The sequence below is a fragment of the Gastrolobium bilobum genome, unplaced genomic scaffold (assembly GCF_033153095.1).
Source record: "Gastrolobium bilobum isolate Gb01-03AN ecotype WA unplaced genomic scaffold, APGP_CSIRO_Gbil_v1 utg16668, whole genome shotgun sequence".
NCBI classification, from domain to species: Eukaryota; Viridiplantae; Streptophyta; class Magnoliopsida; order Fabales; family Fabaceae; genus Gastrolobium; species Gastrolobium bilobum.
Window position 1 is genome coordinate 288,523 of NW_026898163.1, and position 129,348 is coordinate 417,870.

The 129,348-nt window shown below is 34.2% G+C and overlaps 4 protein-coding genes across 6 annotated transcripts; 1 reads left to right on the top strand and 3 right to left on the bottom strand.

Moving 5' to 3' along the window:
* Positions 1-50,173: 50,173 nt before the first annotated feature.
* On the top strand, positions 50,174-54,501 carry LOC133313395 (probable serine/threonine-protein kinase WNK5). Of its 3 annotated transcripts, XM_061514758.1 has the most exons (8): positions 50,175-51,013; positions 51,640-51,672; positions 51,782-51,905; positions 52,025-52,248; positions 52,360-52,517; positions 52,924-53,248; positions 53,342-53,701; positions 53,860-54,501. In XM_061514758.1, the coding sequence occupies exons 3-8, from the start codon at positions 51,820-51,822 to the stop codon at positions 54,288-54,290; spliced, it is 1,584 nt and encodes a 527-aa protein (XP_061370742.1). In that variant the 5' UTR covers positions 50,175-51,013; positions 51,640-51,672; positions 51,782-51,819; the 3' UTR covers positions 54,291-54,501. The 3 variants fall into 3 exon arrangements, with proteins under 3 accessions (XP_061370741.1, XP_061370739.1, XP_061370742.1); XM_061514757.1 differs by having other exon boundaries at positions 50,174-51,013; positions 51,640-51,905; XM_061514755.1 differs by having other exon boundaries at positions 50,174-51,013; positions 51,640-51,905; positions 52,025-52,517.
* A 14,878-nt stretch (positions 54,502-69,379) lies between these two features.
* LOC133313410 (transcription repressor OFP2-like) lies at positions 69,380-70,607 on the bottom strand. Its single transcript, XM_061514778.1, has one exon. The coding sequence runs from the start codon at positions 70,601-70,603 to the stop codon at positions 69,380-69,382; it is 1,224 nt and encodes a 407-aa protein (XP_061370762.1). The 5' UTR covers positions 70,604-70,607.
* A 10,257-nt stretch (positions 70,608-80,864) lies between these two features.
* LOC133313400 (U-box domain-containing protein 16) lies at positions 80,865-83,242 on the bottom strand. The gene is made up of 2 exons (XM_061514764.1): positions 81,979-83,242; positions 80,865-81,936 (listed from the first exon to the last, which is right to left on the bottom strand). Exons 1-2 carry the CDS (start codon positions 83,149-83,151, stop codon positions 81,031-81,033), a joined length of 2,079 nt encoding a protein of 692 aa, XP_061370748.1. The 5' UTR covers positions 83,152-83,242; the 3' UTR covers positions 80,865-81,030.
* Positions 83,243-114,664: 31,422 nt separating this feature from the next.
* On the bottom strand, positions 114,665-115,315 carry LOC133313390 (uncharacterized). Its single transcript, XM_061514751.1, has one exon. It carries the CDS (start codon positions 115,313-115,315, stop codon positions 114,665-114,667), a length of 651 nt encoding a protein of 216 aa, XP_061370735.1.
* Between the last annotated feature and the right edge of the window lie 14,033 nt (positions 115,316-129,348).

Here is a 129,348-nt window from a genome sequence, read left to right on the forward strand (position 1 = left end):
TGTGACCTTTTGATTTTCGTGCAATTTTTTTTTTAAATAAACGTGGGGCTCACCACTAATTGAGTCACAACATAAGAATTTAATTCTAACATGAAAAAATCAAACCCCACTTTTTATATATAATCCACGCTTGTGGAAACTATTGAGAAGTGTTATATATTGCTGCGTCCATTACTAGTCATATAGGCTTGTAGCGTGGCCGAAGAAACCAAATTGTCATTATAATAATCGGGACAGTCCTTTGGATCAACCTAGCTATGGAGATTTGGATGGCAGCCCAATTGTTAGTTTTTGTACAAGAGTTAGAACATTTTTTTTCTTTTTTTCTTTTCTCTATTTTTCCTCTTCTCGAACTTCCTAATAAAATTCTTTAATCCCACCCTAGTAATAAAACCTCCATATGACTCTAGTTTACAAAAAAAATGGTTCTAAAAAAATTAGAATATCATATAAATATAAGGAAGGTTATACTTACAATCTCTTACAATTATATCTTAATCGTTGATTTTCGTCAATCAATGGTTATCATTTATTGTGAATTAATAATTAATTAATGAGTTTGATTTGCGAAAATAATAACCATTGATTGACGGAAATCAACGGTTAAGATATGGTTGTAAATGAAAATATGTTGTAAGTATAATCTTCCTCTATAAATATATATTGATAAAGTATTTCTCTATTCACTGGAGATAAATTATCTCCAGTGACCCCCAAAACTACGTTGTTTTGAATTAATGAATGGTGTTTTCATAATTTTAAGGTAATTAATAAAAGGTATTTCAATAAAATTCATATGATAAAAAATTAACAAAATTACATAAATATCCTTCATTAATTCAAAATGACGTAGTTTTAGGGTACTGGATATAACTTTTCTCCAGTATATATGGGTTAGGATCATTTTACATCCGTGTAAGTTACTCTCAATTTTGAACATTGATCCCACTTATATCTAAAGGCTCTAATTTTTTAGGAATGTGAGCCATTGGATACAAGTGGATTAATGATCAAGATTGGGTGTAAGATTTCTAACTCTTACATCGATGTAATAATATCCTGCCCATATATATATATATATATATATATATATAAGCTAGGATACTTTGACACCAGTGTCAAATTTCAAATTTGACACCTCATCTGAGAGCCGTTAGATTAAAAAAGATCAATGGTGTCACATGCTTGCAAATCAGAGTCGTTGATCTTTTTTGATCTAACGGTTCTCAGATAAGATGTCAAATTTAAAAATTAACACTAATGTCAAAGGATCCTTCCTCTATATATAATTTTCTCACAGATTGTCTGTGTTGTGTCATAAACAGGTTATTCACGTCTTATTGTGTCGTGTTGACCTGCATAATAAGCAACGCAATTTGTGATTGACAGGTTATTTGTGTCATGTCATGTCGTATCAATCCGCATAATAAGCGATACACTATATGAGTTTGCGAGTTAATAGCGTCGTGTCGATCCACAAAATAAACGGGTCATATTCGTGTTGAAGATTTTAACCCAATTTCAAATTCGTGTCATATTCGTGTTGAGTGTATTCATATTTTGTAAAGAACCTTGGGATACACCACCCCAAAAGCTAGCTCAAAGGGTGGGAGTACCCAAGGCCTTATAAACTTCACATTAGTTGCACATTCAACCAATGTGGGAATATATATCTCAACACGCCCCCCTCACACGAGAGCCCATTGGGCTTGAAGAGTGGAAAATGCAACAGGCCCATCCTACCTGTGCTAAGAAAGTCCACAAGAGAAAGTGGGGGGGGGGGCGAGGCTCTGATACCATGTAAAGAACCTTGAGATACACCACCCCAAAAGTTAGCTCAAAGGGTGGGAGTGCCCAAGGCCTTATAAAGGCCACATTAGTTGCCCACACAATCAATGTGGGACTATATATCTCAACACGCTTCCTCACGCAAGAGCCCTTTGGGCGAGAAGCGTGGAATTGCACAGGCCCAATTTTTGGTTTACCTTTTGTAAAGAACCTTGAGATACACCACCCCAAAAGTTAGCTCAAAGGGTGAGAGTGCCCAAGGCCTTATAAAGGCCACATTAGTTGCCCACACAATCAATGTGGGACTATATATCTCAACACGCTTCCTCACGCAAGAGCCCTTTGGGCGAGAAGCGTGGAATTGCACAGGCCCAATTTTTGGTTTACCTTTTTGTGCTTTTTATTTTAATTCCACTTGAAAGTGGGGGGCCGTGAGAATCGAACTTGTGACCTTATAGTCAACTCAAGCTCTGATACCATGTAAAGAACCTTGGGATACACCACCCCAAAAGCTAGCTCAAAGGGTGGGAGTGCCCAAGGCCTTATAAACTTCACATTAGTTGCACATACAACCAATGTGGGACTATATACCTCAACATATTTGTGTCAAATTTGTGTCGTGTCATGTCGGGTCGTCTCAATCAAAATTGCCAAAAAAAATTTATCTTCCTAATCCTTTTAGCTAAAATAGGCTTTCCATTCAATAGCCAATTGTCTAATTGAAATGGTGCTAGCATCTCCAAGTCTCTCTTAAAATATTTCCTTTCCGCATACTATTCCAACCCCAATTGAAGCATTTCTCTTTCTCCTAGCCTCTAGGAAATTACCATTTGGAAAATAAATTCCTCTTAAACTTCTCACCCACAAAACTCCGCTGATTCTTCAAAGCTCTGCATACTTCTTTATTTTAGCGGGGAACTCTAAAAAATTTGGAATTAACATCTCATGTATTAAAGATTTCAATCACCCAATGCATATAGATTGATTGTTACAATTTTAATAATTAATTTTATAAATGAATGACCGGTATATTTTATGGGTTTTATCTTTCTCATTTTATAAGAAAAATATTGTTGGTCTTGCAAAGAGAAGATTTGGGAGAGAGAAACAAATATAAAAAGAGAGAAAACAATATCAGTAGGTCCCATATCAAATCTTCTTTCTGCAGGAACCATGTAAAATGAGAAAATTAAAGCCCATATTTTATATGATATTATCATATTAAAATAGAATATAAGAGAATTCATTCCCTAAAATCGCATGACAAAAAGAGTAGAAATTTTTTTTAGAACCTAATGGTAGATGATAATTAATATTTATTTTATTTTTTATTTCTGTCAAAATCTCATATTATCAAGGTTAGTATATAAAAGCTTGGTTTGTATTCCTTAAAGGGCGAAGTATGTTAGTGTGGAGGTGTTCTTATAAATAATGGTATGAAACAAAGCTTTTGGAGTAGTTACTGTGTGAGTATCTCAGAGATGATAGAAAGAGGGGGATTGTGCAGTGGGCATAATAACTCCATAGTTAGGTAAAGTGACAATTTATAAATGCAACGAATACAAGATGTCCATTCAATGAATGCACATGGATACATATATAGGTGGGAATTGGGATATATTCCTTAACAATAAGAAAGAAGATGAGTTATAACTGTTTTGTTTATAACTTCATTGTTGGAGTTGGGTAGCACATCACCAAAAGTGTTGGAAGTATTCAAATATGAGTTGTAAAGAAGTACCACATTGGCTAGACATAGACCAAGTGATGACCATATAAGTGCAAAAAGACCCATAAACCTACAGCCTTAAGGTTTTGGGTTGAGATGTGGTATAATGATCCAAAATGGTAAATCTTAATTAGAGGTTTAATTTAAGGATTTAAATGCCATAATTAGATTCAGTGAGTGATTCCGAGTATTTTGACTGTAATCATGACTATGTTTTGAACAGTGCGTTCTGTCGGAGAATTCGCAGTCTTGTGAATTAACCGGTAGAGCTTAAATAAGCAAAATAATTTTTGAGACATAATTTGACACTTCTGACTCCATATATGAGTTCAGAATGAAAAATTGTATAGTCTGGCACTTTATGTGAAAATCTCGTGAATAGTGTTTCTACCGGGTATTTTGTACCGCTGTTTAAGCAACCAGTAGAGTCCAGAAACAAATAATTGATGAAGTAAGAATAAGAAAGTCAATATATGCCAAGCAAGTCAATATAGGCCCAAGAAAATGATAAGTTTATAAGTGTTAAGTTTCAGAAATAAATAAAGTACAGTTAGTGGTTCACAGTGCATTTCGTTAAAAACGGTGCAAAAACCATACTGTGAATTATAAATATTGTTCCTTAGAAAATAAAAATTAATGTAAATGATTTTAGAAAAATAAAAATATGTTTGTAGCTTTAAGTTAGTTCCGGGTCAATTTAAGTTAAAATACGCGATAGAAAAACAACCGGTTAAAAAGCCACATGTGCTTAAAAACCCCTAAGTCACTTAAATTCACTATTCCCTCACACTTTCTCTCTCCCTTTTCCTTTCCCCACCCGTGGCAGCCATGGCAAAAGGAAGCTTAGGGTTTGTTTTTGTTTTTCTTTGATTTCTCCATGATTAAGCAACCAAATCTTCCACCCATTATACCAATCTCAAAGGAAATCATCCAAGGAAGCTATTCCAACCCTCCATTTGAGCTGATTTCGTTTGTGGAGGGAGATATTTGTCATCTCATTTTCGGAGCACTATTCATCCGAGGTGAAAAAAAGGAGATTTTTGGTGGAGACTTGCTTAGAGGTTACCTTCTTGACCTTGTATAAGCTTTTGGAGGTAATGAACCTCTATTTCCATAGTAGTATCTTGATGATTTATGTTATAAAAGTTATGATTATGTTTTAGTGGGAAAGAATTAGGTGTGAAACTTTGATTAGATGATGAATCTTGGTTGTTTTGGATTTAGGAAATGAAGATGAGCATTTGTATGTATATAAGAAAATTAGAGAAAAATCATATACCTTTCTCTCTATGTTTCGGCCTTAATAGGGTCCATTGTGCAAATTTTAGTTGATGTATTAAGAGGGTTTATTGTGTTGGAGTAAGTATGAAATTAGGAAGAAGGCCTAAAAGGAAAAATCCTATAAATACTTGCCCTTATGTTTCGGCCTTGGGGGCTTTAGAGGAGCTTGTCATGACAAAATTAATTGAGACTTGATGAACATATATATATTTATGTATGTGTAGTTGCTAATTAAGGGAAGAAAGAATAATTAAAAAGAAAAGAACCCTTTTGCCTATTGTCCTTGTGGAGTTCGACCTATAGGGTGGCTTAGGAATATATTTTGTTACATTTTAATTTAATAAAATGTGTTGTAATGTATTGTATAAAATTGATGAGTTAAGAAGTGAAATGACTTGAATAAGGGTTGAAAAATACATTGAATTCCTAAAGGTAGGTTCACGACCTTTTAGAGAAAATGGCATGAATTATGTTGAAAATTCTCAAGTGAACACTTGATTAAATTAAGGAAATCCTAATGAGTATAAGGTGGTCTAGACTTGTGTATTGGCATAGCATTGACAAAAACATAAAGAAACGAAAAGAAGCGATAAAGTGTATGCCTTATGTGAAAGCTATGCATGATGGCATTTTATTAATTTGTATTTGTGGATTCTTGCTCTACGTGTACCTAGGGACTGAGAAGGATCAAAATCTCTTGAAGATATAAAAGTAACTTGCGTCACAAGTAAGCAGATTGATAAAGCTTCAAGAGGTAAGCTCTATGTTTAAGGAGTCTTTTCCTACTTGAGTGCTCCACCATAGTTAGTGAACTGTGGTTGGATTGTATGACTGTTTTGATGCTTTGTATAGATGCATTCATATAGAGCTATTTGATGACATGATATGTTTTGTTCTGATATGACTTCTGTAAGATGATTTCTGTAATAATCTCTGGCCATTGATTGTATAGTACCCTGATGTCCGCTTTGGGGTCCTCCCTCAGGACTAATGGTGTACGCCTCTGATATGTATGATTTCGCTTTGGGGTCCTCCCTCGGGAACACGTGCGTTGATTTTCGCTTGGGGTCCTCCCTTGGGAATGACGGCGCACATCTCTGATATGATATGGATATATGCTCTGTTCTATTATGATATCTGTTATATGTTGTATTCGTATACTTTGTATTTGACTTTCATGCAGGAGTGAGCCAGGGGTATGGAGAATTCTTTATAAACCTGGAGCTTAATGAAATTTGTAATCTCACCCCTCGTTGGGGCCATATTTTCAGGTGCCCAGATCCCCGGTGAGACTTCTCTAGTTAGGGACGCGACATGTGGCTGAGGATTTGGACGGATTGGATTTTGAGTAGCTGTAGACTACTTTTATTTTGGAGTATAGTACCTTCACTTAGTATTTCCGTATCTTGTGGATCATGATGTTAGATCCTATATTTTGTATGTGGCCTGTATATGTTTTGTACATGTCTGTCAGTTTGATGCATGTACATTTGAGTATTCAGGCACGTTATATAATGATGTAGTATTCAGATAGGTTTACGTTTTGATGGCATGCTGTTAGATATAGTGGCACGGAGCCATGTTATGCATGCGCCCATGTATGGGTATTTGATTATATTTGGATACCTGGTATTTCTGAATTGATATGTTGTATAAACTGTTTATCAGGAAATGTTTCTGAGTGGGATTGGAAAATCCCCAGTTGTCCGATTTATAGAGGAAACTCTGCCCAATTTTCGTTTACGCTGAGTAAGAATTAAGTTAGAAAAAGAAGAAGTTAGCTTATATTTTCGTAAGTTAAGTCTTCCGCTGTTTCTGTTTATATCATGTGTATGTTAATTGAACCGGCTCGAGACGGGGATGTTACATGTGGTGTCACCCCACTTATTGTGGTTTCTCATTTTGTTGACAATAGTCATCACGCGAGAGAAATAGTCTACAATTGATTCTCCCGACTTCATTCGAAGTGTTTCAAATTCTGAGCGTAACACTTGATTCTCCCGACTTCATTCGAAGTGTTTCAAATTCTGAGCGTAACGCTTGAAGCTGCTGCCTCCTTGCTCTTGTAGATCCTTGATACTTCTTCTTCATAGAGTCCCAAATTTCCTTGGAAGTTTCTTTGGACAAAATGGTTTCCAAGATAGAACGGTCAATGGCCTGGAAGAGATAATTCTTCGCCTTCAAATCCTTCAACTTTACCGCTTCATGAGCTGCTCGTTGTGCTGCTCTCAACTGAGCTCATTCTGCTAGTGCTGGTTCAACAACGCCATTGGTAACTACATCCCAATATTCCTTGGATCGAAAGGAAGTTCTCCATTAGCATGCTCCAATGGTCATAATGACCATCGAAACGCAGAATTGCTGCTTGTACAAAACCCAAATCGGCGGCCATGACGCTTTTTACAACTCTACTCTCTCACGTGTTTAACTCACAAAAAAAAACAGCTCTTGTTATTTAGAGATGGTGATGTTTCAAGGCTTCATCAGAAGGCTAGTGTGACTCCAATACTTAAAGAAAAAAGACTTCCGTAGAAGTTGCCCTTAAGGGGAGCATGATCTTGGGTCTCACACTTGAGGGGAAGATATTGGAAGTATTCAAGTATGAGTTGTAAAAAAGTACCACATTGGCTAGACATAGACCAAGTGATAAGCCACTACAAAAAAAAATGCAGTGTTTAACCACGGCAATTTAATTACAGTTATTAGATTACGGTAGAAATTGAGAAAAATCCTCGGCAGCGCAACACCCACGACTCTCATCTATTTCTCCAATAAGAAAAATCACACGCGGACTTCTTATTTCTTTTCGCACAACAAAGCTCATAGCAAAACAGAAACGAGTCGTTGCTTTTAACAATTGAAGCTTATTTGTTGATTCGGAGTTGCTTTACTTTAACCACCTTCATTTTGGTGATTCAGCGTTGCTTTCTTGGTTACATTTTCCTCCTCTGTCCTTCGTTGAAGATCGGTTCCTGGTACTCTGTTCTCCATTTTTTCTTCTATTAGTTGTTTCCTAATTTGAGGTTCGCTAATCCCTGATATAAGCAAAATCTAATGTTAAATCTTGTGTCATTGCTATTAAATTGTTCGTTAGATTCATGATGTGCCAGATCTAGGGTTTTAATAATTATGTTACAGAATTCCACATTGCGAATTTTGACCATTATGTATTATTTGAAAATGCATGTTTCCATTATCCCAAGGCTAATTTTATTTTCTTTTATGGTTCTTGGTTTTTTGATTTTTTTATTGTTCTGAAGTGTGTTATTTATTTTTGCCTATGTTTTGGGTGTTAGTGTGAATGAATTGAATTTGTACATAAAATCCAGGGATTTGGCAAGGCATCAACTTGCTTTGTCTAGTTGCTAGCGGATATTGGAATTCTAGGTCTTTGCTATGAATTTGGTTATACCGTCAGTGTAAATTGTTTCATATAATTTGTTTATATTTAAACTTCTGACTATCCAAAAGATCCTAGCAAGTCCAAGTGTATCTTGATATGTCAATATTGGCTTTTTCTTATGTGCTACAGGTGAAATGAGATGGCTCTTCACACAATGTTGAGCTGGAGGGTAGTTTCTGCACAATCTTTATGTGGTGCGTGTAATTTTCTCATAAAAGAATTTCTTTAATTGTTATTTTTTACTCCTTAGTTCTTTTTATTGAACTAGTATTGTAACTGTAACGGTGAAATATGGAAGAAGTTTGGTTCTCTATACAAGGTATATCATTCTACTTTAGTTTGAGTTCTTTGTTTTTTCCTGTAATAAAATATATTTGTATTGATTTTTATTGGGTATTTTGGGAGTTTGTTGTTTTCCTATAATTCAATACTTCTGTTATTATCTTCTTCTGATGGTCAATATTTGTAAGAGTGTTTTTTCCCCTTTTTCCATTATATGGTGATCTTTGGCAAAATTTATAAAGGGAGAATTTTTAAATTAATATTTGGGGGCAGATAATTGTGCATCTGCCTATTTCGTGTTTTTTTGTTTTTTGTAATGGAAAAATGTGAATTTTCAAATGCAAGCTCTTACACTCTTACTTTTCATATGGTAGCTGATATTTTTTGGATTTGACATCAGTGCCTTGATTCTTATTGGTTGCCTCCATACTTTCTAAATCAGTACTCTTTAGACTCATGGGTGCTCATGAAAGAGTTATAAGCAAAGTGAGGGCAATTGCATTGATGCTGAAATAATTGTACTCATCTGCAAGTTGCTCTAGAACAATGTCATTTCTGGACTATATATATGTAAGTAGAACAATTGCAGGAGATTGACAATATTATTTTATTAATTTTAATATTGTCAAATTGCATTCTCAAATCTTTGAAATTTTGTTTGGTTGTTGGACTATACATATGTATATTTTTTATTGTTATTAAAATAATGATTATTAATTTGAATAATGTAAGTTGTGCTAATGACTTGTGAATTGTGATATGTGATAAATTAAGGATGTTTGTAATTGGAATTTGAGGCTTATGATCTGTAAATATCTGACTTGTTGTTTATTAGGGTACCTATTGCTATTGCATATAATGTGTTGTTGGGCGTTGCAGCTACCTTGTTTGCTCCATGTACGAAGAAGCGGCTTCATTAGCTTCTTCTATTTTGAAGTGCTTGCGTGATGATTATAATGATGCTCCTCAAGATATGTTGAAATAAATTGCTATAGTGCTCATTCAGGCATTCAAGGAACTTGGTAGGTAATTTTCTTTTTTCTTAAAAACTAATTTAAAAATTGAATATAATAATCATGAATGTGTGGGTTGTCTTCTGCAGGACACCAGAAATTCTTAATCAACTAAGACTTCATTTCCTTTTAGTAAAAGCTATTCCCGCCAGAGTTCTTCTTACTGGTATGCCATGCTTAGCTCCACTCTTATTGCATATGTTAATCTTGATTTCTTTAACATATTCCAATAATCCACTATTATGTCATGCATGATTTATTCTTGATGCTTACCTTAGATAGTGTATTGTCCATATAAATGTTTCTGCAAACATGGTATTGGAAAGTTTTTACTCAATTATATAAATCTAGATTAAAACCTTTCGCGCCACTCTACTTCCTTCTAAAGGTATTCACTCACCAACTTGCTTCTTTTTGTTTTTTATTATCTATTAGCTTTGAATTTTCGAATTGCTTATTTTATTATAATATTTACAGCACATATATAAGAATAAGATGAAACCTATTTAGGATTTGAGAGATGGCTCCCAACTCCTTCAAAAGTGGTGAAGCGTGGATCAATGTTTAACGCTGATTGATAACTTGGCATATATTGGTGATTGAATATGTAAGGTCTGTATCTTTAGCAGTTTATTTGCTCCAAATTTAAAATAAAGTGTGAAGGAGAATGAATGTAAATGAAAATGCTATTTATCTAGTGTTGTCATACTATTTTTTACTGTTAAGAGTTGGAAGTAAATGAAAATAAAAGGGAAGGTGAGGATGAAGGATCGGTAAGAGGAGAGGTTATTTTTATTTTTTTTAATATAACGTACAACGTTAGCCACGGTTAAGAACGTAGCAAATTACATATAAATGAGTAGCTAACAAAATGTTACCACGATCAGTGGCGGATCCAGAAAAATAATGAAGGGTGGGCACTTAATAAGATCTGGTCTTGAACGCGATTTACGAACAGCTGCCAGCTGACTGAGTCTGGTTTAGATCTAGATCTAGATTAGGTTTGAATAATGAAGGTGGAAGAGAAAAAAAACTCACAGGAAAATAAATTAGAAGGAGGGAAATTAAAGGTGTAGGATATTGTAACAACCAGGGTTATTACCAATCAATTTCACCGTTAGATCGATTATGCTGATCCAACGGTTATATTTAATTTCATCTTTGTATGGTTATGATTCCCCATATTTAATACTTTATATTTATTTTCACCTTTGTATGGTTATGATTTTCTAATATTTTATATTTATTTTCACCTTTGTATGGTTATAATTTCTTATATTTAATGCTTTTACATTAAATATGGGAAATCATAACCATACAAAGATGAATATAAATATAACCATTGAATCAGCATAATCGATCTAATGGTGAAATTGATTGGTAGTAACATTGATAGTAACCCTAATTGGTTGTTATAATATCCTACCCCAAAATTAAATTGAAAAAACTTGAATTTAAAAAAAAAAAGATTTATAATTTTACATCATATTTAAGGGTGGGCACTTGCCCCCCTTCTCCACTAACTAGATCCGCCTCTGACCACGATCATGAAAGTCGATGCTAAGTAGAAAAATACCCGTAGCTGAAATAATGCAACGCCCTGTCTAGCTACGTTTTTCGAAACAGTGGATAATTTGTTTAGCCACGTTTTTTTTAATATTTTGCTATGATTTTTGCCGTGGCTAAAAAGTATTTTTGTTGTAGTGACCGTATAAGTGCAGAAAGACCCATAAATCTACAGCCTTAAGATTTTGGGTTGAGATGTGGTGTCACCTCACTTATTATGATTTCTCATTTGGCCCATTAGTGAATAAATCCTTTGCAACACCATTCCCAACAAAAAGTACATTGGTAAGCTATTGGGGATGAGATATCCTCCTCTCTACTATTGAAGCCTATGATTAGATCCCTTCAATTAAAGGTTAGCCCATGGCTCTTGGTTGTGAGGCCGGTCCAGTCCAGAACAATCAATAAGTCACGTATATTATTTGTTAAAAAAAATATAATTTTAGGATTAAATGTTTATTATTTTTATGAATAAAAGTTTTAAATATTACAGTAGTTGTCATGTTTGTTTGTTCGTTCAATGATATAAAAATATAAAATTCTTGCATTGGTAATGATAAAATTTAAATTCATATTGTAATTAAAATCAATAGGAGTTAAACAAAAACAAAACAAAAATCATTAGGAGCTATTCGATCGGTGCATGCATTTAATTGCATTATTGTGATGTGTCACGTTTCTCCTCCAACGTGGCTAACCTATGTAATTAATCATATCGGAAAATGGAAACTTGGAATAGGTCGTCAAAGCGTGCTACTTAAATTTGTGTTTCAACTTTCAATCATTGTAATTAAAAAATGTAAATGACATTTTATTCTTTTTCCTGCGGGGGATGTTCAGAAATGTGAATGGCTTTGAAAATATGCACCGGTGGTCATCAACCACATCAGAAAACAAATATAATGAAGAATAAAACAGCCAGCGCATCATGTATACTAGTATTATTCCAATTGGCAACCTTTGATGTTTTCTCATTCACAATGTTTTTAATCAAAGTGACTGTGATGTTACAAATATTTTCATTTTGATTTAAGGAGATTTATAATATGAATATGACGTGACTAATTGGAAAGGTTTTTTGTTTTGGCATATTTAGACTCCCTATGTCCATCAAATTTAAAATATAATCTTAAAAATTTATGAAAAAAATAAGTAATATGAATCGATATCCTAATATAAGTCAAAAACAAAAATAAATAAATAAACAAATAAATAAAAGGAAATATTTTTCTTATGTTATTGAAGATGAGTTATCTTATATTAGTGAAACAAATTATAAGAGGAACCCACAAATGATTGGAGAGAGAAAAATAGAGGTGAGACTCATCTTTGTTATGTGTGTAGGAAGATGAATTATCTCATGTTGAATGAGATAAATATTGTTGGGTATGACTCATACTTTGCATGTTGATGATGACCCTAGTTGTCGGGGTCAGCAGAAAGGCAACTGGGGTCCCGCTCGTTAGGGCTAGGTACTGTTGTAGGCCTCTGTTTTATTGTAATTTTCTTAGCAGTTTGGGCTTGGGCCCATGAATATATAGCTGTTGTTAGGGTTTTCTAGTCCTATTTATATTTTTCTTGTAAACCAAGTGACTTGTAACGAGTGGTGGTGAGGTGAATATAGTACACAGACAAGCTGAACATAGCCTAAATTTGGTGAACCAGGGTAAATCGTTGTGTCTACTCTCTCTCTCTTTTTTCTTTTCCGTTTTCGATTTGTGTGTTGTCGATTTCCAACATTTGGTATCAAGAGCTTTGGTTCTGCAACCAGGGTTCCTGTGACAGATTGGGGTTTCGTGATTTGGTTTTTTTTTTCTATGCATAGAGAAAACTACGAAATTGATCTAGAGAGGATGTCGACTGGCCAATCACGAATCGAGGTTGAAAAGTTCAGAGGAAAAGGGTTCGAGTTATGGAAGCTGAAGATGGAGGCTTTGCTCGTTTGACAAGGACGTGTGGCACGTGATCGAAGATGAGAAGCCATCGGAACCATCGAAACCTATCGATGATGTAACGTCAGGTGAAGGCGATTCGAACGAGTCGAAGGCGTGGACCAGAGACGATCGAAAGGCACGTAGCTTGTTCTGGTTATGCGTGGCAGATAACATTCTGGTGAACGTAACTTCTGAGAAGGCCGCGAAGGATCTCTGGACGAAGCTGGGAGGTCTCTATCAGAGCAAGTCACTTGTGAACAAGTTGTTCCTGCGAATGAGGCTGTACAATCTGCAGATGAGCGAAGGTGATTCTTTCTCTGCACGTTTAAATGAATTTAATACTATTTATGCACAACTTTCGTCTATAGACATCAACTTGGATGAGGAAGACAAAGCTTGCACCTTGTTGTGTTCACTGCCCAACTCTTGGGAGCACATCATTGTGTCAATTGGTACTGGTGTTAATAAACTGCCGTTCGAGACGGTTGTTGCTGCCTTATTGTCTGAGGAGATGAGAAGGGTAAGTTCTGAAGGTACCAACAATGAGGCTCTGGTTGCTAGAGGAAGGAGTGGTGACAAATCAAAGTCTGGTCACAGAGGAAGATCGAGGGGACGGTCAAAGTCCCGTGATAAATCTGATAAATCTGAAATGAGGTGCTGGAGGTGCAAACAGGTTGGACATCTGAGAAAGAATTGCATAAGTAAAAGCGTAGGTCCTGAGAAGCGGGATAATTCACAACTTTCTGCTTTGGGTACAAAGAAAGATGATGATGATAGTATAGGGGACCTGTACATGGCGTTTGACAGTCATAGTGACTGTAATGAGTGGATTATTGACACAGGAGCATCGTTTCATATGACACCTCATAGGGAGTGGTTCTGCACCTATGAATCATATTCTGGCAGTACAGTTAGAATGGGAGATGACACGACTCATGCAATTGTGGGGCGTGGGAAGGTAAAGTTGAAGATGAGTGACGGGACAGTCAAGAATCTGCCGGGTGTGATGCATATTTCGGGGCTTACCAGAAATCTGATCTCCGTTGGTAGTATGACAGATGCTGGTATTAATTTTAGCAGTGACAAGTATTCTTGCAAGCTGACTCGAGGAGCTTTGGTTATTGCAAGAGGAGAGCGTCATGGTAAATTATGGAAACTGCTGGGTAGCACAATATTCAGTGGTTAAAGCTATGTTTCAGAACAGGCGGAGGAGGACACTGTTATGTTATGGCACAGGAGGCTGGGGCATATTGGAGGAAAAGGTCTGGATACTCTGACATCAAAGAAGTTAGTGGATGGAATTCCGAGCTGCTCTATAGGGTTTGGATTTTCCGAGCACTGCCTGCAAGGGAAGCAAAATCGTGTATCTTTTGATTCCATAGGAGGAAGAGCTGAGGGGATTCTGGACCTGATACACAGCGACGTGTTTGGCCCCACACCTGTAGCATCACGTGGAAAATCAAGGTATTATGTTTCTTTTACTGATGATTTGTCAAGACATGTGTGGTTATATTTCTTGCGCAGCAAGGATGAAGTGTTCGATAAGTTCCGCGAGTTTAAGGCTTTGGTGGAAAATCAGTTTGATCGAAAAATCAAGGTGCTGAGAACTGACAATGGAAGGGAGTTCTGTTCCACAAAATTTGATCAGTTTTGTTTGAGCAATGGAATTGCAAGGCAGAAGACTACGCCATACTCACCTCAACAGAATGGGTGGCAGAGAGGTTGAATCGATCTCTCATGGAGAAAGCACGGAGTATGCTGAGCGGTGCAGGCTTGACAACTGAGTTTTGGGCAGAGGCAGTGGCTATTGCTTGTTATCTGAAGAATAGATCTCCTACATCGTCCTTGAAGGAGAAGACTCCGTATGAAGCACTATTTGGAAAAAGGCCAGACGTATCTCATGTCAGAGTGTTTGGCTGTGAAGCATATATGCACGTACACAAGGAGAAAAGAAGCAAGCTTGACAGTAAATCTGAAAAGTGTATCTTTATTGGGTACAAGGATGGCGTCAAAGGTTATAAGTTGTGGAATCCGGATACTAGAAGTGTAACTTACAGCAAAGACAATGTATTCAGGGAATCTAAGTTGAATCAAATTTTTCCTGAAGCTCCTGAAAAGTCACAAACAGTGGAGTTGGATGTGGGTTTGAAAAAGGAACAATAAACTCACAGGTTGAATTGGGAAATTTGAATTCTGAAGTTGCTGAATATAACGAGGTAGAGGATGAATATTCTGAAACCGAGACTGAGGTTGAAGCACCAGTGCTGAGGAGATCCACGAGGGAAATAAGACCATCTGAGAGGTATACACCTGAAAATTATATCATGTGTGCTAGTGATGATGTTTGTGCATTTAGTATTACAGGTGATGATCCGAGCACTATAAAAGGAGCTAGGAGCTCGGAGGATGCCAAACAGTGGGAGGAAGCTATGAAAGAAGAGATGAAGTCTCTGATAAAAAATCAAACTTGGAGTTTGGTGAATCTACCTGCAGACCGAAAAACAATTGGTTGCAAGTGGGTGTTCAAGAAGAAGGTTGGTTGCAAAGGGATATTCACAGACAGAAGGGGTTGATTATGGTGAGGTATTTTCACCTGTTGCAAAGTTAAATTCCGTAAGGCTGGTTTTGTCTGTAGCAGCTGCATATGACCTAGAGGTGGAGCAGCTGGATGTGAAGACGGCTTTCCTTCATGGTGATTTGGAGGAGGTTATTTTCATGAAGCAACCATAGGGGTTCATTGTAAGAGGCAAAGAGGAGCTAGTCTGCAAGCTGAATAAATCTCTGTATGGCTTGAAGCAGTCCCCGAGGATGTGGCACATGAAGTTCGACACTTATGTGCTGAAGCTTGACTTTGACCGCTGTGATGCTGATCAATGTGTTTATGTGAAAAGGTTAGAAGGTGACATTGTTATTCTAACTTTGTATGTGGATGACATGTTACTCGCTGGAAACAGTTTGAAGATGATCAGCAATGTTAAAGGACTGCTAGCAAAGCAGTTTGAAATGAAAGATATAGGCGTTGCAAATGTGATCTTGGGTATGTAGATTAAGAGGGAGCGTGACAAAGGAAGATTATGGTTAAGTCAGCGGAAGTATACAGAGGATGTTCTGAAGAAATTCAAGATGACTGACTGCAAGCCTGTGTTGACTCCCATGTCTACTGGTTCTAAGTTATCGGCTGACCAGTGTCCTAAGACTGAAGAAGAAAAAGAGGAGATAACGTCAGTTCCTTATGCTAGTGCAGTTGGGAGTCTGATGTATGCCATGATTTGTACTCGACCTGATATTGCTCAAGCAGTGGGAGTATTGAGCAGGTATATGTCCAAGCCAAGAAAGGAGCATTGGACGGTTGTGAAGCGTGTGTTCCGTTATCTTCGTGGTACGTCTGACCTTGGGTTATGCTATGAAGGCGTGAAGGGCTCAAGGGGACAGACATTATTAGAGCTGAGATGCCTTGTGGATGCTGACTGGGAAGGTGACATTGATAGTAGAAGGTCAATAAGTGGATATGTTGTTTCTTCATTTGGCGGAGCTATCAGTTGGATGAGTAAGAGGCAGAGCACTGTTGCTTTATCTTCTACAGAGGCTGAGTACATGGCCTTGACACATGCTGTTAAAGAGGCTATTTGGTTACGGAGGTTGTGCAAAGAGCTTGGCTTTGCACAAGGAGAGATGATCGTTGGGTGTGATAGTTAAAGCGCCCTTTTCTTGGCTAGGAACCTATGTTTCCTTGCGAGGACCAAGCATATCGGCATACAATATCACTTCATCAGAGAAAAGATTGAAGACAAGGTTGTATTGCTGGAAAAGGTAGACACAAAGGTCAACAATGCTGATTTTCTGACCAAGGCAGTGACTTCAGAGAAGTTTGAATTGTGTACAGCTGCATTGGGATTGAAGAAACATGTGAAGCATTCACCAAGTGGGAGAATGTTGGGTATGGCTCATACTTTGCATGTTGATGATGGCCCTAGTTGTCGGGGTCAGCAGAAAGGCAACTGGGGTCCCGCTCACAGGTGAGCGGGCGGGGGTCCGGGAAAGCTGCCCCGGTTGGGGTCCGGGGGGCAGCGCCCCAAGGCCCGTAGAGGCTAGGTACTGTTGTGGGCCTCTGTGACTTGGGCCCATGAATAGCTGTTGTTAGGGTTTTCTAATCCTATTTATATTTTCCTTGTAAATCGAGTGACTTGTAACGAGTGGCGGTGAGGTGAATATAGTACAGACAAGCTGGACGTAGCCTAAATTGGGTGAACCAGGGTACATCACTGTAACATCCCGTGTATACCCGGTTTGTTAACATGCCATTGTATTAAGCCACACTTAATTAAAATTGTGAATTAACTTTTTACTTTTAATTATGACGTCATTATACTTAGCCAAGTTGAATTACTTAATTCATTTTCAAAACATTGCCTGTATGTAAATTGCAAAGACAAATATCTACTCTGAATAACCTCATTAAAATAGATCATTAACTGTGTCTCTAGTCACGGCACTGCAACACGTAGGCCGGACAAACCCTGATAGTTTGTACAACTCAAGTCTAAACAACGATGCATAATCAAATGTGGCATGGACAATCCTCATGCTCACCAAATAAGGCAACAAGCCCAACAACAGTCTCAACATAATCATAAAGATAATATGTCAGCATCCAACATATAATCATAACGGCAAACATCTAACTCAGCTTCGGCCTCCTGCCGCCCGAGGTCTCAACCCCTGGGTTACCTGAACCTAAAATATGTGCCCCAAACGTGGGGTGAGATCTCTAAACAGAAATCTCAGTGAGACAAGGGGTCCTCAAGGATCTTCCACCCCAAGCTCACTTACATGTGCAATATAAGTTCCAAAAACAGTTCAACAATATAAGTTCCAAAACTAGTGCAATGCAGCAGATAATCATGTCATGTGTGTCATAACTATTCTACTGATCAGAAAAGTGCAGGAATACGTCTATTACCCACACCGGTACCAGCCCATGCTTTACCCGCCCACAAGACCACCCCATGGCCTCCTGTCTAGGCGAAACACCACATACATATCATAAGCATTTTGCACTTAACAGCTCCATAGCATTTCAACAAAACAATACATGAAAACAACATCATGCATATAAACCATCCCCCAATGGGACATGGTGGAACCAAACAATGGCTAAGCCGAGGACACGAAAGCTTACCTTGCAAGCTAGCTATCCAACCCAAGAGTCCACAAAAGCTCTAAGTCCAAACACAGCAGAATCACAATCTGTTTTGGACCAGCAATCATATTATCAACCATAGCTCATAAGCATATAACATAAAGACAACGCTTCTCTTTTATGTTTCATGTCTTTAGGCTTCTCACAAAGCCATAAGCCCTTAATCACTTGATTCAGACTTAGTTTAATCATTACCAAGTCCCACTTCATCAATCTCGGGTCCACAAACCCATAATAGTCTTCTGTATGAATAGTGCAGCTACTGTTCTTCAAAAACCCAGAATATCCGGATATATGTCGGGGGCATATCCGGATATCTGTCTGGCAATATCCGGATATCAATATTCGGATATTCAGAACCCCATATCCGGATATTTCTAACCAAATATCCGGATATTTCGTGGCAGAATGTAGATTCTGCATTTTCGCGAGATATCACTCCCAAGGATCCATTTTTAACACTTGTAAACATTAAAGTATGCATTTTTAAACCTCTCTAGGTCAGTTATCATGTTGGTTACTTGTTTATCTTATTAAACATGACAAGCCTCCACTTTTACCCATTAAAACTCATGATCAAAGGTTGGTAACACTTACTCAAGGTTCAAACAGAGCAACAATGGCTCATGGAGCTCACCAATCAGCCCCCAAGGTTCTGTGTACAAGGTGCACGAAAATGGCACACCATCAAGGTTCCTCTTCACCAAAAATGGCTTCTTGGACCAACACCAACAAGACACAAGCTCTCCAACAACTCAAACAATGAAGTCAACCCCACAACCCCTACACACAGTGGTTGAACAACCAGAAAAAGCCCTCACTCTCCCTCACAAGACCAACTCTTACTCAACTAAGGTGTTTTGGAGAAGGTTTCATAGAGAAAGGTGGCTCCTTGGTCACCAAATGGAGAAGAGAAGGCAAGGAAGTGATGGAGGCTGCTCAGCTGAAGGTCTCCCACGTAGATGGCACTAAACAATGACCTAGGATCATGTGCCATGACCTATATATAGGCCACTTAAGTGTAATCATACAGTATTAACAATAATAGCTACGCTTGACATTTTAATCCCAAACTTAGGATTCTGAACCTACTCATTTTTTTAAGATTTATCATATTTTTATTTTATTTTTCGCAGCACTTTTCTGGTACGCGCTTTTCCATAGCCAGTATCAGTTCTGACACCAGTTCTTATTATTTTAACTTGACACTTGTTTTATAAGTCCTACATATTATTCTAGGAATATTCCCATACTTACTATAATTTTTTGGGATACTTCATCGGTACGCATTTATACCGACTAGCAGAACTGGTATCTACAATTTTCGTCAGAAAAGCGACTTTCAGCATTATAAAACACTTACCATATTTATTTAAGTTATATCATAATTATTAGGGTCAATTATGAAATTATTTCCTAATTCTCATATTTATTTAATTAATTTTCTTAATTAACGGTGCAGGTTCTTACAATCGCTGTGTCTATTCTCTCTCTCTTCTTTTCCGTTTTCGATTTGTGTGTTGTCAATTTCCAACAAATATAACCCATAAATAAAATAATATAGGCCATAAAATACCCTTGCATCTGAAGGATTATGAACTCTACAAAGTCAGATTCTTATTCTTGAAGTTTAAATTTTCTTTACTTCAATTTTAACAAAATCATTAAATTTTGTTTGAATAATTAGATGATTGTAACAAACTTTATTAAATAGAAGCGTACACAATTGTAAGAAATTTGACAGAAAATTTCCAAACTTGTTGCCTCCTCTTCTTTCTTCCCTAAATCTTACCCTAACATGCACTAATGCTTTTATTGCTTTCTCTACCTTCCACAACGTCAGATAACACTCGCATGAATCAGATATAATTATTGGGAAAAATGTGCGTCATTTTAAAGGATGTAAAGTTGTGTTATTTTAAGAGAGAGAAAGAGATAGATAAAGGAGGAGAGAGAGTTGACAAAAAAAATAAAGGTGTGGGTCCCACCTCTTTGTGAGAGTGAAAGAATATAAGTTGTGTCATTTAAAAGTATAAACATTTTTCTCATAATTATTATAAGTACTTTCTTTGTGTACAAGTTAGAAAAACAAAAATTGATATGTAAAAAAGATTTGTGCACGCAGTGGCAATGGTTAGATATAATTACTGTGAATAGGTTAAAAGAAATTGAATATGTATAATAATTAAGGATTTCATGTTTCTTATATAGGAGGTAAATTTATCTTATATACACATAAAAGTGTGTGGGGCTAATATTATATTTTTCTCTCACTTTTTCTCATTTGGGCCACACATACTTTAATATACGTGGAAGATAAACTTATTTCATATAATATAAGAAAGGGAAGGTTATATTTAAAAAAAAATTGTTTACAAACTACACTAAGTATGACCGGTCATACTTTAATCAAGAGTGTATGACCAGTCATACTAAGTGTAATTTGTAAGAAAAATTTGTAAACGGATCCTTCCCTATAGTAGTATTATTAAAACCGGACCGATCTGGCCGGGTCGAACCAGGAACCGGTAAATCGGTCATATAATCGGTCCGATTGAAGCAACGGATCAGCCATGCATCAGAACCGGTGCGACCCGATCGGTTAACCGGTGACCCGGCCTGGTCTAAAAAAAAAATTCCAAAATTAAAAAAAAATAAAATCATAATGGACATATTTGAATATTTTTTTGCTTATTGACTTACATAAGTTATGTACCTACAACACTAATATTATCTCAATTATGTACTATGCAAAAAGTTTTGAATTAATTTATAGTTAGCGATGTCATTTTCTGAACCTAAAACCCCGTATCACGATCATTATATTTTTGTTTAATCTTTTATTGGATAATAATATGTGATTTATTATTTTTTATGTTAAAATATTTGAAATTTATATCATTTTTTTTGGATATTTGAGTATGTTTATAATATTTTAATATAAATTGTAAAATTACATATAATTACCAAGTCATGCGGTTGAACCAGTGACCCACTGGTTGAACCAGTGACCCACTGGTTGAACCAGTGATCCAGTACCTCAATCGGATCAATGACCAGACCGCTCGATAGAAAAAACATTTAACCCATTAATTAAATGACAATCATGATGGGTATATTTTACAAACTATGTGTGTGGGTCAATATTTCATCTTTTTCTTTTTTCTTTTTTCTTCTTATATAGCTCCACACACTTTTATATATGTAAGAGTTAATTTTTTTTTACGAGAAACATTTAACTCATTAACTAAATGACAATCATGATGGGTATATTTTACAAACTACAGAGAATATGTACCTATAGTAGATTATGAAGAGAAAACCAAATATGTACATTACATCAGACCTAATTAATATGTTTAGTCAAATAAAACAATTGCAGTCTTAAAAATTTTATTTATAAGATATGTCACATTTCCACTTTTAAAAAGTCTGACCTATAAATCTATAGGTTGTCCTATATTATGATATTTATTTTAAATAAAATAAAATAAAATAATTATTTAAATAAATTAAAACTATATAATGATATTATTTTAGTTATTTTTTCTAATTCTTGATAGGATTAGGAGACTTAATAAGTTTAAATAGAATAATAAGTTAAGTTTGACCTTTTACTTTGTTAAAAATAAATCAAGTCATGTTATCAAAAAAAATAAAAAAAATAAATCAAGTCATGCCTATCATTTAATATACATAATTAAGTTAATAAATCAAGTTGAACTCAAAATATTCTAAATCTGGCTCATTTAGGACCCGTTTGGATGAGTTTTTTTTTCTTCAAAAATTGCTTTTTTTAAAGAAAAAAAGCATTTCTCGTTTTTAGTTCATTTAGATGTCTGCTTTAAAAAAAAAAAAAAGTCACAAAAAAAATCAAAAAACCTACTTTTTTTTAGAAGCTAAAAATTTTAACTTCTAAGAAAAGGAGAAGTCAAAAGCTAAATATTTTTTTCAAAAACTAAATATTTTTATAAAAATATAAATAGCTTTAACTTTTATAAAAAATACTTTTAAAATAAGGAAGCGATAAAAGTTACTTTTTTGAGAAGCCCAAACAAACGGGCTATTAGGCCTAAGTCTAAAAAAAATCCCCTATTTAGATCCCTAATCACAAGAAACATAACAATATATGAGATTATGACTTTAATCTCAATGTCACCCTTGTATAAAAAATAAATAAAACAACGAATGCTTTTTGTCTTGTCACACTATTGAAGATAAACTGTGTGCTGTTGAAGACCAGTCTAGCAGGTGGCATACAATATCTAGTTGATGCATCAGCAACGCTTGGACAGGCTTATTTAATTTGTATTACCAAGACCAAGTTGTTACCCAAACAGGGTGTACCCATAAGCCTCTAAAAAATCCTAATGCAATCTCTTAATTTGTTGTCCATTTGTTTTTTGTTTTTTTAACACATGTTGTCCATTTGCTTTTTTATATATAGGTAAAAGCGTAGCTTTCATATGAAATTTCTCGCTTTTAAACGCTTTCATGAATTTAAAGTGTTATGTTTTATCATATTAAGATTACAAAATTAGAGATGGAATCATTTTCACTATTAAAGCTTTCTATTAAATCTGTCACTAGTGTCCATCATATTTACAATTGGTAAAAGACAAAAGTTAATTAGAGTCAAATCTAAAATTTGTTTTAGTCGCTCAATTTTATTATCATTATTAAATTTTTTTTTTTTTTTTGGAGATCTTCCAAATGACAAAAGATTGACCCAAAAATTATTATGGGTGCGTTTGTTTAGTGTTACTGCAAAATTTTTTTTTTGCAACAATCAATTATAACTATGTACTACAGGTAGTATATAGTTATAATACTAAAGCTATTTTTTTCTCTTTTTCCTTAGACATTGTCGGCTGACGTGGCAGAGAGAGAAAAATAATTTTACCATTATAATCGGTTGTTGCAAAAAAAATAATCCGCAGTAAAAGGAGAAGTAGATTTCCCAAAATTATTATATGAGTTTGTTTGTCATAGCTATTTTCAATGGTTTAGGGTGCACGCGTTGATTGAAAATTTTATCTCTATTTAATTTGTTTAAACAATCTTTTAAAATAAATATATTTCTTTGTCTATTTTCTTAAATTATGTATAAATTTGTTCATTTTCTTAAATTATAGCAAACCCTAGTCCATGGTAAGTCATTTACTCCAGTAAATGACTCATTTACTCGAGTATGGGTCAAATTTTGATCAAATATAGAAAAATTGATATATAGTTTGAGAAGAGTAACAAAATGTATATAGTTTAAAAAGAAGAGTAAAATAATAAATTTTTGCTAAAATGAAAATAAGATGGTCAATTAGCATCACGATAATATTTTAAAAATATTTTTTTCACTTTTTAATTTGGAGAATAAAAATGTTTAAAAATGTGTTTATTAAATTTATTTATTTATTTCCTAAAAAATAATCGTTAGTCCATGAATAAAAAATTATATCAATAACTATTAATTGAAGTGGTAAAGAGTTTCTTTTGTTTAATCAGAGACCTCAAGTTCAAACATTAGAAATAAAAAAAAAAATTTGATAATGGGAGAATCATCAATCCAACTTTACTCGACTGAATTAAGATTGAAGTAGAAAAATCTAATTTTTTTTTTTTTTGACTTTTTCATTCCCAGACTCAAAAACAAAAAAGAATTATTTCTCCATACAAAAAGAACCATAGAAAAAAATAATTATCATTATGCCCTTACCCTTATAGATTTGAAATTCTGAGAATGATGGGTGGATTATTGTTTCTAACAATGACTTTTTAAGCAAATTAACTTTGTCGAAACTATTAAGGGTCAAACACAATAACTAAGTGCAAATTGAAATAAACTTATAACACAAAAAAACAACAACAACAATAACAACAACAACACAATAATTGGCACACAAGAATTTGCTACGTGAAAATCCCAATGTGGGAAGAAAAATCATAGGACCTTTATCAGAGTCCACCCAAATCTCCACTATCAACAATCTATAATGGGTACACTTACAAAATGTTATCTCTCTTTATAACAAGAGAGGAATCCAACAATATCATCAAATAGATGGAAATAAAAATAGAGTAAGGAGAAAAGTCACCAAAGAACTCCAAAAAGAATAGGGAACCAATATGATCCTCTATTTTCTCTTCTCTAGCAGTAACATTGCTCTCTTTTTTTTTTCTTTTTCACCAGCGAAATCACCTCACCAATGGCAATCTTCTTCCCTTGTGTTTTTCTGAGTAATCACTGTTGCATCTCTTCTTCTTTTCTCTTATTTTTTGGTTGTTTCTTTTTTTCATTTTAGTTAGGTTTGGCTATTGAAATGGGCCAAGGGCCCACCACTAAAGATAATGGGTCACAGACCCATCAAATCTCCCCCTCTGTGACCATGAGGGAGGAAACCATGAACTAACTCTTCACTTGGAGTCCATGTGTGTAAGCTCCTTGCACAATTTAAACTTCTCTCGAGTAACAACTTTAGTCAACATGTCTGAGGCATTCTTGTCGTCTTGAATCTTCTTAATCTTCAACAACTTATCCTCCACTACATCACATAGCCAGTGGTATCTCACATCAATATTCTTTGTGCGAGAATGATAAGTTGAATTATTTCTCAAGTCAATAGCACTTTAACTATCACAGTAAATCACATATTCATCTTGCTTGAAACCCAAGTCTTCGAGAAATCTTTTCAACCATAGGATATCTTTTCCAGCTTCTATAGCGGCAATGTACTAAGCCTCAATTGTAGATAAAACAACACATTTCTGCAATTTGGACTGCCAAGAAACAACTCCCCCTGCAAAAGTAAAGTACCCGGAGGTAGATTTTCTACAATTAAGGTAACCCGCTATATCAGAATCTGTGTGTACCCTTCCAAGATTGGATTTGTGCCTCCAAAACATAAGCATTGCTTGGAGCTTTGTCTCAAGTATTTGAAGATCCACTTCATAGCTTGCCAATGATTTTTACCTAGATTATCAAGAAACCTGCTCACCACACTAACTGTTTGTGCTATATCAGGTCATGTACAAACCATAGCATACATAAGACTATCAATTGCATATGAGTATGGAATATCTGACGTGTCTTATTTTTTTCCTTGGCAGATGGGCATGACTTCTTACTCAATTTAAAGTGACTGGTTTAGCACTCTTCATGTTGAACCTTTCAAGCACCCGCTCAACATATTTTTCCTATGAAAATCATAACTTCCTAGCTTTCCTATCATGAACAAATTCCATGCCCAAAATCTGCCTAGCTGGCCCTAAGTCCTTCATACCAAAGGACTTGAATCACTGCTCTTTCAGTTTCCTAATCATATCGTCAGCTTGCCCAACAATCAGCATATCATCAACATATCATCAACATACACAAGGATCTGCATGAGTTCTTTTATATCGAAGCTCGGCCAAAAGTGAAGTAAACTTCTTGTACCACTATCATGGTGCCTGTTTCAACCCATAAAGACTTTTCTTTTACTTGCAGACCATGTGTTCTTTTCCTTTGACCTAGAAATCTTTAGGTTACATCATATAGATTTCTTTATCTAAATCAACATGATGAAATGCAGTCTTCTCGTCTAACTGCTCAACCTCAAGATCCAAACTAGCTTCCAAACCCAGGATTGCTCGAATGAATGTCATCTTCATAACTGGAGAGAAGATCTCATCAAAGTCAATACCTTTTTTCTGTCCGAACCCTTTTACCACCAACCAAGCCTTGTGTTTCACTAACTTTCCATTAGCATCCCTCTTAATCTTGTACACTCATTGATTCTTCAATGCTTTCCTACCCTTGGAAAGTTTTATCAAGTCATAAGTGTGATTCTTATGTAGGAAATTTATTTCCTCTTGCATAGCCTGCATCCAGCCGTCTTTGTCATTATTGTCGACTATTTCCTGAAAACATTCTGGCTCCCCCTCATTAGTAAGGAGGATGTACTCAAAAGTGGGATATCTCTATGATGGCTAAAACTCTCGCATGGATCGTATGACCTGTGGTTCTACAACATCTTCTAGTGGGGGTTGCTCCCCTTGCTCAATGATTTCATCATCAACACCACCCATTGCCTCTAAACCATCATGATCAACACGCTCTTCATGAATCTCTTATCCTCAAATGGTACCATTTAAAGAAGAAAGAATGGGTTTAGGATCAAACATAATATCTTTCCCCTTAGTAGGCTCCACTATCTTATCTAACTGTGTAATATTCTCAGTCTCACAGAACACTACATCTCTATTTCTGAAAATCTTCTTCTTTTTTAGGTCCCATAGTTTATAGCCAAACTCTTCATTATTATAACCCAAGAATATGCAAGGAATAACCTTATCATCAAGTTTCGATCGCTAATCCTTTCAAAACTATACAAAAACCTTGCAACCAAACACCTTCAAACGAGATTATGAGGCATCTTTCCCTCTCCATACCCTTTTTGAAATATCTGAGTTCAACGGAGCTAATGGAGATCTATTCATCAAATACCAAGTAGTGCTAGCTGTTTCTCCCCAAAAAGACTTTGGCAATGAAACCATCTTTAAAATGTATATGATCTTCTCAACAACTGTGCGATTGTACCTCTCTGCTACCCCATTGTGACGAGGGGTTCCAGGAATTGTCTTATCATATCTGATGCCATATTTATAGCAGTAATTTTCAAACTCTCTTGAAGTATACTCGCCTCTTTTATCAGTACGGAGACATTTTAGGAGCTTTCCTATTTCTCTTTCTACTATAACATGAAAATGCTAAAAATACTGAAACACCTGGTCCTTATATTTTATAGGAAACAACCACATCTTTTGTGAAGGATCATCAATGAAAGCAACACAATGTATATTACCCCTTGATGATGAAACATCAAATGGACCACAAACATTAGAATGCACCAAGTCTAATATATTGGATTTCCTATCATGATACTTTTGGAATGAAACTCTATTATGCTTGCCAATAACACAATAGTCATATGTATTTAAATGTATACCTTTGGAAAAGGAAATTAAAGACTTCTTTGTCAGTACCTACAAACCTTTGTCACTCATATGACCCAATCTCCTATGCCACAGATCAAGTGAAGAATCACCCTCTACTGCGTTTAATATGCTTTGATATATCTTTACTTTAATCTTGTATAAATTGCAACAAGTATATCCTTTTGCAACCACCAAAGACCCTTTGCTCAGCTTCCATGTTCCACTGTCAAAAGTACTCTCAAATCCTTTTCTATCACAACGTAAATCAGGAATATGTCATGCATCCTCCAGTAACCCATGTTTATTGTTACACAAACATCACTAATTCCCATAATATTGCAGAAACTAGTATTACCATCTTCACAGTTCCAAAGTTTCTTGCCTTGTACCTAGTGAAAGAATCCTTAGTAGGAGTAGCATGATAAGAAGCTCTTGTATCAAAAAGCCACTCAACCTGATTATTTGACACGTTCAAAGAAGAAGCAACAATGCCTCATCAGAAGCTACAATAGTGGTGTTCTTATCATTATATTTCCTCTGGCTACTACCTTCATTTTGTTGTCTTTTCCAAATTCAAAAATTCCTCTTCATATGCCCTTTTATGCCACAATGATAACACTTGACTTTTTCTCTAGATTTTGATCTATTCTGTTACTTTCCACAACTCTTACCTCAGTAATGACCTTTATTAAACTTTTCTTTGCTCCTCTCCCTATTATCTGTGATAAGTGCTTATGCATCATTCGAAACCATGGACTTTCTTCTAGTCTCTTCATCCAACAGTGCATTGGTAACCATACTCATTGACAGTTTACCTCTGGAGCAGAATTACTAACAGATACCACCAAGGTCTCCTAAGAATCTGGTAATGAGCTCATCAACAGTAAATCTTGCAACTCATCCTCAAATGTCAACTTCATTATGCTCAACTAATTCACTATACTTTGATACTCATTCAAATATTCACTAATGGTGATATGAACCTTGTACGTCAAATTTACAAGCTTTCTCATCAAGAATATTTTGTTCCCGGCTGTATTCCTCTCATATAGAGTTGCCAACTTTTTCCAAAGTTTTCTACTGATGTCTCATTCGCAACATGATGAAAAACACTGATATCCAACCACTGTCTAATTGTGCCAACTATTTTTCTTTTAAATATATTCAACTTTGCATTTGACATCTGAGCTGGTCGCTCAACATTACCCTCAAGAGGTTCATACAAGTCTTTGCATAATAAATAATCCTCCATTATAGGCTTCCAAATCAACCAATTTGATCCATTGAGTTTAAGCATGGAGCTTGACCTACCTTCCATTTCAATTTACACAATAGGCACCCACAACTATGAACTAGGCTTTGATACCACTTTGTTGGGGGCCAAACATAATAACCAAGTGCAAATTGAAGTAAACTTATAACACAGAAAAAAACAACAACAATAATAGTAGTAACAACAACAACACAAAAATTGGCACACAAAAATTTTCTACGTAGAAAACCCAATGCGGGAAAAAAATCACAAGACTTTTATCGGAGTCTACCCAAATCTCCACTATCAATAATCAATAATGGGTACACGTACAAAATGTTATCTCTCTATATAACAATAGAGGAATCCAACAACATCATCAATAGATGAAAATCAAAAATAGAGTAAGGAGAAAAGTCACCAGAGACCTCCAAAAAGAGAGGGGAACCAATATGCTCATCTCTTTTCTCTTCTCCAGCAGCAGCAGCACTGCTCTTTTCTTTTTTTCTTTCTCATAAGCAAAATCACCTCGCCAATGGCAATCTTTTTCCCTTGTGTTTTTCTGAGTAATCGTCGTTGCTGCTCCATTTTTTTTCTTCTTCATTGTCGCTACACGTCTTCTTCTTTTTTTCTTGTTTTTCTGCTGTGTCTCTTTTTTTCTTTTTAGTTAGGTTTGGCTATTGAAATGGGCCAATGGCCAACCACTAAAAATAATGGGTCACGGACCCATCAAGAATACCTAAAAAAATTAATTTCTGGCCTATCTCGCAGCCAGAAATTCACGATTTTGTTGCATATGATCAACATTTCTCTCTGCAAAAGACTACAAAGTTATATTCTCCAATTTAATTCCTAAGAACTACTCATTAACCTCTTGAGAAAAGATTAATATATAGATGACAATTTGTGCCCGTCAGTTGTATTTGTGCCAGGCTGGGGTTTGCTATGAACATGAATACACTCGACACAATATAAATAGCTTGTTAATTTCAACGTATGACACATATTATGTGGGTTGATATGTCATAATCACGACACTAATAACTTGAAAGAAGATTAACACGAGTTAGTATCGTGTCTGTGGATTAAGACGTAACACAACAAAAATTTGTAAGTATTAGATTTTACCAATATGAACATGACACATATTTAAAAATGAATCAATCCAAATATGAATTTTTTGTGGCGTAATAGTGAAAATCAGATCAAACTCCTCAAAACTTGCATATGGAAAAGGTTCAAAGCTTTGTTCCAATATGGCGTCTCACTCTAAAAGTGAAAGCTGTCGCAACACTCAACTCAATCTCGAATTCTTCCTTTGCTCATATCGTAAATCAGAAAAGTAGTACTCAATGCTTTGTTTTAAGAACTATATACCGATTGGTGCTTGCTAAAGCTCCAGTCATTTTTCAAAAATGCATCGATTAATTTTTTCAGCTCATGTCGAAGTGCCACGTGTAAGCGTTACAATCTTAGTTTTTGAGCCTGTGAATATGTTATTAACAAAATCTATGAACAAGACTAGGTGTTTGTTCTCAGCCAACAGTAAAACAAAAGATAATCACATGGACCTATGTATGTGTTTCTTGGGTTTTGACTTTTTTAGACGTCGTTTTCTAAGATAATTTATATTATCCTCAATAATATTACATAAATAAAATATATTATTTTAAAGGGTAATATTAATCAGGTAGTTTTTATAAAAAAAATTATTTATAATAAAGTTCAGATTACATCCAGGTTTTTTAAATAAAATTCACTTAAAACAATCCAATTGAGATTTGTCGCTTTTTTCATTAAAATATATACAAGATTCCGGTTTGTCATTTTCTAAAAACAGAATAGCTAATGAGTCATTCAATTGAATATTTTTTTTTTTTTAATTTAAGTCATCACTTGTCAAGTTATTAAATAAGCTTTACTATTTAATTTAACCAGTTTTTATTGTTTTACGAATATATTGACATATTATTAGACGATAATATGAAAATTTTACATTTATATCACATTAAACTTAAATTCCTTTATTCTTTGAAAAAATCTATTGCAAATCTTGTAATAATAATTGCAAAATATGCACAATAATAATTCCTTTATTCCATTGATGAGATGATTGCATCAAACCGTATAAAGATTTAAGCAATTCGCAAACTAAGTCTTTTTTTCCTAGTTTTTTGAAGTCATCAAGTTGTTGATGTAAATAACTTCTTCTATATCACTATGAAGAAATGTTGTTTTGACATCTAGCTGTCCTAACTCCATAGCCTGTTATGCTACAATGGATAGGGGCATTTTGATGGAAGTGTGCTTCACTGTTGAGGAGAAAATCTCATTATAGTCTATTCTTTCTTTTTGTTAATATCTTTTGCGCACTATTAGTCATACCTTATATTTCTCACGCTTTTTCTCATATAGCCCTTTTTTCTTTGTGTACACTTGCAACCAATTATTTTGGATCTCTTTGAAAGTTTGACTAACTTCCAAGTTTAAATTCTTTTGGAGAGATTCCATGTCCTATGTCATAATAGTTACCCACTTACAACTATCATGTGAATTGATGGCCTCATTGTAAGATCGATCCCTCCCAAGACCGGCTTCAGGAGAGTCCAGGCACCAAAAAAAGAAAAGAAATTCATAGTAGGGATTGAGAATGGGGACAACTGACGAGGAAGAATTGTTAGAGAGATAATGCAAAGAACTTAGATGGATTTTCAATAATTTTATATTATATCATTCTAATAAAAATCATATAACGGGAGTGCCATCCTTTTACTTTAAAATTTTTGTTCATTTCCTTTTCTTTTTATAGTTAAAAATAGTAATAATGGCATATGTTATGGGCCCGTATTAGAGTTTCCAATTTTGTCATATGTAAGTATAATAGTATGGTGGAAAAATAATTGTGCACGTATTATACGTCATGAAGAAACATAAGGACGACGAGATTATAAAAAACCTCCCATCAAAGTAATAAACAACTAGAATGATTGTGGTACGATTGCATTTTGTGAAGAACAGTTTGAGCAGAAAAAGGATAAGAATAATATATTTGGTGGGTGATACTATTTCTGAGTAGTCTTGTCTAGTTGTCTTTCGGTAATATAATTATAAGGATTTTTTCGAAGTGGTTTAAGATAATAAATTTTAAAAATACAAATGCAAATACTTAATATTTAAAAGTTCTTAAAATATTTAATATTTTTATATAATTAATTAAGTTAAATATTATTGCTCTGAAATGGCTATACAAACTCAGTCTATTAAGTCAGATCGAACAAGCCCAATTTATTAGATCAGCCACTAAAGTGTATTATAATTTATAAAGATTACATTCCTAGAGATAAATATTATCTCATCATACCTCATATCACTCCCTCACAGACACGCGTGTATCATGTACCTGAATGCTTATTGGTGAATTTATTAGATATATAAAACGTTAGATATAAGCGAATAACAAATATTATATTTAATCCACTAAAGTCTAAAACCATAAATCGGGGACAACATAAATGCATGCGTTGAATTAAATTTAAATTACCATGTGATAAAAGTTCAACCCGTTACGAGGCTCATAAAAAAAATTAATTTGTTCATAATAATTGATGTCTTTTTTTTTTTCATTTTCACATGCAAATTATTTGTTTTCTTTTGAAATATTTAAGTAATATGTTGCTTATTGAGTTACATAGGTTATGTACCTATAATACTAATTATTATCTTAGTTATGTAATATGCAGCAAATTTTAATTTGATTTATAGTTAGAGATGTCATTTACTGAATCTGAAATACCAGTATCACAAATATTAAATATTTGATTGATCTTTTGTTGGACAATGATGTGTAATTTATTTTTTCATATTAAAATATTTGAAATTAGTATCATTTTTTTTTACAGATATTTGAGTATATTTAATTTTTTTCAACATGATTATAGATTTACATACATTTATCAGGTCATTCAGTTGAATTAATGACTAACTGGTTCAACCAATGACCCAGTTACATCGACCGAGTTAATAATCAGATCAAGTTTAATAACATTGATTTAATGTTTCTGTTTTTGCTGGATTTTTTTTTTTTCTGTCTCACTTGAGTAAATCCCATTAATTTTTTCTCTTTTCTCTTTAAAATAGAATCCACTTGATTTTATTGAGTGTAACACGAAAAAAATAAATCTGCAATAGAAAGATTCTTCCCTTATTTTGTTTGTTTTGATTGTCACAAAATGTTAGTTGCTAATAATAGCTAGCATCGCAAATTAAAGACGCAACCGTCGTTTATAGCGATTGCGTTGAAAATTTGATACGTACTGAATAATTATCTACGGGTTTGATTTTTCTCATGTTGCATGAGATAATTTATCTCATGCAACACACAAAAAAGTGAGTAGGACCCACTTTAAAGAAGAGAGAGAAAGAAAAAATTGGATCCCACCCACTTTTTGTGTGTTGCATGAGATAATTTGTCTCATGCAACATGAGAAACACATTTCCCATTATTTATATGTATTTACATACACGTAAATGAAGGCAAGATATCGAGTTGTCATGTGAATGAAAAGAATAATGGGTTCGATTTTTTTGTAATCACTCTTTATATATGATAGTTTCATTTGATACGTACTGAATAATTATTTATATGTATATACATACACGTAAATGAAGGCAAGATATCGAGTTGTCCTGTGAATGAAAAGAACAACAATATATAATGGGTTCGATTTTTTTGTAATCACTCTTTATATATGATAGTTTTATATATATATATATATATGTGTGTGTTAAAGTATTTAATATGGAGAATTATAACTATACAAAAGATAAAAATATTAAATATAAAAAATCATAATCATACACCTATTATTGTTACAGGCAATGGCGGACTTCTTTAGTCACCCATGTCCGCAAGTGCATGCGGACATGAATCCATAGATTTTTTTTTTAAACATAGTAGTAAAGCATGATTTGGTTATATATGTTTTGCTTGGATATATAATGAGGGATGAAATGAAAATGAATGGAATACGGTGCGATGGAATGAGATGCTGATAAATGTCCAAGACACTATGTTTTTAAGGTTAAATATAGTTCAAATAATAATTAATATGATTAAAAATATAGAGTTAGTTAATAAAATCTAAAGATATTAAAATACCAACATCTGGATAAGATTCTAATCTCTTTTCAGTTTGTTTCAGATCTAAAATAACAAATTACAATCAAGAAGGATAAAGACAATTACAAAGGATAAGGATCAAGAAAAATAAAGAATTAATCAAAATTAATCCTTAGCGAGCCTGGACCAAATTAAAAAGCTCATTTTTATTTCTATAAAAACACAAGTTAGTGCTCATTCCATTCATTCTTGGATTGGGAAAACGCGAAGAAAAGGAGGCAGAGGAACGGAGTAACGGTTAAAGCTTCACCGTGGAGACCGGATTTTATTTTCCTTTTTATGAATTTTAGTTTCTTTTCATCTATTGTTCTTGTTTTCCTGACTATGTCAGGCTAATTTTCTTTAAGTAGTTAGGGCGAGACGGAACCAATGGGTTATTGAACGCTGTTTTCTTTTATTATGATTTATATTCTTGATTTAAATTATGCAATCAATCTGCAATTTATTCCTTGTATTATTTTTGATCTGGCCAGTCTTGAATGAGCATTAGAGTCGTGCATGACAATAGGGATGTTGGTGTATCGATTTCGATTGGTTGATTGCTGGAATTTGTATGATCTAGGGATAGACTTATGAATTCTACAACTGTAGGTTCTTGCGTTAATGCTTATTTTATGAAAAAGTACTAAGCGATTATGCTTTGGATTAGAATAAAGGATTGGATTACCAAGGGATTGGGATTTAATCAATCATAGAAAGAGCTGTTAATAATTTGATCTTGAATGTAATCGTAAGTATAGACAAACTCATTAAGAAACTATTTGGGAAGTTGAATCCTAGCTACACCTTTTTATTAAAACTTAAAACCAATTTCTAGCTTTATTAATTCTGAATTTATTTTCTAAATTATTGAACACTAAAAATAAGTTTAAAAATTCTGTTTTAATTTAATTAAAATATTCTCAAGAAATCCTTTCACAATCAATCCAACTTTAGTTAAATAGACAAATTATTGTTGGGTCATCAGTCCTCGTGGGATCGACAACTTATCTTATCACTTTATTACTTGTACGACCGGTGCACTTGCAGAGTTCGCAACAAGTTTTTTGCGCTGTTGTCGGGGACTGATTTAATGAACATTAATTATATCTATAGAATTATAGCTCGGATCCTTTTTTTATTTTGTTTTTAATTTTATTAGTTTTTTTTTAGTTTTTATTTGTTTACATTTTTCATTTTAATTTTATTTTTGTTTTGCTTATTTTATTTTAGTTTTTTTATGTTATTTTTGTTATTTTTATTTTTTTTTGTTATTTTTATTGCCATTTTATTTTATTGTTAGTTTAATATTTTAATTGTTATTTATATTATTTATCTTTGTTATTTTATTTTGTTTTCCTAGTTTAGTTTGTTTACGTTAAATTTTAAATTTTAAATTTTCTGTTAGTTAGTGGTTTCCGTTAGTTGGGTCCACTGAACCTTAGTTTTCTGGTTTATGCATCTGCGAGGCACTATTAACCCCAGTGACCTACAGTACGAACCAGAGTTAGGACAACTAGAAAGAACTAATAGGAAGCGTTTGACCGCGAAGAAGGCACAAGACACACCGAGCTCCAGTTCTCCTGAAGAATCAGTCATGGCCGAGGTAAATCAAAATCCACCTGAAGAACTGATAAGTCATTTCTTAATCCCTAATTTCTCGCATCCGATTGCGAGTATTAGAAGGCCTCAAATCCCAGCAAATAATTTTGAAATAAAAGTCTCATTCCTGAATCTAATTCAAAGTAATCTATTCGAAGGAGACCCGATCGAAGACACAAACCGCCACATCACTAAATTCTTACAATTGTGTAGTCTCATTAAAGCTAATGGGGTTCCTCCTGAAGAAATTTGATTGATGTTTTTTTCCTTTTCTTTAAAAGGGAGAGCACTTAATTGGCTGGAATTGCAATCTGCTAATAGCATTTCCAAGTGGGACGAATTGGTTGAGAAATTCCAAAAGAAGTTTTTCCCACTTTCTCGATTCTCTGAGCTGAAGGAACAGATTGACAACTTCAAACAGCTCGAAGGTGAATCCCTGTGTGTGGGATGAGGGAGATTTAAAGAACTAATCAAGAAATTTCCATAATATGTTTTATCGATTGGCGAGAAGGTCTGAATCTCTTACAAAGGGGTTACGTCGACATATCGAGTACTTCTTAATGCTGCGGCTGGAGGAAGCATTGGAGAAATCACTCCAACTAGGGCTATTGAGCTAATTGAAAAGATGGCATCTCAAGATAGCGAGGTCACACCAGTTCAACCTAAGAGAGGATTTTTGCAGTTAGAAGGGTACGACGCTTTGTTAGCCAAACAAGACAAGATGGATCAAAGACTAGATTCACTTGTTAAGCTCTTTACCCAAAATCAAATCTCTGCAGTTAATTCTCAATTTCCTGTAGTCTGCGACACTTGTGGTGGACCACACAAACCTGAAAATTGTAACGCTATGGTTACTATAAACCCAGCTCGAGAGAATTCTCTTTGGTACGACCAACGTAGGGAGAACAATCCTTACAGCAACACTTATAATCCTAGCTGAAGGAATCATTCTGCATTGTCATATAATCAAGAAGCACCATAACAAGTTAATCTGGGAATTTAACCAGCACAATCTAATCAAAAAGCAGCTTGGGAAGTTTCATTCAAAAAGATGGCTCAATATCAAGCAAATTTCGCAGAAGAAACTAGAGCATCTTTAAAGAATCAAGAAGCTTTCATAAAGAATCTGGAGAATCAGATTGGTCAGCTTGCCAAACAGATGGCTGAGAGGCCTCCAGGAACCTTTCCTAGTAATACAATTATTAATCCCAACGAACAATGCAATGCCATCACTACAAGGAGTGGAATAGTAATTCAACCTGTGGAAAAACCAATAGCTGCACCGAGTAGTAAAAAAGATGCAGAGAATGAAAATCTTGCTGAAGAGAAAGCTGATGGCCCTGTCGATAAAGATGTCATAATTTTTGGAGGACCATTAAATGATACACCACGTAAAAAGTAATAAAGATGCTTTCTTTAGAGGAAAGGATGAAATCACTTGGAGATAATCCATATGTTAAGGCTCCTTATCCTCAGAGGTTACAGTAACACGAGCAGAAGAAAAATTTCTCTAAATTCTTAGAGATTTTTAAGAAGCTACACATCAATATCCCATTTGCGGAAGCTTTAGAGCAAATGCCATCTTATGCTAAGTTTCTAAAAGAGATCCTAACCAAGAAGCGGAAGCTCACAGTAGAAGGATCCACTATCTTGACAGAAGAGTGTAGTGCAATCACGCACAAGAATTTACCTTCGAAATTAAAGGATCTGAGGAGTTTTAGTATCCCTTGCACGATTGGTTCGATGACAATAGAGAGAGTTTTATGTGATCTAGGTGCCAGCATCAACGTAATGCCATTATCTATGATGAAGAAGCTGGGAATCACAGAAGTAAAGCCGATCAATATGATTCTGCAACTAGCTGACCGCTCCACCAAGCAAGCATATGGAGTAATAGAGGACATACTTGTTAAGGTGGACAAGTTCATCTTCTCGATGGATTTTGTTATCTTGGATATAGAGGAGGACGCTACTGTTCCCATGATCTTTGGGAGACCTTTCTTAGCGACCTCCGGAGCGCTAATTGGTGTGCCTAAAAGTGAATTGATCTTAAGGGTGGAAGGAGAAAAGACTATTCTCAAAATGTTTGAAAAAGAAACTCCACCACCTACAACTCAGCTAGAGAAAATCTTTATTGAGGAAAAGAAGGTTGAAGAGGAAGAAAAGAAAGATCATAAGCCAGATGAGAGTTGCAAGCCGGAGGTGAAAATGGCAAAGTCTAAGAGCAAGGGAAAGCACGTCAAGACTAAGTATAGAGTTCTTGAGGCCAAACCTTCTCACCCATGTGCACGAGAGTACTATTACGGAAAAGCAATATTTATGATTAAAGGAATGGCATCATCTTTGATTCCGGCTACAAGCCGCCATGACTAATGAAGATGTAACGTCAAGCTAATGACGTTAAACAAGTGCTCTTAGCAGGCAACCTAAGAATTTGTCGCTTTTAAGTTAATTATTTTAGTTTATTTTATGATGCCAACATATTTTATTTTCTTTTTAGGACCACTTTAGTTTTTATTTTTATTTTGTTTATCTGTTTTGATTAGGGATGACTCTGGTGATGTACAGATTTTATTTTTCTGACTCTATTGTGAGCATGATTGCTACTACTGACTTTATCTGATGATATTTTTGAGTTGATGTGTGTAGTTCTTTCTTTTTGATTTATTAGTTGCTGAGGACAACAAATTCCTAAAACTGGGAATGGGGATGCACCACACCATATATATAGTAGCAGTTGGTACAACTATGATCCCTGTGATGAGTACAACCGCAAAATTTTTCAGAAAAATAGGGAACATTCTTTTCCTTATTCCTCTTTATTTTATTTTATTGTGTTTCTTCTCTGTGTTTGAATTGTGAAATCATGCTAAGTTAGAATTAGTTAGTAAAAATTAATTTATGATGTGATGACTTAGAATATATTTTATTTTGGAATAAGCATTGATTGAGTTAGTTTAAGAGTCAGTAAGACTAATTAAATTATAGTATGAGTGATTGAGAAAGAGCATAAATTACTGATTTGCACACATATAACCGTGAGGTTTGAGCCTAAACAGAGATTATTTTTTTCAGTGTGCATTTCTCTGTTGAAAATATTACCAGAACTTGCTTTGTTTCTCCTTAAAATGGTTGTTTGCATGCATGTCTGAAATGATTGAGGCATTTTATTGTTTTAGCTAGTTAGCCAAAAAGCCGACCATTATGATATCCTTTGTTTAGCCCTTTGAGCCTAAGTCTTTTTTGTTCTTAATACCTGTTGTCTTAATTAGCCACTCCACATATACACATCTACATTAAATAAGATTGGATTATAGAAATTTCATGGTAGGGTGTAAACATGAGTACTTTATCATGTAATTCAAAGTGGTGAAAAAGGAGGTTAGGTGAATGAAGCAAAAGCAAAGGTTGGAAAATGGTGAAAAATAAAAAAATATTTATTTCTTCTTCGCAAATAAAAGTGTTAAAAGAAAATGAAATTGAAAAAGAAAAAGAAAAGCACAGAAAAAGAAAAATACAAAAGTGCTGAAAAAGAAAAAGAAAAAGGAGGAAAGAAAGGAGAAAAAGGATTATTGTTTGAGTGTTCACACTTTACCATGATCTTTCTGTATGTCAATGTTTTAGCTAGTTTTTCCTTATTTATCCTACCTTTAGCCCAGCCCCATTACAACCTGAACAAAGACCTCTTGATCTTTTGTGCATGTGAATTAACTGTGAAAAGTGAGAATATTATCAAGCTTATGAAAATATTGATACAGTGAAAATTTGAGTGAAACACTTATCCTTAGACAGATGAGTGATGAGTGACTTGATATATCTAGTGAGGGATGTGTTAAAAATTTAGTTTTTATGCTTGATTGATAGAACTCATTCTTTGATTTTATAACTTGCTTACTTTCAAGGCTGCTTAGTTAAATGTTGATTTTTAAAAATCCTATTATTTTCTACCTAAGTCTGATCATTTATAAATTGATATATTGTCTCGTCTTATATCAAGCATGCTTTTTACACTATTACATTATTCCATATTTTTAATTTAAGTCATTGCTGAGGACAGCAATGAGTAAATCTGAGAATGATTCGATAAGTGTCCAAGACACTATGTTTTTAAGGTTAAATATAGTTTAAATAATAATTAATATGATTAAAAATATAGTGTTAGTTAATAAAATCTAAAGATAATAAAATACTAATAACTGGATAAGATTATAATCTCTTTTCAGTTTGTTTCATGTTTAAAAATTGCAATCAAGAAGGATAAAGACAGTTACAAAGGATAAGGATCAAGAAAAATAAAGAATTAATCAAAATTAATCCTCAGCGAGCCTGGTCCAAATTAAAAAGCCCATTTTTATTTCTATAAAAACGCAAGTTAGTTCTCATTCCATTCATTCTTGGATTGGGGGAAACGCGAAGAAAAGGAAGCAGAGGAACGGAGTAACGGTCAAAGCTTCACCGTGGAGACTGGGTTTTATTTTCCTTTTTATGAATTTTAGTTTCTTTTCATCAATTGTTCTTGTTTTTCTGACTATGTCAGGCTAATTTTCTTTAAGTAGTTAGGCCGAGACGGAACTAATGGGTTCTTGAACGCCATTTGCTTTTATTATGATTTATATTCTTGATTTAAATTATGCAATCAATATACAATTTATTCCTAGTCTTATTTATGATCTAGCCAGTCTTGAATGAGCATTAGAGTTGTGCATGACAATAGGAATGTTGGTGTATCGATTCCGATTAGTTGATTGTTGGAATTTGTATGATCTAGGGATAGACTTATGAATTCTATAACCGTAGGTTCTTGCATTAATGCTTATTTTATGAAAAAGTACTAAGGGATTAGCCTTTGGATTAGAATAAAGGATTGGATTACCAAGGGATTGAGATTTAATCAATCATAGAAAGATCTGTTAATAATTTGATTTTGAATGTAATCGTAAGTATAGGCAAACTCGATAAGAAACCATTGGGAAAGTTGAATCCTAGGTACACCTTTTATTAAAATTCAAAACCAAATTTCTAGTTTATTAATTCTGAATTTATTTTCTAAAATATTAAAAACTAAAAATAAGTTTACAAATTCTATTTTTAATTTAATTACAATACTCTCAAAGACATCCTTTCACGATAGATCCAACTTTAGTTAAATAGATAAATTATTGCTTGGTCATCAGTTCTCGTGGGATCGACAACTTTTCTTATCACTTTATTACTTGTACGACCGATGCACCTGCCGAGTTCGCAACAGATGCCATATATTTTATTAGATATTTTATGATGCCATATAACAAATTAGCTTGATTAAAAAAAAGGTGTTGGGAATAATTTTTTATGTTAAGTTGAAGTTTTATTCTTTTCTTATTTATGTTTTTTGTTTTTTAAGACATTTAAAATTTAAAAAAAAAATTCGGGGGTGCTACTTTCGAACCCCCGTCATTAAATGTGCGGACATAAATAATATGTTCTGGGTCCGCCAGTGGGTACAGGTACAATAACTTTTGGATATGATTTTACCATATATAAACTAAACAAAGGAAAATGTCTACCTATATATAGACAGAAAGGGTATCGGATTATATCGTTGTCAATTATTTAATAATTTTTATTAGATAATTTTATTTTAAAATATATCATTAAATTAAAAGTCCTATCACATAAATCATAGTTATAAAATATTATATTATTTAATCCAAAATTATTTCATTTTTTATTTATACACAACAATATTAAAATAGAGTTTAATGTTTTTTTTGTCACAAGAAATATTATTATCTTTCTCAACACCAAAATGATATTATTTTGGGGTTTGAAAAAATGACAGTGTTTTATTGTTTCTTGTTGCAAGAGAAAAAAATTCAAAATGCCCATTATTTTTTTTTCCAAATCTTAAAACAATATTATTTTAGGTTTTAGGGATATTGAAAGTATAACATGACAAATAATTTTCCAATTTAATAATATAATATTCTTTTGAAATATATATAGAAAAAGTCATTTGATTATATTTTTATTATTTTTAAATTTTTATAAGATTTGATATATACGCAAAATTAAAGTGATAACTGATGAGTACTTATATTTCAATGATTGAATCAATCAATTATAATCACATTTTATATAAAATTATTAAATGGTGTAAATATGGTAAATTTCACACCATGGTGTGCACACACCACACACACCTAAAAATATACCAGCGCAGGGATTAACTTATTTTTGTTGTAAAATAAAAGATAATTAAGAGAAAAGTACACAGATAAGAGATATTATGGTGTGTCTTGAAGCTTTGTAATGTCTTTATTTATAGAGGCTCACAAGACAAAGTATATTACAATAGGATAAATAAACAGAATTACACTTCTTCAGTGGTTATAATTTGAGATTAAATATCCAACAATCATATTATTTTGTGGTTATGGACATCCAATTGTCATTTTATTTATAACACTCCCCCTTGGATATCAAATATCGTAACGAGTTACAAACCTAAAAAAAAACCTATTGCAAGGAAATACGTATTAGAAGCTGCTCCATTAAAAACCTTACCAGTAAAATCCAATGCGACAAAACTATTATGAGGGAAAAAATAATGCAGCACATACTTCCCTCCCCCTGATAATAACATTATTTAATATCTCTGAGTTTTCGCATCCCAAACTTGTATACAAGCTTCTCAAAACTTGAAGTAGGTAATGCCTAGGTAAATAAATCTACCAAGTTATCACTTGAACTAATTTGTTGAACATCGATCTCACCATTTTGTTGAAGATCATGAGCGAAGAAGAATTTTAATGAAATATGCTTTGTTCTATCTCTTTTAATGTATCCTCCCTTTAAATTGAGCTATGCGAGTAGCATTATCTTCATGCAATATTGTTGGAACCTTTTTTTGTAACTAAAGACTGCATGCTTTTCGAAAGTGTTGTGTCATTGACCTTAACTGAACACATTCTAGACTTGCTTCATAAATCACTTTTATCATGCTATATGATTTGAAGAAGTGGTTGTTATAGTTTGTTTTGTGAACACCATGAAATAGTCATGCTTCCACTTGTAAATAAATATCTTGTTTGTGATCTAGCTTTGTGTGGATCAAGTAAATATCCTACATTATTCTAGTATGTTCATATCGAAAAGAATTAAATCCTTCTAATAGATTTACAAATAACAAAGATAAAATGTAAGAATAAGGGGAGAAAATATAAGGTTCAAAATTCAAACATCCACTTTAATAATTTTATAACTCCTCCTTTGATGTTCACCCTTTATTATTTGTTAATAAGATTGTCTCGATTGAATTAAGATATGGCACCAAGAAAAAAAATTCATTATTTTCTCATGAGATTTAAATGAATATTTTATGTTAATCGAGTTCACATCCATTGGGGTACTCAAAGAATGTTCTTTATCCATGTAAAATATCTTTAAAATTCTCTATATAGGTCAATTGATAGATAAATATTCTATTAAGTTGATTATACCACATACGCCTTTATTTCTTTAATTCATTTAATGATATTTGAAGCTTTTTCAACACATTTTCCCTGGAATTTTGTTATGCTTCAAGAATTTTGAATCTTTCTAGGATTTTCATATGAATCTCATTATTAATAAAATAAGCCATAGAAATAGGCTATAATAACATCCATTAGACATATGTCAAATTTTCATATACTGCCAGATTAGTAAGATATCTAAAGGTGATCGCATCCACCACAAGAGAATATATATATATTTCATACAATAAATGCTAGGCTTTTACAAAAATCATTGTGTTACAAGTCGTGTTTTATATCTTACGACTTCATTTTTCTCATTATATTTTGCACATTTGTACCCTAGTGCTTTAAATTTGAATTGCGCCTTTATATTTAGGCTAATTATTTTTCTATTTACATTTATCAACAATTTTTAGTTCAAGATCCTCGTTTTGTTTCGTTATTTCATTATGGGAAATATAGTCTCGTGTTGTAGGATACTAGTATCTCATGTCATAGACACAAAGCATGTGAGGCCTACTATTTTAAAATAAATAAACGACTGGGCCCCACATATTTTGTGTCTATGACATAGGATAATAGTCTCCTACAACATGAGACTAATATTCCTCTTTCATTATTTGTGAAAATGTTGTCAACAACTATATCTTTGCAGTTTTAAATTTTTCGTGTAATGACATAACTAATAGAGATCTCTTCATTTTTAGTATCTTCAGGTACCTGAACCTCCTCCCTCAAGGTTTAATCAATGTTATGTATTCAAGATTAACAATTGTCTCCATATTATGATCATCTTGATCGTTTGCTCCTTTCCTCTCTTTGTGAGCAATCTTATCCTTCCAACCGATCATTTTTCCATGTTTTAAGTGTAATTTATCAATATGAATTAGAGCATTTACAGTTGAAATATTAAACTTATTGGTCAGTTAAACCATCTGGCAGTTGATGCATAATATCTTTTTCTCATATTTGTTTTGTGCGAGGATCTATATGATATAATGATAATGCATCCTCCTCATGTTGGAAAGACTAGTAACAATAATCAAATATTGGTTTAATTAAATCTCCATTCATTATTTTAAGATAATTTATATAAGGAGATTTATATCCAACATATATTCCCAACTATATTTGGGTATGCATCTTTGTGCGTTGTGGGGAGTAATTAGAATTTAAATTATAACACCTAGTATTTCTAAATCATATAATTATATGTAAAATGTAGATTAAGGGGTAGGATTAGTGAAAATCCTAAGTTCTGGGTTAAAATACACAAGAAGGGTAAAATGGTAAATTGTCAAACACGTAACTCTAGGAAAGAAAAATTGAATAGAAAGTCTCAAATGAAAAAACTAACCCCTGAAAATGGATTTAGAACGAAAAATTGAGTGGTTAGGCAAGTTTTTGAAAATTTGATAAATAGTATTTTTACTGGGTAAAAGTATCGCGGTACAGTTGCACCGTAAAGTGTGTCGAATAAATTTTGAGCTCTAGGTTTGGAAATAAGTTATAAATGAGAAATAGGACTAGGAAATATGATTTCTTGTGAAAACTGATTGAAATTAGGGTTTTTGGAAAAACGTGCCCACAACGCGCATAACAGCTTAAAACTGTGATTTCTCCGAACGACCGAAAACTCCGGATTCATCTGATCAAGGACAATTAAAGGACAATGGTTTATGTTAAAAATTAGAATTTCTAAATAGTCTAGGAATTAATGGACGTTTAGTGGATTAAGCGGAAGATTTGAATTAGTTTGAATCGCGTGAGATGGCGGTGGGACCCACCCCACTTAATTTATAACATGACACCTTGACCAAGGTTATTATTCATCACCTCTTTCCCCTTCTCTCTCCTTGAACCCACGGCCTCCCTTGGATTTGTGCAAGTTTTTGCACAAATCTTATCCTCCTCCAAACTTCATCAATACTCACTCTAAACACAACTTTCACTACATCAAACTTTAAGTAAACAATCTCATAAACACAATCATAGTATTTTTAAGGCTTGAAACTCATTGGTTTGGGAGAAAAACCACACCCAAGTCCGCAGCCAAGTGAGGAGATTTGATGTTCTTGGAGTTGATTGATCCTCCAATGCTTGAGTATTGTGTGGAGGAGTCCTTGGCCTTGCTTGCGAGTAAGTTTCCACACTTTTAATTGGTAGATTCATTGGATTTAAATTTGAAGACCTAGGGCCTGCTTGCTTGGATTGATATGGTTAGAGAGCTCAAATTGAAAATGTGCATTAGATAAAAGTGGCTTAGAATGATATTATATATATTAAATGCACAGATTTCTAGGGCATTTTCCACCAACTTCTACGTGAGTTTTGCTGAAGCCTTGTGCTCTTCACCTTCCACCACCTCTTCTTCAAGAAAAATCTCTCAAGAAACCACCTTTCTCATTTATTCTTCCCCTCAATCTTGTAAACACTTAGTAGTATGCCTTGGGTGGGAGAAAGACTCTTGTTTTTTGAATGGTAGTTGTTGTGTGGGGAGGCTTAGGGACTGACTTTACTGTTTGGTAGAGTGGGAGCCATTTCCTTGACACTTGAAGCTTCAAGAAGCTATTTTTATGGAAAAAGGACTAAGCTTGTAAAGTATTTTTGTGGCCTTGTGGTAGCAAAACCATAGAGCTGAGTAGAGAGCTCCAAGATCATTATTTTCCTCTATTTTGAGAGCTTGGTATATATTCCCAACCTTTGTTCATGAATTTCTATGTTAAAGATTAAGTCTTAGCATGTAAAATGATGTGTCTAAGTAACTAACATGAACACTAGTCTAATGGTGTCTAAAAATGCATGCTTGAACGATTAAAACCATTAAAAAAAGAACCTTGGATGGATATCTTCGCAAAAATGCATATACGGATATTGACACTGTGATATCCGGATATGGATATCCAGATATGCCCCCGAGGAATATTCGGATATTCTGGGAATTTTGTGTTGTAAGCTGATCTGTCCAAACAGAAGTGTAGATTGAGTCTCTGGTCCCTTAATTGATTAATATGAACCTCTGTAATAAGTTAACTAAGTCAGAGCCACTTAGATTGAAGGCTTATGGCTTTGAGAGAAACCTAAGGGAATTAAATGAAAAAGGAAACGTTATCGTAATGTTATGAACTTCTAGATGATGTATATTGATAATGTTTCTGGTATAAACAGAATGTGATTGTGTTGTTTGGTGACCGTGGACTAGTGTGGACTCTTAGTTGGGACTGTTAGCTTATGAGGTTAGCTTTTGTGTCCTCAATTTTTCCCATTGTTAGTTTCACTATACCTCATGGAGGGATGGTTTGTATGCATTATGTCTTTTCTGAATTTATATGAAGAATATTTGATACGCTGTTGAGCTGTTTTATGAGTGCATTGCCATATGATATGTATGTGGGGTATTCCACCTAGACGGTAATCCCTGAGTATGTGGAGACATAAAAGATGGTAACCTCGTGGGTGAGGTACAAGAGTACTGTGGGTTGTAGACGTACATAATTCCTACCTTTTATTCTCTGGCTAGTAAGATGCATACACACATGACATGGATATATGCTGCATTGCACAGATTTTTATATTATACTGATGTTATCATTTTAGAACTTATATGGTACATGCAAGTGAGCTTGGTGTGGAGAGATCCTTGAGGACCCCTTGTCTTACTAAGATTTCTTTTTAGAGATCTCACCCCGTGTGGGGAACATTTTCAGGTACAGGTACCTCCGAGGTTGAGACCTCTGGCGGCAGGAGGTTGGAGTTGAGCTGATTTATGCATGCTGCTTATTGTCATATTTGGATTCTGTTATATCTTGTTATTTGATGGTTATTGTATTGGAGACATGCTATGAATATGTTATTTTATTTGGTGAGCATGGGGGTTGTCCATGCCACATTGGTATAAGCTGTATTTGTTCAGACTTGATGTGTATTTGGCATCAGATATTGTCCGGTCTACGTGTTGTAGTTCCGTGACTGATACTTATTTATGATATGAGGATATTCAGTGTAGTTATTTATTGCAATTTACATACCGACGATATTTGGAAAAAGAATGAGTAAATTCACTTGGTTAATAATGAATGGTTCATAATTGGAAAGAAAAAGTTAGCTTCCGCATTTATTTAGTTGAGCTATTACCATATGTATGTTCAATACACCGGGTGCACATGGGGTGTTACATATAGCCCTTATGTATCTAGATCGGGACTTTGATCATATGGTATACTAAGTTCCTTGGTATGTATTTATTTTGAAGAACATTATTGTATATGATTCATTGAAACATTAATGTAATGATATATTGTGCTTTTACCATTTTGGGATTGCATAATGAGTATGTAAAGTTTGTTCAGTGTAATGGTATTCGAGAGGAAGTCCCCAAGAGAAATACATGAAAACAGAGAAATTTAGTGTTTTGCACAGGTGGAGGGAACTTAAGCGCCCAAAAAGAGGGATTAAGCATCTTGGAAGACCTATGCATGGAGAAATTCTCTGCCACAGGGGGCTTAAGCGCTTTGGAAGGGGGCTTGAGTTCGCTCGTTGTAAGAACCTGCACCGTTAAATTGGGAATTTAAATGATTAATTAAGAGTTTAGAAAATAATTCCATAATTAACCTTGAATAAATATGGTAAGGTTAGAATAATTATCAAAAGGGCTTAATAATGCTGAAAGTCGCTTTTCTGACAAAAAGTGCAGATACCAGTTCTGCTTCACGGTATAAGAGTGTCCCAAAGAAGTATCGCGAAAAATTATAATAAGTATATGAATATTCCTAGAATAATATCTAGGTCTAGTTTACCAAGTTTGGAGTCGAAATAATGAGAACCGACGCCAGGACTGATACCGACTACGTAAAAATGTGTATCGAAAAAGTGCTGCAAAAATCAAAATAAAAATATGATAAATCTAAAAAAAATGGCTAGGTTCAGAATATAAAATTTGAGATTAAAATGATTAGCGAAGCTATTAGTGCTAATACAGTGGGTTTAAAACTTAATAAGACTATATATAGGCATGCACAAAATTCTAGGTCAGAAACACATATTCTACGTGCCTCCATTTCTGAGTTTGAAGTTTCTCACTTGCCACTACCTTTCTCTCCATAGAAAACCTTCAAGAGGTCACATTTCCTCTTGATTTCTTTATTAAAACTCCATAGTTGAGGGTGGACTAGCCTTGGGAGGTAAAAAGATACTCCATTTCTGAATTGACCTTCTGAGTTGGTGAATAGTGGACTGCCTCTGAGTTTCAGTGGTGTAGAAACCATTTCATTAGTTGTTGAAGCTCCGAGTAGTGAGCTTTGAGAAGAAAAGACCAAGCTTGATAGCCATTTTCGTAGTCTTGTGTGGTCAGAATCATTGAGCTGCATTGGAAGCTCCAAGACCACTCTTTTGCTCTGTTTTGAGCCATTGGTATGAACCACAACCTTTATTCATGAGTTTTCTATATTAAAGGTTAAGTTTTGGCATGTTAAATGAGATGATCAAGTAATTAACATGAGCACTGGTCTAAATATGTCTAAAAATGGATTCTTGGACGTGTAGAAGTATTAAAAATGGAACCTTGGATGGATATCTTCGCAAAATGCAGAAACAGCATTCTGTCGCGAAATATCCGGATATGGGATTTGTGATATCCGGATATGACCCCGTGAAATATCAGGATATTTTGGGAAATTTCGTGGACGGACCTGTTCTGTCCAAACAGAAGAGTGGGTTTGGTTTAAAGACCCTATGTTGGATAATATGAACCTCTGTATTAAGTTAACTAAGTCAGAATAACTTAAATTAAAGGCTTATGGCTTTGGGAGAAGCCTAATGACATGAAACGAAAGAGGAAATGTTGTTGTTATGTAATAAAATTCTAGATGATGAATGTTGATGATGTTTCTGTCATAAACAGACTGTGAGTGTGCTGTATGGTGACCGTGGGCTGGTGTGGACTCTTGAGCTTGGATTGTTAGCTTGCGAGGTAAGCTTTCGTATCCTCGGTTTTGCCCATTATTGGTTCCACCAAACCTCATGGAGGGATAGTTTATATGCATGATGTGTTTTTATAAAATTATGTGATGATTACTGAAATGCTATTGAGCTGTTTTATTGAGTGCAAGTGTCATATGATATGTATGTGGTGTACCACCTAGACGGTAATCTTGAGTATGTGGAGACATACAAGATGGCAACTCCGTGGGTGAGGTACAAGCGGTATTCCTTGTACTGTAGGTTGTAGACGTATGTAATCCCTACATTTTTATTCTCTGGCCAGTAGGATATTACACACGTGACATGGATATATGCTGCATTGCACAAGTTTTGGAAATTATTTTATTATACTATTTTGGAACTTATAGTGCATATGTAAGTGAGATTAGGGTGGAGAGATCATTGAGGATCCCTTGTCTTACTGAGATTTCTTTTTAGAGATCTCATCCCGTGTTGGGGCATATTTTCAGGTACAGGTACCTTTGGGGTAGACACCTTTAGCGGCAGGAGGCCGGAGTTGAGTTGATATGCATGTTGTTGTGCTGATATGTTGGATATTGTTATGTTTTTATATCAGTATATGGTTATTTGCTTTGAGACATTGAATGGGCTTTGTTGCCTTATTTGGTGATCATGGGGGTTGTCTATGCCACATTGACATCAGTTATGTCTGATTTTATTTGTGTTGTATAATGTATCAGGATTATTGTCTGGTCTACGGTTGTAGTTCTGTGACTAAATACTATTTATTTTATGAGGATATTCAGTTAGCTTTAGTTGCAATTTACATACAGGCTATATTTTGAAAAAGGAATAAGTAATCAACTTGGTTAATTAATGATGATAGCATAATTGAAAAGAAAAAATTAGCTTCCGCATTTATTTAGTTGCACCATTACCTTATGTATGCCTAATACGCCAAGTGCACACGTGGTGTTACACTCGTCGAACAAAAATTTTGAGTAGCATGGGGCTTAAGCGCCAAGGAAGGAGGCTTAAGCGCCCTACCCCCGTTTAAATAAAAATAACTTATGCATGAAATTAATGATTAAGGACCACTCAGTTGGCTCTAATAAAGAAAGGACATGATGTTAAGCATAGTATTAGTTTCACACAATTATAGTTACGACATTGGTGATTTTAAATATAGCGTGGTTTAAAAAGGGAAAAAAGTACAAGGTTTTCAAAAAAAAGGTTTATCTGTGTTTTTATAGAATTATATGAATTGTGTAAACCCTGATCTTTATTCCATATGAAATTTCAATTTAACGTTGTATTAATAAAATTTAACACTCATAAAAATGTTATTAAATAATATAGGTGACTTACACATAATATAACTGAATTCAACCGGTGTATATTATTATTAAATGAATCTACGTCATACTCACACACGTATTTGGTATATAATTACATAAACGTTACTATATACAATATAACATCTATTTCCAGCTTAGAACTCTTCTATAATACACAAACCACCACTCTTTTTCCACATTCCACAATCCACAAAAGCCAATCCTTAAAGCTTGAGAGTCCTTCTTGTTCTTTTCTTTCCATAATCAAAATCTCCCAACCCTTTTCTCCTTCAATTTTTTTTCTTACTCCTCCTAATCTGATTTATGTGATCAGTGATTTCTCACATACACAAATGTTTTTATCAAAGCATGGCCATAGATTCTTCAAATATAAAAGTCCAGCTTCCACCCTATGTCTTTTCTTTTTGTGAGAGGCTTTTCAATCTTGCTAAAATCTCTTGGTCCACAAGTATCTTCAACCACTGCTCTCATTAACCTTTTGGCTCTGAACTCACAATCTGTGGTGTGGCCTTATTGTGGGACATGCACATCATTATTATTCTTCTCTAATCTACACAAAACAGTTTTTTTATTTTTGTCCTACTATATCTTCCACAAAAATATCTTAAAAGAGTCATCTCTTTCTGGTTTGAGTTCTTCATCTTAAGACTATTGTCTCCAAATGGTTGCCAATTACTTCTACGAGCTTTCACTTGGAGTTGTTGAAATGGCATGGATTATGCATAGTTTTGACTACTCAAGGTTCTGTAGATGGCTATTGGTTGGTGTGTTCTCCTATGAGAATCATGAGTGGAAGCCTCGGATTATCTAGCACCCACCTTGAGTTTATTCTTAAGCTTTAGATTGAGATTATATACAATAGCTTTTTTTGTTGCTGAATTTTCAATACCCTTAAGTCTATAATACAAGTACACCTGTTATGTCAGAATAATTGTTAGTGATCAAGCTACAGCTAGAGCCATGTACAAGGGAAGACTAGGAGGCAAAGCTCAACTTGGATATGTTGAAACTGACCCATCTGGTCGGTATGGACGTGTAAGTATTTCTGATCATTGATTCTAGTCATCCTGGTTTGTGAATGGATCATGAACTTTCTGATTATTTGGTAATGATATGCAGCATAAGGTGATTCAGCTGGAGTGATATGAATTAACAAATTAATGAAGTTGTGCTTTTGTGTTCAATTTGAATTGAGAATTAAAACTGATTGCTATAAGTCAAATTAAAAATGAAAGGCCTTTCTTTTGCATAGGGAAGCTTGTTAATATGCACAAAATTGTTCTGCCTGTGGAAGTTATTTTTCTTATTTTATTAATTTTTCAGCTGCCGTCTATGATTGAGTCAATTTACTATAAAGAAATTAAGCACCTTATTTTGTGTTTTATCCCTTTACCAAGTCTTGCCTTGTTGCATGAAGCACACCCCCCCCTTGTTGCTCACACAAGGTTAACTCTCTAGTACACCAAAGGGTAACTCAAGAACCAAATTGAATGATTGATAGTTATTATTGATATATGACATCCACAGTTAAGTTTGACTATTAATGTGAACTGCTATATATTAATCTGCTTTTTTTGTTGTCCATCTAATCTAGTTGCCTAGTTGGTGTTAATATTAAATTACTAATTAATCTGTATTATTGTGATTATTGGTGCTTGTAGTTCAGGGATATTCTAGGCAAAGGAGCCATGAAGGTAGTGTATAGGGCCTTTGATGAGGTCCAAGGAATGGAAGTTGCTTGGAACCAAGTCAAGCTTGGTGACGTTTTTCATTCACCTGACCAACTTCATCGCCTTTATTCAGAGGTTCATCTCCTCAAGAACTTGAGTCATGACTCTATCATGACCTTCCATGATTCGTGGATCGATGTCAATCATAGAACCTTCAACTTCATCACTGAATTGTTCACCTCTGGCACCCTACGAGAGTAATCAACCATCCCTTATTATTATTATTATTATATCTTTGAACCCTTCAACTTATAAACCATTTTTTTATAGGGACTCTTATTTATGTGATGATATTATATGCATGTATATAATATAGGTATAGAAGGAAGTATCCTAGAGTAGATATCAGAGCAGTGAAGAACTGGGCTCGCCAGATTCTAAGTGGTTTGGAGTATTTGCATAGCCATGATCCACCTGTGATACATAGAGACCTCAAGGGTGATAACATCTTTGTCAATGGCCATTTGGGGCAGGTCAAGATTGGTGACTTAGGACTTGCAGCCATTCTAAGTGGCTCTCAACATGCCCACAGTGTCATAGGCAATTCCTCTTGCTCTTTTTACTTGGTACTTAAATTATCAATAATGAGTAATCTAAAACTTAACCATGTGTTTATAAAACTGAAATTTTGTGTTTGGTATGAACCATCAGGTACGCCAGAATTTATGGCACCAGAGTTGTATGAAGAGGAATACAATGAGCTGGTAGACATATACTCTTTTGGGATGTGTATGATAGAGTTGTTTACTTCTGAGTTCCCATACAGCGAGTGCTCCAACCCTGCTCAAATTTACAAGAAAGTTACTTCAGTACGTTTAATTGGACATACTTTACTAATCTCTATTTTTTTTAACCCCATTAGGATCAAAATTCATTACACATATAATTAATCAAGAAGTTTCTAGAAGCTAGAGTAAATTTTCAATACTCTAGTAGTACATAGTCCTTTATTAAAATTATAAATAACTAGGATTCATACGACATTAACAATAAAAGCATGGATGAACTAATGCATTGAGGGCGAGTCTCGAAGTAGCAAAATAAGGTTGCTCCTTGTGACCAGAAGATCACTGTTTTAGTTCGGAAAACAGTCTCTTTGCATTGCAAGGATAACGCTCGACCCTTACCTTTGCTCTTGCAAGTCAAAGAGTCTTGTCCACTATGTAACCGCAATACCAAAAAATTTCACATACTTTTGTTGATTTGATTTAACAGGGGAAGCTACCAGATGCATTTTACAGAATCCACGATTTGGAAGCCCAGAGGTTTGTGGGAAAATGTTTGGCAAATGTCTCAGAGAGGTTGCCAGCAAAGGAGCTCTTACTGGATCCATTTTTAGCCATGGATCAACTTGACTCACCATTGCCTAGCCCAACATTACCCAGAAAACATACTCAAACACTCAATTTCACTTCAGCAGTTGCCAAAGAGGAACCTTCAATGATTGACCAAACAAAGAGTACACACATGACAATCACTGGGTCAATAAATGAAGAGGATGACACAGTTTTCCTTAAAGTACAGATTTCTAACAAAACTGGTATGTATGCATAGTTTCACCACAGGATACAACCATTTTATAAGTCTTACTACATATAAAGTGGGTTACTTCAAAATTACATTTCGAATACAGGAAACACAAGAAATATATACTTTCCATTTGACACCATAAACGACACTGCCATTGAAGTGGCAATTGAGATGGTTAAAGAACTGGAAATTAGTGACTGGGAACCATTGGAGATTGCTGAAATGATAGAAGAGGAGATATCAGCTTTAGTTCCAACATGGAGGGATTGGAGCACTTCTAAGTATCAACAACAACATAGTTTTAGCTATGAAGAAGAGGATGATATAAGTAACCACCATCCTTTCTTCTCATCATCTTCTCTCTCTTCCTCTCACGGTTCTCTCCCAGTGTTTGGTTCTTCCAACAAGAACAATACCCAACTTTATGGGAACCATTACCCTTTTGCTCAAGATTGGCCTCAAGGTACTTACTTCTACTCTTCTTTCAACTTATGTGAGTTTCCAAAACACTTCAACTTTATTCATTAGACAAAGTTGAAGTGTTCCTTTAAAGAGTTATTACTGTTATTTTCAGTGCAGTTAAAGAATTAGATTTCAATGACTCCAATGAACTGTTTACAGATGATCTATTTATGAATGATGATGCGAGCTCTCAAAGCTCAATGAACTCCTTGAAGTGTTTCAATTTTCATTGCTGTGACTCAGGCAATGAAAATGAGCATAGTCCAACTATACTAGTTGGAACAGAACCAATTTGCTACACGCCAAAGGCCAACAACAAGTGCACAAGATTCTGTCCTAGAGAAGAGATGGTGGAGGCTGATTCCACCAAACAGTTTTGCAACATGAGAATGGATTCTAGCAGGTATCATAGGCCAATGCATGGATGCCAAAGTCTGACAAGGATTCATTCCTATGCGGATTTGAGGAGACACCAACTACAAAGATCACTGATAGAGGAGATACACAAGAGGAGGATGTTCAAGACGGTTGGTGCTATTGAGAACATTGGGTTTCAGAATCCAGAAAGAGGTGGATGTTATCCTCGTTGAAGCTCCATGGATTCAGAATCTCTCTCTCTCTCTCTCTCTCTCTGTTCTTTTTTTTTCTTTTTTGGTTATCTCTTTTGAGTGTTTATTTATTGCCTTGCTTTATGATGTCCGTCAATATTTGTAAACCATACGGACACATCTGAATATTGTACAACATTGTGAAAAAGTTGTAAAATATTTCAATCTATGCAAATGTAAAAGGTTGTTTACATGTATCCAAAAAAAAGAAAAGAAAAAAGGTTGTTTACTTGCGTGTAAGAACTTGTTTGAGCTCTTTCTCTGATGCATGTAGATATATATGGAATGAAAGAAACAAAATCCTGTGAAAACACATCTAGTGTATCAGTGCACTTATAAAATCAGAATTAGTTTATGCTTCTAAACAAACCAATGATCCACAACACAGCTGCAAACCATGTTACTGAGTATCTGAACTAATCTCTTAATAAATTGAAAATGATAGGTATTGGAGAACACAAACAAGGTTACAATAGAGGGAAACTTATTAAAATTCTAAATTTTTAGCTATATTTTTTAGAATGGTTGGAATATATTTTTGCTTATTAAGAAATAAACAAGATGCATTCTTCTCTGCTTTGTACACCAAGAATGAGTGATGCTGATGATGTTCAAAGTGTCTCCCTGAATTGTGATCAATTTGAGAGAAAAGCTTAATGGACTGAAAAAAAAAATTGAGTTGGAGTCTGCGAAATCAAGTAGTTAGATATGAATTTAAAAAATCCAATAATTTAACCAGAAAGGCTCTCTTCTATTATCACCACCAGGGAGCTCCGTAACGCCAAATGTTGCATGTGTCATGAAATAAGCAGATACCATAGAAAATTAAACTTTATGATTTCTGTTATTATAATGATTGTTGCTGTGTCCACAAATAGACCCCTTACTGGTTGAGACTTGAGACAAAGTTTGGGTTCAAAGCCTCATTGTTTGGGTTTGAAGTTTGGGTTCAAATGCCAATGGTTGGCCTACATTTGTTGGCAAAGTGAATGCCAATGGTAGACTACAATTCTCTATTTTTAGTGTTCGAGAGAAACGACTCCTCTTCAATAACTTTATATTACAATCTAAACTGAACTTCAATATTTTTCTCTCCTTACAAAATTGTGGTCTAAGAATTTTGAAGAATAGATAGAGCAAATATGAAAAAAAAAATATAAATATAATATCCTATTACGAGAAACAAATTTATTAGCATTTTGAACTAAAAGAATATAATTTCTTAATATTGCATAAAAAAATAGGTCTAACCCATTTACTTTCTTTCTCTTCTCCTTTGTAAAGAACCTTGGGATACACTACCCCAAAAGCTAGATCAAAGGGTGGGAGTACCCAAGACCTTATAAACTCCACATTAGTTGCTTATACAACCAATGTGGGACTATATATTTCAACATGCCCCCTCACACAAGAGCCCATTGGGCTTGAAGAGTGGACAATGTAACAGGCTCAGCCTAACTGTGCTAAGAAACTCCACAAGAGAAAGTGTGAGGGACGGCGAGGCTCTGATACCATATAAAGAACCTTGGGATACACCACCCCAAAAGCTAGCTCAAAGGGTGGGAGTGCCGAAGGCCTTATAAACTCCACATTAGTTACTTATACAACCAATGTAGGACTATATATTTCAACATCCTTCGTATATCCCACCAACTATGAAATAAAATTATTTTATGCAATATGAAAAAGTATATTTCCTTAAACCAATGGTTGATAAATTATATATAATAATTATATACAACTTAATACATTTTATTTCCACAAGAAAAGAGGGATATATCATTTGAGCGAAAAATTCCTCTTTAGCCAATATCTGCCGTTGGATTTTCAGCAGTACAGTGCACCTTCCTTTGTCCTTGATCATAAATTTATTTTCTATTAATAGATAATGATGAATGTACTTGTGGTCTTGTAGAGGCTACATAGCTTATAAAGAATGGAGTTTGCTGGGGCATGGTGTGGACCTTCAAAGTTCAAAAACAGAAACGGAAAAATGGGTAAAAAGGAAGAGAAGTCAGTGATTACCCGAAAAGGTTAAACAACAAAAGTGTCTGTGCAGCAATTTTTACGCAGATTAAACATGATCTGTTGAGCTATGGTACTATCCACAATGCTTTTCACCAATTACGAAAATATCTTGTATATTACTTGTTAAAGATGAAAAAATAATAAATTATCTAATTTCATTTATTTTTCTCATTCTTTTATTATTAATGCCATTTGAATTTATTTTTTTTTTTAATAAAAGAAAACCTAGTATAGGAGTATTGAAAATATGATTCCCAATTATTAGGCTTTGTAACATTTGAATGTTATTTTAAAAAAAAAATCAAAACAATTCAAAAACTGAAAAAAAATTATCAAAATAATGCAGGAAAAAGCACATTGGAAGGGTGCACGTTTAGGTTGCACACATGATTGGTACACAATTTAGCAATGATCGAAGCAGTAATTGTCAAGTAGCATAATCTTGGATCTGGATCTTCTCATGTGAAAATTCATATGATCATGTCATGTGAGGAATCATAACCATACAAAAGTGGATGGTAAAAAAAGAGGAGAGAGAAAAAATGATAAAATAGGTAATTACAAAATCATAACCGTTGATTTACCTTTGTATGATTGTGATCTTCCCACATGATCTTCCCATATTATGTTTTTTTGGCACATGAGAGGATCCATTTCTCATAATCTTAATTATCTATGATTATTATGTCATGATTTAAGCGTGGTTAAAGCAATCACGCACCACACACCTCATGCGTAATTGGTCAATGTATCAAATTACCTAATTCCCTTAAAGAAACATTGGCCACGATTAAAGCGTACACAAATGACTGTGGCTAAACGCATACCCTTCCAATGCATAATTTACTTGGTAATTAATTCTTTCTAGTTTTAAATTGTTTTGGTATTTTTTAAAAAAATTGAATTATAATGTACAAAAGGTCCCCAATTATTATGATGCAGTGACTCATTATCTAGCTATTACTATTCACCAAGATGAATTCAAGTATTGTAAAATGGTACCTTCTCAAAAGATTAGACAGGGATTAGGTATATTGGTAATGTATTTGTCACATTTTTTGACAGTTTGTGTTACGTGCTAAGAAGTTAAAGAAAATGGTCCATATTTTTTGTTAGGATGTCGTAGTTGGAGGGCCCATTAGAATCTAACAATGAAATAACATTTTTTGCAGTACCTTGTATTAGGGGGAAGAAGAGAGAAAATCCATTGTAATCTACCCAAAATATTATGGTAATTGGTAGGCACATCTTAATAATTGCATTATCGGTAATCTCTCAACAAAATATCACAACCGAAAAGAACGAAGGGCCCTAATCTTGTAAAAATACTATTATTAATCTATTATCAACCACTTTCATTATTGATTGGGGCCCTTACATTTAACTAGATTCTATCACATGGTAGTGCATTAGGTCCTATTCAACTTTAATAAAAAGTGAAAAATAGGATGAAACAAAACAAACTCCTATGACATAACCACAGCTCTATAACCACTATTAAAAATGATAATAGTTAAGTTTAATCGATCATTTATATAATTGCACATTGTTGTCCAACAATAATTTCACTTGACATGTTATACATTTTTTTTTTCTTTATTTTATTCGAGGTGGAATTTGATGTGACGCCCTTCTTCTGTAGGTTTTGGTTTGGAAGAGATTGAAGGTAAAGACTGTGAAGGTAAGGGTATGCTTATAGTGAGAGTTGAGATCACACAACGAGTTATCTATAGGCTTCGTTAAGGTGTAAAGCCTCTCAATTGGTGTTGTATTAAATATTGATTGGTGAGTGGAGCTGCCAAAAGAGAAAATGGATAATAATGTTATGAGTCCAACATTGGTTATCTATACAACTGATGTAGTCTTTATAAGGCCTTGAACACTCCCACAGTCCTACACTTGAGCTAACTTTTGATATGGTACGTGACCTCAAGATTCGTAACAATGATATGGTCAAATTAAATAATGTGTTAGAGAATATTAAATAACACGGAATCCACTCTTAACCTTGACACATGACAAAGATATTGACAGTGGTTTTGGTTACTGAATTCATCAAAGTATGAATGAGATACCCAAAGAAAGTAGTCTACTTATTACAAAAAAAAAAAGAAAAAAAGTAGTCTACAGAATGGCTTTTAAGCATCAATAGTAGACACTCATTTGTGGTTAAATTCACTTTTTATTTTTTTTTAAAATATACATAATATGAGTGATAGAGATTTTATTTTACTTTTTGGTAAAAAGAGTGATAGAGATTAAATTTATGACTCTTTGATTACATAAATTTAAAATTTTATCTAAAAAATTGATATTTTTAAAACTTTGAATTTAAATATTTATAAATAAATTATATATTTGACACACTTCTCTATCTATATAATTGTTATTTGGACTTAGAAGAAATGTACAATCCTATTTTATTTTGCATATAGATTTAATTTTTTATTTATGACATAATAAGGATTACGTTTATTACTTGGTTATATAAAAAAAATACTATATTAGAAATAATATTTTTAAAGGATTTATAACTTCTTATATATGTTTCTCATTAAAATGAAAATATTATATTACAAAAAAGAAAGAAATAAAAGTAAATTAAGTGGACCATTCACAAATAATTATAAGTCATATAACTTTCCCTCTCATAATATAACATTATCATATTAGTATATAATTCGAAAAATTAAACATTATTGAAAGTTGATATTATGTTAAAAGAAAACTTTGCGAAGTCTACCAAAAAAAAAAAAACAGAAAACTTTGCGAAGGATTTGTATCTTCTTATATTACTTATCAATATGATAATATTATATCTTTTATACGAGAAATACATAAAAATAAATAAATTAATGAACTATGTGTTGGGATTTCAAGTGTGATGAGTCCCACATTGGTTGGTAATGAGCTAAGTGAAGAGTATATAAGTGAAATGACCCATGAACCTAATGCCTTAAGGTTTTGGGTTGAGACATGGTGTCGGATTCACTTGCTACGGTTGGTGTAGCCTTAGCTCATTAGTGGTGGCCTCCGCCACGGGCTTCCCCCTGGACCTGCCTAACAGTGGTATCAGAGCCGGATTGGGCTCGAGCTAGCCTAGTGATTGGCTAGGAGGCGGGTCGAGTACTTTGCGCTTGGGGTACTCGGTTGAGGGGGAGCATACCAATGGTGGGTTTCACACTTGAGGGGGAGATTGTTGGGATTTCAAGTGTGATGAGTCCCACATTGGTTGGTAATGAGCTAAGTGAAGAGTATATAAGTGAAAGGACCCATTAACCCAATGCCTTAAGGTTTTGGGTTGAGACATGGTGTCGGATCCACTTGCTACGGTTGGTGTAGCCTTAGCTCATTGGTGGTGGCCCCCGCCACGGGTTTCCCCTGGACCCGCTTGACATTGGAGTTTGAGGGAACGAATTTCCCAACACTATGCACAAATAATGATGAATCTTATTGTCTTTAAATTTTTAATTTCTGTCTCATGACATGATATTGTTATGTTAATAAGTAATATTTGATATTATATGAAAAATAAGCTTTTCAAAGGATTTTTATTTTCTTATTTAATTTGCGAACTGATATGATAATGTTATATTAAGAAGAAAAAAGACATAAAAAGTAAATTTGATTATGAAAAAAATAATATTGTCGGAACCAAATCTACTAAAAACATTATATTTTTTGAACCGATTTAAGAACATAACTAATTTTTTAAAATCAGTTCGATTTTTGAATTGAATTACTAAACTGGTTCATTTTGGTTCTAGCTACAATTTGAATCAGATTGAACCAAATTATAGAGAAAAAATTAATAATCGAACAGAAATATATTTTTTAAACCAGTTTAAGAACTGAATTATTTTCTCCAAACCGATTCATGAATCAGTTCATTTTTTAAAACTGGTTTGATTTGTCTGAACTGAATAACTTTTCTATTCGGTCCAGTTCAATTCAGTATAAAAAATTAAATAGAATTGAACCGGGACCCCTTAATTCATATACAGATAATACTGAGTCTTATTATGGTTAATTTTATAACTTTCTTTCTCTTAACAGAATATTGTTACGTTAATAACAAATATGAATACATCTCATTTACTTATAAAAAAAAACTGAATAACCCTTATCCGATATAAGGTGTAAAGCTAATAATTTGCAACTCACTGTGCTGAGAAATTATGAATAATTTACATGAGATGATGAATATTTTATAAAAAAAAATAGTTAATCATTTTGTAATTTAATTCGCTACAAGCTAATGGACATTTGACCCAAACCTAAGCAATCTAACTCGAATTAACACTGAAATCGATAATTTAGATAGCATACAAATCGCAAATGAAAAGAGAAAAAGAGAGAGAGAAAATTAACACTGTAATTTACCCTAGTTAATCAATATAGGCTACGTTCAGCTTGTCTGTACTATATTTACATCATCGTCATCGTCACTCGTTACAAGTCACTCATTTTATAAGGAAAATATAAATAGAATTAAAAAATTCTATCAACAGTTATTCTTGGACCTACACTCAAATTATTAAGAAAAAATTACAATAAATCAGAGACCCACAACTATACTTGGCCTCTATACGGGCATGGGGACATTATCCCTCAGACCCCACCCGCTCATCTGGGAATGGGATCTAAGTTACTTTTTTGCTCTGACAACAAAAACACTTATCAGTATACAAAGTGTGAGTCATACCCAACTCTTGACACCGTATGTTTTGCAGCAACACTCAGTCTCAAAGTTAGGCATGTGCCAACACACAATCTTCGCATTAGATTTCAATCTCATTTTCAGTGTGTTCTGGACGGATCGGAATTTTATTCATATGGCGTAGAAAATGATAACTATATGCAGTTTGAAACATTCAATTTTGTCTTTTCTTTTGGCCTTACTAATAAAGAAGTTAAGATTGAATAGTTTACATTAAACCAGATAGGGACACAAGCTACATGAGAGTCAGCTAATCCTCTTAATTACAGATACGCCTGGATATAATATGACAACCCCACTTCAGATTTCACAAGATTTTTGTCTCCTGCACGTGCATGTAGCCCTCATTTATTTCATCCACATCAAACTTGTAGGAAGTTGTTGTCACTTTGTATAAGTAACTTGTTATTTTTATTTTTCTTCCTTTATTTTTCCCCATAGATAGTAACTTGAATAATTAAGGGGATAGTATTTGTTTAAGGAAAAGGATAATCTATCTTACGTTATCATCTCAATATTAAGTTTATTTGTATCTTTTTTGTTCATCCATTATGTATGGTTTACTTTATAAACCACCGTCTAGTTTCTAAAATTTCAAACCAGTGATATATTCAATACTAAATTTGTTTTCCCATTACGTATTGGGTTTTGACAAACTCAAATCTTAATTTCCCCGTCTTTTCATAAGCAATATATCTTCAATCAAGTGAAATATACTACAATTTATTTCAGTCAAAGTTAAAAAAAAAAAGTCACAAACATACGCAAAGAAAAAATCTTAATTTTGTCTTTATGTTGCGTGGCCAAGCCTGATAATATCAAGCGTGCAACAATTATAGGGTAGTGAGACCGTAAGAGCAAGAACCACACACGTGCAATAGTTTAGTGTTGGCATGTTATGCAAACTGCAATAATTGAAGAAAAACATTAATATTTTAAGGGTTTGATATTGACGTGAGAGTTGGAAACAAAACTTACATTATGTTACATAACACTAATAAAACCCTTTTTAATATTATAGTAGATAAAATTATTTCTTTTATATATATATAAGTGTGTCTGATCCATGTTGAGTCATGTGACAAGAAAAGAAAAAAAAATATGAACCTCATATATTTTTATGTATATATAAAAAGAGATATGTTATTCTATCTATCATTTTTCTTGCCTATTTTTGCCTACCACCATCCAACACCGTTAGATTAGAATCTCAAGAAGAGATAAAGATAAATGTTAGTTAAGATTCTGATCTAATAGTGTTTTAAATTGGTAGACAAAGATAGGCAGAAAAAATGATAGATAGAATAATCTATCTTATATAAAAATAATTCTATTTCGATATTAAATCTATATTTTAATTGGGATGTAGAATATAGCTACGAAACAACCTATATAGTAGCTACATGCATCTATGTATGTGTTTTCCTTTTCTTTATTCTATTTTTGGTTTTGATTTTGATAAGATTGTCTTGATTTGCATGCTGCGTGCAGTTCATTCAACCCATCACGGCCACGGAACTAGGAATTCGACTGATGAGAGACATGATAACATAGCCACAGCGAAATGAAAGCAAGAAACCAGAATCTGCGGATTTTATATAATAATAATGTTTTATTGCTGTCTACTTATGTACGTGTTATGTTCAATATATCTGCCTCTGGTCAGAATTGTCCTGTTACAAAGTCCTCTCTTGCGGCTCACCGACACGTACACACCCAACATGCTAATATCTTTTGGATCGTACATGTCTCTGCCTAATCTCTCTTTTATTTCATTTTTCTAATGTGAAAAACTAAGCCAAATTCATTTTTTATCTTATGCGCAGTGAAATATTGGTTCTATGTTAATTAGTTATTTTTCTCATAAATATTTTTAAGTGGATATCTATACGACAATTTTCTACTACTTAGAATTATAAACTTAAAAAAAAAAAAAAATTGATATTTTGTAGTAATAAATAAACATAAAACATGTAAACATCTTTATATATTTTAAAAAGGATATATATACACACACATTATTTTCACATTTTTCAAAATTTTAAATTGAAAACCTTTTCCCATCATATAATTTAAAGTAAAATAATTACGATGGATGGTTCAAAACTGTTTCAAACTTGTGGTACGCGAAAAAGGTAATTTTAATAATAAAAGTAAGGGGAAGTATCCATACTCGCAAGTTGGATTAAACGAGAATGATTTTTTTAAAAGTAAGGAGAGGATTGGGGATATATTTACAAACATTTCGATTACAATTTTTTTGTTTAAAAACTTTACAAATTATATTATGTACTATGAGAAGTACACTTACTTAAAAATATATTTTTCGAAGTATATAATGTAGTTTGTAAAAGTTTATAAACAAAAATTATAAATATAACCGATCCCTATAAGTAAATACACAATTCTTTTAAAACTTTCTGCTTTTTTTTTTTTGGTACATTGGCCCTCGGGGTACGGCCCGTTTGGGCTAGCCCCTCATTGTAACAGTAAGCTTCGCAAGCGGAGAAAGGACGAGACTAATCCCCCAACCGAAGATTTTTGGCTTATCCTCTGGCCCCCAAAGATTTTCCAAGAAACTGCTTGAGGCAGAGTTTGATCCCTGCACCAAGCAATCCCTTGGGAGCTCAGCTGCCAACTGAGCTACCCTTGGGGGTTAACTTTCTGCTTTTTATTATTCAACTAAAGTGTGTTTACAAACGCACGCACGTATATATGGGCATATCTTTTTATATCGGTATAAGAGTAATAAATTTTACATTCAATTTTAACTGTTGATTTTTGCATATTAGATGGTTATAATTTATTGTAAATTAATAACTAATTAATGAAAATAATCTAATTGATTACAGTAATTTGATCGACGAAAATCAAATGTTAAGATTGAGTGTAACATTTGTTATTCTTTCACGGTATATATATATATAGAGAGAGAGAAGAATCCGTTTACAACCTTTTTTTACAAATTACACTAAGTATTTGTAAGAATTTGTAAACAAAATATTTATAAATGTAACATTCCCCTATATATATATATATATATATATATATATATATATATATATATAGGAAGGTTATACTTACAACCTTTTTTTTACAACCTCTTACAACCATATATCATAACCGATGATTTCCGTCAATCAACAATTATGATTTAGGGTGAATTAATAAATAATTAATGAATTTAATTTGCAAAAATCATAACCGTTGATTGGCGGAAATCAACGGTTATGATATATGGTTGTAAGAAGTTGTAAAAAAAAGTTGTAACTATAATCTCTCCCATATATATATATATATATATATATATATATATATATATATATATATATAGGCATGATCATCTTACACCGGTGTAAGATTTATTATTCTTACACCAAATTTTAATCGTTGATTTTTCGTATATTTTAACGGTTAAGATTTTCGTACATATAGGGATAGAATCCTTTGACACCACTGTCACACAAAAAATTTGACATTTCATCTGAGAGTCGTTGATTTTGTCTTGATATAATAATTCTGATTTATAAACATATGATATCGTTAATCTGCCTTAATCTAACGACACTAAATAAAACATTTGATACCGGTATCAAAGAATCATGCCTCATATTATTTCACAGCATGTATAAGGAGCAGATATTCAAAATCTCTTATAGTGCAATTATTAAGGTCTATTTGGTACAAAAACAAATTAATGCATTGTCGTAGTCTGAACGCACGTTTGCAGTGTCTATATAAACATGGTTCATGAATTCAATGTTTGTACACCATAATCAATCCATAACTTGCTAATCAAAACATAACAAATCAAAAAAAGAAAGAAAAGAAAAGGACAAATTATATACTTCTTACTTTCCTTAAATATCACAAACAATACATATAGTGATCGATCTGTGATTGGAAAAGATTGTTAGCGGAAAAAAGAAAAAGAAAGAAATAACATATGGTCAGTAGGTAGAAAAGCAAATGTATATAGATAAGTCCATATTTCTTCATCTATTTGTTTGTTCCTTTCGGTTGGTATGTATATTCGGAAAAAAATAAGAACACGGTTGAGGATTCTCAATGTTGATTGGTCACCACTCACCACCGTAATATTATATATAGGTCTGCACTGCAATTTCTACACGATTCCTTTAATTAAAACCATAGATACGACATCAGGAGGTTTAATTATCTAGGGTTGTTGATGTCCTTCAGAAAACTGTCTTTTGTTGACCCAACACTTAAAGTCATTTATTTTATAAAAGAAAAGAAGACAAATTAATAGGAATAGGATAATGGGATATACAAATCATTGCAAATTTTCAACAGTTGAATTGTTCTACAAAATAAATAAATTTAATATTGACGCGAATTTATCAGTATAACTTATAAAAGGATGTTTCCTTTTATTTTTCGTTTTATACTTATTCGGCGGAACTAACAGTTTTTGACATGACCATAGAGGACGAATCACAAATTACCCTTTATAATATAACGTAATCCTATGTTTGACGCTGCCTGCAATAATGCAGCCAATTTTGTGCTATAGTTAAGTAGTATGTTATTTTTTCATGTATGTGGGGATTCTTTCCCTTGTCGGGATTAAAAAAAAGTAAAGTTAAGCGTGTGTGTTTTTCAATTTTAATGAGTGATTTATTGAGTTTTTAATATTATAGAAATATGGAAAGTGAGAACGTTCTATACTCTCAGTATCATCTTTGGAAGAGATTTAAAACTTTAATCCCTGGACCCGCCCAAATCAAATTTATTGCCAAACAATAAACCGATTGAAATATCAACAACAAAAAATACAGAAAATAAACACTCAACTCAAAATATAAATATCACATATTAACAATTAATGTCAAGATTTATTTTTTGAAGATTAATTTCTACTAACATACTTTTTATTTTTGTATATACAAGTTATTTTGAAGTCGTACAATTTATTCATGCAAAAGTAACAATAAAAGCATAACTTTTTTTCTTTTTAAAACCAACTTGGAAGAAGAGAAAATGAAGTAAGATTGTGGAGGTTCAAAATTCTTACTTTTGTATGTCATAAGTGACACGTTTTACGTACATGAAATTGGCAGGTAAATCACGATCATTCTATAATTTAAAACGAACGAACTTTTGTGTAGTGAAAAAAATTAAAATAAAAACTTTGTACTACAAAAAAAATAAAATTAAAACTCTTTGCTACTCCTAAAAAATTGTATTCAGTGAAAATTAAATCCAAATTTGATAGGAGTGAAATCCAAATTCTTTCTCAGCCACTTAATCTGTGTTATTAACTGAATTATATCTATTAATTTTTTTTAACCACATAAAATGGCTTTTAGAAAAATAATGTAGCCGTGGGCCCCCTATGTCCCCATAAAGGGATGAATCCAGCCAGTGGCGGAGCCAGCATGACATGTTAGCAAGTGTCAAAAAATTTCAGCTAGTGCCCAAATAGCTACGATTGTATGACTACGACCAAAACGTAGCTAATTTTTAAAAAAATTGAAACAGAATTTGCTACGTTTCAAATGTAGCTAAACGAACGTGGCTAAATAAGCCAGTACCAAAGCAACCGCTGACTTCAACGTGGCTCCGCCACTGAATCAAGCTCGAAAAATATATATTTTTGTTGAAATTAATCAAAATAAAAGGATCGGAGTTCACATAAGCATGATAATTAAAATATTGGAATTTATGTTTGTCATATTATAAAAAATAATTTTATCTTATATATATACACAAAAATAGGTGGTGCATATGTTATTTTTTTCTCTCTTTTCTTTTCATATACATGATATCATACGAGCTTCATATATTTTTTATGTTACGTTACTTATGTAAGAAATAAAATTATCGTCAATAAAAATAATATTTTCTAAAATGGAAAATAATTATCTTATGACACATAAGATAACTATCTTATATTACACACTCATAGAAACTTGTATCTATTTCTTTCTTTCAAAAAAAAAATTATGAGCTCTACAACTTTATTTTATCTACATAAAATACTTATATTACGTAAGATTAATAACTCCTTTCTAAAATGGACTTTAATAATCTCATGCAATAGAAGAGAACTATCTCATGCAATAGAGATAATCATGTGTGAGACTCCCTTATTATAGAAAAGGAAAAAAAGAATAAAAAAGTAACACTAAAATTGATGTATGTGTAAGAAAAAAATTCTCTCCTATAACATAAGAGTATATTTTCCATCGAAAATATTAGGGAGCAAACTTCCGAAACTTTTACTGTGACAGGTGAGATCCTAAAGCTAGGTTGGTCCTGCCAGAATTACAGAAAAATGATTAACTAGTTTGAATAATTCGAGCTTTACCTCATCTTTTGAGCGGTTTGTCACGCTACAACTTCTCTTTTTTCCTTGAAAGCAACGTCATTATCAATCGGTACTACTACCTTTTCAAGTGTGGGATAATAGTTGTATGTCCCTAAGAAAATGCATCTTTTTACCCTAGATTTTTATGTAACATTATTTCATTCAAAACAATAATTTTTTTTTTAATTATCTATATAAAAATCTCAAGAAAAAAAATATTATCCACATAGGGTTGACCAACCTCATCCAACCTTATAGTCCCGTTAACCGTGATCTCAATTTGATTTTCAAGTTTCCCTCTTTATTAGTCCATATGTATTTTTATCATAAACCCTTTTTAAAGTTGATAATCTTTCTTTATGTTAATGTAAAATTTTACATAATATAGAAAGGGGTAACAATTCAATTGAGATAGATAAGTGAAGATTAAGAAAATTGTTAATCCTCCTTTTAGGCTTTAGCAGACCGTGTGAACTATTCATTCCACAAAATCAGAAAACTAATATAAGTATAGGGCACATGAAAAAGTTGTAACTAGAAGAGCCTCTATGCTTCTTTGGTTAAAGTCTGTATCTGCTTTTGTAATAATCGAAGTAACTTTACCTTTTGAAAATCAAACATGCACCTTTAGACAAGCTTCAGGAAATTTGAGAGCCATATTTTTTATGCCAAAAACTCATAGGGTTTAACGCAGATGGCACTGTATATCAATTTGAATTCAGATATTCATAGTCAGAAAAATTGTTCTTACGTTTTTAAAATAGTGTACGGCTTTGAAAACTTTCCTCCACCTTTGAACTACGAAGGTTTCTCAAAGTTCACTCAATGTGTGTGTGTGTGTGTGTGTTTTGAGGTGGAAAATGAGCATGCGAGATCTTAAAGGCTGCATGGTCTGGCTTAGGGATAAGCATAAGCCCTTTAAAATTTGTGACAAAAGACAATAAATCTAGAGCTTGTACTTAAAGGGCATGTTCTTTTGGGTATTAAAAAATAAATAAATAAATATCCAAAGTTTAATGGAAGAAGCCTTGTCAGTTATTGCAGATGATGCTGGTGAGGGTCCCCTAGGTGTTAACTATTTATACAATTTTGTGCAGTTCTATGTCTTGTTCCCAAACCACTTTAGGTCAATGAGGGTATTGAAATTCAGAAGCGAATAAGTTTCTTGAATAAAATGAGAGAAAAGCCAACATGCCCGAATTTTATGCATACACACACATGAAAGGAAATAGACAATCTCTGTGTAGAAACCATTTTACACGTTTGCAAGCCCATGACCCTACAGTCTGTATGCAGTCTGCATTCTGTAGCACATAAATGAATTCCCTTTTTGACAAAAATTCTCTAATAAGCTCCATTTTATTTTCCTATGGACCAAAGCCATAACAGAGAAAATTACATGGTGTATTATCAGTTACAATTTCTTTACATAAGCCATTGACATGGTGCAATTGCTAGCTTTGGCTACTGCAGTCAATTTTGCTTTTTGGAATTAAAATTGGAAACTTTGTATAATTAAAAGAAGGGTTATATGATTCTCTGCAAACACAATTAAGGGAGAGAGAAAGTGAAAAGAGGAAAAAAAAAATTATACTAATGGATCCCACCTCTTAACTGTATCTACAAGAAACATAATTCCATCTCTTGTAAGAATCTCAATGTTGGCTTTAGAAAGTTTACAAAAGACCTCATGACAATAAATGTATAGTCTTTATTTGTTCTATTTCTAGTGTATACCAAACTTCATCATTTACACTTAGAATTTTTAACATTATTATTAATAGAGCTACGCTCCATATATTCCAACTCAAGATTACTCCTTAAGCCGGAACAATTTCTTACCAATTAATACACGTACTTAGTGATGTATCTATTTAATTTAGCAAAATATATTACATGCATACATAAAAAAAAGAGAAAATTAATGTGAGAAATAGCAAGTTGAGAAACTGAATTTAAGAATTTTGTCCAAAGAGAGGTTATTTATTTCTACCTTGTTACAGTCAAATCAAACCATATTTGCTTGAACACTCTGATAATGAGGTCATGATACTCATCTGAATTGAGAGAAAGGTAGCAAGCAAGAAGATCTTCCAAATCCTTTGAAGTCTTGATGTTGTTCCCCACAATCATCTCCACCATTGACTCTCTGAAATCCTTCTGTGGGTTGAAAGATGATTTCACAATTGCAAAGCTATCAGAGAGGCTTCTCCGGGAGCCACCGGAGCTGGCCGTCGACGACACACTTTTCCGGCCATGAGAATGAACCTTCCGGTGACCAATTCTCGGTGAATTGATCCGAAGCTTCACTCCTGGAGAGTTCACAGAGAATCTTCTAACAGGGGCATTCCTCTGTTCTTTGATTTGTTCTGTGTCTTCTTCCTTCACAATTTTAACCTTGAGAGATCCTTGAACGTTGAGTTCTTCATGTGTAGTAGCAGTTCTGGTTCTGGGTTTGGGTTTTGGTTTTGGTTTTGGTTCTCTCTTCTTTGCATCACTGAGCAAGTCATTGAATTTTGGAGGCTTGGTTATGATTGGAGGAAGCTCAAGTTGTGAAAAGGTTTCATACCCATCAAGCTTATCATCTTTTCTTGGTATGGAATTCTTGTCCACATCGATAACGATGTCCTTGGTGTTGTTGGAGTTTAGCCTGCAGGCACAAGAGGTGGACAAAGAAACCATTTCATCAAATGACTCAGTGGGAAGAACACGGTCTGTTCTGAATTCTAAGTCAGGAAATTCAGACTCAGAAGAGCTATCAAATGGAGATGAAGAGTTTTCTTGTGGGGAATTGGATTTAGTAAAAACAGATTCAAGGGTGGTGCGGCAGCTACAACCAGCAGATACATATGTGCTACTGATGAGAGGCTTAGGTGAAGAGTTCCTTGGTGTTGTTCTTCTTTTCCTGGTTCTTTGTTTGGATGATTTTCTTGGTGGTTCAGGTGAATTGGTGTCTGGGACTTTTGGGTTGTGTGGTGGTGAAGTGTGGAATTTATTGCTTGTGCTAAGCTCCCTTGTAAAGTAGTATGACTTTCTAGGATTGCATTGGTGGGGTTGCTTTGGTTTTGATGATTGTGTTGTTGAGGTTGATGAAGATTGTTTTTTCTTCCTTGTTGGAGTGGTTGTTTGCTTTCTTCCGCTCCCCATGTCCCTCAGCTTGTAAAACCAGGCATTGGGAATCATATCTGATAACCTGAACCTGTAATTTCCCATCTCTTTGTGTATGTGTGTGTGTACGAGTCTCTCTCTGGTGCTTCTGTTTGTGTAGATGTTGAATGCTTTCTAGTTGTCTATGTAATGGGTGGGGGATGAGACATCAGATGACACCAAAGTGTTTGCTTTGGTAGTCTTTTATTCAGTAGGATAAATAAAAGGTTTTATAAGAGTTATGTTGTAGGAAAAATAATTATGTTATGTGATAGAGATTCGTTTTGTGTGTAGTAATTTTTTTTTCTTCTTTAAAACATGCGAGTTCCACAAAATGTTTTACTTGTAAAAAAAAATTTGTGATCATCTTAAAAAAATATAGAGAGAGGCTTTTGGAATTGGTGGTAAGATGGGGTCCACAGGAGGAGAAAAAGGTTGGCATAAAGGAAAATGAGTGGGGTAGAGGTGGTGAATGACAATGAGGGATTGTGACACTCAATTAACACCCATACCAAACAGCATTTGTTCTTCTTCTTTTTTAATAATGTTTTATTAAATTATCACTGTGATTCCTGTTTTTCCTTGCAGAAAATCTATGTCTTCTAAGCTTTAAGGCACAGCATATGTTCTTATAACAAAACTACAACTAGCCCACATTGATCGTTGCCCCGTTGGAGTTTTTTCACTGCTAATGCAAGTGAAATAGACATAATAGTACACACTTGCATTAACATTTAAAATTTCATTCGGAGGAGAATTGTTTTCTCCAACCAGTTATTCTTCAATGTTTTTTTTGTTTTTTAATAGATGTGAATCCCATATAAAATATGTCTATAATATGAGAATTTTTTCTCCGATTGCATGAGAAAATTGAAATCCAAAAACTAATCAAAGATCAAGTGGTTATTCTAAAATGTAATGTAAAGGCACTATACTTTAGAAAGTGGAAGTAATGTTATTATGTACAAAGCTTATTGGCTCATTGGCTTTTTGCAATCTGTAAAGGAGGAGATTTTGGTTAGAAATTTGTTCTGCCAAGAAAGGGAGAGAGACGCAAAGAGAGAAACCTTGAAAAGAATTCGAAAGGCGTGTGAAAAGAGAGAAGCTTTTGGGAGTGGAAGCTTGTTGTGGGTCAGGATTACATGCATCCAAATGTAGAAAATCTTAGTGGCCCATTTAATAGAGACATTGTGTATATTTGGATTACTCTACAATTTGGTTATGTTCTTTCTTATTATTGATTTTATTTCATGATTATGGAAACTAGAACATGGGTTCGTTAAACAGCTTTAGTTCGGCCCCATGTGTATCCATCATTTTCTAGGCAAGCCCTTGACGTACCATGTCTCTCAGGTAAAGAAAACGAACCAATTTTCAAGCAAAGCAAAATGTCATGAATTCCCACATTGCAAGAGGGGGAAAAAGTACATAATGTTTACTAAAGAAAAAAAAAAGTACATAATGTAAGGAATTCGCATATTGCGAAGGGCAAAGAAAGTTCAAGTACAGAATGGATTGCTCTCTCCTAGGGATCTAGATAAGACTATTACACTAATGTCGACTAAAGTCCCTAGAATTTTCAATGCTATTGGTACCATAGTTAACATGAATCATGCTGGAGAAATAAGTATTCCTGATTATTGGCTACTAAATTGGCATAATTGAAATGGGGACTTAAGAGCAAAAATTACAATGACGTTATGATTATGTATGATGTACACGCATTATTTGTTTTTTTTTCTTCCCCAAAAGCCTGTATAGAAGATTGGGGTTTTCTACTTTGTATTTGGTGGGATGAATAATAAATCAGGTCAACTGGTCCACAATGGCATTTTAACGGTCTAGGTGGTATCTGCGTGTCAAAACCAAAATCTATACATAATCAAGAATGAATTGCATTGATTAAAGAGGGGACCAAAGAGTGAAAGAGTCATGGTCGAAATTTATATTAAGTTTGTATTTTTAGGAAGGACAAAGAATGTAAGTTGTGGCAGTGTTATCCCCCTTGTTTGTTACTTCTTTGTATTATTATATGGCGTTCAACGTCATTTTTGGATTACAAATAAAAAATAAAGAGTATTTTAATAAAATTCTTGATTCAAAGAAGAATATAAAATTATCAAAATACGTTTTGTTTTTAATATTTAATCCCAAAATGACTTTGTTTAGGGACTACAGAAGATAAATTTATTTTCTGTGATAGGAGAAATATTTTTTCCTATAAATATATCACAAAAAAAAAAAAATATATCTGAATGTAGTCCCAAAGCGAAGTCATTTTGGGATTAAAAATTAAAAAACAAAGAGTACTTTGAAAATTTTATATTTTATATATATATACTATAGACCTTGTAAGGGCTTTGAAGAAATTCTGCAACTATATGGGGGTGTTTGGTACGTGGGGATGTTTTGGATTCTTGAAAAAGTGGAATTGAGAATGTTATTTTCCCATGTTTAGTACAAGGAAGAGTAAAAATTTTCCTGAAAATATTACAATTTCAAGATTTGAAATTATACATGACAATCTCAACCAGTGTTGTAAAACTCGGACCGGACAGGTCGGTTCAACCCAGAAGTCGGTAAACCAATGATGTTACTGGTTCGGGTAGCCTAAAGGATCAGACATGCAAGCTGTAAGAACCCGCACCGTTAATTAAGGAAATTAATTAATCAATTATGTGAAATTAAGAAATAATTCCGTAATTGACCTAATAATTATTATGAGGCTTTAATAATTATAGTAAGTGAGTAATAATGTTGAAAGTCGATTTTCTGACGAAAAGCGCATATACCGGTTTCGCAAGTCGGTATAAATGCATACCGAAAATGTATCCCAGAAAATTATAATAAGTGCATGACAATTCCTAGAATAATATATAGGACTTGTAAAACGAGTTTCAAGTTAAAATAATGAGAACTGGTGCCAGAAACTGATACTGGCTATGAAAAGCGCGTACCGGAAAGGTGCTACGAAAAATATAAGAAAAATATGATAATTCTTGTAAAATTGAGTAGGTTCAGAATCTCAAGTTTGAGATTAACACGATAAGCGTAACTATTAGCGCTAATACTGTGTGTTTAATTTTAAGTGAGCTATATATATGACTTTTGGCCCAAAACCCTAGGCATTCTTTTGCTTCTACGTGAGTGGGGCTGATCAGTGTGTGTATACACTGTTCCATTGGGTCTCTTCACCATTCCTTAGCTTTCTTCCTCTTGAAACTTCACCAAAGTGATCTCTTTTGTTCTATGCTCCTTCACCTTTTTGGTAGAGTGTTGTGAGGGCAAGCCTTGTGTGGGTAAAAGGTCCTTGTTTTCTGAGTTTAGGCTGTTGTGTGAGTGGTTTTGTGGGCTGAGTTGGTGTTCATCCTCGGTGAGAGACTTTCCCTTGTCTTTGGAGGCTTCAAGGAGCCATCTTTGAGTAGAAAGGACCTAGCTTTGTTGTATTTTCGTATCTTGAAAAAGTCAGAACCTTGGAGCTGTGTTTGAAGCTCCAAGTTACCTCATTTTCGGAGTTTTGAAGCCTTAGAGGTATATATGACCACCTCTTTGTCATTTTGGAGTTTTAAGCTTGTTTAATCGGTTAATAAGTGAAACTTTAACCATTTGAGTAAAGAAATGTGTTTTTAGGTTCATAACATGTTGGTGGTTATCTGTTTAGGGAGTCATTGGACTCCCAATCGCTTTTGGATCCTTAAACTTGGCGTTATGCAGAAGTTGGCTCGAATTTCTGCATTCTGTTGGAGAAGTATTCGAATATTTTTCGTGTAATATCCGAATACTTGTCCATGGTAATCGAATACTCCTTGCAGGAGTATTGGAATACTTTTCTGGGAAGAAAAGTATTCGGATACCTTTGAAGAAGTATTCGAATACTGAAAAGTATTCGAATACAGTGAGGTTTAGGATTCGGATACTGTGGTATTCAGATACTGGGAGAAAAAGTATTCGGATACCTTGTGGTATTCGAATACTTAAATGAAAGTAATCGAATACTTTGTGGAGAGCTGGAGTATTCGAATACTACTCGTGAAGTATTCGAATACTTCCTGCAGAAACAACATGTAATGAGTTAAAACGAGTAAGAAAGACTTAATCACTTAATGTAATCTGAGCTATGATTATTGATGATTAATTATGGTATGAACAGATTGTGATTGTGCTGTTTGTGGGCCTTGAGCTTGTGTGGACTCTTGGTTTGGATAGCTAGCTTACAAGGTAAGCTTTCGTGTCCTCGATTTAGCTATTGTTTGTTCCACTATGTCCCATGGGGGATGGTTATATGCATGATGTGTTTTCATGTACTGTTTTATTGAAATGCTATGGAGCTGTTAAGTGCAATTGTTGTATGAAATTTATGTGGTGTTTGCCTTAAAGGGAAGCCATGGGGTGGTCCTTTGGGGTGGGTACAACATGGGCTGATACAACATAGGCTGGTACTGTATGGGTAATAGACGTATTCCTGCACTTCTCTGATCAGTAGAATTGTTATAACACACATGACATGAATATTTGTTGCATTGCACTGATTTTGGAACTTATATTGAAATACTTCTTTTAGAACTTATATTGCACATGTAAGTGAGCTTGGGGTGGAAGATTCTTGAGGACCCCTTGTCTTACTGAGATTTCTTGTTTAGAGATCTCACCCCACGTTTGGGGAATGCTTATTTCAGGTTCAGGTAGTATGGGGATTGATGCCTCTGGCGGACGGAGGCCAGAGCTTAGTTGATGATTATTGCTGTTATATTTATGATGGCATGACTGGATTGGATGCTGTTTATGTTTTCTGTCATTTATGGTTATTGAGTTGAGACTTATGTTGGGCTTTGTTGCCTTATTTGGGTGAGCATGGGAGTTTTCCATGCCACTATTTTGTTAGTACTTTTAGCTTGAGTTGTATAAACTACTAGTTGGTACGGTCTACGTGTTGTAGTTTCGTGACTAGAGACATATATCTGTTAGTTCTATTAATGAGGTATTTTAGTTAGTTGTCTTTTGCAATTTACATACAGGCATGGTTTTATTTAAATGAATAATTAAGCAAATTGGTAATGATAATGACGTCATAAATGAAAAGAAAAAGATATTCCTCATTTTTAATTAAGCGCAGCTTAATACGATGATATGATAACATTACCGGATATATACGGGGTGTTACATATTAGAATTACCTTATCCCATTCGGAAGGATATCATTTCATAATTATCTATGACTGTTTTTTTTTTTTATAACATTATCTATGACTGTTTATGTCTCTAGCATGACTACTTGATCAAATGGGGAGGAAAGTGGGATAAATGGGCCAACTGGTGTAACCTGTTGTTGCGAAATCGGCAAGCGTACCGATCGTTCCAAGTAATAAAAGGAGTAAGTAGAGTATCGTCTCCACGAGGATTGAGGCACCGAATTTATTATAATTATTCCTCTCTTGTTGGATTAATAAAAATGGTTTGAAGACAATTTTGGTTTGTGAAATAATGAGAACAATTCAAGAAAATGTAATTAATTCAAAGGTTCTTTTAGAAACTCAAGAACAAAAGATTAAAGATAGAGAAAATATTTGAGAAAATATTGCGATAAAGAGACGACAAACACCTTTATGATCCCCACCTTGCAACTTGGATTACATTTACGTTTACTTATTCAATTGATCAAATGATTCGTCATCTTTTAATTATATAATTAGTTAAACCCTAATTCTTTAGCGACTTTAACCTTATTAACTCTATTAGAATCCTAATCCCTTAGAAATTCCTTTTCAAGTTAAACCTTAGAATCAGTGAATCTTTAACATTTGCTATTCATGTAGCCTATCTCTAGAGCGTACATGAATAGTTATCTTACCTTTTGTCAGGTTTTAGAATCCCAATATCCCTATTGAAAACCCTAACCCTCGCAATACTTGATTGATCGGTTCTAGAAGAACTATGAGATGAAGAATAAAGCAAGATAAATTCAATCTAAATAAATAAACATAAAATTAACCAAACTACAAGGGGTTCACATCAAAGGTTGTGACCCTTACCACAATAATAGATATTAGCCAGACATATTCATGTCTGACAAAATCAATACAAAAGAAAATAAATTTCAAAACCTAAAGAAGAGAAAGAAGATGAAAATCTTCAGTCTTGATCGTTCGAATCTCTGAAACTTCAAGAAGGTCCCAAGAATTCTCACTCTCCTTGTTATCTTTCTTTTCCTTGTCGTCAAAAAGCGTCTCCTTCTTCTGTTTCTGATCCTTTTATTAGGTTTTGAGAAAATCTACTTTTAATTGCTCTCCAATTGGGCCCTTCTTTTGTGTAATTTGCATCAAATTAAAAATAATAAGTATCGCCCACGTAATTTGCACCAGCAGCCACGCAATTTGCGCGGAGAAACAAGAAGAAAACTGCAAGATGGCTCCATTTGCGCCACTCATCGCGCAAATCGCGCGGAGATACAGAAGCATATTGGTCAAAATGGCGCGGTTTGCGCCATGCTCCGCGCAAAACGCGCTAGCTGGAGAAACTTTAGCTTCTCTCCTTCACTTCATTTTGGTGTTTCCTGCTATTAAAATGCATAAATTGAGTGAGAGAATGATTGAAAAGGAATAATCAATATTTTTTGCATTTATGACTTATTTTCACACATTTATGATTAATTCCTTGCCTCTTTTAACTTAGAAAGCATCATATGCTGGACGCATATCACCTGTGTAACTCGGCCGGGTTTTATTAAACCGGTGACCCGTTGGTTCACCGAGTCCGACTGATCTTTGCCCTTCATGACCTGAGATGGAAGGGTTCACTGGTCTAGTAGCGGAGGATGCAAATCTTGACAGAAAAGCAGAAAAGAAAAATGAGTTACAGCAACAAACAAGAAGCAAGCGTTATCTAGAGAATCTGGTTGCCATGTTCACCAAGAGTGAGTTGTCTCAGATGTTTGCTTCTCTTCTTCAGGCGGACTTGGATCTGGTGTTTAGGGGCTTCTGCACTTTTCATCGTGACTCCTCTATACTGTGAGCTTCGTGACCTTGGTCCTCGTCAACTCTTCTTCATGGGTTTTAAAACTTTCACTAATTTTCCAACACCAAGTGCTTCTGATTGACAAAATTTTACACCTACCCAGTGAGCACAAGGGAAGGTAGATCTAGTGGAGCAAAGAATGGAAAAGGTAAAGTACGTAAAATGAATATGAAAATACAAGTCACGAGAGAGAAAAAAAAATATGCAGGTATATGAGTTTCAAGAAAGTATGCAGAGTAAAAATTGATTGAGAGATTTGGAAAGGGCTCTAGGTAGTTCAAAATTAAAAAGTGATTTTTTTTAGAACAATAAAAACTGATTTTGTTTGTCACTTTTTTTTGGCCAGATTTCAATTTTGCAGGCTTTAATAAGTGGGCTAATTAGCTTAGCCCAAAACAAAGAGCCATAAGTGTATGTGCTAAAACATAAAAAATAAATCATGAAGAAAGAAAAATATTGTTAGAGGCTGGGCATCATTTAAATAAATTAATGATTTATTATTTATCATATTATAACTTTTAGAATTGATATTTTTTTATATGTATTTAAGAATGTTTATAATTTTTTTAATATAATTTATAAATTTACATATACTTATCGGGTCATGCAGTTCAACTAATGACCCACTAGTTGAACTAGTGACCCAGTACCTCGACCGGTTTAATGACCGGGACGAGTTTAATAACATCGATCCCAACCTAACATACCATCGAACATGTGGTATTTTACAAATCCCACGTGGTGGGAAAATTTATCAATTTTTCGGATAAAGTTTGCCCTTGTCTCTTTGTCCCCATTCGTCCCTATTCACCTTCCTTTGATATGGCTCGATCATTTTCTTCAGCTACATGGATCAATGATTTTTCTTTTTGCTCTAGCAAAATGGATGAATCAACGAACTCTTCCACCAACCGTGACATCAGCATGAGGAGCTTGATCTAGAACTCCGCTTGGGGCATATATCAACACCAACTTGAAAAATGAATGATTTGTTTATTAATTTGTGTTAATTACAGTTGGTGCGTGCGTGTAAGGAAGATCGAAGTCCAAAGAGAACTGTAATTTGCTCTCTTTTTTGCACTTGCGAGAAGACTTTAATTTATTGATGTTTGAACATCATGTTCAACTCTCATATACACTATTTTGCACAGAACATGACACGATACGCCGACATGTTAATTCTAAAAATATTAAATTTCGACACATTTTAATATTAAATAATATTTTTAATATATATAATATAGTTATAGCAACCCATAATAAGTTATATAACCAATCAAATATTCAAATTTCATACATAAATATAAAGCAAAAATAATTTTTCATGCCTTGTTAATTTTTCAAGTCAAATCCCATTACAGAAAATATTTGATTTATAAATTAATTTTTCATATTTAGTTAAAAAGATAAAATAAAATAAATTTTGGATCTGAAAAAAAATAACATGTCGAAAACTGTTGATCACATGTCGGAATGTGTCAGAGCGTGTCGGTGTCTAACACGCATTTTTCACTCCAAATAATGTGTCTATGATTCCCAGCATATACATATAGTTGAAGCTGCTAGTTTTCTGTCTGCGTGTGTGTGTTTTGTTATTCGATTTTTCATTTCTTGGTTGATTATTTTTATAAGTATGTGATGTTTTGTGACTGAAGATGTACTAGGAAGAGGAATTTGGGGGTTAGGAGATAGCAAATGAGAGAAAGGAGAAGGCAATAATTTGGGGTTAGTTTTATAAAATGACCACATTCCCAACAATATTTTACAATCAACCAAATGTAGCATAAGGAAAATTAACCCAACATTACTAAAAATATCTTAGTCTAGCAAACAGTTTTTTTATAACATTATGGGGAATTCACTTTTTCACCATATTCTTGCGAATCATGATTTTTGAGTGAAAAAATTTCTTCCTGTCACATGACTTACTGCTAGGGGTAAGCCAACCTACGAGTCTCACCTTGTTACTCACATTCGGGCATGGATGGAGAGAGATTGGGTGGTGAAGATTAATCACACGTATAGAGAAGGGAATTGTTGTGCAGATTGATTGTCTAATCTCCCGACTAGAGGACCTTTGTTATTTCTTGAATCCCCTTTAGTATTTATTTTTTGTATTTAGCTGATTTAGGTGGTGTAGATAGACCACTTAAATCCTGTAATTGTTTCATCTTAGCCTATTGGGGGTTCCTCCCTCTCCAGGATACCAAAAAAGAAAAAGAAAAAGAAAATCTCTACCAAATGCCTCCATAAGAAGTTTTCACTACGAAACCCGAAAAGGGAGAAGAGAAATAGAAAATTGATACTATATTAGAAAGTATTGAACCCCTTATTAATAAGTTTGTCAAGAAAATATCCTAATTAATGGACTGTCTAATAATATTTGAATGAATAATACAGGTGGAGGTGAGAGTATGTGTTTGAACCTCCTCAGTACCATCTTTGGGAGGGGTTTAAAGCCTTAATTCTGGACCCGCCCCGAATCGGACTAGTCGCGAAGCGATGAATCGATGAAATATTTTCAAGAAAAAATAATCTAACCCTGAAAATGAATATCATTTCGTTCTCTCAAAGTGTTGCACATGCAAGAAGACTTGTCCTTGGATAAAGAAGGGAAAGATAAGCCCAATTATCTAATATTTGAGGCCCATGGAGTTCTGAAGTCATACATTGAGCACTAGATGTTGGGCTTTACAAGATTAATATAAGCCTAAACAGAGAATTAAAAAATAATTAAGTTGACTCCAAGATAGTAGTTAAATTTAGTTGACTTTGATCCTAAAGCATGGATCTTGACATGGTTGTTTTGATAATTTCCATCAAATGACGCCGCACGACATGATACTTCTCGAGTTGAAATGCAGGATGTTCCAACAACAACATCAAGAGTATTTCAAGTTTACGGAAGGAATAGGTCACACATACATGCAAGACCAAGCATGAAGCATCTTATTTCCCACCACCCCAAAAACCTCTCCTCTGAAGTTATCTTCCATTTTCATCTATTGAAGCAGTGTTCAAAGCACGTCATATTTTGATAAGATTCCATTTCAACAAAATTGATTCAACTGTAAAAATAAAACCCATTTCACAAAGTTTTTGAATAATGCCTACGCCGTCTCTTTCAGGACAAACAAACCAAGAAGTGCAATATAGTGGACAATGAGTCAATCACAGAGCTCAAAGTTTGCATTGCTATTTATTACAGTCCAAGTTTCAATTAAAAAGCCATGAAAATTCAACTATCACAACATGAAACGATACTCTATTCAGCAACTCAATTTTACCATTCACAATTTCCAAACACAAACGATTGAAAGAATGGAAAAAAAATAATATATAATTCTTTTTCTTAAAAAAAAAAAAAAACCCTGCTCGGTGATTACATTTTACAGGAATGTCAAAATCAAAGAAAAGAAAGAAACAATGATACAACAAATTTTGAGAAATTTACAAATTTTGAATTGAAAATTAGACAAGTGTTACTGTGCGAACGAAGTGGAAGTTGGAACAACAGTTGTAGTTGTCGAACTGATCATGGTAGTTGAGAATCCTTCAGTCTCTGTACCGTCCAAACCCGCCGCCCACCGCCGCAGAATCCTCAACAGCGTCGCCGCCTTCCTTCTCCCTCTCACACTTCCCACCGCCATCAACTCCCAAATCACCCTCTCCACCCCCGGAATCGCCGCCAGCTCCGCCACAATCTCCGAACCCCCCTTCCTACACATCGTCACAAGCGTCGCCGCCGCACTCTCTCTCGCCCTCTCCGTACCCTCCCTCAAGACCGTCCCCAATTTCTTGATCCCAGAGTACGCCGCAGCCACCGCCACCAACCCGCCACGCTTCACCACCGCCTCAAGAATCGTCACCCCCTCCTCCGGCATCGCCGCCATGACCTCCGCCGTCATCTCCACCGCGCCACCCTCCACCAACCTCGCCACGGTTTCCCTATCCGCCGCGAGGTTCAGTATTGCAACCAAAGCGTCCCTCTTAGCACCGTCGGGCCCACACTTCGCCAGCTCGATCAACCCGCTGACGACACGTGTCTTCTTCCCGAGCCTTTTCCTGTACGCCGGCACACCTGATAAACTGAACACCGTCGCCGCCGCGTTCGCCTTCGCCTCCCACGTGGCGCCGGAGCGAAGCACCTCCGCGACGCCGTTTAAGGCGCCGTCAGTTTCCATTATCCTCGTCTTGTTTGCTTCGAGAATAGAAAGGTTGAGGATCGTCGTGACGGCGTTAACCTGGAGACTCGGATGGTGCAAACCAACGTCGTAGCTTAGGTACCGAACCAGAAGCGGAATAGCTCCTGCTTCGGCGATGCAGGCACGGCTGTCCGAGTCTGTTTTTGCCAGAACCCGAAGCTCGTAAACGACGGCGTTTGAGTCCTCCATGAATTGAGAATTAGAGTCAGAAAAGGAAATAGAAACAGCTAAAGGGACCTTGAGCTTGTTGACTAAAAACGACGCCGTCATTCGTGTGGCTTCTAATGCAGCTTTGTTGGTTACGCCGCCGTTGAGTTTTCCTGAAACGGTTTCCGCTTCGAACGGTATTCTCTGCTCGCGGCACCACAATGCTATCATGTTCCTGAGCGCGTGGTTAGGGATGAGATCTGTGTGGGCCAGGCTTTGACCTGTTTTGGGACACGTGTTGTGTCCTGAATCCATCCAGAGCTTGATGGATACCCGATCGTACGTCTGTCCTGTTGCCACGACGACTGGGTCCCGCATCAGGTCCAAACTAATAGGGCATCGATAATCCGTCGGAACCACCACCTCCAACGACTGTTTCCGCCGCAGACTCTCACTTCGCGGCGAAGGTGTAGATGCACCGAAGAGAACACACTTGGCGTATCGAACGAGCCCGATCAAAGCCACGATCTCAGCTTTCGATTGTTCGTCGCTCTGATTCTGAATTTCTTCTTCTAAATTCTCAATCTCCGCTCTGCAACTCGAAGAATCGCGAATCTCCAATTTCTCGAAAATCGAAGCTAGGTTTGCCTGATCAGGAACAATCTCCTTCTTGATCCGCTCGAGCACCGAAACGACATCGTTTCTGAGCTCAATTTCTTCCTTTCCCAGGAGAGGCTTGGATTCGGAGCACTGTTTTCTGATAAGGAGAACCAGTTCCCGAACGTCGTCGTTGAGGTGGAGCTCATGAACGGGGAAGATATCCAGAAGCGTAGATAATTCTCCGGTGAGCTTGTAGAAGGTGTCGGCGATGGTTTCGATTTGCATGAGCGTGGAGAATTTGCTTCCTTTGGAGCAATCTTCAACGAGGGTTTTGATCCTGTGCAGCACGATGTACATTTCCTCGAGGCAGAGGATGAGAGAGTAGGAGCTTAGAGGGGTGGAAGTGGAAGAGGAAGACGAAACGCGAAGAAGGTCTTCCAAAACGACGCCGAGGAGCTGCGTTTTGCGGATTGTGGAGGAGGAAGTGCGGTTGAGGAGGAAGTGGGTGGTGGTGTCGTTTGGGGAACATATCTGGTGGGTGAGGTGGAGCAGAGAGTTAAGGAGGTTGATGTCGTTCAGCTTCGGAGAGATAAACGACCCCGCCGAGGGTCGTCGTTTTCTAGGTGAGAACGATTGAGGAGAAATCGCCATGCTTGTTGTTAATACGCAATAGTCAATTGGTGATTGGTGTTGAAGGGTGGAATGGAAGTGAAGGAAGATGGAAGAAGATGATGACTTTTCATTAAAGATAACGGAACAGATAATAATTAAAAAAAAAAAAAAAAATTAGATTTATATTATATATATTCTTAAACAACTTGGGTTTCTGGTTTGTACGGGTAAAACTCAAAGTCTTGTTCAAACAATGAAACATGGGTCTGCTGGCTAGCCCATCAATAAAATACAACACGTGGTTTTTGACTGCGTTTTGCTTCTTTGATTTTTTTCTTCTTCTTAATTTTATGTGTCTGACAAAAATCATTGATATTTATGCACACGGAATTATGATGTACTTCTAATCTTTTGGTATTATATCTGTTGATTGTATGATACGGTTGAAATCTTGATATTGTTGTGTGCGTAATTAAAAGTATACAGCTGCCGTTTATTCAAGTTTTAACAGCATTGAGTTTTCGGTTGGAAACAAAAATGGGAAAAAAACAATAATTGAAATTTTCTAAGCATAATATTTTGTAATTATTATTATTGGCATTTTCTTGACTTTGTATGAATTGGTTGGCACTGATTTCATTAAGTTGGTGAGGCTGCCAATTGGCAAGGGTTGTTGTGGACTTGGTTGTGAATAATATATGATGATCATCCACGATTGTTTTAAAATATTGGCTAAAATACAACTTCGCCTAAAATATTCGTTGAACCAATCAATTATTTGAGGATCACTCTTTCATTTGGTACATATCCAATTCAAATTTAGCAATTAAAGAAATTTACTTCTTTTTTTAGTAGAAAAACAATTTTCCTTTTATCATAACTTACTTTTATTCTCCTTTGCAATGTTGTTAAAATTGAGATATTAAGTAAAATCAGAAGGGATTCAAAAAATCATAAAACGTAAAATCGTAAAGTAAAAAAATCGAAAAAAATCATAAAAACGTAAAAGCGTTTGGAATATTAGTAAAATCGTTTTGATGGGAAAAAAAATCGTAAAAACATAAAATTATAGTGATAAATTGAGATTTTAACAACAATGCTCCTTTGTTAAAGTTTTCATTTTAGAACTTTATCAGGATAGAATAACGTACATGACTACAAGATACGCGTATTAAACATGTTTTATGATTAGGAATGATTTAGTCCCAGCTCAGAGCTCTCTTGCAAGGTGGAACCGTGTCATTTTAGTTTACAATATCCGTTCTGGAGAATTAATGAAATACTTATGTTAAAAACTATAAAGTTAATTTATAGAGGTTACTTTGTTTAGGACATACCATTTACTGCTTTTAATAAGCTTACAAACATTAATTGTATGAAGATAAACATTTTGATAACTGTCCGGGTTTGGGACATCCAAGCATGGGTTTTAGTTTACTAACTTCACTGTTTAGCCGCCAAAAGGGGATGAACCTCAAATGGATTAAACGAAAATGTTGACTTTGCTGCAAATATAACTTTGATAAGCACGCAATTGACATAAGATTATGCAAAAATTAACATCCCAATTCTAATGTTTCTTAATTGGATAAGATCTCCATTTCGCTTTCACAAATTTCCTTAAGAAATCATTTGATTAAATAGTTTTTTTTTTCTTTCTCCTTCTCTTCTATTTCACTTTATGCTTTTTTTTTTGGGCCCATCTATAGAATACGAACCCAATTTTGTCACACTTTTATAGGAACCTGAAAATCTCAGCATGTTAACAGGGTTGGTGACTTTTTGTGGGCTATGCCTTTCACCACTTAAGGGGTATTATTGTATTTGACTCCATGTCTCTTTTGTCGCAGTGACACACCGTGTATGTTGTTTCCTTCCATTTTTATGTCTCTAATTAGAGTAAAACTTAAAGCAACCTTTTTTTCTCTCCGTTCGTTGAAGATGAAGCATTCTTCCACTATAGTTCAAGCAAACCTGCCCACATGATATGCACGAAAACATAGTAAACCAAACATTTTTTCTTGGGTACCCATGAATTTAACATCTGTGTCCCACATGGATTCAGAAAAAGAAAACAAAGCATAATTGACCCTATCCAAACACAAATTATATATTTTAAAATAAGTATCATTATTAAAAAAAATTATCTTAAAAAATCATTTATGTAAACTTTTATTGATACATTAAATTTTGTCCATGCTTTTGGTGCTCAATATGAGAGCATCATTAATTTTAGCAAATACTTAACGCACGTGGAAGTGGGGCGTCACTTGGGAACTTTAATTAGGGTTAGTTGTAACAAACATGCATGATTGAGAAGAAGCCAAGCCGGCCATGGTATATTATATATATATATATATATATATATATATATATATATATATATATATATATATATATATATTATGTTGGTTTGGTCTCTCCAAGAATCCAACTAAATGACAAGTTTGTAGCTTAGGTATAGACTAATGAAGAATCTCAAGAATATTATACCAAATTAGGATTTTACTAATATGAAAAATGTTATCAATGTATGTTTTGACACACTATTTTGTTTAACACTTTACCATTAAGTATGTTTTGCCCTTACGTGAGCGTTGTCAAGAATTGAATTGTTTAGCAATCTCATTTGTTCCAACGCAATTGTCGTGTGACTACTACAAGTGTTTTTCAAATTTTCCTGAAAGATTCTTGGTTACTTTCAGAAAAAACTTTCTCACATACCCTTTCGTTCACTTATTAGTTTTCCGTAAATGCTTGAGATTGGTGTCTATGTAATCACTAGTTGTAATACCAACGCTTTGCACGGGGTATTTGTGAACAAAATGAATGTTGGAGTTTTGAACTTCATCTTCAATTGTAAATTAGCTACCATATACATTTTAATAATAGAATATAGTAACAGGAAGATGATTAGTAAACTCAATGCTAATTAAAATATTGTTATGGATTTAGGTAAAAAAAATTAAAATATTGTTATTTTAATAAATAATTACGGATATATTACTGTTTTGAAACTAATTACGAGTATGTAGCACTCATTCACGTTCAAATTAGGCAAGACAATTCACGCTCAAAGCAGGCGTGAATGCCACATAATTCACGCTCAAATTAGGCATAATTAGTCACGCCCCATGCAGGCATGAATACCTTGGTTATCCAGTCTAATTTGGGCGTGACTCACACCACTATCTTGCTTTTTTTGGGCGTGATTGGCATACTTCTTCCTTATTTAAACACCTATCATCTCTACATTCTACACAACTCTTCTACATCATAAACTCTTACTCTTTGATGCAATCTCACTTGCTTATGCATACTCTGTTTTGTGTTTTTTGTTAATATAGTTAAGAACGAGTTCACATTCTGATTCTGTTTGTATTGTTTTATATTATAATGGTAGTAAAATGGAAGGTCGACGTAGTGTAGTTTTTGAAGGCGAGAAAAGGCCAACACGCTGTTGGATATATGCTCTTTTGGTCACTAAAGTCCTATTGGGCTTCAGTGACACTTGAGCCCATGAGGCTTAGGGTTGAGTTATGTCTAAGACCTAAGCGTATATATTCATAGTTTTCTCCTCTTGTGCCTCCAAGGTGAACAGATCATCAGAAACAAATCAAAGAGGCAGACGTTCATCATCTGAACGAGTGCCCACACACTTCCCCTTCCTCCTCGAGAGATAGTTTGGAAGATCTGCCACAGTCCAGCTTCAAGGAGGTTGTTCGTGCTGCGGCGCTGAGGTGAGCTGTTCGTGAAGAGAAATCCTACAAGGGAAGATTCTACACGAGACCTGCGCACCGAGAGGTAATTGTGAAACAAGGATGATTCGGTAAGCATACCAATGTACTAGGTCCTAAACCGCTTCCGCATAAATCTAAGATTTCCTACAATTGGTATCAGAGCCTTGGTTGTACATTGGTATGTGAATCTAGTTTCACTATTCATGTAATTAGTTTTGCTTCTTGAAATGTGGCACCTAGGGTTCTAGGATTATGGTATGAATCTAGCATGTGTATTTTATAATTCATTTTCATAAAAGTTTAAATTTTAATAGGTAAAAATGCTTTAATCCATGATTAGGGTCTCTCGTGTATTTCTCGATTTGTAACAAGGAGGCTAATCCCATATGATTAGGTTTCATCTTTGCTGTTTTTGTTTATTTTTGGAATTTCTCTGTATTTTTTCAATATTTTGTAAAAGTTCAAGATCGAGAAATCGCGAGGAAGATGCGCAGTCAGCACTGTTGGAGACTTTTCGAGGACTTAACGATCTCGGAATGGGGCGATCTATATATGGTTGGAAAGAGGACGGAAAGACGAACGCAACGGCGGGTGGATCACCGCCATCGGAGGTTCCACGCTCCTCCACAAGCGTCTGAGAGTGGCCTCCACTCTCCGGCAAAGAATGGGAGAGTGAGGGAGCGTCCGGCCACCTTTTTGGGTGGTACCGGCGGCGGTGCACTCTTCTGTACGTGGCGGTCCTTCCCCTGGAGTTTCAGTCTGATTTGACTTCGGGTGACGGCACGGCAGACCTGACGGCTAGAGTTCCTCTTTCGCGTCCTAGGGTTTCTCGCCAAAGGATTGGGTCTTTAGGCTTTGGGCCCATGGAAACCCTAAAGGGGCTTGTGACAAATACTATGGGCTAGGCGAAATTTGAATTCCAAAGTTGTAACATTTTTTTTTATTTTCTTTAAAATAGGAATGTCATGGATTAAAGTAATTATGATTTATTATTTAATGCTTTTATTGATTGGTATAAATTATATGATTGATAACATGCTTTATTGCGATAACATGCCATATAGAATAGGTGGTGCCATATTGTTGCATAACTTGTATGATTGCATGAGCATAATAGCTATTATGTCTTCAGCGACTAGTATGATAGTTATTATGGGATTATTTTGATTTTAAATCATCCTAAGAAATTAATTAATAATTATTATGATTTTTATTAAAAATCTAGATTAATAATTGAATTAATTAATTTTGGATAATTAACATCAAGACAAATAATCGTTATGGAAATTATTTTGATTTCAAATTATCCTCATAAATGATAATTATTATGATTGTTGCAATCTAGATTAATAATTAAGTCAGCTATTTGGATGATTTAAATCTAGAAAAATAATTAGAGAAAATTTCCTAAGAGAATTCTTTTATTTTGCGAGTAATTTGTGGGTTTTCTGAAATTGTCATGGAATAACACACGCTGCATACAACCTTCATGTATCATGATTGTTTGGAGCACACGCTGACGTAAAGTGACCGGATTTCAGGACCTTAATGCTTTCAAAATTATGTTAAGCTTAGTGCACGTTTATCGACGCTCTTACTTATATAGTTTTTGAAATCAAACAAAGGATACTCTCAATTAAATAATTCTTGGAAATTAGAAAATGTTGCTTATGTTGAATGGAAGGAGATTTAAATTAAGAGATTAATTTAATCTTCAAGCGCATTATAGGACCATTAATAAAATAATCATGTAAAGTCCCATCGAATAAGCATGATTGGATTTTATTAGATTGGACTTAAATATCTATGGGAGGAGATTTAAATTAAGAAATTAATTTAACCTCCAGGCGCATTGTGGGCCTATCAATAAAATAATCATGTGAGGCCCCAACGGATAAGCATGATTGGATTTTATTGAGCCTTAATAATTTTAAAATTTTAATAAAGTATTGTACGGCCCATCGTCGATAATACTAAGTTATTAAAGATAATTTTGAAATTAAACAATGAATTCGACTGGGCTTATGAAAATTCTCAAACAAAAATGTTGAATGGGTGAAGGTTTTAAAAATTAATTAATTTTAAAACCTGCGGGCTCCATTTGTGGGTTTATTAGTGAAATGGTTATCGCTGAAGCCCCATCGGATAAGGATAATCAGATTTCACTAGATTAAATCTTAATAATTTCAAAATTTTAGTAAAGTATTGTACGGCCCATCGTCGGCAATGCTTAGACTCTAAGGATAATTTTGAAATTAAACAATGGTTAATTACGTTCAACTTTGGTAAAATTGTTAACCCCCCCCCCCCATTGAGGCTCTGGCAACGGCACTGAAGGCCCAAATAACAATTTTGATTTTTACAAGTGACTTGCCCATCGTAAGCCTTGTAAAGATAAACTGAAGGATTTTTAACAATAAACAAGAGTAGTTATGAGAATCTACTTGCACTTCGTTTGTTTATTGCATTATTTGTTTGTAATTGTGTGCTTTATATGTTTTTCAGAAAATATCTTAGAAATGATTTTGAGTCGAAAACCTCTAGATGGTACCAACTATGAATAAGTGAAAAGCAAATTTTTGATATTATTCTAAAACATGGAAGCTAAAATTTGTCCTGACAATGCGAGGGCCATAGCAACCTGCAGAGAATGCGTCTAAGGAAACTAAGATGCATTTCTCATATTGGGAAAGGGCAGATATGGTAGTTCGCTGCTATATTATTGTCAGTCTTTCCAAATACTTGCAGAAGCAAGTGTACATGATTAAGAGTGGAGTAGAAATGCTTCAGACTCTTAATGACATGTTAGCTGCGTCTAGCAGCTCTGCTAGACAGAATGCAGTCGGTGCAGGTTTTGCTAAGAGTCTTGTTGAATCCAAAGGGAAACCCAAGGGTGGTAACAAGAACAAAATGACTTGGTTATCAGTTGTCAAACCAGTTGCTATGAAGAAGCCGCAAGGCAAGTTCTTCAAGTGCAGACTGAAAGAAAACTTGCCCAAAAGAGATGAAAAGAACCTGACATGGGCATATCAAGGCCTGATCAGTGAATGAATTATTGATTCAGGAATCACTGATTATGTTTGTTACTCTTTGTAGTAGTTCAAACATGGCATGCCTGTTAGCAATGGACATAGATATTTTAAGCTTGAAAATGGGAACTTGTGTCTGCATTTGCAGTAGGACAAGTTATTTATAAGACTATGGTTTTGGGTGACTGTTTGTTTGTTCCAGATTTCAAGAGAAATTCAATTATTGTTAGTTGTTTTGATTAAAACATGGGTTGACAATGCAATTGATTCCTCAGTTACATTTCGAAGTTCATCTTCATCTTGTTTTGTTCTGGTACATTGTTTAAATAGTTTTTATTACCTATGTCCTATACCTTTTTTTTTTTAAATTTGTTATGTTGAATGGAAAGGATGATGAACAAGAATTTTCACCAAAGAAATAAAAGTTTCAAATGAAACAACTTTGGCCTTTGTGATTAAGTCACATTATCTCAAGTAGAAAATATGTTTTAGTTAAAAGAGGGACTGAAAGTTCAAGAATCTTTTAACTAACAGCTACATGTTAGTCCTATTTGGAAGGTAAAATGGCCAAGCAATCCTACAAGGGCCAAAAAGGTTTGCGCAACTATTCAACTGGAACTGGTACATACTAAAGTATGTGGACCACTTAGCGTTCAGACCAGAAGAGGTGATGTGTACTTCATTATATGAATGTTTACTCTGGATTTGGACAGATGAACCAAATGCGCTATACGTCTAAAGCTTTTGGAAATTTCCAAGAGGTTTAAGACTGAGGCAGAAAAGCATGTAGGTGTTCAAATCAAAACACTTTGGTCTACTAAAGTATTTGGCTACCTGTCTGGTAAGTTCAGGTCTTACCTGATTTAAGAGGGGATAGTTTTTGTAACTGTGAACTCTAAGAACGCGTTAGTTGAATGAAGTTGCAGTATGCAAAAATCAAACATTTCTAGACTTGGTGAAGATCATGTTCAGTTATTCATCTTTGCCAATGTTGTTCAAGGGAGATGCCTAAGAGAAGGAAATGTACCTTCTTAACTTGATTCCGTCAAAGTTTGTTGTAAAGACACCTAAAGAATTATAGAAAGGGTGCAAGCCCAGATCAAACCATATTCGGATTTAGGGTGCTATGGCACACGTCCTACAACAGCAGTCAAATGAGATGGAATCTTGTATGGAAGAGTGCATATCTTTTGGCTACCCTAAGAGAACTAGGGATGATTTCTTATTTAGTCTTAAGGACAAGATAATCTAAGTGAGCACTCACATGATTTTCTTAAAGGAGGACTAGATAAGAAATTATAAGCTCTGAAGTTAGGTTATTCTTGATGAGATTTATCTCAGATCAAGAATTTCCAGAATCTCTAGAAGCTTCATCCACTGTTCCCTTGATTGTTCAAGAGGGGATAGATATATCTCTAAGTGAACAAACAAGAGAACCATGATTGGAAATTCAACATGATAATATATAAGTGAAACTAGTAGAAATATTAGTATCACATGGAAAGGAACAATATCAAGGATAAGCAGATCCTCAAGAAATTGAAGATCCATCATTTGACCCACTCTTTGTTTTACCTATAAATACACAAGGTCTAGTGCAGTACATTCGTAGTGGGAGAAAACCTTGTTAACTCTCAAGTTGTTTCTTGTTGAGTGACATTGATCCTACTAGTTACGATAATGCACTAGAAGATGTTGTTGATCAAGTGTTGCTCAGGCTATGAACAATGAGATGAAATACTTGTATTTCAACTCCGTTCGGTCCTAGTAAAGACACTATGAGGGGTAAAACCCACAAGGTGCATGTGGACATAAAAGGCAAAGAGAGGATGGACAGGAAGGTGAAAACCTTCAAAGCTAGCTTGGAGGCAATTTTTTCCAGACGCCACGCTTGAGTCTATCCAGATTCTCTTAGTTGCTATAAGTCTCAATTATGAGATTTCATTTTGGGAGTTGGATGTCAGGATATCTACATACAACAACCAAAAGGGTTTATAGCAAATGGGTAGAACACACACGGTATGCAAGTTGTGAAAGTCTATTTCATAGACTTAAGCAAGCATCTAGGTCTTGAAACATCAGTTTTGATCAGGTTATCAAAATTTTGATTTTGAGAGAACCTTGATGAATGATGTGTATTTGTATGTAAAGCATCCAACGGAAGACAGTAGTTTTTCTGGTACTTTATGTAGATGATATGCTCCTTATTAGAAACAATGTGGAGGTAATATCAAGCATAAAGAGTTGGCTAAGTTAGTGTTTTGGTATGGAAGTACTGGGGAAGCCAATTATATTCTTGGTATAAAACTCTTATGAGGCCGGAAAAATAAGTTGTTGACATCACCTCAGGCTACTTACATTGACAAAACTCTTGCCAAAATTCAACATGAGAATTCTAAGAGAAGAATTATAATTCTCAGATGTGGAATTCATCTTCCTAAGGAGTGACCAAAGACTTCTAAGAAGGAAGAATGCATGAGCAAGATATCTTATGATTTGGCAAAGGTAAACTCACGCATATCATGTTGGGCGTTAAACCAGACATCTGTCACGCAGTGGGAGTAGTGAGATAGTACCATTTTGAACCTAGAGGAATACTAGATTATTGTTAAGCATGTACTCAAGTATCTTTGGAGAACGAGAGATTATATGCTGGTATATTCTAGTGGGAGTCTTGAAAAGCTGAGTTTTCAAAAATTCAGTTATTTCAAGTGGATATTGACTCAAGAAAATCAACCTCGTGCTATGAGTTTTGCACTAAACTCAGATAGCATTAGAGGTGGATCTTGCAGACCCAGTTACTAAGAGTTTGCCTGAACTTGTGTTTGAGAGGCATGTTACTTCTTTGGGTCTTAGGAGGATCCCAGACTTGCATTAAGCAAGTGAGAGTTATTGGTTTCATTGTGCTCTTGGAGTAAGACGATGAAACAATAAAATAATTTTCTGAATTTCATAAATAAGGTTTTATTTATTTATTTTGCGCACTATTTACAAACATAAAGGTCCGGATCAAATTGTGGAGTATATGATCATATGGATACGTTCATGGAGGACATGATCATAGGTTTTCACAATTGATGAATGAAGTCACAACCGTTAAATAAAGTTGGGCACTTTATTCAGGCTGCAATATTTTATGAAATGATTTTGTCCGAATCATTGGTATATTGGTGTGAATTAACATTCACATTGAAAGGATCAAGGAGAGATTTGATTAAGGTTGTTTTTCTGTCATAAGGTATCAAATCTCCAGTTAACTATAGTTATGTGATTGCTCTTAATCCTGAGTTTATTATAAATAGGTAATCAAATAGTTTTCATTCTTTGATTTACCAACGGGTGAGGTTCGATCTATTGACGGCAATAACTCGGTATTTTGGGAGTGAGATTATTTGATTATCGGTATTTATGAGATAAACAACATGGAATTTGTAGGATATGTCCCCTTGATATGTTTTGGTACTTGGATATTAAAGACACTGGCCAGTGCATGTAATCCATTAGAGAAACTATCATAGTCAAGGGAATAAATAATTGATTGAGTTACAGAAAACTTGTCAATCAATTATAGACATTCTACAAAGGGGCGATGCATATTCATGTTATAAAGGTCATTAATCTTGGAGTTCACGTTCGGGCTTTTAGTGGAGTAGCGCCGAATTAGATAATCTTTCAAAGATTATCAGGAGCCTTGATCAATGACAAATGGTAGGTCCCCAGGCTAGCTCGAGACAAGGGATAGGGTATATTATCATATGATGATAGCTTATGGGCTACATGGCCTTGGGTTTACGAACTCAAGTTTGTATCTTAAAGAGCAAGTGGGAGATTGTTGGTTATATGCTCTTTTGGTCACTAAAGTCCTATTGGGCTTCAGTGACACTTGAGCCCATGAGGCTTAGGGTTGAGTTATGTCTAAGACCTAAGCGTATATATTCATAGTTTTCTCCTCTTGTGCCTCCAAGGTGAACAGATCATCAGAAACAAATCAAAGAGGCAGACGTTCATCATCTGAACGAGTGCCCACACACTTCCCCTTCCTCCTCGAGAGATAGTTTGGAAGATCTGCCACAGTCCAGCTTCAAGGAGGTTGTTCGTGCTGCGGCGCTGAGGTGAGCTGTTCGTGAAGAGAAATCCTACAAGGGAAGATTCTACACGAGACCTGCGCACCGAGAGGTAATTGTGAAACAAGGATGATTCGGTAAGCATACCAATGTACTAGGTCCTAAACCGCTTCCGGATAAATCTAAGATTTCCTACACACGCATCATGCGCAACTCAACAGTTAACGAACTACATCAAAAAATTCGTCAAAAATTAGCTCTTGAAGGTAAGCAATCTATCAATGTGGTCATTGCAAGAATATGGTGAGAATCACAATACATTAATATGCAAGTTGTGTGCGATGAAGACGTAGAAATGGTAATTGGAGAATTTTTCAACCAGTTAAGGAAAAAAATTTAGAGTTGTACGTGGATATTACCGAAGCAGAGGATGTTGCTTTACCCATGAGGTCAGTTGGTTTCAATTTTGCACATAATGCATCATCATTTGTTGCTTCAGTTGTTAATCTGTCTATGGAAGGAGAAAATGACCCTGCCTGGGTTATGGAAGACGATAGTGATGATGACGATGAAGAAAATATCGCAATGGAAGATCATCTTCTTGCTGAGGATACTAGTGCTTCGGACCTATGAGTTGCTCCCTGATCTCCCATCTATGTATGAATGGTCTCAGCTTAACTGCCTAGTTATCAGGCCATTTACCTTGAAACGTGTGATCATGAACCCCTTTGATCTTTCTAGGCCTCAATGGTATTGGCTGTCCAAACCAAACTATCTCATGTATCTATCTGGTTGGCAGTACCCAACCGTGTGAAAATATATGACGGGTGTCCTAGCCAACCACAAATATCGCTCTTGTGCAGATGCATCTAAGAAATGATAGTCGCCGTATGGCTGCCAAACCACCTACCAAAAAAATAAAAAATAAACGCACACTAAGTATCTACCACCCAGTCAAAATAATAATAATTAATCCAAAAATATAACATACCTCGTCCCTACATAGCGTGTCTAGAGTCATTATAAAAGTTGGTTCTGTGGTTTAAAGTGGGCTAAACCATTAAACCTGTTGTCCAAATTAAGCATAAAAAGTATTGATAATTTGTAATAAAAAAGATAATGAATGAACATATACAAATGACACATACCGGTGCCCGTAGTGCCACTCCGGTGAGTAAGTTGAGGAAGAGGGGGAGCAATAGGTGGAAATCTGAGCCACACCCATATCTGAAGTAGAATATGGCACCCACCCATGTCTGATCTGTCTGGGTCAGTGAGCTCGTACAACTGTCTAAACAAATGTGCGAGAACAGCCGACCCCCAGTTTTACTATCCAATCTCTCCAAAATCTCCTGCAAGCAATGCAATATATCGACATACAGCAACGCTACCTCCCGATCTGTCGCAAAGGAGTCATGATCCCAACATACGCGAAATGTGCGACTTAGTAAAAAATATAACCTGCTCTGGATGAACAGCAAATGCACCCTAATGAAAAATAGAGTCTATCTAAGTACGAGAGCTTCACATCCCCAAAAGGGAGATCAGCCTCGATTGGAGCATGACTAAATACCTCATGGCATACGGCTCGCCTGTAACATCTGGGCGCTGACGAGGACAGGGATTGATCGCCGGTGCGAAAGGGCATGGACAAGGAGCTGCTCCTGGCAGGCTTCCAGCGACGGGGATACACGAATGAATCGAATCAACACCCGAAAGAGGGATTCCAGAGACTGTGCTGGTATGGGACGGTACAGTTGGATTGGTACTACCTATACTAACAAGATGCATCTACTTTTCGGTAGCCCGGAATGGAAGAACTCCACAGTAAAGCGTGTTTGACTTGGAGCAATTATGGGATGGGTGACCTCCTGGAAAGTTTTACCGGGAAGTGTGCGAGCTGAGTGAGGACAAAGCACGTTGAAAAGTCTCGTGTTAGTGTGTGGGGACAGTCATTGATCATTGCAAGTTGTCAGGCGTTACACCGTCAGTTCAAAGATGTACCTCTAGTGACCACTTTCCCGTCAGTCGGCAATCCCGAGATAATCGTCACATCTTGCAACGTGATGGTCATCTTGTAACACCCTGTGTATACCCGGTTTGTTATCATGTCATCGTATTAAGCAACGCTTAGTTAAAATGCGGAATAACTTTTTCTTTTCAATTATGGCGTCATTATTATTAACTAAGTTGATTACTTAATCACTCTCAAAATGTTGCTTGTATGTAATTACAAATAAACAGCTAACTACACTGAATAACCTCATAACATAAATAGGTGAGTATCTAAGTCACGGAACTACAACACGTAGTCCGGACCATATTCCTGATACATTAATATAACTCACATTTAAAATAAGACATAGTCAATCAATGTGGCATGGACAACCCCCCATGCTCACCAAATAAGACAACAAGACCAACAGAGTCTCAGCAACAAAACCATAATAATAACATAAAGTATGTCAGCAGCCAAGCATAAAAGTATAACAGCAGGCCTTTCACATCAGCTCCGGCCTCCTGCCGCCCAAGGTCTCAACCCCCGAGTTACCTGAACCTGAAAATGTGCCCCAAATGTGTGGTGCGATCTCTAAACAGAAATCTCAGTAAGGCAAGGCGTCCTCAAGGATTTATCCACCACAAGCTCACTTACATGTGCAATATAAGTTCCAAAAGCAGTAATATAATATATGTTCCAGAACCAGTGCAATGCAGCAGAATAATCATGTCATGTGTGTCAACTATTCTACTGGCCAGAGAAATGCAGGATTTACATACGTCTATTACTTACATTAGTGCAAGTCACTACTTACACACCCACTCACAGAATCACCCTATGGCATGTCTCATACATACACAGGCTTACCGTCTATGTGGAACAACACATGTATATTATAAGCACTTGCACATAACAGCTCACAGCATTTCAAAATCAATACATAAAAACACATCATGCATATAAACCATTCCCCCATGGGGTATGGTGGAACCAGCAATGGCTAAACCGAGGACACGAAAGCTTACCTCGCAAGCTAACTATCCAAACAAGAGTCCAACCAGCTCAAACTCCACAAACAGCAGAATCAAAATCTGTTTTAGATCAGCAATCATATCAACAATCATAATCTACAAGCATATAACATAAAGACAACGCTTTCCTTTTACGTTTCATGTATTTAGGCTTCTCATAAAGCCATAAGCCCTTAATCACTTTGATTCTGACTTAGATTAATTATGCCAGAGGTTCACTTAACCAAACATGGGTTCATGAACCCATAATACATTTCTGTCAGAACAGAACCGTCACTGTCTCGAAATTCCCAGAATATCCGGATATTTGTCGAGGTCATATCCGGACATCTCCAACCCCATATCCGGATATTTCGCGACAAAATGTAGTTTCTGCATTTCGCGAGATATCACTCTCAAGGTTCCATTTTTAACACTTTAGAATGTTAAAGCATGCATCTTTAAGCCCCTTTAGACCAGTTATCATGTTGGTTACTTGTTCATCTTATTAAGCATGCCAAGGCTTGATATTTATCAAAGAAACTCATGCTTCAAGTTGAGAAATGCATACCAAGCTTCCAAGACAGGGGAAAGGCAGTGGCTTGGAGCTCCCAATGTCACTCCACAGTGCAGCAACACCAAGCCACGAATTTGGCACCTCAAAGATGGTTATTTCCCTTCAAAGATCACTCCTTGAAGCTCCAAAAGCCAAGACAATGGCTTCCACAACACCCAATCAAAGTGGCAGCCCCAAACCACCACTAAGTAAAGAACAAAACGCAGAAAATGGCCGACTCTACCCTCACAAAACACTCTATTAAGTGTTTACAATGTATAAAAGAGAAGAATCAATGGAAAAAAGAGGTGACTTGAGAGGTTTAACATGCAAGAATGACCACGGAAGAGGGTGGCAGCAGCACACACTCAGAACCCACGTAGAGAGGCTGATTATGGCCTAGGGTTTTGTGCAAAAGGAGTATATATAGGCGATTTAAGTTTAAGCACACTGTATTAGCACTAATAGCTACGCTTAACATTTTAATCACAAACTTTGGATTCTGAACCTAGACATTTTTCTAAGATTTTTCATATTTCTATTTTATTTTTCGCAGCACTTTTTCGGTACGCGCTTTTACTTAGCCAGTATCTGTTCTGACACCAAATCTCATTATTTTAACTTGAAACTTGTTATGCTCGCCCTATATATTATTCTAGTGACATATACATAATTTTCATAATTTTCTGAGATACTTCATCGATACGCCTTTATATCGTGAGGCAGAATCGGTATCTGCACTTTTCGTCAGAAAAGAGACTTTCCACATTATTAACCAACTACCATAATTATTTAAGCCTTCTCATAGTTATTAGGGTCAATTATGGAATTATCTCATTAATCTTATAATTAATTAATTAAATTCCTTAATAAAAGGTGCGGGTTCTTACACATCTCGCCCTACGTCATGTGAAAATTATGTGTCTCTAGTCTCCACCTCTCTACCAGAGCACTGATCAGCTTTGGATCAATCTAAAATAAATGCAGACAAAAAATAAAAATAAACGAAACTGTCAAGTACACTAATTTTTTCACATTTGTTATTAAAATTAAAATATTCTAATCAATTACTTTCTTATATGCATATCTGAATATGTCGCATGCGTACGACATGCAGGAAGCCAGCCTGTGACAGGTAGTCTGCCACAATGTCGGGAATATCGTCAGGAGATGGTTCCCCTGCATCCTATTGCGTCTATTCTTGCACTGGCGAACCTTCTCTTCGTTCCTCATAGCCTGTGAAACATGTGTGCGCTGCGTGCGCCTTCGAAGTACTCCCCACCTGTATGGTCCTGGAAGCACGTGTGTCGTGGGATCCGAAGGCTCGAGCTCGGTATCAGATGTAGACCGAGGTGACTTGAAAATGACGAGTCAGCCATAATAATGTACTATACACAATTACAAATTAATTGGTATCATTAATTTCATTTTCAAATAATTTACATGCCTAAACCAAGGGTTAAAATATATATTAAATTACATGTATAAAATATTCCTAGGTCACTACCAATTTGTAGGTCTCAAACATATTCATAAGTCACTAATATATTTCTAAGTCACTAATATATTCAAAAGTCACTAACATATTCTTAGGACACTAGTTTAACATATTCCTAGGTCATTAGAATAACATATTATATGTACAAATTCCTAGGTCACTAGTATAACATATCTACTGCTGTATTTAAAAAATAAATATACCAGATATGAAGACTTATTTGTCTGACAGGGCTTCGCTGCACAAAAATCTAGAGAGAAGTCATAGAACAATTTTAGAGAGAAGGTAGAGAAAATGTATGAAAGTGAAAATTTTGGGATTTATATAGGCCAAGGCATTCATGCCTGGCCCGGGCATGACTAATCACGTCTAATTTGGGCATGAATTATGTGCAATTCACACATGCTTTGGACGTGAATTGTCTTGTCCATTTTAGGCATGAATAAATGCTACATACTCGTAATTAGTTTTAAAATAATTTTAAAATAGAAATATTTTAATTTTTTTTTAATAGCAAATATTTTAATTTTTTTCTTATGGATTTATAGTTTTTTTTAAAAAACAAATAGTAAGAGACGTAAATAGATGCAGTGTTGAGAGAATAACTTTTGATTTAATGTGGCTAATATTATTTAGGAGGAGACAAGGTGCATAAAAGAGAATAATGACTTTTACACATTAGACAAAGAAAAGCTATGATGTTTTTTTTTTCTTTTAAGTACAAAAAGCTATGATTTTGAATGACAAGGAAACAGAGAAATGGTGAGTAGAATTTTTAGACAGTAGGCAAATTGTCGTTTACATTAGATGGATAGTTAACTTGCAATGCATTTTGGTGACAATGCCTATTTATAGGTAAAAAAATTAATATATTATTTTTTAAATAAAAAATTATGAATTTATGACAATTTTGAAAATATCACGTTCAATTTGGACGTCACAAATCACGTCTAAATTGGGTGTCACTCAAGAAGCAATCACGCCCAATTTAAGCGTCACTCATCAGGTGTTGACACGTGTCATATTTTTTTTCCAAAAAAAGAGTTAACAATTTAATCGTAAAACTTCTGAAGGCCATAACTTTTGACTCATGGTATCCAAATCAGGTAATTCTTTTTTGATTCCACATAACTTTTCGAAATCTACGCAATAACATCTCATTTGACATATTTTATTTCTCGCAAACACAATTTAAATTTGAAAGAATGGTATTATAAGAGCAATTAAACCCAGAAGCCTCTGAGTTATTCTGGGTTTGTGATTTAATATAAATAAATAAATAAAGATTTGATTTTTGATTAAAATTAAAAAAAAAAACTTTTTTTAAATTTTTATTATAAAAAAATTTATTTGTGATTTAAATAAAAAATAAAAAAATTATTATTTATAAGGAAAATAAAATAAAGATTTGATTTGTGATTTAAACTCAAAAATCATTTGGAAAAATCTGTATTAATAAAAGAAATAATTAAATAAATATTCTAAATCTCTAAGGAAGAAGGATTTTTTTAAAAAAATTAATGATTAATGCTATAAGATTCTGGTTTATTATTCGTGGTCTGAAATTAATGATGGCTTATGAATGTTTTTCAAAAATAAAATCCTTCTTCCTTAGAGATTTAGAATATTTATTTAATTATTTCCTTTATTAATACAGATTTTTCAAATTGATTTTTAAGTTTAAATCACAAATCGAATCTTTATTTTGTTTTCCTTATTAATAATTATTTTTATTTTTATTTTTAATTTAAATCACAAACCAAATTTTTATTTATTTTTTTATATTAAATAACAAACTCAGAACTCAAAGACTTCTGGGTTTAATCGCTCTTATAATTGTGTTTGTAAGAATTGAAATATGTCAAATGAGATGTCATTGCGTAGATCTCGAAAAGTTATGTAGAATCAAAAAAAGAATCATCTGATTTGAATACCCGAGTCAAAAGTTATGGCCTTCAGAAGTTTTATGATTAAATTGTTAATTTGTTTTTGGAAAAAAAATATGACACGTGTCAACACATGATGAGTGACGCCTAAATTAGGCGTGACTGCCTCTTTAGTGACGCCTAATTTAGACGTGATTGGTGACGTCCAGATTGGGCGTAATATTGTGCAATAAATGTGTAATTATTTTTAAAACAGCCATAAATTCGTAATTTTATATTTAAAAAACAATAAATTAATATTTGTCCCGTATTTATAGGCTTACATAGCCGGCAGTTTTTCACGGACTCCATGGAGCCAAGGCTTCAATTTGAAATCGGGATAAAAAGTTATATGTGTATTTATTTTGTTTAATTTTTGTTAGTTTATATCGTAATATATTTAAATTGTATTAAATACAGAGTATCTGAGCAGGCATCATCAAGAAGAATTATAATTTTATTAAATATTTTTTAATTTTACTAAAAATATTTTTTTTATACAAATGGAAATTGAACACATAACCTAATACAATTTACCAATATCTCTTACCAAAAATATTTTAAATTTTAGATAGGGTCAAATTACAAATTATATCCCGAGCTAAATTACAATTTTAACCCGGGCCAAATTATAATTAATTATATATAATAAGATTAATTTGTTAAAATTTAGTCCGGGCCGAAACCATATCCAAATTGTGCGTGGCTCCGTCACTGGACTCTACCTTAGATTTTTTTTTAGGGCCACTTGGCAAATGAAATATTTTCTTTGATCGAAAAGGCATTTGTTAGGTTCAAATTTTTTTCAGGAATATTGGATTAAGTTTACTGATGCTATAGGAAAATAAAAATATTATGTATCCGATGATATTTTCGTTTGAGAATATCATGTGTAAAATAGAATGAGGGAAAAAATAAATTTCTAAATTTTTTTAATTTCCTGAGTTGAAAACAAATTTGCCTCACCCGGATTTCTAGAAAAATCATCATACCAAATTTCCCACATTATTCGAGTACAACTACATAGTTCTAGTGACTCCTTCAGATTTGTCTACCAATTGTTTTTAGATTCTTGTCATTTCCATAATTTGGGCTTGGGTTGTCCAAGATATGGACCATAACTTCAACACGGATAGCTAACCATATGCCAAATGTGGTGTTTTCTATCTTGAAGATATTCAAAGTAACTATAAAAATCTTTAAGTCCTGCACATAGATTTCAAAGGTGAAACGGTAAACTTATTCATAATAGGTATTGCAACTAACTATCATACTAATACTAATGTTTTCAGCCTACTCGTTCTGCTCAAGTCTAATTGACCACATTGTATGAACTGCTCAAGTTTTTTATTGCTGACATCACCATCTATAATCACAATTTTTTTATGCAACAAAAGGTCACATCCTATTAAATTATACATTACTTTATCTCACAGAATAGGAACTTTCAGGAACATCATAAGTGAAATTATTGGACAGACACCTATTGGAGTCGCTGAAATTTTTCTAATCCGCTAGCTAGTTGTTACTGCAATGAGATTCTATTGCATGAAACTGGTTTTCCATAGGACTCCAAAACCTGAGAATCTGCAAGTTTCAAAATAGAAGACAAAGCTAAAATCATGCATTATAATAAGAGAGTTCATACTAATAAGTCCACACCTATCAAATTAACTTGATTGAACTTGAATAAAGGAAAATGATTTGAGATCACTTAGAGGGGACCTTGTAAAATTTAAGATTGACAAAGAACTTTTTAGTGACCATGTTGTCTGTTCAGCATGTTTCCTATGGAAGAACAACCATGCTTTCCACCATTTATATCCGAATGATAATAAAAGTTTGACACAAATCAGAAGTTCAGTGTTCATCATATAGTACAAAACAGGGAGAACTATAGTGGACTACTTGACATACATACCAGAAATTACAAAACATAGATACAATCAAATTAATTAGTAACAACAGACACATACTAGCTGTGGAATTAATAGGTATGAGGTATCTAAAAAATGTACTCAACACCTTCATTTCAAGCTATGAGAGAAGAAAGGACAAACTGAAATGTACTTCATTCATAGATACAACCTAAGTAAAGGGACACAGAACAGAAACAGAACACATAATTGATAACAAGCAGAACCGAACTGAACATAAAATTGGAAGCAATTTAAATAGTCATAAAGAGAGTGACACAGATAGCAAGCATCAAGTAAACTCACAAGAAATAACTGGTAAAAATTGAACAGAAAAATATATGATTTTTAAGCTAAAGACTACGAGTGGGGATATTCTTACTGCTAGAAAAATTTACTATCAATCCACTACTTCCATAATCATCATTGGATCAATATTTTCTCTATCTTAAAAAACTTTTCAACATTATCTCTCTTTGATCCAATGATAATTGTGGAGTTAGTGAGTTGGTAGTACATATTTTTGGTAGTTAGAATATCTTTCCTCAATACTATATATCATTGGCTCTCTGACAGCCATCAGATAACTTTGATTTTTAAAGAAAACTAACTGTCAATAAAAATGTTTTTTTTTACGAAATCAACATTATATATAGTTATAGACTAATATACAAAAAAAAAAAAAAAACTTGGATTTTCTGTTGTCTTGCACAAACATTGATTCAGGTAAAAAATATACATATAAATTTAATAAAAAAAATTTCACCCGCTATTATAAATTTTTCACACAATCAAGGTTTGGTAAATGGTCTTAATATTTTCAACCTAGCAACAAATTCACCTTCTGCGTTATTTGAACGTGGCACATGTGACATTTTAAGGCTTGCTAATATATAATACTGTACAATAAAATTTCAATTTTCAATTTTCACGTCTTCTATGATTATTTATTTGATTAAAAATTCAAATTTATAAATTTTTTAAAATGTTTTTGTTTTTAAGAAAAAAAAGCTCGGCTTAATTTCCAAATCAGTACTCAACAATGACATGACAAGATGGGAATAGTGGTATAAAACTTTCTATCTTCGGTATTTTTGCCACCTTATGACATGCACATTGAATAAAAAATAAAAAAAAAGTAATCAAAATAATGAAATCATTAAGTAATACTGTACATTTCCTCATGACGAATCATTCCATTATAAAAGAAGTGTGTAACAATACACAACTTCAGCTTGTATGATCTTCAAAGTTGATGTTTTCGCAATCAATTTTGCAATCAAACATCAATCCATTACGTGTTGCCGACAACTTAATTAGATACAAGTGATTGTTATATATTTAATAACTATTTACTATTATTTGAATACACACGCGCACACACAATATATGTATATATATTCACTTGTAATAATTAAATACAATTTGTTTACCAAAATAAATAAATACAATTTGTGGTTAACGAAAACTCTTATCAAACAATAGAGACTTAAGTTATTTGGACTCGTGATAATAACATGGCTAAAATGTAATCCATCTCCATTTTGTTTATTTCGTGCGTTATTATATTTTCGATGAATCTGCCTGCAATGACTAATGGGAAAGATAGCAATAGATCAATTTATATAACGTTTGATATAACACATCATATTTAATGCAAATTATTGTCAAAACGTGTCCAAGACAAACAAGCTCCATTTCTTAATTAAAATTGCTTATACCAGCTGGGTCTCTGCGTTTGGATGCATATTAAAATTTATCAAATGTAAAAAAAATCCATCCATCGAAGGTAGGGCCAATCAATTTAAAAATTCGGTGGAAGCAGACCATGGTTCCGATCCGGGAAAAATCCAAAATGTCCTTTTTTTTCTTTTCAGCAAAATTTCCTTTGTTCATATATAAAATAAGGATTTCGATTTTCTCATGCGGTGGGAGAGAGTTTTCTCACACATTTTATGTGGGCCCACATCTATAAAAAAAAATAAAATTACACAAAAATCAAAAAATATAAGAAAAAACAACTTTTCTACGAAATGAGAAAATGTTTTCTGATAAAATAATAATGGCTGCTCAGTTTATAACTACGGTCTAAATCAAGGGTACAATTTATGTTAGCCGCTGTGTCCTTTATGTTGTAAGTAAATTATTATTATTATTATTGTTGTTGTTGTTGAAAACTAATATTTAACAGAATATAGACTAGGAAAGCATATTAATATGAAAAAGAAAATAAAAGGAATTTTTGAGAATTTAAATGTAAACATGAGTTTGAATAAAAGAATCGCATGTGGAATAAATATAAACAATGTAAGAATTCTGTACATAAAAAAATAAGAGTAAATACATTTTTTGGTCCCTAACAAAAAACACGGTCCCCACTTTAGTCTCTTAAAAAATAAATTAGTCAGTTAGTCCCTGACAAATTCAAAGTTGACTCATTTTAGTCCTTTTGAGGGACTAATATGGGTCTTTTTTGAATTTGTGAGGGACCACGATTTCAACTAAATGGGTCCACTTTGAATTTGTTAGGGACTAACTGACTAATTTATTTTTGTAAGGGACTAAAGTGGGGACCGTATTTTTTGTTAGGGACCAAAAATGATATTTACTCAAAAAAATAATAATATTGACACGGTTCGTCCTTATCCTCGTTTCAATGGTTGTTGGCAATAGGTTAGGTATGAAATGAAACTCTAATTTCGGGAATGGATTCTCTAATGTCACAATTCTCTTATGTCTTTTTTAATAATCAGAGAAAAATATTGAAATAACTAGCTAGTTAAAAATTTGACACCACTGATTTATATTTGTGATCATGTCATGATAAATATGATCCATTTCCTCCAATTCCCAAGTCAATTTGTACTCCAAAAAAGTCTTCTTTAAAATAATGGCTTCAGTAGGATTCTAAATTTCAAACACATGTCTGCCCTTGCTGGTCACAAATGGCTTACCACTTTGACCATAACATATTGGATAAATTAACCCATAATTTTATGTAAAATGTTCAAGCTAGTTACCATTAACCCAATTCTAATGATTTTAATAAATAATAATAATAATAATAATAATAATAATAATAATAATAATAATAATAATAATAATAGTTGTAGACTATTTATTAAGGTGAAATAATATTTCGTTCTCAAAAGCGCTAATAATCTTAAAATGGAACAAAATACCAAGAGAATAAATACTTTTTTATTGAAAAGTAATAAAAATGAGATTCAGATTGCATTAAAGGTTGATGAAATTAATTCAGCCGATTGCTCTATTTTTTTTTTCTCAATTTTTAATGTGTTGTAATTGAATCTTTTGGTATATGATATAATTGAATCTTTAGTACTAGTTAGAGAGTTATTAAAATTTTGATTTATCATTATGATTTTATAAAAAAAAATCATTAAAATGATTTTATTAATATTTCAAACGTTTTTATATTTTTTATATTTTTTACGATTTTTTATGTTTATAATTTTATGTTATACGATTTTTTTTATCATTTTTCCTATTTTACGTAATATCTCGATTTTAATTACCTTGGTGATGACGATATTTTCATTAGATAGTGGGATTATATATGATTGAGTTTTAAGAAGATTTAACGTTTTTTTAAGGTTTAGAATTAATCTTCTAAATTACTTAAATAGCTGAGAAACGAAATAAACAATATTTTTTTTTCTCCTCTTTCAGGATATAGTCAGGAAGATTGTTAAGCTAGTTTTTTAGAATATTTTACAGTTTCCTTTTTTTTTAATTGTTAGGTTCACAGAAAAAATAATTTAAATATTAATTATTTAGAAGATGTATAAAATTATTAAAAATTCTTACTCTTGCTTTTTAACAAATTAATATAATTTTTAGCCTATTTTTATAAATCCTCGTGAAAAAAACCCAGATAAAACCCTTATTTGTAGAACCCCGCAAAAAAAACTTCAAAGAATTTTAAAAGTCTAAAAACATTAAATGTACGTGCATTTTAAATCATTCGTTGTTTATTATTTACACAGGATAATATTTTTTTTCTCTAGAAAAAATATAGAAATTACTTGTTAAGAATTGATAAAAATCATTGCACAAGTATCAACAAATTTTACATAGAATTTAATAAATTATTGCATGCACTGGCGGACCCACGTTGGGTCACATGTGATTTTGGATTTTTTTTTTTTTTTTTAGTTATGCAGGTTATTATTTGTCTCTTGGATCAATATTTATAGTAGGAGCAAATATTATTTTAAGTCCCTAACAAAAAATATGGTCTCCATTTTAGTCCCTTATCAAAAGTTAGTCTCGAGGAGGTCCCTAAAAAATTCAAAGTGGATCAATTTAATTAAAATCGTAGTCCCTCACAAATTCAAAAAAGACATACATTAGTCTCAAAAAGACTAAAATAGGTCCACTTTAAATTTCATAGGGACCAAGTGACTCTTTTTTGTGTAATGGACTAAAGTGGGGACCAAATTTTTTGTTAGGGACCAAAAATGATATTTATTCTTATATTAGTTAGCAACGTACAGAGATGATTAAAACAACATAGTAACACAAATTGATTAGAGAAAACTTATTTTTCCTCCCTTGTCACGTACCCATTCCCATGATTTCCCATTCTCATGATTTCTTCATCCTTTGTTATGGAAGCAACTACATTATAAGCGGGTTCAAGCGTTAATTTAAACTTTTTTTACAAAAAAAAATTTGGCGGCGCTGCCCCCGAACCCCCACCACTAAATGTGCGGACATAGAGAAATTTTTTTGGGTCTGCCACTGATTGCATGACAATAATATCAAGTCACTTGTTCCCAGGAACAGTGACCATTTTGCCACTGTTGGCCAAAAACATTACCAGACTGCCACGCCAACAGTAAATTTTGCCAAAATGTCACGTGGCATATTTCGCTACACTGTGTAGCGAAATATGTGTTCAAATAATTCGCTACACGGTGTAACGAAATATGCCACGTCAGAACCAAAAATGCCACGTGTCAAAATTGTAGAAATTCGCTACCCTGGACAGAAATCAACGGTTGATATTTGTAGTGTAATTATTGATTAATTAATATTAATTAATTCGTATGACTTCTTAAATTATAACTGTTGGATGCACCAAAATCAACGGTTAAGATATGGTGTAAGACTAAATGATCCTGATCCATATATATATATATATATATATATATATATATATATATTATTTTTCTCATGTTACATGAAACAGAAATCTTTTCAAGCACACACAAGTGCAATGTGGATTCCACTTTGTGTTTTTCTCTCTTCTCTATTTAGTGGGATCCATATTGTATATTGTGTGTGCATAAGAAAATTTCTCTCATATAATATGAGAAAAATAATATCTATATATAACAATTATTTGATCAATCCAATAACAATTAAGTTAAATCACACATGGTTAAGCCTGATCCACTAGGGGTGTTCGCGGTCTGGATTGGATCGGTTTTGGAAGCAAAACTCATCCGATCCAATCCTTTCGGCTTGATCATGTAATCATCCATTCGGTTTGGATTTTTTTTCAAATCTGATCCGATGCAATCCAATTTTTTTCGGTTTGGAATGGATCGGTTTTCAGTTTTTTGAAAATCCTAAAATTTGTTTCATAATTATTGTGCAAATAACATCTTTTGTATATATTGGCTTTGCCAATTTTATTTTATTTTGAAATACAAAAGTATCAGTAAACGATAATATAGTTTTTTTTTTTGCATTGAAACATGAAGCTCTATATAGATGAAATTTTGTTGATGAGATGTGACTAAGTTTTTTCTTGGGTTTAGTTTATGGGTTAATGGGTCTTGGGTTTAGAAATGTTTGAGCTATGGTTGGGGAAAGTCTCAAGTAGATAAAGGGGAATTAATATATTGGATCGGTTTGGATTGGATCGGTTTTCATCAACCCATCCGAAAACCGATCCAATCCAATTAAAATTTGCGGTTTTTTTTCGGTTTTCGGTTATCGATTTTTCGGTTCGGTCACCGCGGTTTGAATCGGTGTGGATCGGTTGATGAACACCCCTATGATCCACTGGATGTTTGTGTCTTTGTTGGGGTTGGTATTGCGAGATGGAACCTTGGGGAGATGCTCTATGGGATGGAATGTTCAAGGCTAGATCGATCTTGATGTTGAGTAGGGGACTTGGGGAGGTATCAGCAAAACACTTTGATGCTCAAGTCAGTAGATGAGTGATATGTTCAAGTCTAGATAGATAGGATGATCATATATGGGTTCTAAGCCTCTCTTTATATAGTAGTTGATCGTCTTACTTATGTTGCCTTAATATGGTGACATTCAATCTTATTGGTGCACAGAGATGGCTCTTGCAAGTGATCCTATGTTCGGGATGACTATGTTGGAATTTATATTGATAATCCATTGGTTATGAATAAGAAGTGGGTTAATAAAGAAAAGAGAAAAGGAAAGTTGAAGGGGTGTGTGGGTTTTAACAAGTCATACATTGGACAACTAGTAGAAAGTGGAAGAGTTTATAAGCTCACGCCTCACTCTCTTAAATTGGCCCATGGGTCACTACACATTTTGTAAAAGGGGAAGAGCTAGGTGGGCTTTGGTCCACCACACACGCGCATGCCGCCGTTCATCCAGCCAGCTCGGATCGGTTTGGTTCGGTTCATATATGTGTAATAAAAATAATTTTTATTAAATAATTTTTTTATTTTTTGTCCAAAAAAGTACCCGTTGCTTCCCTCCAAAATTTAAAATCGAAATGTTTCTACCCTCCGGTTTTTTGAGCAATTTTGAACCGAACCGGTTCTTTCCTTTCACGAACCTGTCACGGGTTGTGTCTGCTCACGGACCGGTCACCGGTCACCAGTTGTTCCCGTTCGCCGAATCGGTCACCGGTCACACCCATTCGCGGCCGTCAGACACGGCGGTTCGTCGTCGGCGGCGGTTCATCCTTCCAGTTTTTTCTGCACTGAAACTCTGTCGGATTTTTTCCCTCCTTCTGGTTTGCATATTCCTGTTCATACTCCGGTGTGATTTCCTTTGGCATTTTGTTGTGTTCATTTGGGCTGTTGACTGGTAGTGCCGCCACTCTTCAGACGAAATCCGTTCTATCCTGGGAGACAAGTGTCCATCTACCTTAGGCATCAGTGAGGGGGCAAATTGTCTTAAGGAGACACGTTCTGTGGGCTCAGATTTTATTCCTCTAATTCTGCATTTTCATTCCTCTGATTCAATCTATTTCATCATCTGACATCAAGTAAGTCTGTTTTAATTTTTTATAATTATACAATGATATTTCTGATCATCTATCTCTTCTGATTTATACGTTGGGTCAAATCTTTTAGTGATTTAATATTTCCCATTGATGGGCTACATCCTATAGGTGTAACTGGAAGCATATATCTGTCCTTTAGTTATTGGCTATTAAAGAAGTTATAGAGTCATGTGATGTTGACGACGTGTAGTCGCATTGGACTAAGTTGTTGTTATCAAGTGTTAGTGTATTTGCGAGATTGTCAATGTATGCATATGACTGCATTTCCTTAGCTTGAAGTTTTGGATGTTGGGCCTTTTGAGGAGACTAAGCCTACTATCCTACGTTGAATAGCTGCAAGATAAGTATTCAACAATGACATGACAAAATGGGAATAGTAGTATAAAACTTCCTATCTTCGGTATTTTTTCCACCTTATTACATGCACATATATAGAATTAAAAAAAAAATCAAAGTAATGAAATCATTAAGTACTACAGTACATTTCCTGACGAATTATTCCATTATAAAAGAAGTGTGTAACAATACACAACTTCAGCTTGTATGATCTTCGAAGTTGATGTTTTGTGCAATAAATTTGCCAATCAAACATCAATCCATTACGTATTGCCGACAACTTAGACATGTGATTGTTATATGCTTATATATCTAATAACTATTTAATATTATTTGAATGACAGCGCACACACAATATATGTATATATATTCACTTATAATAATTAAATATAATTTGTGGTTCACGAAAACTCTTACCAAACAAAAGAGACTTAAGTTATTTGGACTCATGATAATCATGACTTGGCTAAAATGTAATCCATCTCCATTTTGTTTCTTTCGTGCATTATTATTTTCCACGAATTTGATGGATTTCTATAAAATTTGATATAACACATCATATTCAATGCAAAATATTGTCAATGCATGTCCAATTCAAACAAGTTCCATGTCTTAATTAAACTGCTTATACCAGCTGGGTCTTTCCGTTTGGATGCATATTAAAATTTATCAAGGTAAGAAAAAGTCATCCATGAAAGCTATATAGGGACCACTCAACTTTGAATCTTCATATTCTTCTCGTCAATTACAAACCTCGAAGAATTTGGTAGAAGATGATGATGGTTCCCATCTGGGAAAAATCCAAAATGTCCGTTCTTTTTTCCAAAATTTCCTATGTTTATATATAGTGGCTGGCTGGCTGCTCAGCGCTTATAACTACGGTCTAAATCAAGGGTCCGATTTATGATAGCCGGTGTGACCTATCTGTGGCCAGTCAATTATGAGCCACTCATTATTATTATTATTTTCGAAAACTAACATTTAACAGAATATATGCTTTGGCTATCTTATACTATAACGTAAGAATATGAAAAAGAAAATAGAAGGAAGGTTGAGAATTTAAGTGTGAACATGAGTGTTATAAAGTCTTAATCCTGGACCCGCCCCGAATCGGATTAGTTGCGAAGCAATGAACCGATTGAAATATTTCTAAAAAAAAAAAAAAAATCTCATCTTGAATAAGAATAAACAAGGTAAGAACTATATATAATAGAAGGGCTCTAATTTAACATTTAAAACTTTAAATTGAAAAATTATATAAGTTGACTTGTGTAATTTATTATTTAATTCATTTAAAATAGATTACTTCGATGTTTGAAACTTTCCGAGTGACCCAACACAAATTAGGTAGCTATTGCCTATTGGTTGTTGATGAACAGAATATAACTTTTCATACGTATCTTATTTTTATAAAGTGATTTTGTAAACATTTAGGGCTTGAACAGAATATAACTTTTCATTCCGAGTGACCCAACACAAATAAGGTGGCTATTGCCTATTGATATTAAGATAACCAAATAAAACTATAAGATGTGGTCTAATCATATAAAATTAGGGCTTGAAATGATTACCATGAATAAGAACAAAAAATCTAACTGAACGTTGGACTCCACGGTTAACTTTTCTTGTCTAAAAATTGTTTTTGGTGAATTCTTGTTTAATAATTTAATTCAAGGAAAAAAAAATGGTATTATTTATCATATACGAATAATATATAGACTTACCCCTATGGAGGTTTTCATTTTAAGGCTTACTAATATTTATTATATAACATTATAAGATAAAACTCCAAAAATTAAGGAAGTTTTACTCTTTTTATTATATAAAGTTAGAGAGGTGACAAAAGAAATACACAATATCTACCCAATGGGTGCAGCTCAGTTGGTAACTTGGCGCTGAGTTAGTGGGGTTAGATATGTGTTCGATTTCCACTGAATTTTGGGGAGGGGGCTGAACCTTTAGCCATCACTGTTCCCCCGCACTCCGGATTAGTCCCATAGCCGGCTCAAAGAGTCGAAGCTCGTGGGGATACCGGAGGGAGCCAACTCGTCTCAAAGAGATAATTAGGGTTGGGTAACTTCAAAAAAAAAAAAAAATACACAATATCTTTTTGCTCTTTTCTTTCATCCGTGGATAATCAGGAATGTTGTTAAACTAGTTTTTAAGAAAAATTTAATAGTTTTCTTTCTTTTTTTAATTGCTAAGTTCACCTAAAATTTAATTTCAACCTTAATTACTTAAAAGATGATTAAAATTTTGAGAATGCACATGACTACTTACGCTTTCCTTTTAACAAATTAAGATGATTGTTAGTTATTACCTAAAAGAAAAAGATGATTGTTAGCTTATTTTTATAAATCGTCGTGAAAAAAAAAACTCATAAAACCCTTATTTAAAGACCCTCCCAAAAAAAACTGCAAGAAACTTAAAAGTCTAAAGACATCAAATTAAGGCCCATGCATTTTATTTTAAATCATTCTTTGTTTATATATACAGGATACTATTATGTCGCGTAAAAAAGAGATAAAATTACTTGTTAAGAACTGATAAATCATTGCATAAGTATCCAAAAATTTATGCATAGAATCAGTTTGTATTTGTTTCGAATTTAATAAATCATCTGCACGACAAATATATTAAGTCACTTTATTCCCACTTTGCAGAGATGCTGAACAGTTCAGAACATGCAACTGTGATAAGTGTTAGCTCATGGAATAGCCACTTTGTTGTGAACATGCATGCAACTGTGATAAGTGTTTGACGGTGGAATAGCCACTGTTATTGGGAATAGAAAATGTTAGAAAGACAAGACTGTACTTATTGCTCAGCTGTCCTGTCACTATTGATACCATAGTTGTCTATATCACGTTCCCTCTTACATCGAACGTGCATTTATCGCCCTGCCACATGATCAGAGTGACCATAGATGGATCTTCGGTTTTAGACAAAAAAAAAAGAAAAAAGAAAAAAAATCCGGACTATACTCCATGGGCTATGTCCCACAAAGAAATTCAAACATATACACATAAGATGAGTAAATACCATTTTTAGTCCCTGTCAATATCTACGAAGTCCTTTTTAGTCTCTGGCAATAAAAAAGGACCAAATTGGTCCCTGAAATTACAAAAAAATGGCCATGTTAGTTCTTATGTCAACTCCCAAATATGTAGAGTGGCCCTTTTCTTGTACTTTCAGGGACCAATTTGGTCCTTTTTTATTGCCAGGACTGAAAAGAACTTCGTAGATATTGTCAGGGACTAAAAAAGGTGTTTACTCCATATAAGATTTTGGGAGTTATATTCCGGGGGTTATCCGGCAAAAAGAGCCAAAACATATATTTCTAGGAGTTGTTTCTCGCAAAAAAATCATATATGATAATCCATGGGCTATATTTCTATGGATTCACTTCAAGAGCTGTATCCCATGGAAGATCACATATATATGCGTTCATTGATTAGAACCGTTATCCATCTATTACATTATGTCATACCACTACATATCATATAATCACATATCACATCATATTATATCATAACTATCATATCCTAATACATCGTATCATAACACATGCGTAAGCTACATGAATGCAATTTTATTATATATCTACATTCAGTGGCGGGCCTAGATAAAGTAATTCATGTCCGTACATTTAATGGCCGGAGTTCGGGGGCAGCGCCTCCGAATTTTTTTTTAATATAACTTTCACATGGAGGAGTTGACTTATCAATGCTCCTGCATTGATAAAAATGATATAACCTTTTTCCACCAAAACCAGCCTACCCTGATTTGTCATAAGCAGCCCAATGATTTTACAGACAAATACTTAGCAACCCCGGACTAAAAATGTCAAGAAAGAAGGAAAAACATATAGGGTGAATAGCAACTCTAGGCAGATAGAAACATAAACTAGTAAAAATGATACATAAATTAAATGTTACCAGTGAAGCAAGTATCAAGTCATCCTATCTCTTCAGTTACTACCTGAAAAAGAGTATACATCAGAATTAGTGACATTTAATTTCAATACAAAAAAGGTATTTAACATTTGCATTAGCATAATTAACAGTGACTAACCTCCATGAAAAGCTGGTACACTAAAATGGAGGAAAATGCAAAAAAGTTCCAAAGTGGCCAAACTATCTAATTAAAAAAAAAAATTAAAGAAAATTTTAAATGCATTAAAAAACAAAATAATATAAACAAGAAAAGAAAATAATCAAGAGTAAACTAAGCTATTACAATAGAACAATTACAAAAGCATTCTTCGATTCTTCTTGCTTGAAAATATTGCATTATATCTTCATCATCAATCTTCTCAAATATATCACGTTCAACATAAGTTAGCATGCATGCGTTAAAACAATAATCACTTATCCGATTGTGCAACTTATCCTTGACAAAAGTCATTGCAGAAAAAACTCGCTCAACATTAGCAGTTGCGACCGATAGAAGGAGAGTCAACTTTATCAACAAATAGACCATTAGATAAACAATATTCTTTCTCTTCTCAACCATCTTCAAAGCTAGGTCAGAAATGCTTTTCAAATTGACAAAATCAGAATCAGCTCTTACATCAACAATAAAATTACTGAGACTTGAAGAAAGAAAAGGAATATTTGCAAGCTCATCAAACTCCAAAGGATAAAATCTAGCAAACTCAATCAACTTTTCTTTGTTAAAAGTAGAAAATGAATCATGAGGATGAAGACAACTCAAACACTCAAGCAACTTGGTATTGACATTATCAAATCGATCACCCAACTCTTGAACCTGAGTATTTATCACTCTATTAAATAACTCTACCTTAAAGTAGTGCAAGAATGTGAATGATTCCAATCTCCGTCTTGATCTCCCTTTAGGACAATAAACATCCTCCATATTTAGAATCTTAATATCATATTTATTAGCAAAAATGTTCGTTTCTTGAAGCAATTCATCAAAATCATTATCTCTCACCTCTTATAAGCGAGACTTGACTACCTTCACTAAATCAATTGAATTTAAAAGGTCTTGATCTTTTCTTTGTAGTGCTTGTGAGAACTCATAAGAAATCCCCAAGATAAGTTGCATAAGATGCAACAAGAATGCAAACTCAAAATCCTCCATAGCATACAAAATGCAACCTGCATCAGTTCTTGCAACATCATTCTTGCAGCATCATTATCTCTCACCTCTCTCTCTATATGATTTGATGTCATTGAATAAATAGAAGGTCTATTTCCCGGATCCGCTTTAAGATTTTCTATATTAACTTTTGCTTGAAATGGTGATTGAAAACTTTGAAATTGAGAAGCTTAAGGTGGTACACTTTGTCTTTGATCTTGAGGAGAATTTTCCATAATTGGAACTGAAATACTATTTGAAACTTGTTCACTTTGAGATTTGGGTTCTGTATTTGTGGGTTTTAGACGTTTGAAATAAAATTGCATCCCTGACAAATCATAATTTATACTTAAAACAATTATACTCATTATGTTAGTGAAACAACTACAACATAAAAATTGAAAAGTAAATATCAATTATACCATTTGTTGATATTAAAACATTTATAACAAATAAATAAATATAGAAAGTTACCTTTCATTGAGACTTGTCAAATTACTACGAACCCACAATTGTTTGTGCTCTTAATGTTTCAACATCTTACAAACTGGCTTCCTCATTAGTACTTCGCCTTCTCCAACTTCCTCTACAAAGCCATTCTCTCATTTCTTAGAAGGCAGATGCTCAAGTTCAATCTCACGTATATTTATCTAACAAACTGAACAATTTGCCACTGCTAACCGATTGTGCCCTTAAGTAAAGAAGAATAATAGGCTGAAGAGGGGTTTGTTTATGGGGTCTTTGAAATAAAGAAGAATAATAGGCTGAAGTACTTTGAGTAATGTGGCACTCCGTCGTTACAAGGCCAAAAAAACCATGTGAATGCCATTAATTGATGTGACTCAGAAGCAAGCAGAATAAATAAACTGAGAAAAATTTCCAAATTTTAGCTCTCATTTTTAGTAGACATTGTCCAACATGTTTCCTCACCTTCCATATAATTTCATCCAAGCACAAGAAAATTCTTCCATACTTGTCATTATGTGGAATAATGACACAAGCAAATTATTCCATACTAGGTAATCGTGGCTGTCTAAAGGGAACCACTAGCAGAAAGTGGATTTTGCTAATCTTTTTGTGTTGCCACTAATTATTTGTGGGGTTGTACTTTTTTCTCCTTTAGAAAAAGAAGGTTTAAATAAATTAAATAGAATAAATCAATCAATAATAGGCAATTTGGTATATAACACAAAGATTTATTCTATAATTTAATATATTACAAAGATTTATTCTATAATTTAACATAACACAAAGATTTATACTATAAGCTGATGATAGTTGGAAAGTTCATGGTTTAGAAGTCATAAATGTATTCTTTTTATGCCTACATTAAAATTACAAGAATTGGTGTACTAAAAAAAATTACAAGAATTGTAGATGTTTGTGGACTACCTGTAGTTATTTTGAAAGCAACTTTCAAGTTTTTTTTACCTTTTCCTTTAATCTCACAGAATTCATGTGTAAATGTTCAGTTGCATTTATTTAGTTATTGGGTTGTTGGTGATGATGTAAAAGGAATTATAACTTGTAATCTTTGGCAAAGGGAATATTGGAGTTCTCCCTTTCAAATCCATAACAAACAAGATCCACGGTATATAATAGTATAAATTATATAAAAAGACACGATTAACTTAAACCTGTTTAAAAATAAAAAGCATTACTCACGTATCAGTATCATTAGATATGAGTGTATAAAATAATATATAAAAGGAATGAAAGAATGAAAAAAATGGGTCATACTGGGATCGCTTTGGGCAATGGTGGCAGTGCCAGAAAAATCACAAGAGCCAGGAGCTCTGTTTTTGCGCTAATAGAAGCTGTTGAAGGCATAGGAAGCATGAGCTTGAATAGTGTTTGGAAGAAAACATAGTCCATCTGGTTGAAGAGGAAAACAATCAGTCAAAAATAATAATATTAAATGCAAGAGCTTGTTTACTTGCCATTGCCAACACCAATAATATCCTGAAATTTCTTATTTTTATGAAATTCTGAGCAAAAATTGCAAGCAACAAACTAAACAGAAGAAACAAGTATTTTGGGGGAATAAAAACCATACCTTTGAACATTTTTGAGGGTCTGGTTCACTGGCGGACCTCAAGGATTCCTATGGTGGTGTTTTTGTTGTGCGTCCCTGTTGTGGTCATCCTTGTACTTCAAGCTTCATGGTTGATCGAAGAAGAAGGAGCCAAGGGTTTTTTTTAATCACCTTCAGTCTTCATATAACATAGATAGAAGAACCCAACAACAATTGCAAACTCAATTTTTTTTTGATATTTTTTTTCAAATTTTTATGTCGCAAGTGCAGTCACGTGCGCCTACCTACGTCCGCCATTGTCTACATTCATCACAACACATACCATGTGAACCAGAATTCTATTCGACCATGTAGAACAACATACAAGAGAAAATTCATAAACCAAGAGCTTACGTGGAACTAGCTTTCCTGTAAACCTTACTCGTACGTCAGTAAAGCTATCCGTATATCTGTAACAGTCAAGATCACATATTCAAACATGATTTTTATGTCAATACATAATTACTTGTACTTGAAGAAATCCTCTTATATATATACATATTTCGAAATTCTTCTTCAAGTTAGTTCACATAATCCTTTTCACATTCCTAATTACCAAATCATGCCAATTCATACCAATTCAAAAGTCAAACTCTATTTTAGACATATTCTTAAAACCTTACATAATGACACTTTCAACATAAATAACTTAACCTATAGTTTAACTTAGGTTTCCACACTTTCACTAACTTAACATACACTTGATTTTATCTGATTTATACAACCAAGTATTTAATTGAATTAAAAACCATACCTAAGTCACATAACCACATAGTGGTCGAATGATACTAGTAAGGTTGCCATTTATTTTTTCAAACTTCACATAGCCATTTACCACACCAATCATCAACTTATCATTATTTAGCCCAATGACCATTTAAGGTGCCAATGACCATTTCATGCTTTCAACTAATGAGCCAACTAATTCAGTCCAGTATAATACATTCATTTAGCACCAAAAATCCCTAAAATATCAGCCAACAAACTTCCAAGTCCTTTTTCTTCATTATGGCCGAAATGATAGTATAAATGTCCAACATGGACAGTCTGAACTAATTAATTCACGAAAAATCAATTTCTGATTTGATTGCCCTAAATTTTGGATATGGTAGACTAGACATATATAGCTTTAATTTAGTATAAACTACACTCAATTTAGAGTCCTATAACTCCATATATGCCTTTTTCAAGAAAGAGGTCAGATTTGCCTCTTATAGGGTTTATCAACTTCTTTTCAATTTCCAATGGTTCAAACATTATTCAATCAACTCCACAACCATTAAATACCATCATTACACATCAAAACAAAACATATAAACATGATTTAACATCATCCATGTTCAGCCATGTTCATCCAAAAACCTAAAAATTATAACTTGAAAACTAACCGTTTAAACTTGAATTTCTTGACACCAATAAACTCCAAATTACCTAGAGATTATTCTCCAAGCTTCAAACCATAAAAAATCTGAACTTTTCCTTCATAAACAGTACATAGGTTGAAGGTTTTAGAGAAGAAAAACAAGAGATTGAAAGCTTCAAAGAAGAAACTAAAACCATAGAAAGATTCCTAAGGTTGTAAGGAAGATTTCTTGTGAAATAGTCATGATATTTTTGTGAGGTTTTCTAAGAGATATGAGCTCTCAAAGTTCTCTGTTGGTGGTTGGTCTATGTAGAGGAAAAAGAGCATAAATTTCATGGGTTAGAAGAAGAAACAAGACGGAAAACCACCTTGAAACATTTAAAAGCTTACTAGCCATTTTTGTTGACTTTCTGTGATTTTTAAACCAATTGAATTTGCTAACCTATTAAACACACTCCTCCTTTCTTCCTAAGTTCATATTTGTGTGGATAGCAAGTGGAAGAACCGACCTTGACATATAGATAGCTTAAAAGACATGGTAACTTAGTTATTAAGCTTGGTTTATTAACTTAGTCATTACTTTGACCTATAATTATTCTTATTAGTTGATTTTAACATAACTTTGACTTAATTTTCATCATTATTCTAGACATAATTAACTTAAATTAAACCCACTTAAAACCCTTAGAATTTTTTAAAAAATTTAATTACATCATCTAATTAAAGTTTAGGCCAAGTTTTGCCTAATTGAAAATTGGTCCCTAAACTTTCATATACTATACTTTGACCTCTAAACTTTTCAGATATTACTTTAAGGGTCCTAATTAACTTGTTTGACATGAATTATATTTTCATAATTTATATCATGTCAATCAGATGATTAATAGATCAATTCTAGCTTTCGTAACATATTTATCTTAAAATTACACAATTTAACTATATAATTCCTTAATTTCCTAAACTTATGTAATTATATGCATAAAAGGCCATACTTAATCAAATCTTAAAGGTATGGTTTGTTATATAAAGCTATTTTCTGATTTTGTGAGAATATTTCAGAACTAATTTTGTAATTTAAATCATAGATTGTTCTTCTAAAATTTAATATATACTTAATAAAGAAAGTATGGGGTTACAAATATTAATTAAACAAAAAAGAGTGCATAACACACGAACACATAGTTCACTGTCTTAGGTTCGATTCTTAACCTTTTGGGTTTAGGAACCGCAACCTTAACTAAGCACCCTCACACTTTCAAGTATTTCAAGGATGGTTTCTTTCCTTTCTATACTTCGTTTGACATGTTTTGTCTTCTTGTGGGACACTCTATTAATAATATAGTTAGTCGTTAAAATGGGTTTCCCTCATAAGTTCTGTGATAAACTGGACGTAATTAACATTTCATTTATCATTTTTTTCAATGTTCGATTTTTCCTTTCTGCAATCCCATTTGATTGCAGAGCATAAGGAGCAGTCGTTTGGTGTATAATACCAGACTTTATACAGAATTCATCTAAGGGGCCATCATATTCACCCCCATGATCGCTCCTTGCTACTTTAATTTTCTTACTGAGTTGATTTTAACTTCATTTTTATATTGTCTAAAAGAAATAATAGCTTCATCTTTACTATTAAGTAAAAATACATAACAATATCTATTGCAATAATCAATAAAAGTAATAAAATATTTCTTATTATACCTAGATGGTATAGATTTCTTATTACATATATCGGTATGCTATTAATCTAATAATTCAATTAATCTTTCATTAGAAGAAAAAAGTAACTTAGAGAATTTAGATTCAACACATACTTGACATTTATTATTATTTAAACAATCAACCTTAGGTAATAAATCTAAATGAATTAAACTTGTAATTGATCTAAAATTAACATATCCTAGTCTTTGATGCCATAAATTAGAAGATTCAAGAAAATAAACACAAGAAACATTATTATTATTAACACCATCATCGGTTACAGTCATTACATTGAGTTTGAAAAGGCCCTCACTAAGGTAACATTTTCCTACATACATATCATTATTAGAAAGTACAAACTTATCAGAAACAAATACGAGCTTGAAACCATTCTTGCTTAAGAGGAATCCAGACATTAAATTCTTGCAAATTTCAGGCACATGGAGCACATTATTGAGTGTCACAGTTTTTCCAGAAGTCATCTTTAAGGCCACCTTCCCAACACCTTCCACCTTTGAAGTTGAAAAGTTACCCATATAGATTTTTTCATCTGGCTTCGCAGGGGTGTAGAAAGAAAACATCCATCTATTGGCACACACATGCGTGGTGGCACCAATGTCCACCCACCATTCCTTGGTATCTCCAACCAAATTTCATTCCAACAGAATTGCCGACAGATTCATATCTTCAACCTTTTTAGCTATATCAACCATGTTGGCTTGAGTAGTCTTCTCTTGAGTTGTCTTCTTCTTCCTTTTGGAGTTCTTTGCCTTCACGGTGGTCAGGATTCCAACAATTATAACAATTGCCTTTGAACTTCTTACCTTTACCTTAACCTTGGCCTTGCTTAGATGATTCCTCATCAAAGTGTTTTCGTATCTTGGACTTTGAACCAACTTCAACAACATTGGCCCTTGCAGCCATATAACTACTGCTAAGTTTCTTTTCAGAAATCTTATTATCTTCCTTTATTCTCAATCTCATGATCAGATCTTAGAGTGACATTTCTTTGCGTTTATGCTTGAGATAACTCTCGAAATCGTTCCAAGATAATGGTGATTTTCTATAAATGCAGCAACTTGGAAAGACTCACTAAGGGATATCCCTTCAGCATGAATTTCATGCAAAATCACTTGAAGCTCTTGAACTTGCAGGACCACATATTTAGAGTCTTGCATTTTGAAGTCCAAAAATTTGCCAACTATAAATTTATTTAAGCTAGCATCCTCAGTTTTGTACTTCTTATTTAAACTATCCTATAATTCCTTAATTGTCTTAAGATTATTGTTTATGAAGACATTTAGAGATTGGAATATATCTGATTTCACAAGGGTCAAAATCTGAGAAGTCAAGATGGATGTATATTATGTAAACAAAAATCTGCACCAAAAAGAAAAGTAGTATAACTCACTAAATATTGAAAGAACAGATGCAGAAAGATCGAATAAATCCAAGCCTAATAGAAGTTGTCTCCTTAAGACAATTTGTTCCCTCTATTAATGCCAAGGGTTTGATGAACAATTGCCTCCTAGGTAGAACGAATGTACGTCTCAAGAATGATGGCACTATCAATCAGAAGCCCCTACGAACACAACAAAATGCAAGATAGAATCGCATTTTTCTAAGCCTAAGGCAGTGTGTATGAGTATGGATGCAGGAAGAACTTAGAAAGAGTTAGGCAGAGTAATGACTCAGAAAAATTCGGATAGATTTTTTGAAGGGTTTAGCATCTATATATAGAGACCGATCGGACATGATGAACAGTCGTCGACGAACCGTCGTGACTGACGACAGCGAGCCATTATGACCGATTACCGATTCGGTTCAAAACTAACCGAACGCAACAGTTCGGTTCAAAAACGAAACCGAAAGGAAAGAATCGGTTCGATTCAAAATAGGCGGGAAGAAACGTTTTGGTTTGAAAAAATTTGAAAAAGAAGAGGAAAAGAGAAGATGAAAGGGTATGTAACACCCCGTGTATACTCGATTTGTTAACATCAGAATGGTATTAAGCGCAGCTTAATATTAATTACTTACAGCGAAATTAACGTTAGAATTACTAAGTGAAAAATACGGATAAACTTTTTCCTTTATCCTACGTGTTACAATTTTCATGATTAATCTTACACTTACCTATTATCCTAATCATCGTTAATTATTTACTTGTAATGTCCATCGATATTAAAATTATCCACTAATTACTTTATTGTCATACCTAACCATCAAAATAATTAATTATTCATTTCATGACAATCTTATCAAATTCTTCTATTATCTAGTTAACCATGACATAGTAAAAAAGACACACCCTAAGACATCCGTTTACATCTAAATTATTTATTATAGCTACTTGCCTTTTAATTCACATTTACTAAGGCACCACACTCCTTAGAAGTGGATTTAAGCCTTGCATATTTAAGTTCCATAAAGTCACAAGCCTTTCTTTTTAAAAATTTATTTTTATTTTTGTTCGCCCAGAATATCCAGATGAGCCTGGGCCTGAGGCACCCCCAGTCCAGACACAGCCTGATCCGCAGTTGTCGTTGGAGGTTTCCCATAATAGACAGAAGGGACGCGGATTAGGACGTACCCGTGAGCGAGTTACAGTTGTACCTGTTCCGATTATGGCACCGAGACCAGTGGTCGAGACTCAGGGATGGTTCAGACCTCCAGTCATTGGGACTACTTACGGGTCACAGCCGATGTATCATCACGGATCGCAGGATCCGGGTGGACCTAGCCAGCCGGAGTCTTACCACCCATACATGGATTCACAGGAGCCAGTTTTCCAGGCCAGTCCCATGGCTATGGCGGGGGCCGATCAGGCATACTCACAGCCTTCCTCACAGACATTTTCACAAGGACTTGATGTTGATGTGTCGGGTTGATCTGCAGAGGATACCTTTAACACGTGGTCAGAACTAGGCCTTATCCCAGAGAGCCATGACAGTGAGAAGACTCTAGCAACAGACACCCATAGTCAGGGATTCACGTCATCCCACATGCAAGGGAGTACTTCAGGACATGTTTATTCACATTATCCATGCCAGTCTTCGGATATTGGAGGGACCGCACCGGCAGATGATTTCATGCGTGCGACGATGTATGATTTCCAGACTCTGCCACCACTGGCACATTAGGGCGACCCAGCATGGGACAGAAGTATCCAGCCAAATAGGGATGCACATCATAGGCCATGGCACCGTGGTCGTAGTTTCATTGCCATATAGGGTTTTTTTGTATTTGTTATGACTTTATCATTTGTTATATTTAGAACTATACATTATTATATTATTTGGTCATTACTTGTCTTTAGTATTTATGTTTTGAACGTCAACTTAATGCATGTATGATACGGGAACTAATAAAAGACGAATACTACTATGAGAAAAAAAACATACATAAAGGAAATAGTCCAACATTGCAAAGTCCACACCTGGACATACATAACTACTAAAGGAAACATAAAGAAATAGTCCAACATACATAAAGTAAACATACATAACTACTAAGTATCTCATTCGTTTCTCCCACGATTTGGACATGCTTGCCGATTATGGCCGTGCTCCTTGCAAAGTCCACACCTGATACGACTTTGACTTGTCTCGACTTCGTCCATCTAGTTGCGTATGCGAGTTGACTTTGGACGACCTTTTGCATGCAACATAGTGGTATCAGGAATAATCTTTGGACCTATACTTGGTGGTATTGCTTCCTCGTTTTCGATTGGCTCCCACAAAAAGAATAAGCCTCGACCAAGTTAGTTGTCAAGAAGACATCGTCTACGTACGTGAAAGGACTCTGCCTAACACTTAAAGCAACAGCAGCGGCGTGACTACACGGGTACTTAAAGGCCTTAAACTTTCCACATTGACAAAATCTCTGTAGGAGTTTGACAGAATATGAACGCTCCCAACCTGCGTCAACCTCGAAGACAATATGATCCACGTTGTATGCACGAACATGGTGGCGTGTTGCATGTACCTGATTCTTCTTGACCAGTTCAACAACAATTTTGCAGTGACGATGAGATGATTGAAGTTGCGCAACGGCAGATGTACCCCTCTCAAAAAAATAATGAACCAATCTGCTATATGTGTTCTTAACCAATGCAGTTATCGGCATATTTCTGGTCCCCTACAAAACATTGTTCACAGATTCTGCCAAATTTGTTGTCATATGCTTGTACCTCCGTCCTTCAAGATCGTAGGCACGCGACCACTTTTCCTAAGGGATGGCATCAATCCACTCAGCAATTTGAGGACTACTTTCTCGGAAGCTCGCAAGATTCCTTTCAAAATCAACCATGGCCGGAGTATAGCCTGCACAAATTGGACATCATCGAATTAATCTTAAAATGAGACAAATAATGAAAATAAATAAATAAGGATCTATGAATGAGTTTACCTAAGTTCTTTAACATCTGCTTCAAACCCTAATTCCAAAACTTTGATTGAAGTTGCTTGCAATATGACGAATACAAAAGACGTGATATGCATTTGGTGGCAGCCAATTAGGGTTATTCTTCACAGCAGATATTATGCTACAATGACGATCGGAGATCAGGCATATGTTTGACATGGCAGTAACATGAGCACGAATATTAACAAGAAAATAGTCCTATGCTTCCAAGGTTTCACCTTCAACGATGGCAAAAGCAATCGGTAAACATTCATCATTTCCATCTTGGGCTGTGGCCACCAACAATTTGCCTTTGTACTTCCCATATAAATGCGTTCCATCAATCTGGATGACTGGTTTGGCAAATTTGAACGCCTCACAACACTGTCTAAACGTCCAAAACATTCGAAGAAACATTTTTTTTCGAATAACTAACCCATGCTCCGCATAAAAATCATTTGTTTGGATATGATAAAATGAACCTGAAGAAAAGAGAAGCATGTATTCGCACCACCTTGGCAAAAAAGCATACGATTCCTCCCAATCACCGTACATAATTGCCATCGCTTTCTGCTTCGCATACCATGCCTTTCTGTAGGAAACTTTAAAGCCATATTTAGAGGTTATCCTTTTTTGAACTAAAGAAATTGACACAGATGGTTCTTCCCTTATCATCCCTGCATTGAAAAGGTCACAGACTCGATAACATAGAACGAATTTAATTACACACCAGTATGTAAACGTTGACATGTCATTAAAAATAAATACGTACCTGTAACGAGATCCGCAATAACGTTCGCATCGAGCTGTCTATGTCTCTGAGATATGTGCTCATTCAAACAATTGTGATCTCCACCCCATCTCGTAATCTTCTAATTTTCACCAAACACTGGTTTGATCGCCCTAACGCGCCACGAGCAACCTTTATCATACGCACAACATTTCATGGATGACTTTGCAGGTGTGCTCTCAACTACAATTGCTTCTTGATGCTCCCTAATCAGGTTGTGCTTAAGTGCCATTGGACATCTTTTTTGTTGCAAATTCTTGGTTCACAAATAACTTGTCACCCAGTTGCCACGGACCTTGTATTGAACCCGATCCTGAAACCGTACCATCAGTGCATGATTCTTGTTCACTCCGATAACTCCAATAAATGTACGAATAATGCAGAATTCCTTGCCAAAAGGGAATAACAGCTTTGTCACCTGCATCTGATAATTAAAACTTTTTAATACAAACTTCCTAAATCAGGTATTAAATCAGGTATCAATTCAGGTATATACAAATTATATCAATTACCTTGATGATGATTACCTAATGGGGCAGACACAATGTCATGCAATTGCGGCATTTGTGTGACCACTGGTTCATGGTTGACTGGGATTTGAGACGCACCCATCTCACCACCTTCATCTCCATCTGAAGCACTAGCATCCTCCGCCAGAAGACATTCTACCATTGCGATGTTTTCATCATCGTCGTCGTCGTCTTCGTCGTGCATTTTCCAAGTCGGATCATTTTCATCTCCCTCAGAAATGTTACCAACTGGAGACGCATGAGCAGCAGACATTGATGGAAGACGGGGATAATTTAAATCAACTGACCTCACCGGTAATGGAACATTCTCCGCTGCGGCGATGTCGACATACAACTCCAGAAAATCTGTCCTTGACTGGTTGAAAATTCTTCCATTGTCATCTCCACGTATTCATCGTCAACCACTTGCAAACTATTGTATTTATCACATATCCATAACCTTGTCGTGGTCTGAGTGATACATTGGTTGCCTTGAAGACTTAACTTCTGCCGAATTCTCTGATGCAGTTCGCCAATGGTTGCGTTGCGTTGGATACGTGTCGGCCTTTTTTCACCTTCAAACATGACACCTCTCGTCGACCTTCTACCTTCCTACCATTGTAATATAACACAACACGAACAAAATTAGGATTTGAACTCATTCTTAATTAGAATAAGAAATAAAATTCAAATACTAAAATAAAGATGAAGAATTATGTATGTATGATGTTAGGAATTTGGTAGAGAAGAGATATAAGGTGAGAGAAGAGGTGTGAAGAGTTGTGAGAGTGGAAGGGGAATATATAGGGTGCACAATATGACGCCCATTTTGGGCGTCACATGGGGCATCACATGTGACGCCCAAAAGAGGCGTCACATTATGCAGTAGATCCGTAATTATTCTTAAAACTGTAATAAATGCGTAATTATTTTATTAAAAAACATTAAATTAATTTTTTTGCCAGGTGCACACACTTAAACTAACAATATTAGTTTAATTAGTTCCACTCTTCCTTTAACTCTAAAATTTCATATTCTTAACCTAGACATTTTTCTAGGAATTAACATATTTTTATATTAATTTTTTGCGACACTTTTTCGGTACGCACTTTCTACTGTGAAATAGCTCGTATTAGTTCTGACATCACTGCTCATTATTCTTACTCCTAACTTGATATCTGTGACCTAGATATTTTTCTAAGAATATTTATATTTTTTTATAATTTTCCGGGATACTTCATCAGTATACATTTATACCATGAAGCAGAACCGGTATTCACACTTTTTATCAGAAAAGCGGTTTAAGCTTTATTTGACTTTTTAAATAATTATTCTATCATAATTATGCATAATCTTTATCAAATTCATGCTCCTGCATCGATAATCTTATTTTATTAATTATTTAGCAGTGCGGGTTCTTACAGGGTGTGTGTAAGAAGTTCCATATTGAACAAGTAAAGAGAGGCGAAAAGGTTTATAAGCCACCATATCACCTCTTATAAATACGCACGCTGCCGTCCGGCTCGGCTCAGTTTGATCGCTCATGTTTCTGAAATAAAAATAATTTTTTTTTTAAATTTCAAATATATTTAGTCTTATGTTTTCTCTTTTTTTGTTCTCGGTCTATTTTCTTGTTTTTAATTTAGACATATTTTATTTATTTTATTTTTAGTCTTTTTTATTGGTATGATAGATTTTCAACATATTTGGTCTTATTTCTTCTCTTAATTTTACGTTTTTTGTCCTTTGTCTATTCTTTTCTTCTAAAAACGGTAGAATAGACAGGTTTGTATAGTTTTTAATGGTGCTAAGGATGAGTTTGGTTTAAAAAAAATATAGGATAAACCACTAGGATTGGTCTAGTGATAAGGGATTTTGGTAGTTTGTATTAGGTAGTGTGTTCACCTCCCACTTATATCCAAAAAAAAAAAAAAAAAAAAACTATAGGTAATAAGTGATTAAAAAATATAGGGGTATAAGTAATTAAAAGCAAAATTATTGGGGGGGGGGGGTTTGAACTTTTCTCTTAAAAAAATATTTTCCTTTTCATCAATTTTTTTAAAGATGTTTATGAAAATTATGAGGAGCGTTATACTTACAATCTAAAAGTTTTACAATTTCTTACAAGTTATTTTTTTACTGTTAATTTCTGTCGATCTAACGGTTATGATTTATCGAGTCACATTTATTATTAATTATTAATTTTCAATAAATTATAACTGTTAGATTGACGAAAATCAACAGTAAAAATAAAGGTTGTAAGAGGTCGTAAAACTTTTAGGTTATAAGAGTAACATTGCTAAAAAATTATTATATGAAATAACTTACAGTAAATATATTTATTATTATTTGATGGATTATAAAATAAAAACTTTATACAATTGTTAAGATTTTATGCTAAACTTGTAAATTAAAATTCGTTTGAACGTTTATGTGCATCGAATTTAGAGTAATTATATATTTTTTATACAGGTTCCTGAATGTTTTTATAAAGATTCATAAAAAAGTTTATCTATATGTTGGGACCTAAATGTTCATGTAAGAAATTTTTAACAATTTTGAAGACGGTTTAACTTTTTTTGCTCTAACTTTTTGTACAGTAGAAAAGTTGTCTACCACACATTATGTATTTTGGAGAATATAAAGTATAACTTTTGAAATCTAAACAAAAATAAAGATTATTTTTTTTTTTTTTGGAGTTACCCAACCCTAATTACCTCTTTGAGGCGAGTTGGCTCCTTCCGGTATCCCCACAAGCTTCGACACTTTGAGCCGGCTATGGACTATCCGGAGTGCGGGAGTCAGTGATGACTAAAGGTTCAGCCCCACTAACCAAAAAACCAACTGAGCTACACACATTAGATAATAAAGATTATTTCAAAAATTACATTATATACTCATAAAATATATAATATTATAAGAACTGCAGAAATATTTTTGTCTTTTAAACAACTGCCTTGCATTTGGAAG

Coding starts and splice junctions, on each gene's coding strand:
- LOC133313395 (XM_061514755.1), top strand. CDS start 50,939: ATGTACAAGGGAAGACTAGGAGGCAAAGCTCAACTTGGATATGTTGAA. Junction 52,518..52,923: donor TTTACAAGAAAGTTACTTCA/GTACGTTTAATT, acceptor TTGATTTAACAG/GGGAAGCTACCAGATGCATT. Junction 53,249..53,341: donor ACAGATTTCTAACAAAACTG/GTATGTATGCAT, acceptor TTTCGAATACAG/GAAACACAAGAAATATATAC.
- LOC133313410 (XM_061514778.1), bottom strand. CDS start 70,603: ATGGGAAATTACAGGTTCAGGTTATCAGATATGATTCCCAATGCCTGG.
- LOC133313400 (XM_061514764.1), bottom strand. CDS start 83,151: ATGGCGATTTCTCCTCAATCGTTCTCACCTAGAAAACGACGACCCTCG. Junction 81,937..81,978: donor AGCTCAAGGTCCCTTTAGCT/GTTTCTATTTCC, acceptor CAATTCATGGAG/GACTCAAACGCCGTCGTTTA.
- LOC133313390 (XM_061514751.1), bottom strand. CDS start 115,315: ATGGAGGATGTTTATTGTCCTAAAGGGAGATCAAGACGGAGATTGGAA.